The 144,179-nt window shown below is 44.7% G+C and overlaps 4 protein-coding genes across 4 annotated transcripts; all 4 read left to right on the top strand.

The window, feature by feature from the left end:
- Positions 1-39,830: 39,830 nt before the first annotated feature.
- On the top strand, positions 39,831-98,423 carry kif6 (kinesin family member 6; the record flags this gene model as incomplete). Its single annotated transcript, XM_079217895.1, has 23 exons — positions 39,831-39,890; positions 41,435-41,544; positions 42,293-42,367; positions 46,113-46,268; positions 46,905-47,013; positions 48,453-48,578; positions 52,067-52,273; positions 52,558-52,701; positions 54,837-54,923; positions 60,738-60,841; positions 62,515-62,620; positions 65,417-65,558; positions 73,191-73,388; positions 80,887-80,989; positions 85,219-85,274; positions 92,072-92,122; positions 92,813-92,900; positions 93,049-93,184; positions 95,085-95,167; positions 96,065-96,133; positions 96,222-96,311; positions 97,454-97,569; positions 97,920-98,423. The coding sequence occupies 23 exons, from the start codon at positions 39,831-39,833 to the stop codon at positions 97,931-97,933; spliced, it is 2,430 nt and encodes an 809-aa protein (XP_079074021.1). The 3' UTR covers positions 97,934-98,423.
- A 2,283-nt stretch (positions 98,424-100,706) lies between these two features.
- LOC306736288 (potassium channel, subfamily K, member 16-like) lies at positions 100,707-102,886 on the top strand (the record flags this gene model as incomplete). Its single annotated transcript, XM_079217906.1, has 5 exons — positions 100,707-100,919; positions 101,173-101,287; positions 101,369-101,535; positions 102,372-102,540; positions 102,666-102,886. The coding sequence occupies 5 exons, from the start codon at positions 100,707-100,709 to the stop codon at positions 102,884-102,886; spliced, it is 885 nt and encodes a 294-aa protein (XP_079074032.1).
- A 1,532-nt stretch (positions 102,887-104,418) lies between these two features.
- LOC306733279 (potassium channel subfamily K member 17-like) lies at positions 104,419-108,104 on the top strand (the record flags this gene model as incomplete). Its single annotated transcript, XM_079214489.1, has 5 exons — positions 104,419-104,628; positions 106,160-106,274; positions 106,917-107,083; positions 107,495-107,663; positions 107,778-108,104. 5 exons carry the CDS (start codon positions 104,419-104,421, stop codon positions 108,026-108,028), a joined length of 912 nt encoding a protein of 303 aa, XP_079070615.1. The 3' UTR covers positions 108,029-108,104.
- Positions 108,105-123,032: 14,928 nt separating this feature from the next.
- On the top strand, positions 123,033-132,726 carry LOC306747182 (potassium channel subfamily K member 5-like; the record flags this gene model as incomplete). Its single annotated transcript, XM_079230202.1, has 5 exons — positions 123,033-123,218; positions 130,805-130,916; positions 131,276-131,442; positions 131,522-131,690; positions 131,786-132,726. The coding sequence occupies 5 exons, from the start codon at positions 123,033-123,035 to the stop codon at positions 132,724-132,726; spliced, it is 1,575 nt and encodes a 524-aa protein (XP_079086328.1).
- Positions 132,727-144,179: the final 11,453 nt, after the last annotated feature.

Raw genomic sequence — 144,179 nt, 5'->3', positions numbered from 1 at the left:
GTTGTGTGGCATTATTTTATTTATGCTTTATTTATTTAGAATACATATAAAACAAAAAGGTACATCCAATTCCTCAATAAGAATTAAGAGGCTTTTGTAAAATTGTGTTATTGTATTGGGGTGCCACTATATTATCAGTATAGCTGATAGTATTACGTTTTTTCTGGTCTCCGTTTCTTTCACTATAGTGACAGGCCTACTTTTAGTAACGCGTGAGCAATGCGGTGAGGCAGTTACCGACACCAACATCACTGCTCCAGCTGCGTCCACAGACACTCTCTAGGGATTTCAGGCAGCTTCTGACGTGGGCCGTCTCTGCCTCTTATGCCTACGTGCATCTTCCAGGAAAAGATGATCAGAACCCACCCTTCCTGCCCTTCACCCCCCCACAAGCTCCTTTTAACCATTCCTCCAAACCTCCCTCATTCCTTCACTTCCTTTCGGCCCTTCAATCAGATAGTGGAGGCTGTCAGGATGAGACAGCTGAAAACCTATGCAGCCGTTGGACCAGGAGCGCTGCCTCCAGACGGAGTCGCCGGGAAAACAACAATTTCACTTTGTCAAATTTGCCTGGGAGGGCTTTACAATCTGTACACATTTACAATGGACTTCAAGCACACAGTTTCAAACTGGTCTCACTGTATATAACAAGCTAAGAACTAGAGCAACAGAACAATGTCAAGGAGGTGTGGTTGAGCCCGTTCCATGGCGCTGTCACGCAGTGGAGCTTCATGAACAAGTCAAAGGTAGCTCCGTTCAAATTGACCGCAACCGCAATTATTATTAATTACTTTAATACCTTGTGGTTAATACTGCTGCTTAAATATAGCCAGACTGTCTCCAGGGCAAATGCAATCGGATTTGGACCAAGAGGCATTTTTCATTTTCTTTTGTTTACTAACAGATCTTGTCAGCCAGCCAATACAAGGACAGTGTAATTATATGGGACCGCCCCAGGTTTGCAAAGCGGTCACCGATCGTGTACGTGAAGCTCACAGATCAGCCCCCCGGGAAAAATGGCAATGGTTATTGAATGTTTTTCATATCAGTCTCCCGTCAATTGATGTCCCTTCACTGTGAACAGAACTGCTACAAACTGGTTATGCTAGACAAGCTGTCCATATTGTGTCGTCTCCAGCCGAGCACTTAATTTCATTTAAAAACAGCAAACTACCACCTATACGTGGCAGTCTTTCAACATCACATCATAAACTCTTTAAACGGTCCACTCTTTCTCTGCCAACATTTGAAAAATCTCTGAGGTCTTATTGGCTTCTAGCCTCATTCAAAACAAACACATAAGCACAGTTGGCTTTAACAGGGCCACGAGGCACAGTAACCCACCTCACCCATAAAGAGGAAATGCCTCAGTGGTTTACACTGGAAAAATTGGAGGGGGGAGGGGAGGGGAGATGTTTCCAATCCTCCGGGGATGTCATTAATAGCCATTTCATTGAGCTTGATTCATTTATTTAAAAAAAAAAAGGGGGGGAAAGAAGCGATTTCCCGATGTGAGGAGCAGACCATATGAAGTGCAATGGGGTTGTTACAACTGGGCCGCCAGATTGACTTTTTGCTTTGATCAAAACAGAACGGAGCAGCTCCATGCAGCGGCCTGGAGTTCCCAGCCAGTTGCAGTTTGAAGCAAATTATTAGAAATATGTTAAACGCCTATATAGAAGCCGCGGACCACAGACATGAGTTACACGAACAGAAATTGAAATCAGAACCCCGTGCAGAAGACGGCTTGGGAGAAGTTAAAGACGAATCAAGCGGAGTTTGCAGACGCACGTTTTTTGGGCGGCCCGACGGGACAAAAAGCCCTTTCTTGCGAGACGTCCATCAAGGCTTCAGCTTGTGTTGAACTGTATTCAGAAGGTCATCCACATGTTGCACAAGGAAAGTCCACCAGTTGCTGTGTGGGACGCTTAACAACGCAGATGTTCTGTTGGCTCAGGAAGAAGGTCGTGTCGAGGGTGGGGGACCGGCCCACTGCTGACCCACTTCTCCTTTGGCCGCCGGGCACATCTCCGCGAGTCACATCTCTGCTCATCAAATAGACCGGATCGCTGGGATAACCACGCTATTAATACTGGGAATGAGAAGAAAGTCGGCCATGCCACATTGCACAGGCCCAAACATTCCCACATATTAACGGGCCACGGAATAAAATCCCGTACTTGGCCTCCCTTTCCCTAGAACACCAAAGCGCTACCCTGCCGTGTCAAATTATTTGCCTACTTCATACGGGAGGAACGCCAGAGTCGCGAGCTCCCAGTCCAACTCAAGACGTGTTATCATACATGTTGAAAGAAATGGCTCGAGCGCAAACTCAGAGGTGGTTCATCTCAAGAGGGACGAGATGCTGGACTTCCCAGAGACTCCATGTTCTTTAAAAACACCCCAGAGGCCTGCCCCTTCCCATCAGTGCAGTGCACTTATCCAAACTACACAGATGTCTGAGAAGATCCAGCTCCTCTGGGTGCTGAACGGTTGTAACTTTTGAACATATCAGGAAAAACTCAAAGACGCACTGTTACGTTCATCACCAATTAGCAGGGCTGGGTCTCTGTAATTGATATCTTTATTAAAAAGGTATCAACCAAAACAACCCAGCACCAAGTGGTACTGAAACTTCTGCAGCCAAACAACACCTTGAATTGCTCCCTCTTGGGCCCACATCTTGAATAAAATGACATTTGTGTGGTTTTGCATGCAGTCAATCAGCACAAACGTCCTTCTCAACAGTTGCACGTGCACCCAGGTTTGAGTAAATCCATCAATGGCACTGAATGGATTGGGTCAGTCCATATTGTGCATTGTTAAGCCATTAATCTTGCCTGGGTGAGAGGTCAACAGCTGCAGCATAGAGGACAGAGGGCTTCTGGGTAATGTATGGAATGCTCTTCTGGGACAGTTATAGCTACACATATAGGGAGAGCCCTCCGAAGTGACCAGCACTTTTTTTTCTTTTTAAATAGCCTGCGGTAACACTACACTGAATTGAAGCACTGTAAAGAGGAGATCTGCTTACACATCATAAGCCCCAGAAAGTGTGTCACTGGCACAAATACAATAGTGGCATTTGACACACTCATACTCAGTCAATGTGGGGGACTTCCAGTGAAGGAGCGAGAACAACAGCAGCCTTACTGCCATGGGTTTTGTTCCTCAGACACCATAACCACTCGACTGTAAATACAACAAGATGATAATCCCGTCCAAAAGATCAGATAGTTGAATTTAAGCAGCTTTACAGACCTCATCTCTTTTTCCTCTCTGTCCCGATCGTAATGAGGAGGCCTTTGAGCCGCCAGTCAGCAGCCGTTCACCAACTCTTCCTCGCGCTCCCTCTAATCCTGGGAGAGGAGTTCATGCATCTGTAATGGTCGGTAAAATATGAAAAGCCCTGACGGCAGCAGAGCTGGTGTACATACACTACGTGCGCTAATGCCCCCCGACGCACTGAATCTTTTAGCGATGTCACTCCGCTCGCCCCCTGGCACACGTGAGGGGAGGAGGACTTCCATCCGACTGCAGAACGAGCCTTTAATGTGGTGGAAGAGGATAGCGTCTTGTTCACAATGCAAAAAGACATCAAAGAGAGCACGTGGCCTCATGACTGCAGAAATGAGTTTTGCCTCTGGTTCATCAACCTGAAAGGAACCGATTACGCTGAATGTTGCAGTAATCATGTTTGTCTTGTGCCCATTCATACAGCCATTATCTCTAAGATCAGCCATTTATGAAGCCAAAGCCTCGAGTAAAATGTTCACAAATGCCGGCGCGCCTGTTTTGGGATGCCTTCCACCCAGATAATCAGTTTCACAGGTGGAGTATTTTGGAGGGAGCTCCACCGCTGTGCTTTCGACACGCGCACTGGATTCACGGCTAACTGGGAGAGGCAACGCTTCCACGCGGGAAAGGAGGCTTCACAATTTCTTCCAATTAGGAAACCCTGGGAGACTCGGACAGAGCGTTTATGTTGGTCTGAGTTGTAGACTGCTTCCCTTCAGGGAAATGCGGATAGTCTATAAAAAGGCCATTCCAACATCCCAAGCAAAAGCAGGCCGCATTTAGAGGCATGCAGAAGCCTTCTCCCATGGCTCCGTATTGGGTTGAGCTGCTGGGAGGAGATGTACAGCACATATGGAATGTCTGGCTGCCAGGTCTACCACTTACACCAAAGGGCTGACTGTGTGATTGATTAACGTGTGTGATCAGCCCACGTCTGGGACCCGAAATAGGCATGTGCTCATTACATACGACACTGTCCCATCCTCCCGCAATTCCTGAAATGCCAAACATTTCCCTGGACTAACTTTTTGTTTTGTATGTTTAAAACAGAACGTGGATATCAATCTCTTTTAATTCGCTCCCCCAGCTCTCAATAATGCTGAACCCTCTCCCCCATCCATCCCTGAAACCATCCAAAGTTTTCCAAAGAAAATGAAACTCCAAACGACCTGCGCTCAAACTGAATCCAAGACTACCACCGATACGCCAAAAGCCTTGCGCATGCAATGCAGCAACGTGCATGGGGGGGTAAAGCAAGGCGGGCTGTCAACACCGCTGGAGAAGGAGCCCGAACATAAAGACCAACCCAGCTTTTGCTGCTGTTTATGACCTACGAAGCCACCGTAGTAAAGAGGAAAAGTACTGTAAAACGCAGCCTTTGCCTCCAATCACATAACACTCACAGAAAATAAATAAACAAAATCGCCTTAGTGGGATTAGTAGCCCTTGTTGCCCACCGGCTTCTTTCTCATGTGTGTGCTGTCTCCTTCCGAGTGGAGAGGCACCACGGTGTGTCTCGGCATCGAGCTTCCCGACTCACCCACTTCAGATGGGCTGCCCTGAGAGATGGATTGTCCCAGTGTCACGTCACTTGAAACAGGGAAACAAGGAGCCTTTCAACAGAGCGAGGATAGCAGAACGTTTTTAAAGCATTCCTGCAGCCTCTGGATGTAGGTCCCTCTTCTTGCCCTGTGGAGTCTGCGTTTCGGGGCCGGATTCCATGCCTTCGCCGAGTCCGACGATGTTTCCCGAACGAAGCTGCTGCGTTTTTGTCTGCTTTTCCTCCCTGAGCTTCTGAGCCGAGCCCTGGATTTCAGCTGACTGCGCTGGGAGCTCCCTCTCCCTCTCTCCCTCTCACTCCCTCTCTCCCCCTCCCTTTCTCTCTCTCCCTCTCTCTCCCTCCCCCTCCAGTGTATGACAGCATCCATGTGGGTGTCAGCGGGGAGAGGATGATGGACTTTCTGTGAATATAAATGCATTCATGTACAGTACGCATATGCGCGTGTGTCTGTCTGTGCGTGTGTGGCCAAGGGAGAAGGCAAGATTATAGGAAATGACCCTTCCCATCCCATCCCAACTCCACCCAATGCATTCCCTCACCGAGCAGACCAAAAAACAATAAAAGCTGTGGATGGGGGGATATCACACACACGCCCAAAGGAAACCCCTTTTCCTGTATCGTCTTCTTATCGCCAACGCACGCATAGACGCACACCCGAGCACACACGCAGACATGCCAAATATGGGATTCTCCATTATGGACTTGCCCCTGTGACACAGACAGGAAAAGGCTCTCCCTGAGATCCAATCAGTGTTCATTGAGCAGAAGGTGAGACAGGATGCTTGATTGTGCGAAGTTCTGTTGCCGTTGTCAAGTTTACACCATTAGCTAAGCCGGGTTGTGACACGTGGAGGGAGGAGGGGTCAGCTGGAGTGGTTCAAGTATGTTACTGTGATAGTACAGCGGGTCGGTGAGTGCAAACATTGGCGTCATCAACCCGAGACTCCCTTTACACTGGCCAGGACCCGGACACCACCGCTGGCCCCACACAGGCCCAATCAGCTGGGAACATCAGCTTGAAAAAACTCTCAAAGACATAAAAGTGCAATATTTAAATAACCACGTTACCAATGTTTCGGGAGCAAGTCAACGCCTGATCCCATGCTTATGGAAAATGTCTACAATGTCGGGCTCTCGTAGTAGCTCAAGTACTGTACTTCGATAAAATGTGTAGGTAGTCTATAAATATTGTACTTTTATCTTCACAGTACTTATTTGACAATATTACTTAGTTAGCAGATTCAAATCCTAAATCAGCAAATACACTATGATGTATTATTAAGGATATCGTTTACGAGTTTATAATCATTCTATGCATAAGCTTCATCTTTACCAGCTGCAACATTAAAGCGATGAACACATTGTTGCATTATTAATTATAATCCAATGATATAATATATCACCTATTATTCTCAAACCGCCCAAAATTTGGAAGGAAGGGTGCTGCAAAGCTAATTTTCGCAGCTGCGCGCACTTTCACAACGGCCCTCTGAGCCGACCTGCAGCCGGTTGAGTGTTCAAACATTTGTGTGTTCATAATGAAGCTAACAAATCAGACTATGGTCATAGTCTAACCATAGTCGAGGTAATACATTGGCCCTGATATCAATCAGCAATTTTATCTTTACTGCCCAACCCTTTGAGGACAAGGGTCAAATGACAATTGATTTCATACCGAGTGATCTTCTCTTCACAGGCCGGGGGAGGGGCCAGTTCGCCTGCTAGTGATTCCTGATCAATACTAGACTATCGGTCCCAGCGTTGCTCCTATGATGTACATGTGGATAAGGAGCTGCTGACCAGGAAAAGGATTGTGACATTAAAACACCGCCGGTGGAAGACTGTTCAACCTGGGAAGGCCGATACATTGAGCCTCGGTGACGCCGACAGATGCACAGAAAAACCCATTGGCATTTAAACAGTCAGTCTCTGTGCGAATACCAGTGCAGATGAATACAAAATAAAAGAAACGTGGAGCCTATAAAGCAGGACCCAAATGCATACATTAACCAGTATCCGGTCTCAGTGGAACCGTGGTATTTATACTCACACATAAACTAAAAAGTGGAGGGGGGGATGATACCATTTGTCATCTTTCTCTAGGGACGGAAGACAGACGACACCAAGCTGCTGGCGGTAATGCCTGGGTGCATTCCTGAGCGAGCCCAGGGGATGCATCCATTAACCCTGCTCTCAGAGGGGTCCAGCTCATCTCCATGATGTCCACTCTCCCCCACCGCTTCTTCCTTCTTCCTGTGCAGCGCCTACGGTGAGGGTACGAGTCACTTCTGCATTCTCTCTCAGGGGTAACATCTCCATCACCAAAACAGGGGTTGGGGGGGGGGGGGGGGCAGAGGAATAGGCAAAGCTCATACCCAAGCCTAGCTAAGTGCACTTTCAACTCCCCCTGTATCATCCATCAGAGCCGGGTAAATTACACAGACTAATTGACGCAAGTGGAGTGGGCTCGGCATGCTCGCGATAAACATCATGCCCCCTTCAAAACAAAAAAAGAGAGTTGGGGATCTAATAAGCCCCCCGAAAGGGTCCATCGGTTCTCCATTTTCTCTTTGGAGGGGACGTTTGTTTTAACTCGCCTTGGACAGCGTGCATTTTGCCGAGCGAAAGAAAATAAGAGGTTGCAACTCCACACTGTCACTGTGTGCCAGGGAGATGACCGCAGATTGCGGCCTCCACAAAACTTGGGTTTTAGTGAACTTGCGTTGACCTCACTCGGGGTGATTCCTTTCACAGCGCAAGTGAGGTCGGCCTTCAGCCTGAGTAAATCACAACGGGACTGATGAACTCGCTGCAGAGGCTCCACACCTCAAGTTAGGGTTCTTTCCTCTTCGTGGCACGCAGCTCCAGACAACCTGCCACTCATCAGTCACTTGTCGGTCAGCTGGGTGAAGCCGTCTAGACCCCGGTCCTGTAAGAGTCCACTGACCGTCCCAGGCAGCGATCTTTCCACGAGCTAAAATCAAACCAGAAACAATCAGAAACAGTCTGGCTAACGAGTGCTAAACTTGGCCACAAGTAAAAAGGAATTTGGCACTTGGTGGAGAGTTGGACAAAAAAAGGTGAACGGAATATTGGGCAAGAAGAAAGTGGGTCCCCCTGAGGTGGTCTCCTCCAGGCTCGTAAACCACCCTCCCTCTTTCAGACCTCTCATACGCTGTCAAACTCGATAACAGACGAAGAGACAGCGAGCGGAGAGGAGGCCCCCCCACCCTCGAAAGAAGAGTTTCAAGCTGCGCCGCATTGGCTTCCCTCGCCACTCTTTCCACGGTCGGCACTGAGGAGAAGCGGCGTGAGAGGCAGCGAGTCCTCCTCCAAAAGCACCGGCTGCAGGAGCCAACGCGGCAAGCGGTCGTGCTTTACGACGTGTTATTCCTGAATGCTTTATTTAGGGTTCCTTCTGGCCGGGCAGCTCTCGCTCCAGGTTGTTTGGCCGAGACCAGGAATTCCTCCCGACATTCCTTTTGCCATTTCTTTCACGCCCATACGGCGATAAATTGCCAATGAGAACGATTCCGCCGCCATGCGAAGCCTAAACTCTTGACAGCATCAACACGAAAGCACATTTGTATACACTGTCTAATTGTATGCTGGCTATAAATCATGATAGTGGGGAACACTATGCAATCCATATTTCAAAAGCCTCTGCAGAAAAGTAGCCGAACGACAGCAAAACCATAAAACATAAATCTGTTTGTAGTCACTATATTCTTATGGTGACATTCGTTCCCGTCTTTATTATTTACAGACTTCCTGTATAATTTCATACTTTCTACCGCTCGGATGCACTTCTTTCTCAACCCTTTATTCTCTTCCATCATTAATATGTGACAATCCACCTGCTCTTATCCTTCTCGCAGTTCAACGGGATGACCAGTCCGAACGAGAGAGTGCTTTTTTTGGGGGCGTTTTTCTGCAGAAGAACTGTGCATCTGAATGGCTCGTTTGTCCCGAGGCTGACTGGGTAGGGTCAGAGGTCACCCAACCGCCGCCTGTCTGCCTGGATGTGTGCCAGCCAAATGCTGTCATGTTGAGACAAAGGTCCAGCTTTCTGCCGACTGACTCATGACAGCTTCATCGTGGTAGCCGATGATGTAACGCCTTCATCTTCGTCCGTGAAGGTCAAGCCCCATTCACTTTTGGATAATGTCAGAATAGTTTCGTCCCACAGTGAAAGCATTTTCAAAATGCTGTGATGCACAGGTTTCTTTCCACGATCGCGGACACGAAAACCATACTTTGGTTCTCCTGCTTCTCACTGCTCTTGACCGACAGGAATCCAGGTGCAAAAAAGAGAATGGAGGCTGAATAGTAACGGGGGGGGGGACTGACGGCAAAACTCAAAGGAAAGGGCCTTGCTCTTTTTTCCAGATGCCGCCATCTTTTTTCCAGATGCCGTCATTCGAAAGAGAGGTTTATGTATTCCAGTCGCTGTTATATTGCCGATACGGGGACTTCACTCCACAGAGTGCAACTTCAGCTGGACGACTGACATTACAATTTATCACCATTTCTCATCCCGACATAAAAAAAGAAAAAGCTCTAAAGCACCGGCCTTTTCAGGAGGGACTTCTCAGAGCGAGTTCCTTCGTTGCTGACCAACCCGAGTCCTTCTTCTGAGCTTTTCCAGGTGCAAGGGCGTTCCTTCTTAAAATCCATTCAGAACTATATAAATCAAGGTCCTCAAAAGCATTGTGTATGTGCATGGTCGAGCATGTCTGGGAAGTGGGAATGAAAAGTTGAGTGCAATTCTAAATAGTGTATTCCCACTCACACTGACACAAAGTCCATAATAACATCTGGGAGTCATCTGTTCTGCAAAAGGAGGCCCCCTGTGGACAGGTGCATGTCCGTGTCCATGACCTTACGCCAAGGTTCTTGACCCTTGACCTCTTGTTATGGGTGGGAAAGTCTTTAAACCCGGCGGCACCATTAGACACCGACACTTTTTATCCGATGGTGCCGGTGGTCGTTTGTCGTTCACTGCTCCCAAAGCAGCAGGTCAGAGCTTCACCCAACCCGGCTAGTACCAGGGAGATAAGGTGATGGCTGATGCGCAGGGAAACATTTCCAAACAACAAAAACACAGCAGTATTTGCATGATGCTGTAACAGCCACTGTGACAAAAGAAAACAAGCTGTTCTCTTCTCTCTCAAAAGATTTTAATCACAAACCAAAGGAAGTGGATTGGCTAAAAATAGAATGCCGATTTTATTCTCAAACCCTCTGGTCTGGCCTGACCATAATGGATCCAACCAACCCGACTAAAGCCACACTTTACTCTGGCTGAAAATAAATGACATCGGCCACCGTTTCTTAATCCCTCTCTTTCTCTTTCTCTCGGCGGATGATGATGGCCTTTCTGGGTTCTGCACTGAAGCTTCTTATCCCATCTTATGAGCTCTCCGGAGATGACAAACTCATAACAAACACTTCCTGTTTATCCGCATAGTAGAAGTGCTGAGGGACAGCCAGTGTAGCCTATCACCTCTTAGCACTGAAGGAAACAAGTCCCACTTTTCAATAGTGAAAAATGGAAAACAGCAACTTAAAGAATTCAACCACAACATCCCATCATATCCACAACCAAACAACTTGGGCACCACGCACATTTAAATAAAGGATCTCTGCACTCGCCAAACAGCAGGCGACCTTCGACCCATCAGCATCACTCGAGCACACGTGCCTCGTGCTCAGTGCAACCTCACAGAGAGCTCGTCTGTCCAGCTGCCTCCTACATGGTGGGAAGGGTCAGACGTGTTATTGCAATGATTTACGACCCCCTGAAGCTGAGGAGCCCTTTGCCACATCCTGTTCCCCAGCTGAGGAGGGGGCTCACCGAAAACAAAGTTACTTAGCGATTTTATCGCGGACTGTCACATGCGCTGTTGTCTGCCGGGTCGACACTTTCCCTCCAGCGGCTGAGTGCAACATACTGGGGCCAAAGGTGGATTGTGCGGGGCTGGGTCAGGACTTTGGTTGATAACTGCAGGAAGGTATCAGGTATATATGATGGACACAAGCTAGTGATTACAGATTACACCCAAGCTAGACGTGTCCCTCCGCCTCCTGTGTCACAGTGCACAAAGATAGAAGCAAAGTAATACACCACGTCTGCTACGCTGCCTAAATCATTCATTCATTAATTACAGTTTAGTACAACTGGGATCATATTTGAGTTGTCTAAGTCATCTTTGCCGTCGGCATCGGTTATATATATATATATATATATATATATATATATATATATATATATATATATAGATCCTTTAAGCAGCTGTGTGTGTGAGCAAAGGCGTGAATGTGCTGGTGAGAGTGGGAGCACACACACATGGATCTTCTCACTGCTGTGTGTGTGCGAAATAGACAATGGTGGTGGGTGGGGGGCATTGTGCGCCCATTACCCGCAAGAGGGGTAAGTGATGGTGTTGATTAAAGCCAGCTGAGCCCAGAGGCAGGAGCTCAGCACGTCCACGTGGCCCTGAAATCCATCTGGCTACTCAGTGACAGACAGACACTGACAGACAGCGCTTCCCATCTTCCTTGTGATTGCAATATAGACCTAAGAATAGTTCTGCTGCCTTTTTCCATTCGAGACAGGGCTGTTATAACTTCCTAGTCGTAGCTCTGTAATAGCTAAATTCCTATCCTATGATTTCTGTAACACCAGTGTCCTGAATGCCATCCTAAAGTGAGATAAGATAGCATTCCAGACTTCAGTCCTTTCTGTAATGAGGCTCCTGCTACGAATAAAAAAGAAGCCATGACACCGGTAAAACAAATCTGGGTTAATCACATCTGCTCTGGCTGCGTACAATCAACACACATTGTTCCGATTACATGCTATTTCAGCTAAATGGTCAGGTCGGGCCTCCAGTCCTTGTCCCATTGCACGCAGCAACAGAAATGTGGGTCAGCATCCTTTTTTCCTCCTGCAGCTTTTCCTCTCGCTGCATCTCGGTTTCCTTCATAGAACAATGAGTCTGCCTTTTTTTTTCTTCTTCTCCCGAGACAGTAGGACTTTCGTGAGAACTTTCATTATTATGACCACGGGGCAAGATTCTGAAGCTGAACTCGGTGACACTCGCCTCACAAACGCCTATGAGCCGTTTCATTAGTCGTGAGCATCGATTGTTGGGACCGGGATGAAAGGAAGAAGGGAGCCGATCGATGAGAGGACCCGAGGGAAGGGCTCGACGGCCACTTCGCGCTCGTCCTCCGTCAACAGCCTCCTTTGAGCGACACTGCGGCCAAAAATGGCTTCCTCAGCTTTGGGCCTGGAGTTCTGATCCACCGGAGACAACGGGAAGCCAAGCTGCAGAGAGGTGGTCTGCAAGTGGAACACCACAGCTAAAAATAACCTACAGTGAAAAACGTACTGACAGTTGATATACTGTTACATTGGAAGTCTTCAAGTGTATTCTAATGAAACACACACACAAAAAAAAAAATGAAAGAGCAGATCTGGGAAATGTATCGCGCGCAGCTTCACCAGTAGCCAAATGCACGAGGCAGATTTATGACCGGCGTCTGCTTTAAGACTTTGTCCGCTGCGTTCCAAGTGAGTTTGTGCTCGCTCGAAAGTCGGCGACAAAACGGATCACGGCGGGGCTTCTTCCCTCCATTCTGCTCCACGAGGCCAGACCAGCGGGCAGCAGATCCCTTTCCTCTTCCTCCAGCTCCTGGGTGGAATGTCAGGAAGGCGAGGCGGTGACGGGTGGGCGGGGAGAGCGCGCTCATCCGTGCAATACATGGTAGCGTACGCTAAGTTAGGGCTGCTTGATGGAAACTGACATTGCGAGATATATATATATATATATATATATATATATATATATATATATATATATATAGAGTTGTTCTGCGATATGATAAAAGACACAGGACTATTCATCCTGCAGATTGTTGGCTACGCTGGAAAGTCAAATGCATCCATCTGGTGCACATTCTCTTCCCAGAAAACAAGCGTGGGCCGTCCTGACCTAAAAGATGCTGTTGCATCTCTGGCTTAAAAAAAAAGGTGGGAAAGGGCCGGATAGAAAGACAAGGCTTCCATTTGCTTCTGAGGCTCCTGCTCCCCACTGAGGGGTGAGAGATAAAGAATGCACAAGCCTTCCTGCCTCGCGGCGCTGCGTTTCCACAAACGTCGGCCGGTTTATGTACCGAGGCCCGTCGCCAAGGCAACCTGGCAGCGAATCAGGGCCCAGTACAAGAGCGATGGAAGTAAGGGGACGAGTGAGAGAGGCAAGGCTGGGAACAGGCTGAGAGCAATTCTTCTTTTTTTTTAAAGCAAGATGATCCAGATACTGTGAATATATAATATATCCTCCTGCTTTAACTCTTTTCAACTTGGAGCATGGAGATCATGCTCTTACTGTGTTGCAGACTGTTTAGAACCATGACAATACTTTATATTGAATTAACTTAACAGGAGGTCCAAAGCACATGCGCTCACTGGAGGCCACTGGAAAATCTCATTAAATTCTCATGGACTAATTGGATTTGCGCTCATTATTCCAGCAGTATTTCATCAAGGCCTTTAACTTGATAAACACGGCTCAACGTCTGTTCAAAGTTGCTCTCCTCTCTCCCTGTCCGACAACCACTTCATGAAAAGGATCCCATCTATTTTAAAGCTCGTCTCCGTGCCGTTGTAATAGACCCAATCACTCTGGCAATGAATTGTGCATTGAAGGGATTTAGTTTGTCAGCGCAGCGGGACGGTGGACGCGTGCATGGGTTGATACAGCGGCATTAAGGTGTCTGCGCCGAGGGTCCAATCTGTCTGCCTAATGCCTCTGATCCCCCTGCCCCTTCCCCCCCGGCGCTAGCATCAATCCCAGTGGATGTGGTCAGGGGCAAGGTTGCAGTCGGGTGTGGTCGCTGTCACTCCGCTGACCCCCCTCCCATTTCTCCTCTTCTCATCTCTCTCTGCCGATCACTAATGTCCATCAGCCTCCGCACGCTTCACGGCACATCTTTGTAAGGGGTGTTGTGATGTGTTGTGATGGTGTAGGGAGACTGGTCTTCTAAACATTTTAGGCTCCGATGCTGCCGCATAAAAACGGGCAGCTAGAGGGAATCGGCCTCGAGTAACTTTTTGACGCCAGCCAATTCCTGCGTGGCTGAAACCGCCGGATTGTTTGGCACACCGACAGCAATGACTTATGGGTTATCTCTCCATCAGTCCATTGCTAACAGGACGGACCTTTCAACAGCACAGGCACACATTCTTGTAGAGCTTTTAGCGAGCGGAGACGAGCGGAGACGAGCGCTACGTGACCACAGTAGCAGGCGACTGCATGCACAGGAGTGACTCAATTAGTCACTCTAAATGACTAATTGACCACTGGCAGGTCTGGAGACAACTTGCATCACACACACCATCTGGCGCGGTCAGCAATGGCGCTTCAAAGGCGTGTGATCTCACACAATAGCACAAACGAGTTTTCCCCGAAACCCATACACAAATATAAACATCTGCTTATGAAACACAATGCGCGTGGATACCGAAGTGACCAAAAACAACGGTTGCCAGGACTTGGCTGGGTCATTTGAGTTCCCCCCCTCGCTGGATCCCGGCGTCTGTTTACGCCAGCGCTTCCTGAATGCTGATGGCAGATAGTCCCCTGGTTTACACAAGTGGAAGGAGAGGAAAAACAGCACACTGCTCTGAGAGGCTGCTGCCAGATGCAAAGGAGGAAGAGGGGGAGGAGGTGGAGGGGGGGGGGATCAGTGTCTTGGTAACCAGGGGAACAGCACCAAGGAGGTCACCTGATGTCCACATGTGATGTTTACCATGAGGGAATGATGGAGTGTACATCAGATGAGCGTGGCAACCGTTTTCACAGGCTTCCTCCTCGTCTCCTCTCCATCTGCACAAACGTGAACAGAACCTGTGTTTCACATCAGTATTGATCAGGGAGAGCGGACGAGAAGAAAAGAGAGAGAATTACGGTGAGAGGGAGAAACCGCTACAGCGTGTCCGAGTGAGCTGTACCTCTCACAGGTGGATAAGGTCAGGAAGTGGAAGTACGAAGAACTCCCTCCCCCCACCCCCCACCCCGATGAAACTGCGCTAAGGACTCCGTTTATCACGCAGCACAAATAAACGCCTTTCAACGGGCCATTTGAAGTGCAGCGCCAGAGCCCGGAAAAAGAACCTGAGCGAGATCAATCTGCCTCTCCGGAGGGATAAAAGCAAAAGGCCCCATTTCAACAAGCCCTCTCCTGAGACAGGCCCCTATTCATACGGCCTCTGAATGCTTTAGTTGTTACCAACCACGCGGTTTGTCACTTGGCGAAAAGGAGGTTTTGAAAAGAACTTGCCGGGGATGAAGGATCTATGGCTCGGCTCCACCGTTCAGGCAGAGTTGGTCTGTTTAGCCGCTCAACAAGCAACAAAAAAAGAGAAGAAGAAGGAGTTTCTTACCGCTCCTGGATCCTTCAACTGCATGCAGCCATTCATCTCAAAGCTCAAACACAATGAGAGGACAGTTAGCTCAGATGTTGCATTAGGGGCTGGGAGAGCGCCCGTAGGAAGACCGTAAAAGTGTCCGTCACAGCTTTCGATTCTACTTAAGAGCTTTGAACTGCGCCATAAAGTCATTACATGATTGGAAAGAAATGCATGGGAAACTGCAAGAGCCAAATTTAGTAATCCAAAAGTCTTAGCAAGAATTACGACGGTGTTGAGCTTAAGAAATGTTTTACTGCCCGGTACTGGCTCCCTGGTTTGAAACAAAGTGAGATCACCGAGGAGGTTTCGTGTTTAAAGTATGCTTTTTCTTCCTCGGGTCAAATTATTTATGGTTGTTTGGCTTCCGTAACCCTGCAGATGACGATAGGTCAAGATTATTATGGCGGATTAGAGGGGTGACCGGGATGCGGCTGCATCTTAAATCTTGTTCAGATGCTCCAGGCTTACATCACTGCGATGAAACGCATTCGTCACAGCGGCAGAGTGAATTAGAGTTGCCTAAATTGAACGGAGGATGGAGGTGGGAGGCCTGTCTTATCACCGGTAGAGAATTACAGGTCGTTCCTGTGCTGATCCCTGCAGTCGAACACGAGCAAGGCATTGTGGAGTCAAAAGCCTGTGAACGTCTTTCAGGGGAATCCCATGAATCAGATAGTGAACATTAAACAGTACCCAATTGTGGAAAGTGGAAGCAAATCAATGCCAGTGGCAACTGAATGCATTGAAAGAAGAAAAATAAATATCACAAAAAAAGACGCCACAAAGTTAAGTTTAATGAGGTAATTCCCTCAGCCAATTAACATGCACTCTACATGAACCAGAACATTCAGCCTCATTAGCAAAGCTAGAAACTTCACCTATCTCAGGTTCAATATCCAGCTTTGGAGCCAGCATATTCTGCAAGAGTATAGCCAAAGTAAACCCACCACAGACTGGCCCTTTCAAAAAAATAAAAACCTGTGTCACATCTATGTCTCCATCTCAGCCCCCTCCCCTCCCCTCCCCTCTCCCCGTCTCAAGTGATTCATTGGTAGGGAGTGCTTTTTGCCAGACTTCTTTATTGCTCTGCTGAAAAGCCTGAAGGATCTCCCCCTTCTGAAAAGATAAACTGCTGTTGGACTGTAACAGCAGGGGGCCTGGTCATACATACAGCTAGGACAAGTGACTTGGGACTACTGCTACCGCTAGGGGCTGCCGGGGGGGAGAGGGGCCCTCGGAGCAGTGGTGGGGCTCAGCCTCTCCGAGTCTGGAGGACCCCAGGGGAAAAGCCGGTCCAGAGAGCGGGAGACTCTCACGGATAGTCGAGCAACTTTCCCACAATCAAACACACAAACAGAACCGCCCAGGGCAGCGAAAAGGACCCCTGTCCACTGAGGAGACGGAGGGAGGGACTGAAAGAGGAGGGAGATCTGATCGTTACAATAACACAGCCCAAAGAAGTGCATGCCATGCCGTATCGCTGGTGAAAATGCCCCTCACGGTGAATGCACTGCCACGGCCCCGTGAAGGATATTCAGTGGACGCCACAGTCTTTCACCTGCAAGTAACCTTCAGTAGATTTTTGAAACTCGGAGGGCTGGAATGGGCCTCTACCAGATGATTTGGCCAAACCTACACAGTTCATTGGTAAATGACCTCATTAAGGTAATCTGTCTTCAGCACAATCCACCGCTACAAATACCATCTGCTAGGCATTAAATGGGGTGTCAGGCCACTGAGGACATCTGGATTGCTCGCGGTGAGGTGAGGCTAATTTAGGGAGGATTTGATCCTGGGAAACAAACAATGCAAGATAAAAACTCAAGGACAAAATATTCTGTCCTCAGTTTGGCAACGCGGAGCCAATAGGCATTTGCAAATTGAGGAAATTCTCAGTTTGAAAGAGGAACTGTGTGAACTTTATTGTGAAGGCAAAACAAAGCCACACGACCAGGGTAGGAAATTTACATATTTTTTATGACTGAAATTCAGGGGCATTTCAATAAAATTGGGGGCACTTTTTGAAACTTGTGAAATAACATTTAACCTTTGTTCAAAATAATATACAATATATATATATATATATCATATTCAATGTTATTCTTATTTTTTGTGGTAATTAATTGTTATTACACTTTTTAAACAACTATTAACAATTATAACTTTTTTATAATTCAAAATTGTATTTATTTATTTTTTTTGTTACCTTAATCACGTTGTACCTACTAGGGGTGGGAATCACCAGAGGTCTGACGATTCTATTTTATACTGTGATATATTGAGTATTGAGATTTATTCCCTTTTTTCCACCGCAAATTGTCCCCAAAGGAAAACTTTGCCAACATATTGTATCTAAGAAGATCAAGTTTTATCTCACTTGAATCATTTTTATTGCAGCAAAATGTGATTGTCAAGCAGACAAACTGACCAACATGTCATCAATGTTGTCATTGAGCTGGATGCGCCGAAGAGGGGGCGGGGCTTATCTCTGTGCAGGTTTCACTCTTTCTGCTTTATACTTGTTGTGGAAATCCCAAAAACATCAGAACGTCAAACGCCCTCATGTCTGGGTTTATAATATTATCCGTAGCCACACAGCTAGGTGGATGTTACGCGAGGAAGTGCGTCTGAATGACGGCCGCTTCCAGCGCTGCTAGAGGACCAGCAGCCAGTTTGATGCGCAACAGCTGTGAGAGCAGCGGCGCTACGAGTGACAGGAAGTCCAGACGGTTGATTTAAACGCGGGCGGCGCATTTCTAATTTTAAGTTCATTACATTTCTAAGTTCATTAAAATATCATAATTATTAGAGGAAATTGTGAGGGCATTGTTTGCCCCTCTCCTAGTGATATAAGGGGCAAAATTATATTTCTTCGGGGCAGTTTTGCCCTTTTGTATTTCCGACGCTGCACACGACTTCAGATAGATTTTCGAACGCCATTGGCTACCCAACCTAACATGCAAGGATAATTAAATCTTAAGCTCTTTGTAAACACAATCTATTTCAGGGAGGGCCGCCCGGGTAGTTGGGCGGGGTCACGGGGCAAAGGTCACCTTTCACCAGGTTTCACTATGTGTTGAGTCTATGCTCAACAAAAACATAGGTTTGGCCTCTGGTACAAAGAGCTGCATCTGTTGCGATCATTTTACACAGCTATTTCTCACAATTCCTTATTGCAGACCGACTAAAAACTAAATCCTTTGGGGGTACACCAGGATGTTACAAAATCAATACACTGCTGAGGGAGCCGACAGCTCCGTGTCTCCAGTCCTCAGTCTTGCATCCCGCTGTCTCTGACCCGAGCCATACTTCTTCAGGGTGGTTGAGGTCCTTCTACTGGAAATCTAAAGGTTACATCTTGAGAAAATGTGGCATGTAAGCCTCCCTTTGAGTGGGTCAGCAGAAGTCCTCAAACTTCCTTTTATAGAAGTAACCCCCCGAGCTGAATATCAAGGCCATTATAAATAAGAAGCTGGAATGCCGAAGGGGAAAAAATAAACATCCAGGCCGCTCCGTTATCTCCACCCAGCTGTGCCGTTTAGAGGCCAATCCTTGAAGGTGATGTCACGCTGGCATTGCGTTACTGTTAAAATAGGTTTCCTGTAATTTTGTATGGTGACTAATTCATTCAAGGACATGCAAGCTAGATGCAGGACCTTGAATTAAGGTAATATAAGATTAAGGATCGTATAGTGTGGAGAGAATGCACGTCTGGCCCAATCCACTAAGAAACAAACTTTACTTCTGTTTATTCAGAGACTGTGCCTCTAAACAAGCCGTCAGGATTTCAATAAGGTTGTGATATCACAACTACACAGTGACCGGTAGAAGGGCCGCTAAACTCTGTGTAGTTGACACTCGCATTGACACTGAAGGGACGCCGTGAAGATGGCGAGCAATCAGATACCGGGCTTTTTCATGAAGGGTTCTTAAAGAGACATGCCCTAAAACAGAGCATTTTAGAGTCTAAAAGTTAGACAGAGGCTGAATGCAGGTCCTTTTACATGAAATAAAACATGCAAACATGTTCTAGTAGAAACCCAAAATACATACATGAACCTGAAAATGAGCATGAAGTGTCTTCCTTAACTGAAATCTCTTAAAGCAGCAACTGCAATTAATAACAAATGCCCCATGACAAAGCCATCGGTCAGTGAACTCACATTCACACACATTGACTTGAATGTGAATACTGTATGATGTTTGTACAGACCACCAGGTCAAAACAGAACATCCAAGAAACCAACACTTTGTTTGAAGTAAAGGTCAACTGATAGTGGATTTTTAAAGGCCGAGAACATAAAATTTTTTTTTTTAAAAATCGCCAAAAGCCGATTAATGGGCTGATAACAGGAGTTGATCACATGCACACAGATCAACCAAAGTGACTTTCATTAATATATATCTGAGCTACACATTGACTTCATGCAGGTAGCTTTGTACAATGGTGATGTGCATCCCTGCGTGACTGGCGGCTGGTTGAGCCGATGACGATGGTCCAATTGGCGTCAATAATCAGCCTAACCAATTAATCGGTCCACCTCTTGTTTTTAAGGGCGTTTAAATGGGTAAACCTCAAGGTGGCAGGGTAATGTTGGATTGAGGAGTACCGAGGAGCACCGAGGAACAGGGGCAGACAGAGGACCATCTCCAGGTGCAGCCTCTCAAGCTAATTTCCGAGGCAAAGTGAGTCAGAGATGCAGAGGTGCGAGGGAAACCTGCAGCCGAGAGAATCCGGGGGACTGGAGGTTTGACAAACGATTCCATATGTGCTCCAGATCCCAAGTGAAAGAGCTGCTTTGTGCTCAGCGAGGTAGCACGCGCACAGGTCCCGAGTGGGACCCCCGTCCCCCCCCCACCCAAAACCTATCTGGCCCTTTCCCGGTAGCTCGGGGTTATATTAGCCAAGAGTAGGGGGGAGCAGGAGCAAGGGGTTCGGATGCCCGAGTCTCAACCCTCAGTCCGGCAGTGTATTTTGACGGTGGCTAATTGCCTGTGACTACATGGAGACAGGGGGCAAAACAACCATTGCATTGAGTAAGTTGTCTGGAGGGGTTGAAGGCAGGGCAGGGAGGGTAAAGGGGACCACGGTTGGGAACGAGGAGGCGGAGGGTGGGGGCAGCGAGATGTCAGGAAGTGAAGACATATTAGGCTATTCTCAACCTCCATTACCCCCAGTGCTAAATCATTCCCAGTGATGGGGGGAATTATTCCTCAAGACAGCGAAGAGGCAATCGTACACGAGCACCTGCTCCCCCGTGTACAGCCCTGATGTGACTGAAGTAGCAAATCATGCGGCCATCGTGCACACTTAAGGCTAAATATTACCACGACTGTGGGCACGAGCTTCCCTCCGTGGATTATGAACAATGCACGGAAACCGAGACTTAAAATCGCCTCTAATTTATACCAGGGGTGGAAGCGCGTCTAATCGGGTAGCCAAGGCGGCGAGCTACTGTTTCCAAAAACACCAGAGCGCCGAGAGAGCACAAAAGCCTGGCGAACACTGACACATTGTACAGAGCTGCAGGAACAGAACCTGAGGCGTCTGTCCTATGATAAAGTATCTAGGCTTTATGAGATTTTAACCACGTGATTATGTAACTTCTTTTTTTTTTACATTTGGAGCGAGTGGGTGTGTGTGGTGAGACAGACAGGAAATTAGACTATAGGGACAGATTAAGGAGGAGGAAAAAGGAGGAGGGGGGGGTGGCGGCGGAAGAATGCAAAGTGTCTTGCACTGTTTTGTTTAATAGATCCCAGTGGACAAGAGGTTTCCTCCTTCAAGAGGCATGACCCATTGGACGGTGTTTTTTTTCATGCAATTAGGGTGAATAGCTTCACGGTTGCATTGCTCCGCGCCGTGGTTCCTCTTAGACTCAGGTTCCCCCAAAGCCTTGCTACTGTGCAGGAGAACCAGACCAGAGGCCATTGCAACCACCCATCAGCAAAGCCCCGCACAACGAGCCCCTGAGGCCGGGACCTGTTCTACAAAGAGACGAGATGGGGCCATTGCTTGAGGTAAAAAGAAGCCGTTTATTATCGAATTTCAAGAGAGATATTTAAACCTCAGATAAGCCCAAATGTGTATTCTGCATCCCCAATAAAGAGAAAAGTCTGGAGTCCAAAATGTAAACCGTCCCCTTGTTTTTTCAAATCTTCCAAAAACAATTATAGTTATAAAAAGATGCCATCCAAATCAGGTCTATGATACACGTTCTTTCATAGTGACATTGGGTCTCATTTCTTCAGAGGTGTGCTTTGGCTAAGTGTAAAAATAATATGGTTGCAATGTTGCAAAAACAAATCTGCGAACCAAAGTGGTTTCACTGTTTTCCACATGTGCTCATAAATAAGCGGTGGAGTTCAGGAAGACGGACGGGTGGAGGGGGGGGGGTCGGGGGAGGTCATTACCACGTGGGACTAAGGATTGGGAGGAGAAGAAGGGGCTGGGGGGTGGGGTTTGGGTCATGTAACGCTGTGTCTGGTACAGGATTATACCCACACAGCTAATTACTCCCAGACTCCTTCGCCCTGCGCCAGAAGCTCTACACGGATAGAGTTGGGCCCGGCTGCTGTCCACGGCACAGGCAGCAGGGTGGGCCGGAGCAGGGGCCGGCCTGGTGCGTTCTCCGGGGCCACTCGGTGCAACTGTCTAGAAGCAAAAAGGACCGGGAGGAGGAGCTACCCACTTGGAACACACGTCGACGAACTGTGTTCACTGTGATCCGCTTGCATACCGATTTATTAATAGTCACATTTGGAGCACTTACACTCTAAATCCTGAGTGCCTCTGACAGATTGCACAACAAATCAACGGCTTGGCTGCAGATGTGTGTTTACAGTGAAAGGCTGCACAAAAGATGCCCATGATCTGAGAGGCATAGCCCCAGATCCCCCATCCTGCCCGGCACGCCAGATTCTCACCTTACGACCCCAACGGGCAAGAGCTGCTTGATAACCAAAACATCTGGCCCTCGGTGGAAGACAGTCAACATCTGTCTCAGTGGCTGCTTGGGAACAATGCCCCCCCAACCAAAACCGACCACCGACAGCTCTGCTTCGTCTTCCCTCTGCTCGGTCAGCACAGCCAGAGGAGTAAACAGACAAATAGTCCCTGTTTTACATTGTATGATTTTGCATGCGTGAGGCTGAACCTGTGAAAAACGCTTGAAGCGTATTAAAAGCTCAGTGGATTGCAGCTCCGCTAAGAGACACACAGCCGCCTATAGTGCGGGGCTTTGCACGAAATCCATCCATTGCTGCTGTCCATTAACGCGAGTCTGCGGGGTTCACTGGGCAGCCCACTGAGGCCTGGAGAGTGTGTGCATTAGACATTGTTGAGAAGTCCTTCAGCAGCCTTACATGGACAAATCCTGCAAGTCACTTACCCCCAATGGGTTAGCATGATTCAAATGGCATTTCCACGTCATAATCCCATTCCGATCCTCTCACCCATAATCTTTTATATATATTTATTTATTATATATTTTCTTATTTCTCTGAACTGTGGCCAAAAACTGTGATCACTGTACTGTGGCTTGACTCTCCCAGGCAGCACAGTCTTGAACCAGTAGGAGGAATGTAGCAGATGCTAAGTTGGCAAAGCTGTGTGTGCGTATGTTGGTGTGCGTGTGCGCAAGGAGGAAGAGGAGGAGGGGATGATTTTTGTGCCGAGCATGGTGCTGTGCTCGTAAAACCTCAACAACTGAATGCTGCATCACTGCCAGATGTTCAGTCGGATTAAATGCCATCCTATAAACTCACAGGCAGTGTGGGCTATAAGAGGTATGGCTGCCCCCCCACCCCACACACACACTTAAGTGTCCAAGCATTTCCCACACACACTCGATTACAAATCAAGAATGTTTTTTATTCGCAACAAAACAAACATTTAGAAACTGACGAGACTGGAAATATTGAGACTTTACCGGTCAGATTGTCCAGGTCAGATTTTTATTAATTTTCTATGTAAAGAGCGACAGGAGACAGCAGTTTTCTGTTACAGAGAAAACTATTTGGACACGGCTGATGGTGTCCAACATAACTCCTGCTTCATTTCTATATATATATACATATACATATATATATATATATATATATATATATTCTCTCCGATATTTCTATATATATATATATACACATATACATATACATATATATATATATATATATAAATATATATATATATATATATATATATATATATATATATATATATATATATATATATATATATATGTATATGTATATATATATAGAAATGAAGCAGGAGTTATTTAACTACAAATAACTACAAATATATTTAAATAAATTATATTTAAAATATTTATTGGGAGGAAGAAAAAAAGTATGAGACTCACTCGAACAGAAATCATTTGATTGGAACAACAGCCACATGTTATGAGTAGACATTTCTTGCAGCATGACAGAGGCGGCGCTGCCATGACGAGCAGCAGAGGTGACGCAGCGCCCTCTTTGGATGGTCACGGGAACTACCCGTACCGTGTGGCACGGGGAGCGCGCGCGCGGCCGCCTCATAATAATAATAATAATAATAATAATATCATCGAGGTCAGACGCAGACGTCGTGTGAATGCTGACTGCGGCGCACATCGGTATCGATCAGTGAAAATCAGCCCTATATATATATATATATATATATATATATATATATATATATATATATATATATATAAATAAATAATATAATATAATAGAACGAGAAAGAGAAACAAAAAGAGAGAGAGGCAGGCTGTCATGCGCACAACTGCGTCTAAAGTAAGCAATGTAGATATAATGGTGGTCGGGAACGCGTAATATTTGACAGGCAAGCAGAAGCAGGTGATATGCAGCAATCAATCTCACACACACACACACACACACACACACACACACACACACACACACACACACACACACACACACACATCTTTAATATAAATATATATTCTATAGGGTTCACGTCAGGTGCTGGATCTTAATTGGCAGGATGAGCAGACCCGCAGCCGAGCCCCACCATTTCCACCGTAAATCTCAAATCTCATCAGCCTCATTTCACGACACTAACCCCCCGCGCAGTCCCACTCAGCGTGCGTGTTTGGACCTCAACGTGACCATCAGCCCCTCAGCCCTCCAGACCCCAACCAACGGGTCCCTGAAGGCGGCTCGAGGCACCATCACAAGGCGCCCGCTCCCAATTGACGTTGGGCTTCTTCTTTCTTTCTTTTTTCAGTGACACTGCACAACTTACCTCCGAGGCTTCGTTGCGGAGAAACGGTGGCTGCTGCTCGGTCAAAATAAATCCCCTTGTCACCGCGTGCCACACGACCGGACGGAGTCTCGCGGGCGGGCCGAACGAAACAAGAGAGCCGATGCCCAGCTCACACCGCGCGAGGCTGTTCACGCCGAGCCGAATGATAGAGCGGAGCGGAGGGGCCGACAAGTCGGTCAAACAGCAGGCAGCACCACGCCCCCGCTCTTAAAGCTACCGCGCACTGTCCGTCTGTCTGCCTGCGTGTGTGTGTGTGTGTGTGTGTGTGTGTGTGTGTTGAAGCTGAGGAGGACCACAGTCATATGCGAAATATTCCTGAAGTCCATATAGTTTGCATGAACAATTCATTGTCTTGTTTATTTTTTTTATATTTTTTTTTCTGTTTCCATTGCTACTGATGCATAAGTAGCCAAGCAGCCAATAACAAGTCACTGCAGCGCAGGTAGAGACAGACAGGAGTCTCACCGGAACGACAAGGTGCTTCTTTTTTCTAAGGTCACAGCTCATCTCTCGGTAAGTGAGGTTGAGTCCTTAGTGAAGAGGCAAGTCCAGTCCCACGTCAAGAGGTCCAGGCCGTATTGCTGGGCCCTGCTGGAGGGGAAGGGAACCAGTGGTCCTGGTACCCCATAGCAGGCTGTCAGACTATGCTGCGGCAAAATTCTAACTTTTTCTGAATTTGGATCTGGTGCCTTCCACTTTCATCCACAGGGGCCGCCAGAACGGAAGTTCCTCGTAGTAGCTTTAACATCCGCTTATTTCATCATTTTCTTCCAGATCAGATAATATTCCTTTTTTTGTATATTTAAACTGACTTGAGTCGACTCAAAAGTCCAAGTACCTCAAGTCCACGTCCCTGGAACAACGCATGTGAAATAATTACTGGTGTTACTGGATGCATACTGGTATGAGTGGGACTCCGAACAACTCGCAGCGTACTGCAGCTCCCGTGTTCGCCAACGAAAACAAGAGCCAGCGAAGTTCCCCAAACATTCAAGTAAAGGTCTCGCTTCCCCCAGCTGCTAAGCATTTAATCCTCTGAAATATGAAGAAACAGTATGACTGGCTGTGTTTTGATCTCCTCGCAGGTCGTAATCCTTCATTAATTGCAAATTCTGGGCACCCACTATGACCTGGGCTCACACACAGACGTCCACACCAGTTTCATCCGTTTGAGGGTGAAAACAGCCCCGCTGCGAGACCATTTCCATCGGCATCTTCAGGGGGCAGAGGGAGAAATGATATTTCGCATTAGTTAATATGACAGCGAGCCCACGGCAAGCTGCTGTCACAGTGAAAGTGTGGCTGCTGCCCGCATTGTTTGGGATTCTTTGAATACCTTCACGCTGTTAGCGCACAGCCGTTTCCAAAGCCCTGAGCAGCATTTAACACTGGCGTGTTCATAACAGTGCGGCCGCATGATTTGTGGTCATTGTACTGAATGCAATCCTCGTGCACGTGTGCAACAACATTAAAGGGGGACATGCCGGGCTCCTTTTCAGGTCTGTACTTGTATTCTTGCTTTCTACTAGAACATGTTTACATGCTTTAGTTTTTCAAATATATTCAACTTCTGTCTGAAACTCTCCGTTTTAGCGCCTGTTTCTTTAAACCCCCCTCTTCCAATAAAAGCCCAGTCTGCTCTGAGCCTGCATGTGACATTGGAAACTGAGCCAGAACGGGTTGGCTTGTTCAATCACATGCTCCGCGTACCCATACTGCCGTACTAAATAGCATGGCAGAAAAACAAGATTTAGTATGTACCCGATACATAGGGTGTCAAATGCAGTATGTCAGGAAATACCAGTGGGACTTACTGCATCCGGTGGCAGCTTTTCTGGCTATTCTGACCCACAATCCTCTATGGAGCGGATATATGAATATTTGGGAGATATACATATATCCCGATTAAAGGCACACTGCATGTAACAGTACATACTTTGAAAGAGCAGCTGCAGTATGTACCAGGAAAAAAAAGTTTATCGTGTTTTTAATCTCGGCAGCCCTCCCAAAAAGCTGACTGGCTCGTCTTATTTCTCAGTTTGTGGGTTGATAGACTCTCCAGATACCCAAAGGTACGTAAACTGTGTCATACATCCCCTTGGAGAGACCTATATTCCCCTCAGTTGTGACCTTGACTAGCTCACGAGTTGTGCATTTCTCCACGAGTTGCTTCGCTCTCTTCCCAGAAATAATCGCGTCAGCTACTGTAAGTGTCACGTTTGTCAGGCGGCACGTCTGCACATGGACTGGGGCTTCAGTGGTCCATAGAGGTGTCCGGGGGCCTCGGCGGCTTGGCCTGTCAAGAGCCGGGATGACATTATCCAGTGGAGGCGAGGGATTCGGCCCCTGGGAGAAAACCAGGCAAGGGGCCTCGATTAATCTCTTCAATTTGGCAAAAACCAAGCGGAGGTCAAATCTATAATCCAGAGCGGATAGTATATCATAGGGGAGTTAGATTCATGTCAGATAATGACACTCTGTCAGTAATTTAACCTGAGCCTTTTAGCCTGACCCCCAAAACTCAGTCAGTGAATGAGCCATGGCGACATGTAGACACACACACACACACACACACACACACACACACGCTATGTCCCAAATGTACCTCCCACTCAAGTGAACCCACCATGTCACAGTGAACGGTGTCTTTAGTGACCCCACCACGATTGAAGTATTTTTCCATTGGGGCCAGAGAGCTGCTCCAGCTTTTAAACGCTGACGTCAGAGAGGCGAGTGGGGAACGGGCCGAGGCGAAGTACATTTGGAACTCTTTCAAAGTTTGGAAGGCATGAGGGCTGTTGGACTGCAGGATCTCGCAAGGGAAAGCCTCACCGGTGAGATCGCTGGAGCATCCGGGCGGACACATCAAGCGTGTGATGCCAAGACGAACATATGTAGTTGAAGAGGGGGATCTGGTCCTTATTTGACACATCTGCCGCTAAAAAAAGGTCCAGTCAACACCTCAGGACCTCAAGAGGGTCTTGCAGAACAGAACATGTATTCACACATAGCAATAAATACAAAGATAGATAAAACGTTACGATACAAATCAATTAAAAATGAGAGTACAACAGAATAGCAAATGTTGCACACTGTGCTGTACTTAATATTCATCTGGATTAAATAAAAAATAAATGTGGTTTCCATGGCACACAAGCCTTGCAACACTCTTCATGGAACATTTCCATTCACACTTTGAGGTGCAACTGAATAATATGGTGGATCTCAGGATACATGACCGCTTGTCAGGTCTGCCCCCTGGGACGAGCGACTCTCAAGTGCCCTTGACGAGATGCACTTACGTCAAATTGCCTGAGTAACAATCCAGCTGAATAAATGACTGAAACTTTCAGTGCGAGTGGTGAGAATGACTCCGGTAAGTGTGTCCATTCAGCTCTGTGAGTGACGATGGAAAATAAGAGGGGATCGCTACGAGGGAAATGACTGCATGCATTCCAAATGACAAATATTCCTGGCCCTTTTTATTCACAATAGTGTCCATGTAACGCAGGCAGTGGAGGTTTCACGAAAATTGAATTGTAGTGTTTTGTAAATCCAGATCAAATGTTTTCCAAGCCTTCATTTGACTTGGTGACATTTTAAACTTTAATCAACATCCAAGTGTTTTGGTCAGGGCCGTAGCCGCGATGTAAGAAATACTGCGGTCACAAGTCAAGGTTGAATTTTAAAAATAACTTAAATAAAATGTCCAATATGTCCTCGCTCATTACCACCAACGAGGTGTCCTTGAGCTGCTGCACTCAACCCCCAACTGCTCCCGTGGGGCCGCTCTGTGCCGACACTTCAGGCTGGGGCCGAAATGGGGAGCTTCTCACTGGGAGCTGTAAAGTTTCAACCCAAATTTAATTTGATTTATTGTCGCTATTTTCGTAAGCTGCGAGGCTTCCGTGGATGCAAATCGCATGTTTTATGAATGTGATCATTTATTATTTATTATCAAGTCTGTTCATGTTGTATTGTTTTTTTTGGAAGAACGGGAAACAGAAACAACAAAGTACAAGGTAAGACTACAATTCTGAAATTGAAAATAATAACACTCAAAAGCAACACGGTAAGAAAAAGAAAAAATTGCAAATAAGAAGAAAAAAACACAACACATATTTATTTTATCGATACACCTCTGCCAAGAGAAAACTCAGGACTTTTTTGTGGAATTTCCATTCAGGTGTTTTTATTGTGCAGTGTGAGTTTGAGCATTCCTGCAAAAGAGAGGAGGTGAAACTTACCTGGACAAATAAATAAAGGGTCACTAGACGCTGAATGTCGATGTCGATGTTGTGGGAATCGAAACTACAGTTCATGGCATGTTTCGTAAAACGCTTGCAGAAATGCACACTGGCTCGTCTTTACATTGTCAAATGGTTGGTTACTTGGTTGATGGATAGTAAACAGATCACGGTTTGTGCTAAAAAAATAACATAATGTAACATAATGTAGCATAATGTAACATCACAACGTGGCGTGACAACGTAGCATGACAACGTAGCGTGACAACGTAGCGTGACAGGGTAGCGTGACAGGGCAGCGTAGCAGGGTAGCATGACAGGGTAGCGTGACAGGGCAGCGTAACAGGGTAGCGTGACAACGTAGCCTGACAACGTAGCCTGACAACGTAGCCTGACAACGTAGCCTGACAACGTAGCCTGACAACGTAGCGTGACAACGTAGCATAACAGGGTAATGTCACAACGTAGCGTGACTACATAGCATGACAACGTAGCATGATAACGTAGTATGACAACGTAGCATGACAACGTAGCATGACAATGTAGCGTAACAGGGTAACGTGACAATGTAGCGTGACAACATAGCATGACAACGTAGCATGATAACGTAGTATGACAACGTAGCATGACAACGTAGCATGACAATGTAGCATAACAGGGTAGCGCAACAGGGTAACGTGACAACATAGCGTAACAACATAGTGTAACAACGTAGCGTGACAACGTAGCGTGACAACGTAGCGTGACAACATAGTGTGACAACGTAGCGTAGCAGGGTAGCGTAGCAAGGTAGTGTGACAACGTAGCGTGACAACGTAGCGTGACAACGTAGCGTGACAACGTAGCGTGACAACGTAGCGTAACAACGCAGCGTGACAACGTAACAACGCAACAACTTAACTAGCAAGAGTAAATAACAACTGCCTTGAGCAGACTTTCTCACGGGAACGTTACGTAATGAGCTTAAAGTCAACATTTACTTTCAGTTTTGGTTACAAACAGCGGCCTTCTGGGTGAAAGTCCAATGCTTTATATTTTGCGCAAATGAGGGTATGAAGAGAGGTAAACATATGAAGCCATAGCTGATTGACATGCGTTGTGTTGCCGCTGCAGTTTGGCCACAATGACAAATGCACCGGTTGCATGGCAGGCAGTGGTTTGGCCTGTCTATATACTGTACATAGGGGGGTCAGTGCCACCCAGGAAAGTCCCTCACAGTCTGTTTTGGACAAACGGGCAGACTAAACACACACTGTAGCTAGAATATCAAAGATGCAATAATCCGTATGTATTTGTCATTTGGAAGGTGGAGTTCATGTGATCCTACAAAACAGAGATATACGATGTTCCAGCCTCTCCGGGTCACCGTCACCCAGCGAGCTTCCTGTTTCTCCTCACCTGATGCACTTTGAACGGCAGTCCAACACAACACAGGGGCCCTCTATTGTACATGAAACTGCATGCTCTGCTGGTTTTTATCTAGCCTCTTTGTATACAAACACACACACACACACACACACACACACACACACACACACACACACACACACACACACATACACACACACAAACGTTGTACATGTTTTCTCATCCTCTCTGTTCATCTCTCCCTGTGACCTCTGTGATGAAGGGTGAAGGGCAGAACGAGATCGTGCAGCTCAGTTACACCTCCAACAAAACTTCTACATTAGCTCCCACCCTGGGAGGATGACCCCCCCTCCCCCCCCATCATTCTCCTTTTACCTTTATGCATTGTGATGACTATGGAACAAAGTCTGACAATCAATAAGACTCCTCTCTGTTCTATTTCTGCCTTGTGTGATACGCTGCCTTTCACTTCCTGGCTGACATCAAAGAAGTCTCCCTTCATTTGTCTTTGCGCTGTGTCCCGGCTGCTGTCCCCTTCTCGGTCAAACGCACCGTGTAGGTTAGAGGTGTGCGTGTGTTGGTGTGTGTGCTGAGTTTAAAAGCATTGCAGAGCCATTGCATGGCAGATGTCGATGTTGGCAGAAATATCGATGATTTCTCAACTAGAGATGAGATGGAGTTTTGCATTGCCCTCTGGCCAGCAGAAATAAAGCAGCATCCACACACACACACACACACACACACACACACACACACACACACACACACACACACACACACACAGACACACACACATACGCACGCACACACACACAGGATCTAATCTTCTCAATTCGGCCTAATTGAAAGTGACACGTTGCTGCTAATCAATACACAAACCCATTGTTGCTATGGAAATATCCTGAGTGAACTGTCCCCACTCCTATGCGCGTCACACACACTCGTGTCTAGTCAACACGCGGGCGCCTTTTTTTCCCTCTGTTGTTCTCAAAAACAATCCGTTCCATTGAAGCACTGTTCAAACTAAATCCCTATCCAGATGAAAAAACACAATTGAAGGGCTTTCAAGGCCAGTTGGCAGGTTTGACCACACACACACACACACACACACACACACACACACACACACACACACACACACACACACACACACACACACACACACACAGAGCTTGAGAGGATATTACTTTCCATGAGACTTACCCTAATCATAGCCTTAAACCTAACCTTAACCTATCTTTAAACCAGGTCTTGATGGTTCACATTAAGGGGACTTAGTGTGTCCCTAAAAGGAAGTCCAGACATGTGACCGTGTAAACAGATTTGTGGCCCAACAACATAAGTTATGGGGCCACAAAGTGTGTATACTGAACGATACAATGAGAAATTGCGTTTGCCCGTGTCAAATTCCCACTCAGCTCGTCGCTGTTAGCATTCTCCACACTGCTTACATAACGCTGTGTGTGCGTGTGTGTGTGTGTGCGTGTGTGTGTGTGTGTGTGTGTGTGTGTGTGCTGAACCATCACCTGGACCTGGTTCGTGTTAGGAAGTGGATGTGTGATCTGGGGGAGAGAAAAAAAGGTGGAGAAAGTGGATTTGCTGTCGGAATTCTGCCAATGTCTCCGACGCATTACGGCTCCGAGAACGATTGGTGTTTGTCGCTCACACATTCCCCTGAAGCTCATTCAGCCCCGTCTCTCATTTTAAATATTTTTTCTCTCCACTCCGGAAGGTTCACGAGGACATTCCCACTTCTCAGTAACGTGGTCCACGTTCTCTCCGCTGCTCGACAGAGGAGAGGTGGAGATGTGTGCTCTCTCAAATCCGAGTTTGGTCTATTTATACTGTGCAGTTAGAGTGGTTTAGCTCCAGGCCTTTTAGCCCCGTGGTGGGACGGCCTAATCCACCCACTTTCCTCACTGCCGAGCAACGCCGGCGGGACCTGCCCAGCGTCCACCTCCTGACCACATGCAGCTGGGATGGAGAGATGGAGCGGAGGGAAGGAGCACTTGACAAGCCTGTACTGTATTGAAGCGCATCAGACAGCCAAACGTGTGTGTGTGTGTGTGTGTGTGTTTACTCACTTGCTTCCACACTTCAGTGAGGGAATTACACTCCTTTTAAATTCACAAATATCTCTCCCAAAAGAGACTTTCAGAAATATGTACACAAATGTCTGAGGAACTGAGAAAGACGAACGTAACTACTTAAGAATCATGTTTATCTACGCAGATGGCTCAAGAATGAATTCCAAGGGTCTTAAGTAAGAGACAAGAGAGGCATGCTGGACTGCGATCAATGATTGACATAATGTCCATTGTGCAACACTGGCCTAAGAAAAATAAATAAAAATCGGCACTCGCTAAAAAATGCAGAGCACTACGAGAGTTGCTATAAAAGGAGAAGGTATGCCACCGATTTTCCATGCAAAATGCACCAGATGTACGTGCAGGCGTTAGTTTTGGAATCACTTCGATGAGCATTTCTAAAGCTGTTACCAGGAGGCCAATGAAGAAAGTTATGTGATAGCGTGATGTTTACTGAGAGCAGGAAATGCAACTCAAGAAAAGGATGAGGCTGAGCAGGTCACTGGGAGATGCACACCAACGCCGTCACTTAATTCTGCTCACAGAGGGACGTTAAGCAGCGACTAGCGGTGACCCATCCCCTTTTCAAGCGTATAGGAAAACCTGCGCGGGCCTTCAGGTGCGGCAAGTTCAAGTTCCCAGTTGTTCAAAAACGTAAAAAGCCTTCTCCCGAGCCCAGCATTTAGTTTTGTCCTTTCTGGGCTACCGTAGAAACATGGCGGTGCAACATGGCGGACTCCATGGAGAGGATCCATGAAGATATGGTCGCTCATTCTGAGCTGGTAAGGTTTTTCGTTTTAGTTGATTATACACTCATGAAAACATAATAATGAATATTGAATTCCATTTCTGCTCCATAAGCTCCACACTGGTCCTTTAGATACTGCCAAGAAAATGTTTCTTTGGTTTGCACTCACTTTTTATTTCATCTGTCTCTGAGTAACCACCAAAACAAATAATTGCACGGCAAAGGCATTTATATGCTACGGGGTATATACTCTGGATTGTATTTTACATTGCGATTGCCTCATGAAAAGACTTTCAATTTTTGTCTTTGACTGGTCTTCGTACTGACAGAAAAACAAACATGCTGACAGACACAAAAAGACAAAAAAAGAAGCTAAATGTCACCCTGTCCGTGACTTCTTGCTCATCCCCAAATCCATCCCACAATATTGCCGAACTTGGACTCTTGGAAATCCATAGACTGTATTTCAGGAATGCAGACTGAAGTCTGATATGCCTGGGCCTAGCAAGCATAACAGAGAGCAGAAGCCTCAGAGAATAACACATAACCAAAGCCCTAAAGAATTCCCTTGGACACATCTACTGACCAGAAAACTGTGCCCTGGAGCTGCTGAAACCCCAGACCTAAATAGCATGGACTCCACTGCTGGGACTGCCTGAGATAGACACTCAGCACTTTGGTTAGTGCTGCTTCTGAACATCATTGAAATTACATATATATATATATATATATATATATATATATATATATATATATATATATATATATATATATATATTTTAACCTCCGGTGCTGACGATTGAAGTCAATGCGGAAGGACCAAAAACTGCAGTTCTCCCGAAGGGCCACTTGAGGCTGGCTCCAAAAGTCAATCCCCATGTTAACATGCCCAACGTTACGTACAAAATAAACATGTTTACAACTGTACACGGGTGAATCTTTATACAACTCAGCCAAAGTTAAAGTCATGCATGATAGGAATGGCCACCTAAATACCACGTTATTGATCACCGTTTGGTGGTATTTTACAGATGTTAACGTGAATTACATACGCAACTTGCGATTCAAGCTAGCTAGCTAGCCCTAGAGTTACCTGGAGTTTTTTATGCTAATGCTACTTGGCCCCGCCAGGTCTCGCTATTTCACAGCTCCAAGATCTCGCCGAACTCACGGCTTCAAAACCATCGCCGACAAACCAATGGCGGTCATTGCGTTTAACCCAGTGAAATGTTTTATTGATAAGTATAATCCTCCCAATATTGTCCACATTGTTGTGTATTACTATGGGAGTCAATTTCTTCTCAATGACAGTTTTTATTATAGAATATAAATATATTTTTTCCCTAAACACTTTATTACACAGAATCCAGTCAGTTAAAATAAAACAATGTTTCAGTCTAGTCATTTTAGTTTAGTATTGTGATTTGGTATAGTTAAATTATATATAGTCTCATGCTTTGCTCTTTCAGCGACCTGAAAGCCTGTTTTTTTTTGTAAAATAGAATTCTTAAAAGAGCAAAAAAGACTAAGCTCTCTGTGGGCGTGTGACTGGGTGTGTGCTGAAAATCCTCCGCACACTTATGCCGTCCTATCAGCCGTGTGGGGACAGTCGTGCCTCGTTGGTCAGTGTGGGCTACGGACCCGTTACTGCTCCCACCATGCTGGACATTTTTAAGGCTGGTGGTGACGTGGTAAAAATAGGATCCATGCACCCTACACGCTAACATACATGTATAGGTCAGAGCATGGGCTGACCTCTTCTCACCACAGCGACCGCGTAATTCTACGCCGAAAATAACTCCCTCTCCGGCTGGAGCGCTGGTGTTGGAAATTAACCGATTTTGTTTGCCAGGCCAACTCCATACTGTAGCATGTCCCGCACAGCTGATATACCGAATGTGACTGAACGTGCGTTTTTTACGCGTAGGGCTTTTTGATGGTAACTGCACGTGATGGGCCATGGTCACCACGTTCCCAGCGTTAAAAAAAATGATGTATTTTTTTGTTGTTTTTCCAACCACCCTGTGTATAAGCATGTGCGTATGCCTGGTCCATGTGTGTGTGTTTGTGTGATGACACTCAGCGGCTTCACAGTCTAAGCAAGGTACCGTAGCAGCAGGAGCTGGTCTCTAATCGTCCCCCTTTGGTTAAAGGAGCTGCTTCTACCGCTAAGCACCATGTGGCCACCCTCAGAGAGAAGTGGGACAACACACTTACACACACACACACACACACACACACACACACGGTCACCCAGCAACATATCATCCTATGGAATATATCTAACCTCAACCACGAAGCCACAGAGAGGCAGCTAATTAACTGAAGCATCATCTTCCCCTACTCTGTAATAACGGCCTGTCCCAATCGAAACCATCCCAGCAGGCTTTCCTCAGGGGTCGATTAGTCCGGAGCTGCGGAGGGCGCAGTGTTTACAGCTTGTTTTAGTTTAGCAAATAAATGTTCACATTTACTGCAGCCTCCATACCCACGGGCGCTTTTAAAAGGGTTGCACACGGAGGACAACTCCCACTTTGGCGGCCAACTGTTTGGTGCTGCTGTAAAAGTGACGCAGGCAGAACTTACAGATGGATGGGTTTCATTAACTACAACGCCATTTTTTTTGTCACTGGCTGCCCGCCCAGTCCCCCAGAGGAGGGCTTTTTTTCTCACATATATAGGCCCTAAAAGACGGTGAGCGTAACGGGGCCTTGTAGAACTGGGAACCGCGATCGCGCCGTGGCTAGCTAACGATATCATCCAGGCCATGTGATCTCCTCCCATTGGTTGTTCATAGGGCCACATGCCCTGGCGAAGACCTATCGTCGAAACAAATGTTTTGCTTTTCATGACCACTTATGGCCACTGCAACAAAGGATATTTAATATATCCCTAATCGTTGCTACTCGTTCTGCCTTCCTGTTGATCCTGATTCTTCTTTAAAACACTTTCCAAGAACACCTTGCATGTTTCTGATCTCCGGTTGAATACAAAGAGAAACCAGTTATCTTTCTCCTCACAAGCACAAATGAGTGTTAGTCAGATGCAACCGGGAAACCGTGATGTGGCAACATGTGTGACATCTGTGCAGAGATAACAAATGTTCCATCTTCTGTTTCACTTTCTCTCTCTCTCTCTCCCTCTCTCTCCCTTTCCCCCCAGATCTCCACTGCACCAGTCAAGTACACTTTGACACACATGCAGCACGTTACGGGGCACCAGGTCATCTTTTACAAACATCCACGCAAAGTCCCACCCACACAGCTATACAGTCTGTCGAGCGAGTGCTGCACACACCGAGCACACCTTCTTGATCACCTGCCAGCGCATCCAGACAAAAGTGACGAATGCTGGCAGAGAGGACTGAAAAAACTGGTTTTATTTGTTTCTGCTTTGTTCTTGGTTTTAAGCAGGTAGCCTGAACCTCTATCTGTATCAACTCACTTTCAGGGTTGATGAAGCATGCACATGTGTCTGTGTGTGTGTGTGTGTGTGCATGATTGCACACGTCACCGTGCGTAATCGTCATCAACACGTTCTGTTGTCACCTGATCTCCCTGTGAACCCAACACAGGGAGATGAAATAGAAGCACAGTGTCAGAGTTACGGGAAGTCATTTGTCAGAACTTTGAGTTTCCTTCGCTTTGCAACGGGGAAAGAATTCAGTGCGTTTTTTTTTGGATGCATGCAAAACTTAAAAGTGAAAAAAAGAAAGAAGAAAAAATTGTGTTTGTGACTTATTTGTTGGGAGTCCAGATTCTGGGTCCAGATTTTGAAGTCCGTTTCCGTGCCCCGGACCCGTGCAGTACCAGTTGGTTGCCTCCTCTGGGGTGAAACCACAGCTATGTCAGCTGCAGCTAAAGACAACACATGGACCAAAACAGGAAATTAAGAAGAAAAAAAGAAAAGTTCACAGCTCCCTAACAAGCCCAGTCCAGCCCTGGCTTGGTGTTTACTGCCTGCTTTCTTCTGTCAAGGAAACAGATTTAACTATTTAATCGTTCTGTAGAATGTGGAAGACGCTGCTTCCTTCTCGGAACTCACAGGCACTTTTTTTTAAACAGGCTGCATTTTGTATGTGATATAATTTGCACATTTGTGAAAGTTAATCTCCACGTAGGGTTCTCGCTCTATGTATTTGTGTCACCAGCTCCAGTGATGCTGTCTTCCTCTCTGGTCCCACTGGAACACGTGGTTCATACTGTGGAGCTGTTTTAAGAAGCAAGTGCCCTCGTGCAGCCGGTCCTATGACATCTAAAGCCACTTCTCCGGCTTCATGCGTTTTTCTTTGAAAGTCCAGCAACACGTGTCAGTTTCCGCTTGCTGCACCGATGCGGGGCCTCTTCAAAATAAACCTTTGCCTACAGGAAACAACTTGAGGCAACACAACCAGTTAGGTTTCGGAAAAGATCGAAGACTTCCCGTTTCCCACGGGGGGCAAAGAGAAACAGCGGCCTCCCGGGTGAAAGACGGTTTCTGGTTTGACCGCCCGCCCCCTGTGGGCTTTGCGGCCTTCATACTTCTTGGTTTATGAATACGTGGATTACACACAAATTTAATTTAAGGGATATCTACAAATTACAGAGGCATAGCTACGAATGCTGGATGAGCATAGAGCCACATTTATGGAGGTGCAGAAATAACACTTCAGTTCATATGCGAAAAAACAAAACAAAGAAACATGTAACAAGCTATTCAATGGAACTGGAAAAGTTTCCACTTTAGATGGTGTGGCACAGTAGACTTCACCACCTTTGCCGTTGGCGATGAGGTGCAGCCAGTTGGAGCTTGAACTGACAGGAAACCTGAACAAACAGATTTTACCGCTGCGATTCTGTTGCCTATAGGCTCATTTAGCAAATTGACCTCCAGTAGATTTGTCTTAACATGTATTTGGTCATAACCGGTGTGGAAATCTTAAGTGCAGCGGCGTGGCTGGCAAACCAAGCCGACGTCCTACGAGGCGGTTTTAGCCAGTTGTTCCTCCTGCCCGGCCCACGAGCAACGGACCCCCAGCATGGCGGCCCCGTGAACACGCTACCTGTTACCGGTAGCAAATCCTCTAAAAGGCTGCTTTATTTTTATAATTGCATAACATAAAAACATCCCGAACACACGCAGTCTAACCTGAAGGAATGCGGGTGGGGTGGGGGTGGAGGGGCTGCATGTCGCACCATTTGGAGCCCGTGTGAGACACATTGGTTATCCTCACACCATCCTCTCGTAAATGCTTCTCCCTGTGCGAGTGGACAAACTGTTTATGTTGTTCTAAGAAGTTATGTGTGGCATTTTTACCTCGAAACAAGGACGAGTATGTATTAGGGTACACGGAGGGAACAAGTACAGTGTAGTGTTTATTTGAGTAGTTTGGTATTTTATTTCAAACTTCTTGTTCATAACAGGTTGAGCATTCTTGTCCGAGGCTAATGCTGGAGAGGCAACGGCATCAGGAGCTTGGCATGTGATTTTCTGCATATTGAAACCAAACTGCCCACTAAAAGCAGAGCATGTACACACAGGACCATATTTAAAAAAACAAGGCACCACACAAGAAGTATTATTTTTGTTTGTTTTTGTGGCACCGAGGAATGCACCGGAACAAACACGATACATTCTCCCGAGTGCCACCATTAAACCATGCAGCTGGGGAGAAAGCCGACTGGTGGGCTATTTTTGTCAGGGGGGGGGGGGGGGGGGGGGGGGGGCACACAGGGTTCAGATGAAATACCAGAATCAGACATTGGAGACAGGGTCAAAGGCACCCACCACCACGCCCCCTCCCCGCCTTCACAAATACAAAACATATGGTTCCGTGTAAGTCAGCTGATAAGTGAACTTCTGTTCCTCCCGAGGCTACGTTTGGCCTTCTGCTGGTGGATCCCAGTGCTATTATATAACGTCTGCCAGTGTTCTTTGTAAGCCGCACTCTGTGCAGGTAATATAAGTGGCGTTATTCAAAAGTTCACTTCAACCTCAGCACTAAAGCTGCGCATCAACAGATGCAATGTGGTGCGTGTGTGTGTGTGTGTGTGTGTGTGTGTGTGTGTGTGTGTGTGTGTGTGTGTGTGTGTGTGTGTATCTGCCTGTACCGGCTAGTACCATAAAGTACGGTTGCATTCCACCGGTTTGGCATCACATTGTGCACAAAACAGAATTCTGCAGTCTGGTCTCTCTCATTTCTCATTGGAACACTCTGGTTTCTCTGATCTGTCATCCCCCAAAACACAGAATGTTTGCACCTGTGCTTCATCAAAGAAAACTAAAGTAAAATGCTATGGTTTGCTGCTGGTTGTGTTTTTTTTTTTTTTTTTAAATGTAATGCAACATCTACATCCGGAAACAGAACACTGTGAAGTGCAATACTCCAGGTACAGTAGGTGTGTTGTAATCATCGCTAACTCTCTTATTTTGTGATATATCCATGGCTGTCCACTCTGTCAACTGTTGTTGAACTTATTTGCGTCTTGGGGAGTGGCTCCTATGTTAATTTATCCACTGGATGAGTCACTGAACCTGCAGTGACCTTTTGTCTTGAATACACAACACCCGCTCAGACAATAACCGGCATAAAAAAAATAGAACAGCATTTCCGTCTGATGAATCATCTTCAGACACAGAGACGATCTTTGTCAGCTGAAGGGGACCGCGGTCGCCCAGCAACCGGCTGCAACAAACTAGAGCGCGAGCATGGCGCTAGCGTTAGCCAACGAGCTAACGAGCTAACCAGCGATGCGGAGGAGTTTATTTATGTCTTTATTTAAAGGGGAAACAATGGTGAAACAGACGATACAGATATTTGGTCGCATTAAACCCTCGAAGAAAACTACAGTGGTAAGTGGACAACTGAGGCAACGTTTAAATGAGTATGACTCGGGTCGTTTTCACAACAGACATGTCGTAGCAGCGAATTCACAGGTGTAAACTAACTTAATTCTTCCAATAAATCCTTCAGTCATTAATAATGTACTACGCAGCACCAGGGCCTGGAACTGACGCACCTGCGCGGGATGCAATCCATGTTTTTAATTAGGCCTGCGCTTCTTCTTGCTATGACACGCCAAAATATGGGAAAGTACACTCAACTAGCAGCCTGAAAAACAACCAGAAACGAGGTAAAGTGACCATATACTTTAAAGACCTCTGCTAAATGGGTCTGTTTGGGGCTGATACAGATGTCCAACATGTTGAATTGAAGACTCTAACAGCTAGTGTTGTTGTTGTTGTTGTTACATGTGACCTACTTTGGGCACAACATTTACAAGTTCTCTATGTTTCCCACTTCATTTTATTTCTGGATTAATGGGAGATTTCTTTTACCATGTCAGATACACAGTAAATATGAATTATTTAAACCTCATCATTCTCATACTGAGACAGAATCGGATTGTTATTATTATTTAGGTGTCAAACTGTACAATACTATCAACCAACTGGTTTGTTTTTTGTTTGTTTTTCACACATGCGTATAATGTTCACCTACTATCAGATGTGGCATCTATATTGGATACACACGTACAAAAAAGTAATATCAGTGACAAACATACCTGGCAGCACTCTCACTATTCACCCAAAAACCCAGTTTATTGTCGGATGAATGAAATGATCAAATTACTTTCTGTGGCACTTTAGTCTGAGCTTGACAATATCCAGCAAAAACAAAATAAGCACAGCTACCTCCTTGGGGGCTTTAACAAAAAAATAAAATATATATTTTACAAAGGTTTCCTAGTAGAGCATCGGTGGTCAGGAGGAGGTGACGCTGGCAGAGTCGACGGTGAAAAACAATCCAATCACTTTAGGTCTTATCTTTTATTGCCCGAAACCCCCCTGGGACCTTGTAATTGCATCAGTGTCCAACCCGAAACATGAGCCAGAACATATGCTGAGGGCTGCGGGTGTTTGGATCAACCCGCACGGCCCTCGCTCTGAATGTCCGCCGCTGCTCAATCTATATCGGTTTAATGTTCCACAGCTTTCCTCCTCTCCCCCGGGCGACGCTGAGCGGAGGTGATATTGCCCGGTACATGATCACAATTGCCTGTTTCGTCCTACTGCTTTTTCACCGGACACATGCTTCATAAGCTCCAGGTCTTTCATTTCAGGGCTCTCATTATACAAACCACAAGACTTGTATTTTAGACCTGACATGATGCATTGTTCTTGTGTTTAAGTCGGCATGGTACCGCATACCAGAACAGTCCTAGAACATATAGGAGACAACTATTTTCAAAAGGCTAACTGAGTGCCTATGGCTGTAAAACCCCGTCCACATATTGTGTCAGTTATTCCTCTACCTGCCCTGCGAGGATGATCAGTAGTCCGGAGACCTCGTCCCGCTGGAGGACTGACTATGCTGTTGTCTCTGGCTCCCTCAGGTGTACTCTGTGGACAACGATGAGCCGGTCGGTGCATCCTTGGAGTTCCTGGTGCCCAGGGACGTGGCCGAGGGCTTTGTGAACAACAAGAGGGAGTGCTACAAGTTCAGGTGGAGATGCGTTCATATCTGTGAAGCCTGTGTTTTATAGAGATGTTGTGTCTGGTGATTGTATTCACACTTCTCTCCCCACGTCGGCAAACTCATTTGGTCCAAGTAAATTCAACTGCTGATGTCTTTTGAAGTCAACTACATTAATGTATAATATCTACAAATGACTGTCCTGTACGCTGCTCTATCTTTGGCGCCGTAGAAAAGTTCTTAAACTTATGGCCTTTTTATGTTTACTGCTCTAAATAGGTTCCCTTTTTTTTTTTTTTTACTGTGACCAAACTCTGATCCGTTTTGTTTAATATGTAAAAGAAGCATAAATTAGAGCACCAAGAAATATAACTGCATGCAGACTACAGGGTCATATTATTAGCTTCAGTTTTAAGTGGGCGCTGAACACCGAAACAACGACCGCCCATTGGGGGAGAATCTTGTCGTTGACCACTAAAATGAGCTAAAGACTACTGTAAGAGTAGAGTAACTGTGTAGTTCATGACGAATAAAGATACCATGCAACATGGAGGAGCTGCCCAGCAGAAGGCTGCATAAGAGCAGTGCAGAGCCAGAACATCTGTCTGACGCCGGTGGTGAGAGCTGCAGCCGTGTGCGCTGCACCCTCCAGGCAGGGCCCGCGCCACGCTTCCAAGCCCCAAATTCACAGTCGGGGAGTCAGTAGTAGTTGTAGTGGTAGTAAATGAAACAATAGACGGATGTTCTGACCTCGTCTGCGCTCCTCACTTGTGTCCAGGTTCCTGAAGGTGTTTGATCAAGCTGTCAAACAGGAAGAGATATTTGAAAACATTGCCAAACCAGTTGCAGACAGGTAAAATCTCATTGTACTTCTCAAAATGACAATTTATAAATGCACGTTTGTATTAATGCCACGTGTTTTTTTTTTTAAACTCTTTGTCAACCCTTCAAACCACCACCTTTTTAGATTATCCCATTCACAAATCCTCGCCCACCTGCGCCCAGCAGCGCTCGGCTCCCCGTGCCGCGTTCAGGGCCACACAGGCTCTGAGCGTCCCTGTGGACAGGAAGTCAGTAAAGCTCAGCTTTCTTTTAAGATGGAAATGGAGGGTGTCTGTGATTGTTGGCGTGCTTTGCATACTTTAACCACTAAGTGGGCCGAGCTGGCGGGCGAGATGGCGCACTGTGCCATCGTGAGTGTGAGAACATTTCCAAGCCACAACATAGAGCCATGTTGTAGCTGCTCACTCATTTTGAGCCGTGGTTTAATCCGTCATGCGCGAGGATCACATTCATTAGAGCAACCTGCAGAACGCTCTGTCCCTCAAGATCAACACGACAAGTCTTTTTGAAGGGCAATAGGGGTTCAGGTGGGCCTGTTATTAAATGCAAACATGTTTAAATCTATTTTAGATTGATGTGCCTAATACATCTGGCCGACTTTATTAGTAAAATACAGAATGAGAAGGTTTTTCCTAAAAACAATCCATCTCCATCAGCATCTCTGAGCCAACAGAATCGTGTGCAGATGTTTGTATCTGCAGGGAGACCCTGCCCTCTGCCTGGATTTCCTTATTTTGCCGTGATCGGCACGTTTCTGGCCGTCAACCTCTATAAATGTAGCCACCATGAAAGGGAAAGCTACAAAAATGGCTAACACAGATATAGCGAGGCGAACAATCAAGCGGACAAAGCTTGTTAAAAAAACGAGAGTTAATCCGGGATTGTCTTTCACACACTGAACCCGGGGGCGTGCACTTCTGGCACGACACCAAAGAGCTGGAAGGCGTCCTAAAACACTCTTCAGTCAAACTCAAAAAACAAGCTGCGATGAATGCAGGCAGTTGGCTCAAAGTGGTCAAAGAGGAGATTTCATACAATCTTGGCAAAAATCTAAATTGAACTCCCAAACCTTTAAAAAAAAATGTAGACCCTTCTGCCCATTCATAAAATATACACAATACAACGTGTTTTGCATTTACATTTCCGTCTTCCAATTAGCAGAATTCACCTCTGAGAGGCCTCTCCACACGATCTCCACAAAGGGAGAGTCTTCCAGGCGTCTGTCAGAGCTTTACCCCTCGTCTTGCTCTTAAATCAGGACTGACTTCAGAAAAGAGACGGCAGCCAAGAGGAAAGGAATTTCAATTGGAATTTCCTGTGATCAAATGTTTGCTTATGCTGCTGTTGTTGTTGTTATGTGAACATCATCTTGGCTCAATTTAGCCCCGCCACTTCCATTCCCCTCCCCCCCGGGCTTCTTAGTCACAATAGGGGCTATTTGTGGGGCTCCACAAGTGCTTTGCGTTATCTTTGCTATTACAAGACGCATAAACAACATGGCGAGACGTCTGGATTGGCTGACTAAGGACTCTGATGTATTTGACCTGACTCACACAGGGTTCACAAACTCGGTTATTGGGTTGCCCTCCCCAGCCAACCCTTTAACAGTCCCCCCCTTTGTTGTGGCAGATGGTAAACATCAGGTGAAAAAGCCTCAGTCACAACCATGTCTGTCTTGCCGTATCAACTTGAGCGTCTTTTCGGCGTTAATATGACAATAACGTCTGCAGCCTAGAGGACACTACTCATCCTGTCTAGCTATGACCAATCTGTCTCTCCGATCAGACATTTCTAAATCCACTGTCAGTGGCTCGGCCCCTTCTGCAGGATGCCCGTTCACACACTGAATGGTCTGAATTCCACTGAGTTTTAATCTTTTAAATCCAGTCTCACCACAGTGACTAAAAGAAAGGAGGGAATAATTCAGCCGGCTCAGCTAAATCACAGGAAAAGGCCAAGACTTGTCTCCTTGCCACAAGAAGTATTGAAAGAGATTCTGAAAGGAACTTTATCTGGGACCGACGTGGCCCAAGCTATGTGAAGCCCAGTCGGTGGGCTGGTACCTTGGGAAGCGTATCTTGATATCCACATGGTCCCAGTTACAGAAGCACGTCTGGTGGCAGAAATCTCAAATGGAATAAAATTTGAACTGACAAGCCCCCGTCGTCTTGAAACTTTTATTCAGGTTTCATCAGGAGTCGATTTGAATGGCCGCAGTTTGGCCGTCAGCGCACTAAAACTCTGTTTCGTGCACGCAGGCGCCAATCCTCTCAACGAGCAACAACTGTCAGACCGTTGTTTTGGCCGGTGCTCTGTCATACTCAAGTTTAGCCAAAAGCTCTAACCCGTTTACTTGCACACTAGTCTCCGTCTCTGCTGCGGTGTAACCCAAACCAGTCATTTCAGCCCCAACACAGGAGTTTAAAAACAAACCAGCATTAATAGCTCCAGTAGAGGAAGAGCCACCGTAATGATGTCGGGCTGGCAGGACAAACCCTCGATCTGAGCTGTAATCCAATTTCACGAGGCTGTGAAACCTGTAGCCCAGAGTTTAAAGAAGAACGGGGCTCTGTTCAGTTTAACGCTCAACCCCAGCCACCTCAAAAGATTGGACGAAAAGAACGGGAAGGAAACGGATTTTCTGGGCGACGAGTTGCCAGTCTCCAGGAGAGCTGAGGTGTAAACAGGAACAAGCATTGGGGAACGACCAAGCCTCAGCGACAGAGCCGAGGCCGCATCATTAGCGCCGACATTGCACTAAACACAGAGCCTATGTCTTTCCTCCCCGCTGCCAATCACTGGTCATGACTCACGCCCGACGGCCGTCCAGCCAACTCATAAGTGGACGCTGTGTTTTATATAAACTGACATGCACTTTTTCCCCTCACCAGTCTCATGCAGGGTGTGGATGTGTACAGTGCACAGAAAGGGAAACCCACACACTGCTCCGACACTGGGTTGGCAATACCATTAGAATAAGTGATTTGTTTATAATTCATCTTGAAAAATATAGTGTCAAGATATCCTTTTCCTCGCAATTGGCATGTCAGTGAACACACCGTTTATCCTGCACCTGTGATCCAAGCGTGTGTGTCGTTTGGCTAGTTGCTCCTAGTTTATTTCCAAGACTATAGAAAACAGAAGTTTTATTTCATTATTTTTTTAAGCAAATTCATCCTACCTCATTTGAGCACCACTATTTTGGGCGTTCTTTCATTCAAACGGAGCTCGATGCCGTTGGTTTCCATGGCCCTGTGCACGTGCAGAAGGGGGCAGTTCGGTGCCAAACCAAAATGGACCCGGCCCTGCCTCGTTGTGTGGGGGTTTGGGCCTTTTTCCTTCGGTCATACTCCGAGACATTCCTCCCTCACCGGCAGATGTCTGTCGCCATAGCAGTTCCCTCAGTCACTGCCATCCTTTCCTGTGGATTTAAAGTGTCAGATTCAATTCGATCAAACTTTTGGTGTCTGCTCAGGGATATACTTGACGGTCCCTTGCGCTCTTGCAGATTAAGATAGTGCCGTTGCCGGAGGCGCACGGTGCAAATTATTTACAGACAAAGCTTTTTGAAAGACATGGCGTTTTAAAAGTTTGACTGTATTTAAAAAAAAAAAAAAAGATCGCTCTACTTCCTACTCTTAGCAATCTGTTGCAAAATGTCTCCCAAAGTATCTTCAAAAATTGTTGAATGTTCAAGAAATTGTGTATTAAATCTGTGTGTGTGTGTGTGTGTGTGTGTGTGTGTGTGTGTGCAGTGTGTTGGCTGGGTATAATGGAACCATATTCGCCTATGGCCAGACAGGTAGTGGTAAGACCTTCACCATCACTGGAGGGGCCGAGCGCTACAGCGACCGAGGCATTATTCCCCGCGCCCTGTCCTACCTGTTCGAGCGCGTCTCCCAGGTCAGCCTGTTTCCTCAAGCATTGCATTAGAAACCCTGTATGGAAACGGCAACATTGGAGGTTGCATTCCATTTGATGTGGAAACACTTTTGCCGAATGATTTCTGAAGTAGTGCACTTTTTAATTTCGCAGAATTTAATTCCCATGACTCAGCTGTTTCTGGTGTCAGCGTCTTGTTTTCATCTCTTGGACGACATGGAACCCGGCCAATATTAGCTGACATGAAATGACAATTATCAATTGAAATATCTCCCTGAAGACCTCTAGTATTCTATCCTAGATGAGATCGATGACAACGCTGACTTGTTCTTCTACTCTGCTTACTGGCGGGTCACAGCAATGCGTAGCCTATAGTGCCAAACCAGGCAATGTAACTGGCCTATAATTCACATTTCGTTTTTTTCGACATTTCACAAGTAAAAAAAAAAGGATTTGACAGTTTAATGGAAACCCAGCTACTGATAACTATAAGAAGCATGTAAGATAATACTCTGCTACCTCTCTCAGCCATCCTTATTTTCCCTGTGCTGCAAAGCATCTGCATTATAAATGTCTGCTTCTGCCAAACGTCAAACACACTAAGATTTCCCTCTGTATGCACCCAGTCCAATTTAACATTCTGTATGTCATGCTCCACAGGACAGCAGTATGGTTTACACCACACACATTTCCTACTTGGAGATCTACAACGAGACAGGATATGACCTTCTGGATTCCCGACATGAAGCATCTCGACTGGAGGACCTACCGTCAGTGTTCTGTTCAATACCGTAGCCTTTACTACGCTGGTGGTTTGAAAAAGTCCAAACAAATAGTCATATATTTAATCTTGTGGAGTGATAGATTCACTTTTTTAAAGCTGAAAAGAGCAATCACCCATGGCTCCATTATTCTCCTAAACATTGTGGGTTTAGCCTAGAGTGACATATGGAGACTCGAGTGTTTACCACCTTACTACCAACTGCCAGCGGACATAATGAGACTGTGGGACAGCAATGATGCGGTCGACCTGGTGGCAGAGAGCAGGAGGGTCAAGTGGAGAAATAGCGTTTCATAGCTCGATGCTGCTGCAGCTGGTCTGATTCTTCTTCTTATTTTTTACATTTGTACTTGTTTGTGTCCATCTTTCTTTGTAATTATGAATTCCATCTCTCTGGAGGTTTGTCTGTGTATTATTTTCTTTCTGTTTTTTTTTTACATTTTTACATTTTGAATGTCAAACTCAATAGCTACTCATTTCAAATGAGACTTTAGTCCTCCAGGCACAACATCGTACATCATTTTGCTGTTTGTCTTGTATTTTAAGTTTCTTCCCTCATTTCGCAGAGGATCCAGCTCAAGGTCTAGATACCCACAAATCACAGTCTTCTGGAAATAGACAGTGCCCCATGTTAACCATGCTGTGGCCACACTTGCTGATTCAAGAAGAAGCTGTGGCACTGACGAATGTCTCTCTACTCGTCCTTCCCAGCCCACCCCTTCTCGTCTTTCTCACATTCTCTGACTCATTTTTCTTCCTGTTTGACTTCTTCTCGTCTCCATTTGTGCATTATTCCCATCATGCATTCAGCATCTCACCCACCGAATGCTCAACAGTCATTACGTTTGTATGAAATAAGTTTGAGTTTGTGGAGCTGCCAAAGCACAGGCCTTTAATCACATTTAGATTAATACTGTTTTATCAAACGACATCAATCACCTGCACATGTTAACATAATTGCCCACATATGTTCTCCAGTCATTCCGCCCTCTTTGACATCTCAATCCGGTAGCCATACTGTCACAAGCCTAGCGGCGTGATGGAAATGATGTGGTGAGGTCGTAGGAGTCCTTTCAGCCCCATCTGGGCGAGCACACTGGGTCTCAGGGGGCTTGATGTGGGCAAGAACCACTCGCCTGTTTGTTTTGAGTTGCGTGGCCTGTCTGCTATCAAAGATAAAGCACACGTCTCAAACTGGGTCGCAGCCCACGCCGACTCGCAGATGTGGTTTGTTTGGATTTAGAGCAGCGCAAGGCCAAGGCGATGGAAGGGAAATGGATGACATAACTGACATAATTGTTTTTTCATAATTGCTTCAATGTTGGGATTATTTGGGTTTGGCATGGATTTGTCCTGCGTTGTCATTTTTCATGTTTTAATTTATTATACATGGATCTTCCTTCAATAATATTTTTTTGGGTTTCCCAGAAAGGTTCTTATAATGGAAGATCCAGACCAGAACATCCATCTGAGGAACCTGTCCCTGCAGCAGTCAGCCAATGAGGAGGAGGCTCTGAACCTGCTCTTCCTGGGTGACACCAATCGCATGATTGCAGAGGTGAGAGAGAGAGAGGGAAGCGCATGCTTCCATCGGGCGACTCCACAAACAGAAATGAATGATGGGATTTACACTTTTTCATTCTATGTATTAATGCACATATATTTATTTAGGATAAGCCCCTTGAGATGGGTCATCTAATTTTTCGAGGGGGTCATACACAAACAGACGACACAAAAAATGAATACAAATACAATAGTTAACTAGCTACAAAGTAGCCAAGGACATATTCATAGATCAATATCTCTTCTTAAATATGTACAATTCATCTCAAAATAGGAACTCAAAGCGTTCTTTAACATACCAAATGTCAAAGATCGATTGTGAGACGGTAAATTATTCCGATCAGAGGGAGCCTTGAAACACAAGCTGGTTTTCCAATTGCTTTTGTAACTGTAGGAATAAACTGAGCAGCTAAAGGATTGTGTCAGTCCCTGTGGACAAAAGGGTGAATGTTCCTGAGCACCAGAGTCCCTTTAGAAAACCTCTAATGGGTCTGACAGCCGGCTCCCCTCAGTCCTGGTTCTGGGTATCAGTGCACGGATGGTCTCGTCTAGATTTGGATATGATGTTCTCCACTGACCATACTTGCAGTGTTAGTAGTAAGGATTACTGTTGGTATGCAGAAAACACCTGACCACACCCAGGATAAGTGACATAAATGTTCTCCACAACTTCGAAAGGCTACCTTAAGACCCTCCTAAAATATTATTTTGGTCCCCTGTGGTCCCGTTTATCCCCCCCCCCCCCCCCACACACACACACACACACACACAGTAGAACCAAGCATTTTCTCTGTAATTTCTGTTTATGTTGCGGTGGTTCTTTTCTTCACTCAGACACCCAGACTCCCCAGGCTGACGAGGCATGTGGTGGGTCAGCTTTTGCTTTGCAGCTAAAGGCTGAGCTCACCTTGTTTACTCTTGTTGCCAGTTTGTAAGTAAATAACAGACAGTAAAAGTGAACTGCACGGTCGGGTTTCAATCAGATACTTGGGTTTGCGTTTTTAACAAGTATTCCAAAAGTCAGGTTTTGATGTGGCTGGGAGTCGTCCACGGAGCAAAACCAATCCAAAGGACAAAGTTATGGGATCCAAGATGGAATTTCTCCGGAACATGGAAATGGGGGTAGTACAGTCGCGTCAGGTTTTCCCAGAACAATAACTCAATGTGTTCCTCATCCACCTTGAGGACACACTGCTTGTGGGGGTATATTGCAGGCGAAACACATTCGCCTGTTGATCAGGCCTCTCCGTTCACTCCGGTCCACCCACACGGACACTTTGGTGAACTTGTCCTCTCCAGGAGACGCAAGCAAACAAAGAACCGCCGACAAAGAGTCCTCCCAGAAGCCCTTGCTCCTCATAGACGTTGAATGAAGTTAACACTTGTGCTTTTTTTTTTTTGCCTTCTCTTGCTTCCAGCCATGTGGATAAAAGATGACACATCCGTCGAAGCTGCACTCGGCAGACCATGAGCTCACTCGCTTTGAGACTTGGCAATCCCCTCTCCACTTTTATTGGACAGGAAATAAAGTACACCTTCTAAACTCCTCACCCTTCCTTTAACCTCACCAGGAAACGTTTCCTCTCATCGGCTCCTTTTTTCTTCTTCTTTCTTTTCTCTCCGTCCCTGTTTTCACATGTGGGCCTGGACCTTTTCCCCTTTCCACATCCCAACTGCCTGCTGAACTTGTACGGTGCACAGCAGGTGGTCTGGATGAAACACTTCACGTTTAATCTTTGGAATCATCAATGAGCGTTTCAGGGTTCGTAGCACCACGTTACCCCTTTATGCTGACCCACTGCAGCAGCGTATGTGTAGTCAGCATGTGGTGCGTGTAAGATCAACACGCGGTCAATTGAGAACATGGGGGAATACAGGAAGTGACTCCAACGAGGTTGAATGGTCCTGCTGTTATGTTTTCTCACAGCTTAGCCATACCTAAATGTCCCTGTGTGGACATTTTTTCCTCTGTGGACACGAACACACAGTTTGTAACCATTTAAATAAACATACTGCGCTCATATGTGCCCTCGTCAGTACTATTTGAAACTTTTGAGTTTTTTCTAGGACTCCCAAAGAAACGTTTATATAATATCTGGTGATATCAAAATTAAGTTATTGTCGCGCACAATCCTCACACGTCAAAGCTCTCCCGGACTGTCTCTCAGGAAGGACAGCATGACGCTCAGAGATAAGAGCAAACAGCTACTTCTTATCTATGGACTGCTGCCAGTGTATTTTAATATGTTTAATGGTCAACCACAAGTGCTGATATCAATTTCCAGTCAGACAGTCACTTACTGCATAATATGTCACACTCAAATGAATGCAGCCCAATAAAGCAGCCCTGCAATTTATCCCACCACCATGAGGGTTATTTTGTTGCGGACTCTGAATGATGCTTGAGTTTGGTGCATGGGAACCCTTGTTTTCGCTCTTCTCCCGACTGACTTCAGCAACAGTTTGCTTGACGGATCATCCAGTCACCTGAAACATATCTTTTTACAAGGGCCTGCCCTTTTCCAAACAGTTTCCAACGACCAATGAGTAAAAGGTTAACTCGTCAATGTTTTACCAGCATTTGGTTGGTTAGTTGTTCAGATTCTTCACTATCTTTACCTTTGACCTTTTATTCAATCCTATTAGGTATGTGATCCCTTGTCAACATCTAAGGGCTGCTTCATATTACTTCAAGGGATACCCTGAGGAACACACTTGGACGTGTGCAGAGTGAAGGGAATTTGGACTGAGGAAAGAGCTGACAGCGGTGGGTTTAGATAGTGAAAGATCTGACGGGAGCTGTCACAACCCTAACAGGCAGGTGTTGGCACATTTACGGCAACAACAAGTCGGGGTCAGAGCACCGTTTTTTAGAATGAACAACCTGGTATGTCTAGGATGATGTTTTTTCGAGCAGAGAGAAAAACAAAGTCACGTCTTCGGTCAATGACCGATCCACAAAAGGAAAAGAGATGTGCTGCATCAGCCACCATCATGTGTCCAGACGGCCCACAAGGAGACAGAAATAAGTCAATGATCAGCACTATGTCAGTAAATATCCATTTCCTCTGTTTACCCTCTCATCCAGGACCCCATGAGTAACCATCCTCCTCTGGTTAATAAAGCTTGTATGTGCGGAGTAACTCCCACTCTATTTCTGTCTCCACCTGACTTCTGCTGTTCCAGTGACCATCTGAAAAGCAACCTCAGCTTTTATAAAGCTGCCACCATGTGTTTACTGCTCTTGGGTTACACATGGCGTCGCTTTGATCTTCAAACCAGCAGGGAGCAAGAAAACAAAGAAGAATCAATGGAAACATGTTTTTTGTTGTTTCAATATGGAAAGTAGGGCAGATGGAGAATACAGTTCCCTTTTTCTGTTCGGTGTCCACCATGTGTACCAATTTTAGAGGATTGAAAATACAGTCACGCAGACGTTGGAATTGTTTTTCTCAATGTTCCGTCTTCTCTCTTTTTCCCCAGACTCCCATGAACCAGGCATCCACGCGGTCCCACTGTATTTTCACCGTGCACGTGTGCAGACGTGAGCCCGGCTCGGCCACCCTGCGGCGCTCCAAGCTCCACCTGGTGGACCTGGCGGGGTCGGATCGGGTTAGCAAGACCGGCCTCAACGGGCAGCTGCTCACTGAGGCCAAGTACATCAACCTCTCCCTGCACTACTTGGAGCAGGTAGCCGCTTCATTTGGAATTATATGTTGTGCTCCTGTGTTTTTGTATAAATAAGGAATTGCATTTTGGCATACATTTTACTCGCTTATTTTACTGTGTGCGCAGTTTAATTCTTTCTGCATTTTACTTTTTTTTTTTTTTGCAGATTAAGGCTAATTCATTTGAATTGCTATACATTTCATTATGTGAGACATTTGATATTGATTAACTGGAATCTTGCAGCTACCGACCCTCAGCTCTGTGTTGATTTACAAAAGGGCCCTTTCCACTGCTCTTTTCTTTAGGTGATCATAGCTTTGGCAGAGAAGAACCGCTCCCATGTCCCCTACAGGAACTCCATGTTGACTTCTGTGCTGAGGGACAGCCTCGGGGGCAACTGTATGACTACCATGATCGCCACAATGGCAGTGGACAAGAGGAACCTTGATGTAAGGCCACGTTCAGATGGACTATTCTGGTAGATTGACAAAAATAGTGCTGAGAAACTATGTTATTGAGTGAAATAATGTTACATGCCCTTTGGCCTGGCTAGCGAGCTCTTTAAAATACAGAGCAGGGGAAGGGGGTACTATTCAGAGAAGAAGAAACACTTCCAAGATTTAAGCTCTGAATTCAAGAGAAAAGTGTACGCTTCACTTCACAATGTTGGATCAAACACTCATGATCCCCGAGGTCAAGCCAGCTGCACTAACCCATATTCTGTTATATGTATATATATTTGTGGCAGTGGGTAAAATAAGTATTGAACACGTCACAATTTGTCTCAGTTCATATATTTTTAAAGGTGCTATTGATGACATTTTCACCAGATGTCGGTAACAACCCAAGTGATCCATACATACAAAGAAAATTAAACAAATAAGTTCAGAAATCAAGTTATGATTAATAAAATGGAATGACACAGGGAAAAAGTATTGAACACGCTGACTGAAATGTATTAAATACTGGGTACAAAAGCCTTTGTTGCTTCAAGACGCCTCCTGTTTGAGAAACTAGTCTCATGCATTGCTCAGGTGTGATTTTGGCCCATTCTTCCACACAAACAGTCTGATCTTTAGCCCTTTCCATTGATGTTCTCTTGGATTCCAGTCAGCTGATCGGCTGGGCAATTCTAGCAGATTTATTTTCTTTCTCTGAAACCAGTTGAGTTTCCTTGGCCGTGTGTTTGGAATTATTGTCTTGCTGAGATGTCCACCATCGTTTCATCTTCATCATCCTGGTGGATGGCAGCCGATTGTCATCAATAATGTCTCGGTACTTTTTTACATTCATCCTTCCTTCAATAATATGAAGTTTGCCAGAGCGGTATGCTGTTCCCACCTCTAGCTTCACTGTTGGTCTGGTATTTTTGGGGTGATGTGCAGTGCCCTTTGACCTCCAAACATGGTGTATTATGGCATCCAAAGAGTTCCATTGTGGTCTCTTCTGACCAGACTATATTCTCCCAGTATTCCACAGGCTTATCTAAATGTTGTGCAGCAAACTTTAAAGGCGCTTCGACATGCTTTTTCTTCAGCAATGGAGTCTTGATGGTGAGCGTGCATACATGCCACGGCGTTTGATGCATTACTTATTGTTTTCTTAGAAACAATTGGACCTGCTTATTCCAGGTCTTTCTGAAGCTCTCTTGCGAGGAGCACCTGGTTGTGGCCGGTTTATGGTGAAATTAAGTTCTTTTCACTTCCGGATTATGGCCCCAACAATGCTCACTGGAACATTCAGAAGTTTAGAAATCCTTCTGTAACCAATGCATCAGTATGCTTGCAACAATAAGGTTGAAATCACACCTGAGCAATGCATGAGACTAGTTTCTCAAACAGGAGGCGTCTTGAACCAACAAAGGCTTTGTACCAAGTATTAAATACATTTCAGTCAGCGTGTTCAATACCTTTTCCCTGTGTCATTCCATTTTATTAGACATAATGTGTATATGTATATGGATGTATGTGTATATATATATATATATATATATGTATGTATGTATGTATGTATGTATGTATGTATGTATATATATATATATATATATATATATATATATATATATATATATATATATATATATATATATATATATATATATATATGTGTATATGTATATATATATATATATATATATATATATATATATATATATATATATATATATATATATATATATATATATATATATGCAGTGTGTGGAAATACGATTAATTGGATTATATTCACAAGAAGACATACTTGTGTCCTTCATAAATAAATGTACTACTTAAATCTCAGAGGATTATCTGTGAATATAACCCCCCTCTCCCGGCTACATACAATATTTTATGTTTTAAAAAATGTAACAAAATATTCAACTTGTCCATCACTTGGATGTAAGTAGTATCTTCCGCTTCGTAGGAAATTAATGAAAAGCTGAGCCATGTAAAGAAAGCAACAGTGTTACATGTTGTCATCTTTGTTGTATCCTTGCATGCATCCACTTTCAGTAAATGTACAAGGTTTATTCATCAGGAGTGATATTCTCCCTCGGGCACAAAAGCCCGAAACATTCTAACCTCTCATTGAAACTGTCCTGCAGGAGTCCATCTCTACGTGCCGCTTCGCTCAGCGCGTGGCTCTCATCAAGAATGAGGCGATACTGAATGAAGAACTGGATCCTGCCCTGGTGAGCCGACCCAGTCACTTCCCCCAGTGACTACAAATACCATCGCTTAGCCACACAATCACACCACAAGGCGCTGCCTCGTCACGGCCAGACCCTCCTCGATGCTTCCAGACCTTGACTTGATCAGCCATTGAGTTGCAGTGAGGATCCAGCTTCTAGACGTATAGTGTCCTCTTCGGGTTTCCAAATACCAAATGAGTTCTTCCAGTGTCACATGTGTCATTGTGAAAGCAGCAGTTTTCCACCGCCAACACGTGGACGCCTGTCCATCTTTGCGTTATTTCGGCTGCTCACAGGCTCCTGTTTAGCATTCTCTCTCTGTCTCGTTTACATGCCTCCAATTCGGTTGTGGCATTTATTTATTTTTTATCCCAATAGCTTCCAGCTGGAGACTGGTGTGTACAAACGTCTTCACATGCAAGCAAGCACAAACTGCACCACGTTGTCAATCTGATGGATCAGAAAAATGCGAGTGGGAAGTCTGTTTACTTTCAGTCATTTTGTTTAGTTGCTGTATATACTGTGAATGCATGATTTATTTTGGTAGGTTAGAGAAGAGGCCAGAGTAGGAGATGGAGAGCAGACAACGTTTTGGTGAGGATATGACATCAGATTGTTACAACATATATTTGTGACAGATGCCTCTGCATTTTTTTACGCACAAACGTTCATATCATTTTTTTAAATTTTTTTTATTGTTTTACTTTTTAATGAAATGAAATCCCATTAGAAATTGCCTGAGCAGCATCGCCAAGTCAACCTCTGACAATGGTTTCCCTCCCTCACTTACTCCTTCCACAACACTCACACCTTCCTGCACTGTAGTATGCCAGGAAACAGAGCTGGTAGCTGTTATAAAGGGCCCTCGGGGGGATATCCAGTAGTAAGTCTTCACAGCTACTTTCGCTTCCTCCCCTCCCACCCTGATCTGCCTGAGGATCAACTGCTACTGTATTACTGCTGGTGAGACTTGGCTGGCCACTTGCAAACCCTACAGAGGTATTTTTAAGAGAGTCTGCGGCCGGGCGCAGTAATTGTGACAGTGTCTGGCTGCTCCCAATCGGGTCCGGCACAGTTACAGCTCCAGGCGAACCCAAAGCTTCGCGGGCAAATTTCTTGTCTCCGTTTATGTATGTTTCTCATTTTGTCCGTTGCTCCAGTCTCTCTGTCTCTGCCTCTATCTCTCTCCATGGTTTACTGAGAGAGAGAGAGAGAAAAAAAGAAAGTTGAGCCAGCAGTGCAGTTTGCAGATTAGAATGATGTCATTCACTGTGGTTCGGGGTGACACTCAGACTCCTATCTTTGGCCTGCACCCATCTAGAGGCACGCTGTCTTTAGGACATGCTGGCTGCGCTAATTGATTTGAAACCTGGAGATTTTTTTGCCCAATCTTGCAGCCAGTGTTTGGTACATCGCTCAGACCGCGTGCTGCCTCAATGGTCCTATACTGTAGCCTACAGGCTCCACAATGCACTTCTTCAAAGCCCGAACAGCAGGAAACCAGCCAGACCAGACACAACATTTAACTCTCATGGACAGGGTAAGAATGAGGTGTTGAAAGTGACTTCATAATGAAGTCAGCCACAGTGAGCTCACCATATAAGGTTGGTCTCTCTAAGAGCACTAAAGTCAGTCTTAATCCTCCATTTAGGCCAGGCTGATCCTGGTCTTCGGGAAGAGGAAATTATCGACAGTTATCGGATCTTCCAAGATGCTTCCACCATATTTTTGGTGTGTAATTAAGGGACTCTTGAGCATTGTGTGCAGGAGGTCGCTTAGTTTGAGTTGAGCTGAATCGCCATCAAACTTCTAGGTAATTCCTAAAGGGTCAAAAAAGTTGATCTTAAGGTGTTGTTATGCAGCTAAGCGCAGGGTAATAGGAGGCCGGGTGACCCCACCCTGAACCTGGACTATCCTTCACTTAAAGAGACACACAACATGTTGCTTGAGAATACAGCTCTGATTAGCGCATACCTGTGAGTCAAACAGAACCTTGCTCAGAGCCCACCAGAGAGACGTGTTTGAGAAGCGGGTGTGAGAATTCCTGAGGGGTGGTTGCACCCCCTTGGATCCCTCATTCGTCCCGTCTCAGAGCCTGGCCTTCGTTGGGCTGGAGGAGTTTGTAAGTGGAGTGGTGTGTGGTTCAGTCTGGTGCTCCTCGCCTTAGTCTGAAGTGCATAAAATGAATGCTGCCATGCATGGAACATGTGTTATCATTTTGTTGTGGCGGATATAAGACCCATGTTGGGGTATGTTGAGGTGTGGTGGGCTCTGACTCCTCTTCCTTCATAAAAAGAGGCCCCCATAATAGAGCCAATAACCTGCAGTGCTGTTTACTGTGGGTGGGTTTCTGCACAGGATGAATAGTATATATTCAAAGAGAGGAATTACGGTTTAATGTTAGTTAGTTAGTTTAATGTTTCAAACTTAATTGACCCTTCGGCTCTGTTCCACAGACTTTAACGCAATCATTTGAGATGTCCCTCATAGCCAGACTGGTTTTGTGGATTTAGAGCTTTTCGTGGTTCAACATTGTGTAATAGTGATACTAGTTAACAAAAATCAGAAATCACTATATTCTATAGTCTATAGGGAGTGCAGTTAGTGACAGTGTGGGCTCCATGGTAGCTCTGACAGCTCGACGGAGTAGCAGCGGGAGGCGGCGCCGTTTGAGGAAAGTTAATTACGTAGCATGTTTGTCTCAGCACATAGAAAGTAACGCAGAGAAACATGTAGCGTTGCATGTTGCATGTTACACTGACTTGGCTTTCCATAGGACATGCTGGCATCATCGGTCACATGGCCTGAGTCAGTTTTAATTCCGAGTGTATGGAAGCCTGCCGTGGTGCTGTGGTACCAGTGTGGGCTCGGCGCTCTGAAATAGCCGGCGCGATTCCGCTGACCAACGGCCGGTGGTCAGCATTTCAGGATGCAGCTGGGAGAATTACATCAGACCAAGGGCTCCAAAAAAGAGATGCAGGGAGCGGCTCTGGTGAGGGATGGTCAGCTATGATGTTAAAAAATATGATATGGGGTGGATTTGGGGTGAAACTTTCATTTAGCTAAGTGGCACCTACCCAAAACCACACTTGCAGGTCTGTTTCTTCTCAAGAGCATCTTGAGTTGACAATGTCTGGCTGTGTGACTGCTTTAGACTTTCCAGTCGAAACATGTGTTTGCTTGGAGTGGATGACTCAGTCTGACCTTTTGACCTCGATTTAAGTGTTCACTGAACTTCCTAGTTCCCTAGCAACTTTGTGTCAGGAGTCACCACTTTCTGTTGTATTTGCTCTCTTCAACTGGGACCGTTCCAGCCTTTCAGTCTGATTTTAGTATTTTGCAGTGTGGTCACATTCAGTGATCGTTAAGTGGGATTTATACTGAAGAAGTGGGTCATGAGAGAAAAAGAACAATCGCCACTTGTTTTTTTAGGTGGTTTCACTTTGTTGTGTTGTGGTGGGATTTGTGCAGAATTTTTATTACAACTGGTCTGGCTTCACCATCGCTACACCATCCATTTGTTCTGATGTCTCCCTTCCATTAGCATGTAATTACACGTCTGTGGTCAGATGTCATGTAGAAAAGGTCATCCGCCTATTGCACTGATTGATCCTTTTTTCAGGAGACTTACCAACTAACTGAATGTCCAGTTAACATCTCATATTATTAGCTGCAGAGAAATCAAGCTGTAGGTTTTATCAGGCTAATCATCTGTTATGGATGTGGCCTCTTTCACATTTAATCATAGCGCCTCAAGTTCAAGTAACGGCACACTGCTAATAACCTGCTCAGCTTCAAAATAAGGGCACATGTCAAGTGGGCTCACCTCTAACCTTTCGCTCCTGTTGTGGACCAGGAGATTCAGGATTTAATCCCATTTAACAGGTCTGTTGCACGAAAGACAGAGAAAGAATGAAGAAAAGCACTGAGTGCAGAGAACTGAGTGCTTGTAAAGTAATGGTATTACCATCCAGTGGGTGATACATTTGTAATCTGCAATCTTTTTTTTTTTAAACAAATAACATTAACTTGGCAACTCCTGTTTAAATTAAGTCCTACAGCTGCACAGTTGATTGATCATTCCAAATTGTGCACATCTCATTGTCAAAAGGCATTTCTGGCCCAAACAGCTCTGGGGATTCTCTAAAAGGAACCGCCCACTGCCCCACAGCTAAACAACCATGCAAGATGCAGTCACGGAGCTTTACAGGATGGGTGTGGTCCGAGCACGGAAGCCGGAAGCAGGGGGTAGGAAGTGGTATCGGGGGCATTGGTCCCCCAGCTGGCCTGATTATGGGCCGTTGCTGGTGTGATCCCATCACAAAATGAGCTCAAGTTTTTTGATGCATGCTGCTGGGTTAGCCTTTGTGCTACTGGGTTAGCCGTTTGTGCTGCTGGGTTAGCCTTTGTGCTACTGGGTTAGCCATTTGTGCTGCTGGGTTAGCCGTTTGTGCTGCTGGGTTAGCCGTTTGTGCTGCTGGGTTAGCCTTTATGCTACTGGGATAGCATTTGTGCTGCTGGGTTAGCTATTTGTGCTGCTGGGTTAGCCTTTATGCTACTGGGTTAGCTGTTTGTGCTGCTGGGTTAGCCTTTATGCTACTGGGATAGCCTTTGTGCTGCTGGGTTAGCTATTTGTGCTGCTCTTGTACCAAATCTGAAATAGAAGCTAAAAAAGTCCCTCAAAATAGATGTCTAAGAAATACGAGTATTCCTAGTTCCTGCGGTGTGGTCACATAAAAGGGTGTTCTTAGAACTATGTAATAGGTCCTCTGGTCCAAAAACACTTATTTAGGGCATTGAAACAAACAGGGACCTGAAATGGTTCTGTCTCATCAGAATTCATATTGTTTTGCTCCTCCTACCTACATGTAACTTAACGTCTGATCTTAACTCACTGATCCTCTAAGTGCTAGGTAGCTAGACGCCTGCTAATCCCTGCCTAGACTGACACATGGCCACTTAAACTGACCTCCGTAGACATGGACCCTTTCAGCAAGGAGAACCAGAGCGCCACAGGCTTATCTCCAAAGATTAAAGGTTACTATGTCAACAAGGCTGGGGCCAGGACTCTTCTCTTTTTCATGCCTCAATTGGATTTTTTGTGTCTTATATTATGCTAAACTTAAATAGCGGTCTCTGGCCTACCTGTGCTCAGCAGGTGGAGAACGCGGTACCTGGGTTACACAGGTTAGAACACATGTTGCTGCCAGTATCAATCAGTGGAATGGCGCTTTGGGCTGTTAATGAAAGCAATGTCCTGGTCCCGTCACATCGTCTCTCTTCTGATCAAGTTTTTTTTATTTTTTCCAAAGATTGCTATCTAAGTACTTATTTTAGAATCTATGTCTGTACTCTGTGAGATATTTTTATTTTATACATATATTTATATATATATATATATACGGTAACCAGACCCGGACAGCGGTTCCTAACAGCAACCACCCGGTTGGCTCAGTGTGCGAGGCCTTAGCCGAACATGTGCGGACAGACGGCAGCAGAGGGTTTTTAAGTGTACTATTTTTCTTTTCTTTTGCTACTGTATCTTTTTAATGCAAATTTATGTTTTTCTTCTTTCATTGGAGCATCCAGTTGTCTGGAATCACTTACGTTTTTCCTCAAAATGCATCGGCAAGATAAGCCGCAAGATCACTTTCAGAAGGATTGTCTCATCAGTTGGCGGCGGCGAAACCGCCTCAGTCTGCTTGCGCACGAGCAGGAGGTGCCAAATGTGCTCCACATTGTGTGTGTGTGTGTGTGCGCGCACATGTAGTCCACCATCTCTAACCCTGCCTTTTTGCTTTGTGTGTGTCTCAGCTAATAGCCCGTTTTAAGAGGGAGATCCAGTCTCTGAAGGAAGAGTTGGCCATGATGACAGGAGAACAGAGAGATGAGCAGCTTACTGTGGAGGAGATCCAGAGGTATGTCAATCAATTATGCCCTGCGATGAGCAAGGCATGCATAGCGAGTGTCTGTGTGTGTGGGGACATGGCCTATATTACTGATGTATGATTATTGCGTAATGTTATACCCAGGCTAGGCGCCAGAATGAAGTGGCTGAGGGGGCTGTTAAAAATCAGGAGGGGCAACTTTTTTCCATAAGATAAAATTGATTGATTTAACCACGCAATAATGTTGGAAAGACAAAATAACAGCAACAGCAAAAGGCTACTGTTTCAAAAGCAAATAATGACTGTATTAATCAGAGAACCGAACACTATCAGAGCATGACATATACAGTATGTTAGACTGTTTGTGGCTTGCCTCCCTCTCTCTCTCTCTCTCTCTCTTTGTCTCTCTCTCTCCCCGAACTGAGTGACGTGTTTGTGTGTCCGTCTATCGATCTCCTCGGTTGCGTTTCAGCATTGCGGACGGCGCCGTAAAATGTAAAATTGCAGCACAGCAGGCCGATATCGTTTGGCTCGTTTCCAGAAAAAGACGCAAATACAATTCTGGCTTCTAATCATGAAAATATTTGTGTGTGCGTGTGCGTGTGCGTGTGCGTGTGTGTGTGTGTGTGTGTGTGTGTGTGTGTGCGTGTGCCTCCGCAGCCTCAGGACAGTGCAGGCGCGCTTAGGGCTGCGTTGGCCCCGTCAGCCTTCTAGGGTGTTTAGACCCGGGGACGAGGCAGATGGACTTTTTATTTTTTTTAATCTCTAATTTGTATGTGTAATGCTCAAAACCAAATATGTTTCATGATTCATAAGTGTTTGGGGTTTGCCTCAAGTGCCTACATAACTTATGCTGTTGGCCATGCACTGATGCTCGAGTTGAAACCTCATTCACTGAAGCTTAACCAGATCTAATGGAGTTCCCCAGGGCCCTCCGCTTCAGCCAGGGCTGCTTTATTCCTGCTCTTCCACTCAGATGGCAGAGGGACCAGTCAGTCAGGGCCAGAGTTCAGGCCAGAGGTTCCATGGAGGACTTGGAACAACCCCCCGTCCCCAGTGCTGATGTATTTACCGCACCTGGTCCCATCACTCCGCCTTTTTATCATTTACTTAACATATCACCTTGCACCTTCGAAAAAAAAAAAAAAAACTTTTGGAGACTGTCAAATTCTGGAGTTTGAAAGATGACGCTTTTTCTCTGACAAAATATTGTACATGGCAGTGAAGGGCATTCTCCAGAAGCCAGCTTTGTATCACAAAACCACCGGTGTCTCACGGGGCCCTGGTAGAAAGACCGCTACGTTTGTTTTAAGTCCTTCGTCATGTAAACCCAGCGTGTTTCTGCGCCGAACAAGTTCGCAGTGGAAAATAAAAACCGCGCACTGCCGTGCCCACATCGGATCCGTCTGGACGGCTGCCCGTCGGCCTTTTCCAGTGGCCCGTCCCAGAGCTGGAAGAACCAATGTTTGGACTATCACCCAGTGATAGTTTATCAACGGTCCGGCCCACTGGAGCTGGAACACGCGTTTAAGTAAATAGTTTTCTTATGACCAGAGCCACATTTTAAACATTGGATATAAATATGAACTATTTGAGTGGCTGCCGAGCCTGTCCTGAGTGTGATGGAGAGGGACTGGAACAGGGTTTCAGCTTTGTTGGTGTTGTTTAAGAACACCTGCGTGTGTTTGTGTGTCTGTGTTTAGGTTGGAAGAGCTAGTCAAGGCCTTCCTGGAGGACCCTGATCCAGACGTGACACTGTCTTTGGGACCAGACATGAGAAAAATCCAGCACTGTTTCTCCCTGCTGAAGGTAATGTGTTTACACAATCTGCATGCACGTCTCCCTGTTTGACCTGGTGTTGGTTTTCTTCCTCCTGTCCATAAATAGGTCCACCATCATGCAGTGTGGCAGCAGCAGATGTCTTCTGTCCAGCGAGTTTGGATTCTGTTGGTCAGTGTTGGTTGTGGATGTTTCTCTTCACCGTAGCAGTGTTTAGAGCACATCGGATCAGTGAGGGGTCCAGAACTGATCTCTGCATCATCCATCAGCTCAGCAGTGACCAGCTGACCAATCCCCTCCTCTATATAGCTCTAACGTATAGCTTAACGTGGTTAATGCTACTGCAGGTGGTTACTGTAGCATCAAATAGCATAGGGTCACTTTATCTTCACAGAAAACATGATCTTATCCTCAGGCCTAACCATACCCGGTAACTGTAAATCATGTGCTTTATTCTTGAGGCAGTGAACAGTGAACATATCTGAAGAGTCTTTAATGCCCAACTTTATCCAGTGCTGTTGGCTTTCCCACGGCTTGCCTTAAGTCTAGACGCTTTGTTGTTTAGCAGGTCTCTGCCGTCTAATTAGAGGCTCGGTGTCATGTGACATGCAATCGTCAATGCCAGGTCTTCTTGAGAATTGACAGGTCAGCTAAAAAACTCAAGACAAACTTACGAACAAAACATTAGTCTGAACTATTTTTTACGTTATATATATATACTATATATATATAGTCAGTGCAGTATTTCTGTCATAAAAGAGTCAAATAAATGAGTGCTGAAACATTTCAGCTTATTGATCAGTCAACAGATCAACTGAAAATTCAGCACCAGAAAGTCTGTGGAAGCAAAAACTGGTAGTTTGAGCTTGTGAAATGATGTTCACAAATAAGTTCACCTTTAGGGCACATGGACATCTGTAGAAAGAGTTTGCTGTCTATTCACAGATCGCCGCCTGCCCGTCCCAGAGGTAGTTATCCAGAAGGTCTTTGCCAGAGAGCTTATTAGATCCGCCCCCAGAAACTGAATTTAATTCCAATAGGTAACCAGTTTAATTTCTCACGTTTATGATCAACCAAAACGTTTTAGAATTAAGCGAGTTACAGTCGTCTTTGTAGAGAAGTCTGCATCTCTCAAGGCGCATTTGTTTGCTAGCGGGTCTTGACCGCTCCAATATGGCGGGCATGCAGACACATAGGCAGCAACGTTTACTTCTGTATGCTGATTGGATAGTCGGCTGAGCTCACTGTTGAAAGCATTCCTGCACACATCTTAATTGAACAGACAGAATACGTTTCTACAGCTACAGAAACGTGTTTTGTAGCATCTAATATGTGTGCATCCAACGTTTTTGCTCAACTGCAAAACACATTGATAAACTTGCATTTGTGATATTTCTTTTCTATTTTTTTATTTGTATTTACTTGCACACCAAAGGTAAAGAACAACTTCAGGCCTGTGAATTTTTTTTTTTTCACAGGCAAGTTTTAATGACCCTTATTTGCTTGCATTCAAAAGTATTGAAATCAACTCATGACCTACGTTAGTTATTAATAAGCAGACACATTTACTGGTTCCAGATTCTAAAATATGAGAATGTTAATTATTGTACATGGAACATTTGAAAACACATCTCTTCTGGACTTTTTTTTCAAAAACAGTTTTCTGGCTCGATACCCAATGCACTGACACGTTGTCATGCGGGCTGCGGCGGAAGACGTTTGCACTTGCATGTTGTTCGCCAAATGTTGGCAGAAAACATAAACTCTTTTGTTCTTCTTTGTTTGGGAGAAAATCCGACATGCCACGGAGTGCATTCAACATCCATCAACCAGCAGCCGCTGGAACCGGTGCTGCTAAATGAGCGTTCCTGCGCTCCGCTCTGGTTGGAGCCAGAGCGGAGCGGGCCACCAGAAGCACTTCCAGATCCCACTCCGATGTCTGTTTATCTCTGCTTCAGTTTGTTATGTTCCGCAAACTCTATCTCCTGTTCAGTTTACATTCCTGCGAGCATCACTCATCATCATTTGGGGCGGCTGTAGCTCAGGGGAGAAGAGTGGTCCGTCCCGTAACCGCAAGGTAGCCGGCTCCATCCCTGGTCTCCCCGTAGCTCTCATGTCGACGTGTCCCTGGGCGCCTCACAGTGGATCATATCCCCTTGGGGAAATTCTTCTCTGCATTTGACCCGTCCTTGATTAATAAAGGATACATTATCACCCCAGTCACACTCCACCGATTCTGAAGGAATTTTGGATCTGGTTTGAATTTGATTCCTTTCTTTCTTTCTTTTTTCTTTGCTCCTCAATGCTGGCTAGCTGCTCCCCGCTCAACACTGCGATGTGTAAGAAGTGCAGTTTGACCTCCGTGGTTTAGCAACGCATCTTTGTTGTCACTCTGCAGAGCGGAGGCCTCCACACAGTGCACACTGCACTCGGTACCTTCCTCTTCAACTGCGTCTCTCTCCATGTGGGGAAATCTGTTAACATGTTTTCCACCTGTCTTTAAGCCTGGCGCATCATTGAAACAGGAGTTCAATGACAGACGGGGAAAAGAGGGCCAATGTAATTCATGTTGAGGGAATATCACAGGACTAAGAAGATGGCAGCTTTCCAGGATGATACCATGTGTTTTCCAGCTCGTTTACATTCATGGAATTAGATGGTTGTTTATACTGAATGTTTTTTTTCTCCACAGCAAACCTGCATTTGCTTGTTGCGATTGCATATATGTCTCAATCTGTCACTTCAACATATCATCCCTAAAAGAGAAGCCATTCTCTTAACTTCCATTCACGGTCAACAATCTTTCTTTTTTGTGTTTTGGTACAGATGATGATCATGGACCAGCGAAGTGGAGGAAAGAGATGCGGCGATGGGCAAGCGTCACCAGCAGTGGATCCAGAGAGCCCCCCCTCTGCAGCAGAGGTGACCAAACTGAAGGAGATGATGACGCAGCGTGACAATGAGATCAGTATCCTTCTGACGTGAAGCAGCTGATGGTTTCATTATCATGGTTTGGAGGTAGCTTGTCTGACAAAAACAATAAGGCTGTTATTGATCAGCGGGCTGTAAAAGTGTCTCGTGTAAAGCTCCTGACCGCCCCTGGGTTCGATTCTCTGTCACAACGCCTTGTGCTTGTTTGTGTTTTATTTATTTATTTGCTGTAAGAGAATGTGCAGAGCATACAGAACACAGTGCATTAAAGATTAAAAAAAAAAAAAGCTAAGAAAGAAAAATACACAAATAGATGAAATAAAATCAAGTAAATGAATAATTCCCCCCACCCAAACAAAGAAGAACATAAAGTGAATTTGACTTCTTCTTCTCTCCCTTTTAACCTGTGGCGCTTTGTGGCGCAGAACTGAAGCAGATGGCGTGGAAGGGAAAAGGTAACGGTTAATAGGAGCATTCCGGCAACACCGTGTATGAGAAGGGAAGCTGCACCCTCCCCAGTGCATATGGGAAATTTGCATTTTAAATAGATCTGCCAAAAAGAGTCGGCTTTGAACTCTAAATGTCCGTATGCGTCCAGCCTCACAGATCAATCACACCTACTGTTGATAGTCGAATCCTCGTGAGCAGAAAGGTTATTTATCCAGAAGTAAATCTTCCTCTGTTATTGCTCGGTTGGATTACATCGCTTCTGCAAACGCACGAGTTATGAAACACAAGCAGCCTTGCATTCATCACCGGGGCCCCAAAAACACACGCGGAATGTTGCTTTAATGTGCACGTTCCGATAGATCCTCATCTACCGACTGCAGTTCATCATGGTGACTGTTAATCATAATTATGGTATTTGCATGTTGAATATGATATTTCTAATAGCTTTATGGGATTATTCCCCCCTCAACCCCTCTCGCTGCGGCTTGTCATTAGATCACGGCGGATTAGTCGGAAAATTGAGACGTCTGCCTGATTGTTTGGCCACAAAAATCTCAGCCCTCCAAAACAAATAGAATATTATCACGCAGATATTTCACCGCGGTATTTCTTGGACCGGGCATGCGTAATGTGAATTCCTCTCCTCTTTGTGGATTTTTCTCTCTCTCTCAAAATGTCATACGTCGGTTTTGACATGATGCAAACGTAATTGCCATTGCGCGTGTTTCAAAGCACACATTTCGGCCAGTAAAGCACGCGCGCCACCGACCATATTTCTTTGTGAAGTTTGTATATAAAGCTGCAGTAGCCTAAACTGTCAATCCCTCAGTCAGGGTGGTCTGTCTGCAGCAAGTAACTATAGTCCGGGTTGACCGACCCTGCAGGGGTGACATCATTTCCAGCCAGAGTCCTAATAACTAATAAGTAGATTCAGACCATTTCTACAACTTCAGCTTGCATCCGTTAGCTAATCACCATGCTTTCCATGCCTGGTAAAACCAAAAGGTTTCTGTTGCTAAAGGCTCACTGTTCCCAGAAAGTCCTTGCAGGGTTAATTATGCCAATTTCCCTGTAAAACCAAAAGGTTGTATCTCCACCCGCTGGCCCTGCGTGTTTCCATGCACGGTAGACTCTGCATGGGAGTGGGGCACCTGGTAGCGCTTAGTCCACTCTGCTAGAGTTATGACACGCCCACCGCCAACATGATGACGGAGCAACAGGGAGAACCAACAAACACTGCTGATTTAAAGAGCGACGTTGCGTTCGCACGTGAAAGTTCCAGGTCGCTCTCCAAATTGCACACATTTTTCTGTCACTGTGGTAAAATGTTGTAGTACAGTCGAGTGAAGTGTGTCTTGGAGCTACACCTGTCTACACATTCATTTTCTTTCCCGAAGGCTTTTTTCACAAGCCCGTCTAGAAACCTTTCCGCATGATGCCGCTGCTGCATGTACAGCATAAGTCTTTATGATCTTTATAGTCCTGTATTGCCTGCAGGCCAGGAACTCCAGTGTTCTGTGATGAATGACTGTTTTGTCAAAGGAGTCTTGTGACTTTTATATTACAGCGATATAACTCAAAAAGGCTGTTTGAAGGCAAAGCTTAAGCAGTGAAAATATTCCAAATATTGTCCCGTCCACACACACATTTCCTTTCTTACGGCCCTTTCCGATGCTCTCTTCAGACTTGCAGAACACAGGAGTATAAATACGGTACTAACCCATCCAGTTATTTCCAAATTTGGGACAACAAACATTGACTCGGCTAGTGCTCGCAAACCTTATTGATTACCTTACTGTGGTAACCTAAGCCACTGCTTCATGTTAATAGCAGAAGGATCTTTTCCATTTGAAAACCCTTGAAAAGAGCAAAGATGGACTTTCCATTTAAAGGTCCAGTGTGTATAATCTACTGAAAAAATAGAGAGTGGGTCCTCTACAGCAGTGGTTCGCAAATGGGGTATGTGTCCGTGAGATTTAAAACAATATATATTTAAAATTAGTATTTAATCAATATTCAATCAAATAAAAGTGTAAGTTCATAAACTGAATTATATATATGCTATATTAAATCAGACCATGATTGCACAGTGCTGGTATTTAATATTGTTTTCAACCAAAAATGTTTTGTGCTGGTTAGGGGGTACATGGCTAAAAAACTATTTCCCAGGGGGTACAAAGGTTCAGAACCACGGCTCTACTAGTAGTGATTTCAACCACTGGAAATTGTCCAATTTCACTTAATCAGTCAAAACAAATAGTATTTATTTGCCGCAAATAATTTTCCATTGTTGAGCGTCTGAGCCTGCAATGTAGTGGCTGGCCTAGTAATTAAATACTCTTCCATGCCAGTAGGTAGCGCAATAATTACCTACCACATATGCTGTATTATGCTACAATGTGACAGGATTTTTTTTTTTGTAAAAATGTGCCGTGGCTCAAAAAAGGTTGAAAAACACTGCTCTACAGGATGTCCGCCATGTTGGTTGCACAGTCATGTTTCTACAACAGCCAAGAACATACATACAACCACTGGCTCTAGAGAGGGCCTATCAGGTTTTGAGGTTACCTGAAGGCCACCAATGTTCTCCAACACGCTTGGAAAGAGACGGGTGAGCGGCGGAGTGGTGAGCTGGTTACCCACCTGCTGCCACTAAATCCTACACGCTGCTCCTTTAAGAGTCACCCAACAGCATCCCATTCACAAGATATCTTTGATATGATCGTTGATATTTAGCAGCGAACTCTGAACTCTTGGTCTCTTGAGTCTACTGGTCTAAATATTGTCTTCTGGCACTTGCAATGTTTTCAAGTAAAAGATGAATGGTAATACTCACAACTCTCAGATTATTCTGTTTTTTGTTCTATTGGCTCACATGAATTCAATAGGGATTTGGCTAATGCTAAATCAAAATGGCAACAGTAATAAGGCACAGAAGTTATCTCACAGCATGTTTACTGCACTGGCACAGCTTTCCTGGATTGTTGTAACAGCTCTGGCCATTGTTCAGTATGATCTCTTTCATCGAGACACTACTGCTCCAAATTCCACTCAATCAAAAGTAATGCCGTTCGATTTATTGTTCAAAGACTAAGCATGCAAAAAATAAAAACAGCCTCCGGGTCTCATAGCTGCAGTAGTTTATGGACTGGGCTGGAGATGTTTGGCTCCTTATTTTTAGCCACACAAGTAGCGTGGCTCTCGGGACTTTGGTCAGCCGGTGAAATATGTGGACGTCTGCCTGAGGGATTGGCACCGACATTTTCTCCCAGACAATGCATCCTCATGACTTTGGTGTTTCCCCGACTTCACATCCAGGGCCACCAGCAGTTTGATGTTTTCTGCGTTATTGGTAGGGAATTTTTTTTTCTGGGAAGACAATAGAGATAGCAGGGATAATAACACTGCTTTTAATTGTTCTTTAGTGCTTGCTGTGTAATCATCATTACTTGCTGTCATTTAATTGTGCATAAAGAATGTAAAGTTGTCAAACAAAGATGCAGCAAGAGTCCCGGTTTGCTGCCAGCTGTTTGAGCGCATATGCAAATGAGTGCTGATTGAATGAAATGCCCTCAATCAGTCCTTTTGCAGGTCGTAAATGTCTTGGATTAAGCTGATTATAGCTTTTATTTGAATGGTTTGGAGCAGGGTAGGGCTGAATAGAACAGGATACTGCTTTAGTTGTAAACCTACTCACCACTCGGTGCTCTGTTGATGCAGGAGTTTAAATCAGCGCTGGCAAGTCTTTGGTGTTGTTTGGACGACTGGCTTCAGTCTAGTGGGTTCTTTTTTAAATCTCTGTGTACTGCACATTGTATTAGTTACTGACACGGGAACTCTGATCTGTTTTATATTCCAGCAATCATGGTGATTTGTCTTGGACGCGATATAGCGCATGCACATTTGAAGGCTTTACAAAAGCAGTTTATTTGAGCTCCATCGACCACTCCTCCATCAGTTTTCATTCAGTCCAGATTTAAATACGTTGTGTCACCTTTTCTGGTAACATTTCCTGTGTTCTGTAATCACCATGCTGAATCACCATGATGCTCACCAGAGGTCACTTACAAGTCAGCTCAGCCCAATAAAGCGCCAGATATGAGGACTATAAAAGAAGCCACATATGTCTGAATATTATTTTATGGACCAAGGTTTTTGAAGGATCCTCAGCTCTTCACACTTAATGCCACACGAAGCACCTTTCAGCACCTGCATGGGACACACCAGGCTTTTAACTAGCTTCCAATGTAAACCAATTCACGTCATTATTAAACAATCAGCACAACTGAAATAGTATAAAGAGCAATGCAGTCCGCTTGGGCGGGAGGAGAGGTTGGACGGGGCAAACAAACGCAGGACTTTTACCCAGGAGACTGCTTTTTGTGTCCAGTGTAAAATCAAATCTCAACATTGACTTATTTTAACCCAAACCACAACCTTTTCTTCAACCCAAACAAGTAGTTTTCCTCCTTAAACTAACCAAGTACTCTTGTTTCTAACAATGAAGTTGACCTGCGTGGTTTATTTTGAAAAGACACTATGGGTGTAAACGAGGGGAAACTGACACTAGAGGTGAACCTAGCGTCATCGTTTGAGAATTGGGTGTAATGATTATGTAAAGCTCTAAAGTGTATTGTGCAAAGAACATATAATTGCTTCAATACGGTAATCGTGATCGAGCATCTCAAACGATTTTTCATACAAAATCGGAGCAATTTGTGGCACCAAGTGAGATTTGGCACTGCCCCGTCTTTGTAGCTGCGGTAATTTTAAAGGCATTTTCTCTATTTCCTGTGATGTCTGCTTTATTGGACGGCATAATAGAGAGTGACAGGGAAGATGAGAAGGAGAGAAGGAATGCACATCGTGAGTGGAGTGCGACCACATTTCTAGTGCGTGGCATGCAAGCCGCCCACAGATCCAACGTGCAACCCCTAAAATAAATGTTCATCCCATGCTAGAGGTCCACGGTGGTGTTCAGCATAGATGAAGATATCAGACGCCAGAGATCTGAATAATGGGAAAACCTGGTGAACAACAGTCTGAAGTAATGACTTGTAAGAAACAATGACATAGGACCCACAGAAATGTCCATATTTCTCTGTAAAACTTGGCCTCTGTAGGTCATTTGGAATCGTGTCGGGGTTTAGATCTTGGCAGTTTATAGAAGACTGCATGGTTCGTTTCATTGGAAACTGCAATTGGAGACTTGGTTCCTTCGTGTTATTGTTCCCCCTGACATCCCCTTTGTATTGGCTGACAGGAGTATGAATTAATGTCTCCAGCCCCTTCAAAACTATGTCCATTCATCATCCAAAATAATGACATTCTGACTCTTTCGGGGGGTTTTCTGCTGACCACCACGGTTTCTGCCCGACCACAAGTAGATGTCTGCTAATCTCATGATAGAAGAACGGACTAATGTGTTGTCTCTAAATTATGGGTTGTGATTAGGCCATCAAGCACACTTCCCTTTATAGCGGAAAAACAGGCACACAGGGAGCTGAATGCATATTTTACGAGACTGTAATGTTTTATTCATATAGGTAATGTAAAGGAACACTTCTTTTAGTATAAATTGAGCTAAGCTTCTTACCTGCTAGACGGTGACAAGCTTTGATTTCTCGCTTTCGGTTGACATTTTAAAAGCAATCTTGGCAAAGTTCTGTAGAATTGACTTGAATTTTCTTCTTTTATCCCCCCAACGCAATTCTAGTTCACACAATTACAACTTTCCCTCCATCAGCGTTTCTGATTGCAAAAAGAAAATTGCCTCTGTCTGGAGCCGCGGTATCGAGATCCCCGGCAATTGTGAGCTGAGCGTGGCCACAGCTTGTTGTTAGCTACGTTAGCATCACGGTAGTTAGAAAGACACAACTAACCATAATACCCCTATGAATACATTCATGAACAAATTGACACCTTGATTCGTGTTTTAGAATCGTCATCTGCATGTCCGCTGACACGACATCCGCTAACAGGACGGGGTTTACGACCTATAATGCAGCCAGCCAGCTAGCCACCAAGCCGGCCACCAAGCCACCAGCCAGCAAGCAAGACGTTGAAATATAGTCTGCGAGTCAGACTCTGGGCGCATGGCAGCACTGCATGGTCATTAAAACCCCCCAATGAATCCAGCGGCCTTTAAGAAATCACAATGTATGTGTATATTGTCGATTCTGTCAATCAACTGTCATCCTCGCAGTGGCGGGCCGTGCGTTTTCGACCTAGGCCTTCAGTGCCGTATAGTCCACATCAGGGACGGATCAGACCGACCCACTCAATACGGCGTGCTGCCCACTACACAGCGCGTTCATACAGACTGTCATGTGTGGACAGCAGACGCTCACTCTGCCATACGGCACTATTACGGGCATGGAGGGAGGTCACACGGGGTGTGGACCAACCTGCGGAGCTATTTTAACCACTTTGACAAGAAAAAAAGGCGCTTTGTTAATGGTTACTTTAATTTGTTCAAACCATAGGTCTCTTCTCACAAGGGTTACGGTATTGTAGCAATTTAAATGTAGTTAAACAACCATGTGGTTGCGGAGATCATTTTTGTTTTTTTAAATGAGGCTCTGGGGACTTGGTGCGCAAACAGTGGACACTCCGTGGAGCCAGCCTCCAACCTCGCCGTTGCTGCGTAATTAACGGACAATACATGTTGTTCAAATCAACAACCAGTCACATTTAGTTATAACAAAACAATCCAACAAAACCACGGCACTAAAACATTGCACACACAAGACATGTCTAGCAGCTGCTGGCACCTTGTCGCGTGGAGAGGCGCGGCCCCAGCCCCGACTCCACCAGCAGCAACAACAGCGCTGTAGCTTGTTTATGATTAAATACGACTGCAGATGTAAAAAAAAGTAACATAACCAGCATTTCACTCACCAGATGCACATAACCCTATTTGCGAAAGGCGTCATCAGTAAATCTACCAGCAAGTCCGTTTCTCAGGCTTCAGCCTGAGATTCTAGGTTCTAGCTTCTAGCTGCTGCTTCTTCTTCTTCTTCCTCTTCTTCTTCTTCTTCTTCTTCTTCTTCTTCTTCTTCTTCTTCTTCTTCTTCTTCTTCTCCTCTTTCTTTCGTTGACAGAAGTCACGCTGCCCCACTGACCAATCACAGCAAATTTTAATGATCCTACTTGTTTTTTCAATCCAGTACTTTGTCCAAAGGAAAGACAAGTAGAATGCTTGACTCAGTGCCGACAGGTATCCTCGTTAAGATGCTGAAGAGGGAGAAAAAAAGGGCCCAGGATGCTGCTGCTCAGCTGGCTCACATCCCCGATGGCCAGAGCCCGGCCTCCCAGAGGGCCCCGAGGTTGACGGCAGCGCCACCGCTGAGGGAAGGAAGCACGGACACCATCTCAGCTGACCATGGAGGACGAGCTACACAGTACATGAAAAGAGGTACTTGAAGAAGCTTTAGTCTCTTATTTATTTTCTTAATTTTAGTTTGCAGACAGGCTTCTTTAATGACAGTCCGTCTTTCTGACCCCGAGGACTTTGCAATGAACTCGGCGCTTGGAGCACAGACAGGTGATCTCCCTCCATAGGAATGTGGGCAGCTCTGTGTGGTCACGCTAATTTTCAAGGCGCCCGTGGGGCATTGACGAACCCTTGATTTCTGGATTTGATGGTCTCCCTAGACGTTGTCTTACTGTCTAAACAATGTCATCAGTGGGATTGCATGCTTTTTGGATTTTCCCCTTCAGAGGTCAGTCCCGAGGCCCAGTGGGATCGCGTCAGCAGAGCGACATCAGGCAGCACAGTATATCAAACCTGTAATTTGGAAATCTCGCGAAAGGGATCTAATTAAACAGAAGCCTCGGTGACTGGCAGCGTGCTCCCACATGTGGCGCTGAATGGAGTGTCATCACCGTGTTGCAGTTGATTCGGTTTATCTCCACACAGTTTAGCCCACTGCGCGTGCCTTCCGAGGGTTTAGGTGTTCAATGAAAGTGTAGCGAAGACTCTGAGATGGCAGACGCTTCAGACCGCAGCTCCTCTTGGATTGACACGAACTTGGTTGAAACGGATTGCGCACGTTGCCGAAAGTCGAGCCAATCAGGCTCTGAGATCGGCTCCCCGGCCAGCGGCAGCATTTACTTGGCTTTTCCTGTTTAATTTCGGTTAAGTGGAGCCTTAAGTGTGATGATGAACCTGAGCCCTCGTAACGAGCTCGGTCATAGCCGCCGGGTGCGGGCGCATGAGCCAGCAACTCATCACGCTGAGGCTGCGCTCCCGTCTGTGCTAACCGCAGCTCCCCTCATCCTTTTCTCTTTTTTTTTTTTACATTTTTGTGTAATGCTGCCCGGTGTGGTAATAAGGCCAGCACAGAGGTAATTGCAAACAGGGTCTCTGAAAGAAGAGCCCATTAGAAAACAAACACGTGCTTGAACCCGGTCCAGTCAGTCAGTAAGCGAATCAGTCATTCATGGAAGGGACAATGAGGAGCACTGTGACGGATGGCTATGAAGCTGTGGTTTATGAAACCCACTGATAAATGAGTTGCCATGTGTGTTTCAGTCGCTCAGAATGGGATGCTGTCGAATACGGCGCTAGCTTGATCATTTGAGTCGTCTCGCCACAGGGTCTGTTTTCACCTGCCCCCACAAGTCCTCCCTTTTCTCCCTCTTCATGGGACAGGGATGACCTCCTTCTGTGTGGCATCTGCTGCTTTACCATCACAGAACTTTATAATGCTGTCTGTGTGTCTGCTTTTATATACTCACATCATCACAAGGTAGTTTTTTGAGTCTTTTTTTGTAGTCATTTTATGTTTCTTTGTGGCCATTTTGAGTCTCTTCCTGGTTGGTACGTGTCGCTTTGAGTGACCGTTTGTGGGTGAAGGCCCCTTACACTTTGACCCCTAGTAGGCCCCTCTCAGTAAGCCATCCATAACCGTAGTGTAGTGTGTGATCTTGAAAGAAAAGATTGCAGATTTAGTATTCACATTATTACAATGAGCATCTGGGGGCCATAATAACCAGAAATATGAATACCAGTCAGTCAGTCAGTCAAGACTCATATGGATCCAAGCACAGGTAATTTCTGTCAGACTCACAAACACAAGACGTGGTGAAGAATCCTACTGGCTCTCGTCTTAATTCTGAAGTTACTTTTGTCCAGGACACCCAAAAAGTCAGCTATACTGCACTCAAATGACATTTTTATGGATGGTTCCTCTTATATTGAGGGATAAATTGTTACATGTCATAGCCTACAAACACATTTTTTTGTAGGTTTGACCTGGTGCTGACACTCGCCCAACTTTCATTGTGACTGTAAAACACCACAGAAAAGCAAAACATAACTCATCAGCCGGCCCCGGATAGGCTGATGACAATGGATGGAGAGTCCGCAACAATATAATATATTTAGCACTCAGCGCCTCATGTCACCACAATGTGTAACGGAGTTATCTGTGGTGTGATGAGGTCGATCCAACCTTGTCAAGTGAAGCAATTCCAAGTTTGTTTCTTAGAAATGTGTGAGTTTAATCTCAGAGAATATCAGATTCTCTTTTCTCCATAAATTTACAATTTCAATCTTGGAAACACTTTTTCTACCTACAATGGCCCTAATAGCGTTGTGCAGGGATTACACACGTCCTCATTGACCCGCACAGTGAGAATCCCCCGAGGGTGCTCACATTTGCGGTGGCTGCTCTAAAGGCACAATGAGTAGGAATTTTTGGTTGCGGTTTGTAAACACAACATTCCTAGTCCCAGCGGGTGAAACCCAATCACAGATTCCCTCTCCTTTTGGAACACTTTGTCCACTTTTTGCCTCGCTATATATACTCTTTTTTTTCCAGCTCTGTGTACGCTGTTCTCGTAGCTTCCTCTTGGCTTGTGATTTGGCACCTGGTCGCTACGCTTACATATAAACAGGTTGACAGCCAGAAACGTCCCGAACGCGGCAAAATAAGAAAATCCAGGCCGAGGGCCGCCGAGTCTCTGCAGATACAGCCTCCGCCACACACTCCCAGTGGGTCCAAAGTGATGGTTGATAGGCATTATTATCTTTTACATTGTTTTTTTTGCTACTCACTGTGCCTTTTAATTGTTCATCTGTGTCTCTTCTCTCATCCCTCATACAAACATGTATGAGGGTGCTTGTAAAGAGGAAAGTTCAACTCTTTGTTGGTTCTTGAGTTTGTTGGTTCTTGAGAAAAATGCAATTTCCTCAGCTTCACTAATTTCCACATTGCATTGGGAGTCATGAACTGAGCTTGTGTGATTACATCACTCTCACACACGGACTATACAATGACTGAATCCAGTACGTACGCTTGCCAGCAATATTGGTGCTGTATATCATTGTCCATTTTGTTGCCCCCCCCCCCCCCCCCCCCCCGTCCCCTCAAACAAACCCAAGGTCCTGCAGTCCCTCGCGAGCTTGTCCACTCTGGAATGTCCGTCCACTTTTCTCACACTTCATCAGAAACGTCCGCCTCTTCCTGCTCTGCGTGCCGCCAACGCTGCGAGTGGCACACACTCGCCGTCCATCAGCCGTTAACCAGTAGAGAGCGCTTGATGTTGTCCAGAAAGGACTGCACATTGGGAAGGAGAAGCTTTTGAGAACCAGAGAGGAAACCACTCACACTTCTGACTTCGTTGATTTCTTAAAGCTCCAGTGTCCACGTTCAGGAGGCCGTGACATTGTTACATATTTAATTGCCCTTAACATTGTTAAATATTAGAAACACACAATTGACACAGTGGTTTTAAACAGTGCACCGTGCTGCGTATCATGTGCTCCACATCTGGAGGGCCTATATTCCATGGCCCACTCGGAGACTCATAACCAAACTATATGCACGCATTAGATCATTGTTCTTTATACTGTCCTAATTTAAAACAAATGCCCTACACTTCTCCTCTCCTCGGGCTCGACGGGTCACTGAATGTTCATGCGTGTTTAAATGTAGGTTTGATCGGAGGGGCGCCGTAGCCCTCCGCCTCTATGGTTACGTTGAGGGCAATTACTGCCCCCTGAAGATTAACTGTGAATGTAATGATGATGACCGTTCCATGGAAACCATTCATGCTGATTGAATGGCGTACAATCCACTGTACTCTTTTCCATAACACGTCCTTCTGTGCTGGACGCTCGGCTTTGCCAGCATGGATTGAAACGTGAACATTGGGGAGCTTCTCATGCCAACGCGCCGGCGACAGCAGTGGCCAGTGGTATAATGTTTTTGGGTTGTCTGTCCGTCTGTCCCTATGTGCCTCTTGGCTGGTTGGATTTTTAGTGGTCAAAGGTCACTGTGACCCAGTGGCGGGCCGTCAGGGCCTGCTAAGCCTTCTCTGCTGGCCTAAACAGAATCACAAAGTTATAGCTATTTTATAACTTCATTTTTAAATTAAAATAAAAAATACACATGTATAATAATTTTTCCCTATTAGCTTATTTTCTCATTGCACAGCTCCTGTCTTGTATGTTCCTCCTGCCTGTCTGTCTGCTTATGGCCAGCGTGCTGGTTGTGCAGCTTGGCACCAGCGTCCATCACGTTCTCGCGATATCTCAGGAACGACTTCAGCGAATTTCTTAGAATTTGGCCCAAACATCCACTTACATCCAAGAAGAAACTGGTTAGAGTTTGGGGTTCAAAGTTGAAAGGTCACCGTGACCTCACAAAAGAAACGTTTTTGGCCATAACTCAAGGATGTACATGCTAATAGTGACATTTTCACACAAATGTCTAAGAGTATAAAATAATGAAGGGGTGATATTTTGGGCAGACATGGATGTAAACTGCAACTGCCTCACAGAACAGGATGTGCACCGGGAATTGCAAAGTGGACTACTCCGAGATCCCTTTTCCTGAGGTTAATTTACTGACTTCCTCCACAGGCACAGATGCACTGTGTCTTCTTCTTGTGCTCTTCCGATTGTTTTCGTAGTGTCAAAAGTTCTCTAATGGATGGACAAGGTGTTACTGTTGTAACTCAGGCTGGTGTGGGCCTGTATTTAAGCTCACGGAGAGCCGGAGGAGACCCGAGACTTATAGGAAGATTTCGATCCTACTGTAAATCCTGCGAGCATGTAATGAGACGCTGATGGTTCTACCAGGCCCTCCACACGTTTCTGTGATCCGAGAAGGAGCTCAAGACAAAAGGACACCTCGGCTGGTCGAACACCCCCGTCCCCGCTCAGGAGGTAGGAACACACAGCGCACCAGATCTGTGGTTATTTTACTGTCCAGTGGACTGTCTACAAACATGTAGCAGCTGGTGTCAGACGGCTTTTCGTATGAACTGATGGCGCAGTGCAGTCATTCATCTGGTATTTCATTTCTAAAAATGTGTTGAAACAGCAACAATAGTCACAACAACACATTCCTCCCCTGTAAAACCTCCTGCGGTTTGTCAGTACTCGAAGCACGGAGAAGAGGAATCAGGAAAGTTGGCCATCGATCGGTGCGATCTCATTACCCCACAAATGATGTTAGTCCAACATAATGTGATGTCATATCACTCTTAGATATCCCTGGAATGTTTTTTTTTTAATTTTTTTTTTTTACAAGAGTCGACTGGAGTGCGTTTCCCTCCAGAAACCCCTTAAACCGGTTTGTTGAGCTTGGCTCTTTCAGCACACTGTACGGCCGTGAGATGCCTGCTGGTTTCAATCAGGACTTTCCAAAAATAAAGAAACAAAAATTCTTGACTGTCCTGCAATTAATCTCGCATGAGTTACTGTCCTGTGTACGTTCTTTGGTCAGAACAGCTTCATCACAAAGATCCACACGATTTAACAAGAATGGGGAATTTGGAGATCATTGTGAAGCTTTGGGTTTTCCACTGTAATCTCGCTGAATAACGCTGGTCTGTATGTTTTCTATTATAATTTTAGGCCATACACAATCCAGTGCAGTCTTGCACTCAGGGGAAAAATGTTGGTTTGTTGGAAACGCAGACGTCGTTACTGTAAATTAGATTAGCTGGGTTGAGAGAGAGAGCTTTGATAGAGTGATCTAGAATGCACGACCAAACGTCTCGGAGTCGTTCACTTTGTGTGTCACCACAAAAGAAACTTTGTATTTTGGAGAACGTGAAACGTGACCAGCGACAGCACAGACTGATTACGCCACGCTACATGTAGCGGCTCTTAATAATCACCTGCCAACATGATTCAGTGTCCACGTATCATTTTAGTCTCCTTTGGGAGCAAACGGGTCTTATTCACAGCAGGGGGTTGACTTCTGAGGCCCTGGGATTGTGCATGCATGGGACACTTAATGGAAGGAGGCCATCATTACCTCCGCCAAAGGTGTTGAGTTTTCGGTTCCTTTTCTTTTATCCGTCTGTTTGTCAGCAGGGTTACGGAAAGACCACCGGCCTGATTTTCATGACACTTGGTGGAAGGATGTAGCATGGCCGAAAGAGGGGCCATTATATTTGTGCCAGTCTAGTTATTAATGTTATTAGTTACACCTGTGCTTTTCTGCTGTGACATGTCAACAATATGCTGTTTTAAAATGTATTCAGCAGTATGAAATGGGGTTGTTCTTTGTGTGTTGCCGTACACATTTGGGTTTGTCTTATTTTACCCATCCCCTTTTTCACACAACGTATACATTTTCTGTATTTTATGATTTTTTTTTTCAAGTTTTCACATTGTTTTTTAACATAGTACAGTCAAAAGATGAAAAAAAACCCTCACTTAACTCTTTTCCAAAGACAAAGAGAATACATTACATGAAAACATTTAAAGAAACTATCCCTGTTACCCAAACTTTATCTAGATATATACATTTCCCCCATTTTTCAATATGTTAGTCACACTTACAGTAACAGTACTTTTTCAAGACATCTGCTCATGATATGCTACTTTTCAGTAAACCAGTCCCGTAAAGATAGACTTCCTGGTGTCTTTTACGCCTTCTTTAAAACCTTAAAACCAAAAGTCTTGGATCACCAATCACTCTCGAAGGGCAGGAATTATAGTGCCCTTTGAGTCTAGGGCCCAACACCTCCAGCACTCCACTCCACTCAAGACCTAGACTGTGAAGTCGAGAAGGGGTCCAATAAAATGTTCCTGGACATTTTCTTGGAGTTTCCACAGATCCCCTCCCACTCCTGTGTACTCGGTGAAAGGCCCGAGTCCGTCTCCCAGGCCTCTTTAGAGCTGACTGTATTGGCCTCATCAAAGATCTTAAATAATTCACTGAAGCCTCGTGGCCGGCTTCATATGCCATAGTGATGCCAACAATATCAGAATTGTAAAGGATATTTCTTTTCCTTTGCTAATACGTGTTTTAGTTTTAAACTGTGCCAGACTTTACATCTGAGAATCTAGTCTGATGTTCCCAGGTACACACTCAGTGTGACCCGTTGTGATTTGGTTCATTCCTTTAGTAAACGTATTTGAAGCAGATGTACAGCACTTTAAGAACAATGCTCATCACATAATATTACAAGCCTATAAAAAAAGAAATCAGCAGGATGTTTTGTACAAAATGATATAATTTGGCAAGTGGCCAAAGTTAGGTGGGGACCATCTGCCGTCTTATGCTGACATGCTCAGAATATGCTGTTTATATTTGTGTTTATGTTCTCTTCAAACAGTGAATGGCTGCCTAATAGGCCTTCAGTTGTGTGATTAGTGATAGTTGGGAGGTCAACCGTATCAGTGGCGCTCTGGCTCGCATCTGGCTGCCAGACTGGAGTGTACCTGTGTATGTGGGAACGCACACAGCTCAGGTCTGATGTTCTAATCTACACATGACACGTGACACCTACCTTCCCCTAGTTAGTAGATGACAAGCATGCGGTCTTGTTAGGACAGTACGATGTATGATCGGTTTAGGTTTTTAGGTTGGACCTGGTGATATGAACAGTAGCTGCTGATTCTCAGAGTACCGCTGATGTTTTTGTGCTGGATCTTTTTCTCTCAGGTCCACAGCTGTCTATGGGAAAGCAAGAGGCCTTTGAGACCTTCATAAGGGACAATGAGGACCACCTGACCCGTGAGGACAACAAGGAGCTACTCAAACAGCGGTTAGTGACCAATAGCACAAGTTGTGAGGCAGTTTTCATACATTCCCTTTCTTACGTTGCCCACAATTATTATTATTATTAATGTAATACATCAACACACTGTACATGCATCAACCCACTGTAAACGCATTAACACAACACACTGTACATGCATCACATCAACACAACATACTGTACATGCATCAGCACACTGTACATGCATCAACACAACACACTGTACATGCATCAACACAACACACTGTACATGCATCGACACAACACACTGTACATGCATCAGCACAACACACTGAACATGCATCAACACACTGCACATGCATCAGCACAACACACAGAACATGCATCAACACACTGTACATGCATCAACACACTGAACATGCAACAACACACTGTACATGCATCAACACAACACACTGTACATGCATCAACACACTGTACATGCATCAACACACTATACATGCATCAACACACTGTACATGCATCAACACACTGTACATGCATCAACCCACTGTAAACGCATTAACACAACACACTGTACATGCATCACATCAACACAACATACTGTACATGCATCAGCACACTGTACATGCATCAACACAACACACTGTACATGCATCAACACAACACACTGTACATGCATCGACACAACACACTGTACATGCATCAGCACAACACACTGAACATGCATCAACACACTGCACATGCATCAGCACAACACACAGAACATGCATCAACACACTGTACATGCATCAACACACTGAACATGCAACAACACACTGTACATGCATCAACACAACACACTGTACATGCATCAACACACTGTACATGCATCAACACACTATACATGCATCAACACACTGTACATGCAACAACACACTGTACATGCAACAACACACTGTACATGCATCAACACACTGAACATGCAACAACACACTGTACATGCATCAACACACTGTACATGCATCAACATACTGTACATGCAACAACACACTGAACATGCATCAACACACTGTACATGCATCAACACACTGAACATGCAACAACACACTGTACATGCATCAACACAACACACTGTACATGCATCAACATACTGTACATGCAACAACACAACATACTGAACATGCATCAACACACTGTACATGCGTCAACACAACATACTGTACATGCATCAACACACTGCACATGCATCAACACAACATACTGCACATGCATCAACACACTGTACATGCATCAACACAACATACTGCACATGCATCAACACACTATACATGCATCAACCCAATATACTGTACATGCATCAGCACAACATACTGTACATGCATCAACACAACATACTGTACATGCATCAACACAACATACTGTACATGCATCAACACAACATACTGTACATGCATCAACACAACATACTGTACATGCATCAACACAACACACTGTACATGCATCAACACAACACACTGTACATGCATCAACACAACATACTGTACATGCATCAACACAACACACTGTACATGCATCAACACAACATACTGTACATGCATCAACACAACATACTGTACATGCATCAACACAACATACTGTACATGCATCAACACAACATACTGTACATGCATCAACACAACACACTGTACATGCATCAACACAACACACTGTACATGCATCAACACAACATACTGTACATGCATCAACACAACACACTGTACATGCATCAACACAACATACTGTACATGCATCAACACAACACACTGTACATGCATCAACACAACACACTATACATGCATCAACACACTGTACATGCATCAACACACTATACATGCATCAACACACTGTACATGCATCAACACACTGTACATGCATTAACACAACACACTGTACATGCATCAACACACTGTACATGCATCAACACACTGTACATGCATTAACACAACACACTGTACATGCATCAACACAACATGCTGTACATGCATCAACACAACATACTGTACATGCATCAACACATAAATATACATATTCATAATGCTTTAAACTAAGCAATAATCATAACAGATTATAAAGCATTTCAGACTACTAAGTATTTCCATTATTTTTTATTCAATATAGTCATAATTACATTCACACTATGCTCCTTGCAAAAAAAATTGCATTGTTATATTTTTCATTGTTGTAATACTTTATCATCTTTATTACAAAATAATGAAATCCTTGCAGGATCAACACACTTTGTAAAATTCTATTTTTTTCACTGAAAGCAGCAGTGACCACTTAAAGCAACTTATACCCACATCATAAGGCATTATAACGAAAGTTACGAAGGTAACTACGGTTCTATGAATCCTGGATGACCGCCAGAGGCAGTGTTTCACACTGGATATGTTCAATATCGCGCTTAAGCAGTTCAAGTATTTATATCAACAAAGTCACGTGTGACCTCGGGTGACTCCCAGCCGGGTATAACTTCCGGCGTCATCCCGAGATCGGTTCTGCGGAATCTTCTCGCGAAATCACGAGATTCCGAGTGACCAAGAACTCTGGCTCATCCAGATTCATAGAACCGTAGTTACCTTCGTAACGTTCGTTCTATTTCATCCTTACTGACCGCCAGAGGCAGTGTTTCACATTGGATGACTTGATGAGATGATGAGAGGAATTTGGGCCAAGAACCACACCCAGTGAGTGAGGGGTGGCCACGTTCACTCTGTAGTCTCTGTTGAAAGTGCTGGGTAATGACCCTGATGCTGCAGCACATGTATCCTGCACGGGAACACCTCTCAAGGTTGCCCTTGATGTGGAGACAATCCTGGTAGAATGGCACCCTACCCCGGATGTCAGAGCACGGCCGTTCGCTCTGTATGCACAGGCCCCGGTCTCCACTATCCAGTGGGACAGGCGCTATTTAGAAATGGCACAGCCCTTCTTAGGTCCATCCTAAGACAGCAAAACTGGCCCAATGGTTGGCCTCAAGGCCCCATTTTGCCGCGTCCCCTATGGACGCCTAGGTTCGGCCATCTGCCATAAGACGGGAGAGAGCACCTCTGGTGTCTGCCCCGCATGCGTGCAACTCCCTCAGAGGGAAGGAAGAAGAAGGCATTGCCAGCGCCCTGTGGATGACAGACCCCCTAGAGTCGTCGACTGCCCCCCGCCGAAGGGGTATAGGCCGAGGAACGGGAACCAGGCCCGGGAGCATGGGAGGGCTGCTCGCCACTGTACTCAGTAAAGAAATTGGCGGACACTGCCAGTAACCTAATGTCCTCCTCTGGGACCGGCTCGGCCGTGGATGGGTCTGATGCCTCAGTGCTCTCCGCTCTAGGGTGGAAGGCGAGAGACCCTCCCTCGGGCTCGAGGCCAAGGGTCATGGCCGTCTTCAGGCTGGAGAGGAGTTGCACAGGTCCCACATCCGGCAAGGTTAAACCTAAGCACGAGTCTGGGGGGACCCTGCCCCCTAATCGATGTGGATTACGAAGTCAGTCTGAGCGAGGCGCTCTGCTGACTGCTAGAGAAGGGGCAGGGAACAGTAAGAGAGAGGAAGTGAGGACACTCTCCTCCCTAGTATGGTAGCAGTAATTACTGATGTCCTAGCAGTAGGCCAAGCGAGAACACTCTGCTACTGTGGAAACAAGTCCTGTGGAAGCAGGTCAGACACAGTCCGTCTAGTGTGAAGGGAGCGCTTCTATCTCTTTCTAGAGCACTCTCTTCGCTAGTACGGCTCTCTTCGTAGTGCGGTAGCTGTGATTCCTGGTGTCCTACCAGTAAGCTTCAGCGGGAGCACTGCGCTACTGTGGAACAGGAAAGGCACAGTGTCTAGTGTGGGGGGGGAGCGAGAGCACTCGCTTCACTAGTCCAGCAGCTGTGATTATTGGTGTTAAACCAGTAAGCTTCAGCGGGAGCACTGTGCTACTGTGGAGGCCGGTCCTGTGGCGACGGGACAGGCACAGGCTGTCTAGTGGGGGGAAGCAAATCAATTTTAAAAAGAGTATACCATTAAACCAGTGTTACAATTACGGGAAATATAATACACTATGAACCTTGCAAAAAAAGTCAGTGACCAACAATTATTTCGTTGACCTTGTAAGCCATAATAAAATCCTTTTTTTTTATGAGGGACATGCCAACAGAGATATGACACATGTTATGCAATACTTTACAATTAATATGTTTATAGTTACTTTACCACATTCAATTCTTATAATAACTTTGTTGCTGCCATTGGCCATCCACACCTGCATTCTTTTGAACAGGTCAGCCGAGGCCAGAAGAACTGGGGAGAAACTGAAGGAGGCCAGAAACCGAATGAGTAAGTCGTCTCAACAGATGTCGCCATCCAGAAATCACATTACACTTTTTTTTCCATCACTAGCTTTGTCCACATGGCAAACTATGAGGCTACGATGCAAGCCCTAAAGAGCACAAATCTTTTCTGGTCACGCTCTCTGCAACCCAGAAGACAGCCGCCTACCTGCCTGGCAAACGTTAATGAACAGATCTCTGTTCCCCCGGACCGGAGAAATGTCGCTCAGCACATTCCTGAACTTTTCCAGAACCAAGAGGCGTTCTGATTTCCCCCCACCTACTGTAGTCTCCCAACCTGTGCTCTTTACTAGCCGGGCTCCGGCTGTTTCATGACGACTCTGTGAGCACCCCCCTGTGTTCTTCTCGGCAACGTCTTTGACAGGCGGCTTAGCTCTGCCACATTGAGACCTGGCTTAAACCCCAGCTTCAGTCAGAGCTCTGTGGTGAAGCCTATATACATGTATGTACTGCTGCGTGTCAACACTTTGACACCGTGGATAGTCCAGCAGCGAGCACGGAAAGAGTAACAGAATATTTTACTCAAGTGAAAATACACACCTGTCTTAGTTGAGACCCAGCATGCAACTCTTGGTCACATGGCATTGTGGGTGTGTTTTTATTTGGTCATATAGCTGGCTGGCTGGGTGGTGCATTAACGTTGTGATGAATTAAGGTAGATGTGACTTTTGTTTATCTATCCCAAATAATATCTCAATAACGGTCACCTTAACCATAATCCATGCTGACAACATCCATAGCATTATTGTGCATATTTTGAACTGTTCACAAATTGTGAGACCTGGCCCAGGACCAACCAACATGAACCAACATGAACCACAAATATAGATAGGAATCAGGGTGCCCATAGTTGTATTTTTAATTGACCTCAATGTAGGCCAACACATGACTGTTTTTTCTCCTCCTCTTTATAAGAGTTTGATTTTTATAAACAGGTAAAATAGCAATACAAATGTCAATAATTGTCTTTATTCTCGTTCTATAATTTCATAAATACAACAAACTATAGTTGTTGTATATATAATATGACTATTTATAAAACTTTATAAGCTGTGATATAAAATAACTTTTGCGGCTCCAGACAATTTTTTTTTGGTGGAAAAAGGGCAAAATGGCAGTTTGGATAGGAAAGGTTGCTGACCCCTGCATTAGACAAACGACAACAATCAACACAGTCTCATTTCCAACTCGTCACACACTGAATCGTGGTCAGATCCCTTGGCGTCAATAGGTTCAGGCAACTAAGCTAATTGGTTAAGTTAAAGATTGTGGTTTAGGTTAAAATAAGTACCCTTGTTTTGTCTCATGTTGGGTACTATGGCTGAAGTAGTTCCCGACACCGAGGGCCACGACCAAACGTACCTGGTGATGAGATCGAACTGCTCTAGACATGCAGCTCTGTGGAGCTCTGTGGGACAACACTTGGTTTTAAGCAGTAAGGGACTTAAATGACTGTCCTTTGCCAAACGAGTTCAATCAATGCTTATTCAGCTGACTGGAAAGCTCTCCGTACTGTACGGTGAACCGGTATCGTGGTGTCTGGTGCCTGTGCTAATTCACCGCAAGTGATGCGTTTAACGCCAATCAGCCAAGGCTTTCAGCGGGCAGGACGAGGGGAGAGACCGTAGCGACGCAGCAGCCACTAGGAGTATGGCAAAAGCTAAGTCGCATTCAAGAAAGGTTCCTGGAGTGGAAGGTCCAAAAGCGATAGACGGCGAGGACAAAAGATCACCATTTTCTGTTGATTCTTTAGTAAGTTTTAAAAGAGAAACGCCTCATCATAGTTGGACATGATGTCGCAGTACACATCCCTTTGCTCAGTAATGTATCATAATGAGTTACAAGTCCTGTCGCCACCGCTTTCAATGCGTTTCAAGTATTTTCCTGCAATTTGGTTGAATTTTCCAGTCAAGTCACGGCTGGTAAAAATGTGCTGTTAGTGTTCAATCTGGTTTGCATTTACTATCGCAAGCTGCATTTATGAATTTCCCTGGATTGTGTGTGTCTGTGGCTCATCTCACATGCCATTTGAAATGGATAGGTTTGCCTCACACCAGCGCCTGGCATCGTCGCTGCCTCAGATCACGCTTGGTGGTTTGGTAGCATTCGGCTATTACCCTCATTCATGCCAGCGTACACTTATCATCCTCGGAATTAAAAAATAATAATAATTCAGCACTCTGTGAGGTGCTGACACAGCCGTATATCAGACGTGTCACGCGAAGACATCGTGTGTAGGATATCAATTCTTCAAATGTGTTCCGCAGACATCATCGCTGTGTGGGTGTAGTATTTAGAAATTGGATTTACTGAATGAATGTGTTTTTAGGATAGGATTTAACATTAGAATCCTTCGACTCATTCACATTTGGAAAGATACCCAAAGAACATCTTGACGCTATCATATATTATTACACTGTACGGTGCACGGGGCTGCATTCTTCCGAGATGAGAGACGGTGTTTATAGTGGAAGGTGTTTGCCTCTTCTGGATGGAAAGTAGAACCATAACGTTGAGCTCAGTGTGCTTCCTTGCCATCTTGGAAGCCCTTCTTGGAAATTGTACACTACCTGCATCTCATGGTTAATGTAGAACATGAAAACATTCTGCATAATATAGACAAAAGCTTTGCGCAGCGTTTTCCTGATGGCTGTACCCAGCATGAGGGTCAGTAGCAGGGGAGAAGCAGAGAGGCGGTAGTCCGTGGAGATGTCGGTATCTAAACATTACCCTGGTTTACAGAATTGTTCTTGGCCACAGTAAATGAGTCTGGAATCAGATCACACTGGAGGAGCAGATATACGTTCCAAGCCCTTAGGTCCAAAAAGTGCAAGGATCTATATTTATTCAGAGGGATCAGCGATGCACATCTTCTACCTCATGAAAGGTATAGGGCAGCTGGAAATGAGCCGGCAGCTTTGGATTTCTCTGCCAGATGTGTGTGTGTGTAGGTGGGGGGGTGGGGGGGTAGTAGTATGCAGTACAGTCCAAGATGAAGCATCTGCTAACAGCTTTGGGTACCTCACTTTCATGCTCTGCTCACCTTTGCTGAAGTGACCCAAAGACTTGCCGATAGATTTTCAAGGTCTATTTGGAGCCTAAAGCGTGTGCCATTGCCAAGAAGGTTGTTTCACCGAAACCCTTGAGAAGGAATATAGCAGGACGAATGTGGCTTGACTTCTGCATTGCATGTGGTCTTTGTAGCCAGCGGCCACTGGGTTTTACCTGCTAATAAGCAGCTGCTCATCAAATTAATCGTATGGAATTGTTTCCTTTTATCTATGCAACTCTTGTGGCGGTAGTTTATTAGTCCAGTTATTTTGGTGCACTTAAATAATGCTGAATCCAAACTCATAGGGAATTGATGACGAGGAATTGCCTCCACGTGGCTCTCAACATGGCGTTGAATGGTTGCTAACTGCACGGACAGTGCAAGCGACAGCAATTACTTCAGTGTGTTCATTCTTCGTATGGACTTGAGGCGACGCCCGCCCGGATATTGAGAAGCTTGATCGTATGTATGAGCTTTGGCTCTTGAGCTCTCCGCGGCAGCGTGCGGCGTCTCACATTTAACCTCCAGGCCACGGAAATCACCAGATATCTATGTAGCTTGTAGCTCGACACCGGTCCTTTAAAGACGGCGGCATGGCCTCCTGACGACGTGGGAGGAAACCCTGCACGGTTTGGAAGAGGCTGTGGAAGAGCCCTCAAGTGTAATGACACACTATTTATTACACTATTACTTGACACGTATGCAAATTGATCTTTTATGGAATCTTATTTTGATACAGTGTGGCCAACAGGAGTGTGTTCCCACACCGTAGTTAAGATCGCTTGAGCAGAATATTATTCATTTGAATTGAGATGTTATCACCTATAAGTGTATCATGACCCTGACAAATATACAGTCAGGGTCATGAGTATGTTCTCATTTCTAATTTATTAGTCTAAAGCAGGGGTCGGGAACCTTTTTGACTGGGAGAGCCATAAAGGCCAAATATTTCTAAATGTATTTCATTGAGAGCCATATAGTATTTTTGACGTATAATAAATTAAATATGTCTTACTTTTAATGCGACTTCTGGTGCTGCATGGTTTTGCTGATGGCCTTGTAGTCTGGTTCATACGTGGTGAGGTTGACCCGGACATGCTCGCGAGCCATTGGTTCCCTACCCGACCCACAACTTCAAAACTAATTTCTGTTTACTTTAAAATGACACAGTATTATTAAGAAATATATGAAAAAAATATGAAAAAAATCAGTTCCAAACTGTTTTTTTTTTTTTCAACTCACTTGTCTGGGAGCCATATGCCGTCACCGGAAGAGCCTTATATGGCTCGTGAGCCATAGGTTCCCGACCGCTGGTCTAAAGTGGAGACTTTCAGCTTTATTTCAATAAATATAACACAAATCTGTCCCAAAACAAGTGAGTTAGAATAAGTCCCTGTTGAATTTTGGTTTCACATAGGACGGTCTCCTGAGGGAAGTCATTGTGTGTTTGACCCATATGCACATCCCGATCTGACCCATGGACCCTTTCATACTATGTGTCATGACTTCCATAGCAGCCGCCCTGCACATCATGGCTCACGATAATGTGGGTTGTATACGACTTACGATTCATTACTTTTTTGTGTCGCTATAATGCCGAAAAAAACACAGCAGCGAAGTGCGGCCTAGGGCTGCCACTCCAAGGTCTGTGAAGTATGGACAATCAAAAAGTCATCGATAGATTTAACTTTTGGGAACGAATTGCGGCCCGAGAGCACCCGCGTTCAATCAGCAGTCCTGTGACCTACGCAACAAAGGATTTCTTCCCGCCTGAAACACATAAACACGCCTCCCCCCGGCCGCAGGAGAAAGAACGACGTGTGTTTATCGCGGCGAGCCATACTTTGCCCCCGCTAGTGTGTCTGCTATGGGCTCCCTGCACCCCTTCACCCTGTCGGCATGGCCTACTGCTGGCAGGACTCCCTTTCATGTACCTTGTGAAAGAAAGGGCTTGTGCATCCGTTCGTTACGGGTCATGTTTGAGAAAGTGGCGTCTGACAGGAGACTGGGGCATCTGACCACAATGTAAAGCCACAGGGCGTCCCGGCTCATTTACATTCCCAGCTACTTTAACTGCAGACTTTGTGTGAAAACACATGGCTTTGTGAGGGGGTTCCCAAACTGGTTCATGCTCCGCCGGCGGATGGGGAAAAACGCCGTCATCGTGGGCACAACATGTCCCTGCGCGTCATTTGTAATGTTTCACATCATCCATTCACATCTCCAATCAGCTGAACCCCCCCTCTCCCTCCTCCGCCCCTCAAGTAGTGCGGTCGACATTTAAAGAAGAGGGTGTCTGTGTGCCGCATGGGCAGATTGCAAACCGTTTTTAAAAACATGAATCGGTGAAATGCTGAGAGTTGACGTAAAACTCAACTTGAAGTCTGGCATAAGGACATTGTCACGCTGGACCGACCTCTGTGAGAGACGACGCTTTACCCAAGGTCGCTTAAGCGGGACAGATGTTGGTCTTAAACGCTCTGCGTGTCTCCATCGTCTCTTTGTCAAAGCGAGAGCTCTCGTCCAACTGTTTTATGGCACAAAGAGAGGTGTTGCATGAAAAGGTAGCTCCCCCACCAAACCCCCCCCCCCTCCCCCCCCCCCTTTTTTTTTTTCTTTTCGCCGAACGATGCTTCATCTGGATTTCTCGTTTTCGTAGCTTGGACCTCGGGCTTTCAGATTGGCGACAGGATCGTGTTACAGACAGAGCTGCAGCACCGCTCCGTCTACGTGTGCATATGAGACCTGAGGGGTTGTAATGGAAACTCACCACATGCCCAACTGACATTCAACGTCTCTTTTATCTTTGTGTCTGCCTCATATAGTTATCCTGGGCATTCACTTAACTTGCTATCCGACACACTATCAATGAGTTTTTTTTTTGTGCCTGAGTAGTAAATGTATCCCTGATTTAGTGTGGATGGAAATGGCCTCAAATATGGCCGATACAATATTCTTCCCTCCATTTACTTTACGGGTGTCCTTTGCCACTGAAGCGTCGCCTCACAAATTCAATATCTTGAACGGGGCAATTAACTGCAACAATTAGAGGGAGGAGACACATTGAGAGCAGAAGAGACACAGAGGACTTCCCCATGTGTCGACCCGGTATCACTGGCACAAGAGAGGCACAAATCTTTAGAAAACAAATCTAAGGGATCTGTATCAAGATGTTTATGTTATTTGTACTATTGGCCGATATAGAGGGTTATCATTTAAACAATGACTCCATCAGCTTCATATCGATCTGGTAGGATGCACTTTATTGAGCAAGACAACTTATGTAAAAAAAAAAGGTTGATAATGTAAAGAGACCAAAGTACCGACCTAAAAACTCCGCCCACTTTTACCAACTCTTTTCCAATGGAAGTAGCCCGAGCTCCAAAAGTCGCTCCGTCTAACGAGAAAGTCGGCAACACAGAGGGTCCGTCCCTTCAGGCCGCTCTCCGAAGCCACTCCCCCTCAAATTATCATAATGAACATAACAGCTGCGAGTGTGCGACAAGTGCGACAGCTGCAGATACCGTTTTTTGTGTATTCTTTGTCAATAATTCCCAGGTGCTTGTGTGTTTATAAAGTGTCATTCTAAGGCAGGCAAAGATAGTTTGAATATAATGTGTATAACACGGTTGAGGAATTGGATTGGTTAGTTCTACTGAAACAGAAAAAACAGTACATTTAAAAGAAATGCTGCAAAGTCTTTGCAAAAATCTTCTCTCTCTCTTTCCTAGATGAGCTGAAGAAGCACTTGGCGTTGCAGAGAAGGCAGAGGGCAGATCTTGGTAAGATCTAATCGACGATGGATATTCCCACAGCACAGAATGCAACCATGTGTCTGTAGCAGAGCGGCATGATATCCCACTGCATCCTCCCACACCGACAGCTAAACAATGCACGGGCGCATCATCAAAAACAAAATCCCCACACATCTGCTCTCTTTCAGATCTGAGAATAACGTGAGACTTCAGGTTTACACTCTCAACTTTTATTTGAGAAAAGTTTGTCGTCTTTTTGATATTGAGCTTCCTTCAGAGCGGGGCGTGTAAACACTGCCAGCTACGTCGTGAGTGCTCGTGCACTGTACGTGCAGCAGCGCCCACTTCAAAGCCTCGTGCAGTCCTCGCTGACTGGGAGCTTAGTGGCCGCTTTGGCTTAGTGACCAAAGACCGTTCTTTTCTGACCGTTTTGATCAGTGACATGAACGCTTTGATGAGGAAATCTGGTTGCAGAGCACACAAACATCTCCCTTCCAGTCTGGGATCCAAAGGCTTTTCTTGTTATTTCCAGTCCCCGGATAACAGAGACCACTTGGCCTCTGTTATCCGGGGCCAACTACTGAAAAGCATCGTCTCACGCTTCGGAACGACCGCAAAAGAAGGAAACACTACGACTGCGTCTGTGATTTCATCCGCAAGTGTAGCCGCCTTTTTAAAACGCTCGCCGTGCCTCGTGTCTGTCCAACGCCACCACAGGTGTCACGGAGAATCGCCCAGAGGTCGAGGACGAGGTCGACCCGGTGGAGGAAAACCTGCGCAGAGACATCGAGCAAGAAAAAAAGGCGTGAGTGTGGTGAAAGTGCACCTCAACGTATTACATGGTAGACGCTGTATAGTTTCTCCCGAGACAATGCTCTGATCGATTAGACGCGGCAGATCTGGTGCAAATGTGGACATGAGATGAATCTGCTGCTGCTAATGTCCCCCCTCAGTTACCAGAGCACCGTTGGCCGGCTGAGAGCGCTGCGGACAGAGATTGAGCACCTGCAGCTGTTGCTGGAAAGGGCGGAGGTCAAGCTCCAGGGAGACTTCCAGAAGTGGTGGAGCCAGGAGGCCTCCAGCGTGCAGGTGACTGACCTTACCTTCGCCCACCTATCTACGTGACAACAGCACATAAAGCTTCTGCTAGCATGACGGCCGGAGTGTCAAAGATATGTTTTCTGAAATTAGCCGGGAAGGCAGTGTCCGTTCATCTTCGGATGGGTGTCTGCAGTGCGTCGTCTGACTCATGGCCCCCGCGGACACGCTAGCGTTGTGCGCGTAAGCTGATCCGCATGTGTCTCTGACTCGGGAGGCTTTCACGGCACCAGCGTGACCCTTGCAGCCTCTGTGCAGCGTCATGCTGCTGAATGGGCCCCTGGTGGGAAGATGTGTCGGAGGGAAGATACACGGGAACTCGTTTTTTTCTTTTGCAGAATTCCATGTGACCCCGAACAAGGCCCCGAGAGCAGCTTAGTGAGCAGCATGAATACACTCTCAGCAGAGTTCTAACCAGGACAACATGTTCAGGGGGTTTCTCAGCAACACAGCGGGGGATAAGGAGTGAGTCAGCGTTTATTTCAGTCCGAAATAACAATTTTGTGTTTGTGCTTAAATGCTTGGGATGGTCCCCGATGTTTTGAAGTGGGGTTGATTGAGGTCTCCATAGTCGTGTGTCACTGCTGAAGGTGGAGAAACAGACCTGGGAGCAGAGGTGTGTACTGCTGTAGATGTATTTTAGACTCCTAAAAATCTGTATTAGTGTACGCTATATTTGGACTAATTAAACCACTTGACCGTGCCATCAGACAGCCCTTCCCGGTGGGGAACTGAAGCCGCTATCTGTCATATTACCTCACAGAACACGGGAGTTGCTGTTATTGTGTGACTTTGGTTAGTTTCTGCAGAGTGGAGCCGATGCAGAAGTGTCTTAAAGCTGCATTCTCTCTCATGTCAATCAGGGGTGACTCCTCTGGTTGTATAGAAGGCTATATAAATGACTCTACTTCTCTCTTGATTTATTCCCTCAGTAAACATTGTAAACATGAGTTTATGTCTCAATCTTTAGTTTCAAGTCTTCTTCAATACAGCATGATGTTCATTTAGTAAATTATGGGCCATTTACAGTCAAATAGACCATAAAGCAGGGTCTGCTTTAGGGCGGGGCTACAAGGTGATTGACAGGTCGCTACCCTACCAGAGCCGTATTCGACATCTCTACGTCACTCAGTTCACAGGTTGCAAAAAAAGCCAAGATGGCGACGGCCAAAACGTTGAACTCGAGGCTTCTTCACGGTGACCACTTATTATCCACAATCTATGTGTATAATAAACTGTGAGGTAAACTTAGATCAGTGATTTTGTGAGAGGATTCTTGTGACTTTGAAGAGAGCGTAGGTACGGGCTTCAGTTCCTTGTAGGAAAGGATTGTTTTAGGTGTCTATAGTACCCCGTCCACAGCAGTACTGCTGTAGGTATTACACTGAATATGGATACGTTCCTCACACAAACAACACATACAGAGAACCGGGCCTCTGGTCTCTCACACACGCTTTGCTTGGCCTTGATGGCTGTTGTGCACATTGGGGAAGTCAAACACAAAGGAGATGTTAAGCAGCAACATCTGACCTGCAGACACGGCTGGCGCTTTGCACAATATCTCACTCCCATCTGAGCATGGTTTTGGGGATTTTTCACTGGAAAGAAGAGGAAGTCTGACAGACAAAGCTGACATGTGCAGTTCTGGACCTACCAAGCAGGAAGCAGCCCCCCCTTCTTTTTTCTTTTCTTTTTACAGCTGTTTTCATCCATTTATTGTTCTGTTTTTGGAAACCAGCACACATGCAATTGATCAAACTTTGAGTAAAAGGCGGAGCAAAAAAAACGGAGGTCTTCTGTACGTCACATGTGGCCCCGTTGGGTTTCACTGTCACCAGTACGGAATTATGTTTCTGAAATAGTTCTGCGGTTTCTCAATGCTTGTGACTAGGAGTCAGAGGTCACGGCCAGATGTCCCGTCGGGTCGCCACGCGGAGCCTCGCAGCCGCCTTCGCCGAGCACGGCGGGACTACGGTGAGACAAATGTTTGGTGATGATGACTTTGTTTGTTGTCCGTCGTGTCGCTAAGCGTTCATTTTGAGCGTCTACTGACCCACAGCTAACATCATGTCCTGCTCCACCCATCAGATACTTTCTGTGCTCATTATTAATGACCGTATGCTCAGGGGCCTCTCGTGGTTGCCGTGATTTACACGTTTGGAAATCATATTCCGTTGACTGTCGTGTGCCCACATTGACGCCTCACTCCTCTCCAGTAAGGGGCCTTAAAGCGACCAAATAATTGCTTCAGTAGCAAAATGCATTTCCAGCCATCAGTGAGGCTAAAGATGTCTTTTACCTCGTCTGCTGCAGGCCATATTTTACACACACACACGTCGTCAACTGTGTTCTCCTCCTGAACGGGACCATCGGCTCACTATTTGGCGTTGTGGCGTTTACGAACCTCCCATGCAAAAGTTGGACTGTTGTGTCAGTGGCCTATTCATGCAGCAGGCGCTTTCATCCTTTAGTTGGGTATTCAGTCAGACCTGTAACACCGTCACTACAGTACTTCCAAGTAGAGGGCTCCTGCTTGATTTATTTTATTATTAATTAGAACATCTGGAATTACTGTTATATACTGTTGGGAAACAAATGTTGTATATTAATGATAAAGCATCAAGGCCACATTGTCCCTCCATCATACTTTCATACAGAAACTCACATTCTGTGTGGCGCTAGAACGGTCTTAACTTGACCCTGAGTGCCTACAACGTTACAGCGTCCGCTACGTTGCACTGTGGCTCCCTCTTGTGGTGAAGACGAGCACAGTACGCCTATGATGGGTTCCCACTGTGGCCCCACTGGGTGAGTTTCACGTGCTGTGTCGCTCCGTATGTTCATGAGCTGCTCTCCTCCCTTGTGACGCAGTGCACCTGGTCTGAGCCGAGCCGAGCCGCAGCCACATCCGGACCGCTGCGCCGCTTTTCCAGATCTCAGGTCAGCCTCGCCTCACTTATGCAGCAGGTCACGCTCTGTCCTCGTCGTCGTAGAATAATTGCAGCTGTTACGTTTCCGTGCATTTCAGAAGGGTCGTCCCCAAAAGCCCGGCTCCCTCTGCGGCCGTCCCAGCAGGACAAGGGCGGGCGACTGACTGCGCTCCTTCGTCTGAGTGGAGGTACAGGGAGGGCCTGCAGATTTGGTTTCTCATGACATCATAGCACTTGTAGTGGCTCTCTGGGCCTTTTGTCTCACCAACTCATTCAACATGCCAAAGGAAAACCTTGGGATTGAGGTTTGCTGTTCAGAGATCAATAACTTCACTGGTCTCTCATCATTAGATAAGGCATCTGAGAACACAGTATAAATATAAGCCGTGTATGTCCACCAGTGTGTGTGTGTGTGTGTGTGTGTACGTTTACATAGTATTTACACTACATATCCCACATGTTTGCAGTAGCTCTTGAGTCTATACATACACACTGGACCTGGAGGTTTTATAGCCGCGCCGTGTGTTTTCTCTGCACTTACGAACGCAGCCATGACATCTTTATTTCTTTGTGAAGTAATGTCTCCAAACTCCACGAACCAATCAGAGACCAGGCGGCTCGCTTGAGCGCCGCTGCTGGAACTACCGTTTTACAACCTCAGTAAAACACTCGGGGAATAACATACGCGCTTTTGTCACTGCAGCAACCGCTGGTAGCACAGCGATGCTATTGTTGTTCTTTTTTTTCAGAGGCTCCATGATGTGTGGAGCTGTTACCTGTTAAGGTTGTTCAGCTCATTGCCTTCTTTCTTGTGCCGCACTTTAAAAAGTGGATCTGATGTCCTTAGAGGTCAATAAACCGCCATAGGATATCAATATTGGTTTCCACATTCACTGACTTTTATCTTTTAACCAACATCTATCCTGATCATAACTACCAAATATTCATTTAAATTCATAATAGCAACAACATTGATTTGAAAATGGCTCCACCTGCTGGAAAATAGTAAAAACTATATTTCTGAAGACAGGGCTCTAGTGCAATAGAATGCATGGTAATGTACTGTGATGGTGGGAGTGTCTGTGTTTTGGCATTCAGGCATTAACGCAGCCGAAATGATCGGAAAATGTCAAATTAAAAAGCTCGAAACGCTCCCAGTGAGGCCCAAGGGTGGAAGCTCTTCAAACCTGAACCATTCAAACATTTTACAGCATTGGTGTTCATCTACGAAACGTAAGGGTTTTCTATAAGTTTGAGAATGTGCCCCTGATTTGTGATACAAAACTGAAGAACTTGTGCTGATATTATTCTATTATATTATCATATTCAGAGCCCTCTCCACCACCAAGCTCTCATCCGCCTCTCTTCCCCTGACTGGAGACCAGCAGACTGATGCTGACATCCTGGCCTTTGTCAGAGCCAGACAAAACCTCCTGAACAGGACAGGTGAGCCACACACACACGCACACACACACACGCAAAACAAGATTCTTTCCCCAGTGACTGAGCTTTGACAGGAAAGCCCCTCTCGTTGGTTGTTTGGTAACCTCTGTGTGCCGCTATCCCTCCTATCAAAACCGCTTTAAAGGCCACTAGAGCATGCTGGGATGTGTAGGGAACTTGTCATCGTCTTCTATGCAACCAGACTTGTTCCAACCAGAGGCTGGACATTAAGAAGAATGCTAGTTTAAGGCTCTTTCACGTTGGTGTCACTTTTCAGACCAGGAGGTTGCCGCCTGATTTCAACTGGATGTCTAATCTTTCTTGTTTTTTTATTTTGTATTTATGTATTTCAGGCCAACCTCAGTGATAACATGAAGGGCCTGAATGTATCGTCATCTGACTGCTAGAACCACCTGATCACGTCGGACCTAAAAACATGAATAAGACACGATCAAGAAAAGACAGACTGTCAATCAAGATGTGTGAAGAAATGCTCTCATCAGGGTCCAAAACATACTGGCTTTCCCCGACAACACAAGGCTCACATCCTGTCTGACTTTATTTGCACACACACACACAGACTCACACACTTGGTGGCCTCCCGGAGAGGCCAGTATAAATCACAGCCCACGCCGGCCATTTGATCTGAACAAATGTTGTCCCAAGATATCAGAGGAAGGAGCGGGCGACTGGAAAGCAGTCGGCTCCAGTGTGTGTTTGAAGAAGAACATCGTCACAGGAAGTTTCCACCTGCAGAAGGACAGATGCATTTCTCACTTCTGTCTGGCTGCATTTGATTCTAGGTGCAACACATTAAGTGTAAAACGTTGTAAACAGAGGTATGTAATATATGTACAGTAGACTCCTTGGTTATTTCTGATACTCTGTAAAAAATGTCAGCGACAATAAAAAAAGCTCCAACGTATAATACTTTGCAGTTACTAGCCGACATTGTTAATGATATTATTCACCATGTGAACTTGACCCGCACACACACACACACACACACACACACACACACCAGTTGTTTGCTCCCAGCCTTTCTGCCGGTTCTGTTCCTTTTTGTGAACAGCAGAATGGGCTCAATAGAATAACACATCCTTCACAAACTTCAGCCGTGAAGGGTATAGAGACCACTCAGATGTTTGGTTTCAATCATTAGTTAAAATACTTATTCCACATTACACCAGTACTGGTATACCAGAACCCTTAGTTACATTCCAAAAACGTGTTCTCCTTTAAACACCAGTCTGTATTTAGTTTGCAACTACTATACAGCACATGAGATGATATCAGAGAAACGTATGAGCAAAATCCAATATTGTGTGGCTGTTATTTAATGGGTAATCTGGTCCTTAAAATATAGCCGTCTGTGCTCCCTGCTATTGAGGGACGTTGGGACGTGGAGCCTATCCCAGCATGCACTGGGCAGAAGGCATGGAAACGTCCTAGAAAGGCATCTGCACAGGGCTTCCTTGAGAAGCAGTATTTGAAAGTCAAATAAGGTTAAGATCATTTCTTTGCATGGAGTATTCATTCTGTATACTCAATGATAGCAACACTTCATGCAATAGTTCAGTGCAGATGAATAGCAGTCAAACTGAGTTATATATCAGTTGAATATCAGCGTTTGGTCCGGCCTTAAACAAGCAAGGCACAGTTTAGTATGAGATGTGCTGGTCCACATCACTGTCCCATTAGACAGTCGATGGGCTTCGACCGCCGCCCCGGGGCCCTGACGTTCCCTGTTCCTATCAACAGACACACCCACCAGAGACAGGAAACAACCTGTGAAGATCGGAGGCAACTTCTTTGCATGGCTTTGCTTTGATTTGTTTGAAAGATGACAAGCAGCTGCACAATTTGCATCCAGTTGCCTGGGAGAAGAAGCCCTCTTTGATCAAATCATCTGTTATTTCTCTTCGACATGAACTTGAACTTTTACAGTGCCTCTATTGTCTTCCGACATTGACCCACCCGCTCTCCCACTGAGCCACAGACCACAGGGACTGACTTCAGAAGGATTTCCACCTCCGACTAAACAGCAGCGGGTAGCTAATGGCTAACTATCAGATAGCTTAGCTGAGAGAGCCAGCTGATGTGTCTTGATAATGGGAGTGTTCTTGGGATGACGGGCGTGTCGGTATCTTGGTTTCACACCAATTTCACCATCCCACATATACAGTATACCAGGCTGCTGTTCCATTTCAAATGTAATACTTTTTTCACCCTTTTGGAGTTCAGGTTTATTTTAGTAGAGTAGATCTTTTTTTCCCAGCTTTCCATGCATTCATTTGTTTTTCTTTATCTTTGTTTACACACATGCGTGGTATCTGTTTCTCAGCACTATGCAGCTGTATGTCTGACGTATAAAGCTGCCAGGAAGCCAAAATACAAGAAAAATTGGTGTACATATATAAACATTTACATATATTTATTCATTCTCACTCTAAATATTATTATTACAGTTCTAGAATTAGCTCTTTGGTTTATGGCCCAGTGTCTCCACAATCCAAGTCCCCTGATAAAATGAATCCCCTGCATTGTTGAATTGTTTTCAAAGGCTCTGGGATCAGCGCTCCACGCCTGTGGGTGCTCGGACAACCAACAGCAGTCGGGTAAAATATTAACTTTTGTTCCGCTGACAAGATGCTGCCTCGCTTCTTTATTAGTGGAAACGGTTGAAAGTGTATGTGTGTGGGTCCAGATGTCACGCTAATGGGGAGGAGGGGTGGGATCGTTACCCGAGCAACCCATAAATCAAAGCCCAGACATCTATGGTACTCGGACCAATCAGAGTGAGAGCACTAAATTGAGGTGTTTTACCTCTAGAGGATCATCCAGTTAGCGCTGTCACCCAAAGATGCCAAACATCAACCGTTCCTCCATGTGGCTGTGATTTAAATCTGGCTGCAAGAGTACTTTAAGCATATTTTTGTCTCCATTTTTGACTATTTCCTATTAGCTCTTTCGGAGAAGAATGCCACACACTTCAGTAATGGACGCAGTCTGTAAGGAGCGACCCAGTGGATCTGTTTACTATATCAAGATTTTGATTGTTAGTCCTTTCTGAAGGGATTGACCTCTTCTCTGACCTTGAGCCTCCACGTTCGGGTCCCTTTCGGTGCTCCAGGAGGTTGATGGCGAGGTTCCAGTTGGTGCGGGTCAGACTGAACTGGACAGTACTTTTGATTGTGGCCCACTTAACATACCTGCTGGTTGGGGCCACCATTTTCCAGATACTGGAGCGGGAGGCTGAGAGCAACAACCGGAACCACTTCCAAGTGGAGAAGTTGCACTTCTTGGCTAACTACACCTGCCTGGACGTACCCGCCTTGGAGAAGTTTGTTCAGGTGGACTTTTCTTCTTCAAGGAATTCATGTCACATAAGTGCAATGGGGAGTTCTTATCACAGACAAATTGAAAAGATCAATTTTATGCTGAGGTGCACAGCAATAAATGGTGTTACAGTAACCTGACCTGATAAATCAATAGGGGGGTCATGAGCCAAGATATTTACGGAAGGGATTGATCGAGTGTATCGTCGGCATACGTGAGGTGAGTGTGATCTTATTCTAGGATTATAATACAATTCTTTGTTCGCAGGTAATTTTAGATGCCTGGGAAAAGGGAGTGCATCCCTCGGGCAACTCGACGAACCCCAGCAACTGGGATTTCAGTAGCTCCTTCTTCTTTGCAGGCACAGTTGTCACCACTATAGGTGAGTGTCTTTACATTATTCAGCATTTGAACTGTCCGATTTAATGAAGAAGTAATGACAGCCCTGTTGCCTTGTCCACAGGCTACGGTAACCTCTCCCCCAGCACTGTCTCTGGTCAAGTGTTTTGTGTGTTTTACGCCCTGTGTGGAATCCCACTGAACCTGGCCTTCCTCAAACAGCTGGGCAAGTGTCTCACCGTCCACCTGGGTCGACTGGAGAGGGGAATGGTCTCAGTTGTTCCACACAAGGTACGCACGCTTTAGCCAGTAGCCACTACTGAAACATCTGGGCTATGGTTTCTAGACATGGTTGTAGTCATTACCCGCTACATTGGTATTGTTTTTGCCTTTTAAGCAACATTCTCACTCCCAACTCGACAGATCCCGGCACATGGTCAGTGCCCCTCAGCGCCAACGCTCGGTTCCACTCCAGCGTCACTTTCCTCTCGTTACATGCATGGTGTCTTTTTAAAATAAACTTCCATCTTCACAGGAAGTTAGGTTTAGGCAACAAAACCACTTAGTTAGGGTTAGAAAAGAATCGTGGTTGACTTTAACCCGACTGACTAACGGCTCACGTATAAACAAGTCAAAGTTCCTTTTGAGTTTCACACAAACAGCGGCCTTAGTGTGCCTGCCCTTAGCGGTTTTTATACTACGTCAGTTGCTCTGACTGTCTAATAATGTTGCGGTTGGGTTTGCATTGGAGTCTCATACAGACGCTAAAGGGTGCATCTTTAGCGTCTGTTTAGCTTTCTATTGCTAGCCAAGTCTACCTACGGGTACAAAATAAAGTAACCTAACCTATCCGTGCGTCGATATCAGACACCGAGGGGCACGGACCAAGCGTCTGTGTGGGACAAGTTCGGAGGGAGAACAGGTGAACTGCAGAGCTGGTTTTGACGGGAAAAAGACGGGATTGCCCCATCCCCACTTTACGCGACTGGTGTGATCCCATCCCATCTAGTTTTTGCTTTGCATTTGTTCGCCATTACTGCGGAGATCAAACCTATTAAATCTGCCCAGGAAAGAGCTTTGTGTCTTGCCCAGCTGATGCCTCTGGACCTCACCTGTCTCTTTCCCAGCAAACGGTTGAGACTCTGGCCGTGAGCTTGTTCCTCATCACAGGCAGCCTGCTGTTTTTGGTCATCCCTCCTCTGCTATTCAGTTATGTGGAAGGCTGGACGTTCGGCGAGGGCTTCTATTTCTCCTTCATTACCCTCAGCACCATTGGTTTTGGAGATTATGTGGTGGGTGAGTAGAGAGAGCAAACAAACACTAATGTGGTGGAAAGACCACGGCGATGCCCTTTAATGCTTTGAGACATTTACTGTGTTGTAGTTTTAATGTTTAAAGGAAGAAAATTCTGATTCTTGTAGGGACCGACCCGGGCAAGGAGTACATCTCTCTGTACCGGAGCATTGCAGGCATATGGATCATCTTTGCCTTGGCTTGGCTTGCTCTTATCCTCAACATGGCAGCCAGAATAATGGAGCATGTGATTGGCCTGACTCATCCAGGCTTCAAGAAGCAAGAGGAGGAGGAGGAGGAGGAGGAGGAAGTGTCAACCAGGAAACTAGAAGACGCGTCAAAGATCTGACAGTGGACTGTAGATGGTGAATCTACATGTATTGTCTTCTTCATGTGAGATTCTGTACATACAGTAGGAAAGCAGATGTGGCAGCTATTAGCAGAAACTGCTTTTGTAAGATATTTTCTCCAGTATATTTATTCCTTCTTTTGATGCTTTAATTATGCCTCACCTTGTCAAGAATTGTTTCAATACGAGATACAAGCACCAGAGCACCGAATGTTTTCTCTGAATCTTTTAGGGTTTTTAAAATACCTTAAACTTCACTCTCTCTGACTGGACCGGCCAATGAAAGGAGCAGAAGTCTTATTACTGGGGAAGTATTGCCATCTGTGTCCGCCCTAACATGACCATGCTGCTACTACTGCTACTACTGTACTACTATACTAATACTACTTCTACTGTTGCTACCACTCTGCATTCCCCTAAACATAAAGGTGTAAATGTTCTTCTGTTGGCCAAATATTCAATTCAGAGAACTGAAGACTGCGTGGCATTTTTGCGGAGCTTTGGTTTGTAGTTAAAGTAGTTAAGGCTATTATGGTATGGATTCAAATGTAGCACATTTATCAGCTTAATACTCATTATGTGAATTCTACATACAACAAAAAATGGCAAGATTTCAAGCATCAAGATTAGGAATACTTTTTTAATTTGTATTTTATTATTCTCAAGCTTTTCATTCTTTTTTATTTATTTATTCATTTATCACAGTTGAAGATCAATCAGACACAAAATTGGATGGATGTTCCTGATTTTTTTTCTTTGTTAGTTATCAGGTTTTTCCCAAATAATGTACAGATGGCCTGAAAAATAGTGTAAAATTCTATTTTTCCATCTTCAGTCAAAAGGTTAAATTGTAAATTCCTGCTGAGCTATGACTCTGTTTTTGTTGTTGTTGTTATTTTTTACTCTCGTTGATGTATTTTGCATTGTCTGTTATCCAACAGTTAGAGTTACAAAGCGTCCATGTGTATATATGTATGTTTTGTGTTTGATCACATGAGTCCACATCTGTGTTTGTGTACTGATGATTAACTCCGGTGAATCGAGCACGGAGGGCTATCTAAAGCAAACACATTAATCAAGATGCCGGTGTCTGTCGGGGCGACCTGAGAGCACACAGGACTGATTCCCGTAAGGCAGCTGGAAACCGGGAGGAGGCCTTCTGCCCGCCGTTAGGCATTATGTCCCTTTCTGTCTTAAAAAATTGAATGGAACTGACAAACCAACTACTGTTCCTGGTCTTGAAGGGACCCCAGTCAGCCATGACTCCATGACCCCATGACAATAGCTCATTTTGTCCAGAAACTCAAAAATGTGGCTTCACCCATCTTAGTCGTCACCTCCAGCCCAACCTTGTGCTGGTGTCTCTCCCTCTTCTCAGTTCGCTCCACTAGATTTGCATGACAGGCCACTGAAGTGGCTGAGACAGTAGCGCGGGTGAAGGTTCATTTGCCTGCAGTGCACGGGAAGACAGGAAGCCGAGCAGGTAAACCCTCACTCCTCTGGATCCGACGAGTTCTACCAGGGCGGCCAAGATGAGTATGAAGGAAATGTTGTCGCGGGTGCCGTCCATCCTCATGCTCGGGGCGGTCTACGTGGCCTACGTGCTGATCGGCGGGGTGGTTTTCTGGAAGTTGGAGGGGGATCTCGGTCAGAAGGACATCGGCCTCCTGCTGCTGAAGAAAAAGAGTCTGCTCACGAGGTACACCTGTCTGAACCAAGAAGGCCTGGAGGCGGTGGCCCAGGTGAGGCGCGGGACGTCAAAACGATGACAGGTCGATGAATCCTCACCCCTTTCTCCCGGGGCGAGGCCGAGACACGGAGAACGGAGCTGTGAATCTTTTCTGTTCCTCTTTGCAGCCGGCATACAGTTGATTACATTGTGCGCTGTGTCTCTAAACAAGCACTTTTACTAATCTGAAATACATGTAAAACTCGTTTTGAGCGATCACTTTTATACGCTTTTTACTTTACCTTCTAATAAATCATTCTACAGGAGGGGTACAGATTTTTAACAGCAGTGGGACTATTCAGCAGTACAGTGTACAAGAGCAACACAATAATCTGCAAGGGAAATCAGTTCCATGCAATGAAGGGCCATTTGCCGTCACTTATGTCAATATGTCCATTATGAGGCACAGAGGAAACTTACTCCATGCAAATACCAGCTTCTGCCCTGACTTGATTTACACAGCAGCAGAGTTATGCAATATTTTCCTTGGAAACTGATGAGATTGTCTTTAGACCTTGATATCCGTTTCTGGAAAAATAAATAAAGCATGTTATGTTGCACACGCTGTTTGCAGAGGAAGTAAAACAACAGATTGTTGATAATTCTGCCGGGCCATGAGAGAAAGCCCTTACATTTGCATTGTAGATTCATATGTGTGCGTCCGCAATGTACATTAAGGCATGAAGATGCACTTTAAATTCAATAAAGTCCATTTATTGAAATATCTGTTTGGGATGAGGAGGTGTTGCAAATTAATGAACTTAAGCCTAAAAAGGACAAAATGTCTGCGTCATTTAAACTGACTTAAAATAATATGTTTATATTTTATTTTGGCACTTTGTTTACATAATGCTTTGTTTACATGATTCCACTGAAAGACCAAACATAAATTGAAATATTTCCCATACTAAATACTAGTGGGACATTTCCTTTTACATTTTTTTCCCCCAGTCGATTGTGATGCTTTGCATCAAACAGATGATACAGCAGCAATGCCCCTTGTGGACACCAGGGGAATAGTGTGTATTTGCCCCAGAGGGCAAACATAAGAAAATGGCTCAACCTGCTGGAAAATAATAAAAAGTACAATTTAGAAGCCAAGACATGTGTATCCTGAAGGCTTTGAGCATATCTGAGAGTATGACTGTGTATTTTGGCTACTCAACTTTTTATAGACGTATTATTGGATTAGTATTACTTCCAAAATTTCAAAATTGACATATACATTAACACAGCCAAACAAAAAAGAAAAAATGAAAGCCAAACATATCCCCAGTGGGTACACAGGTCTCAGACTGTTATGTATTTATTTTGGAAATATTTCCCACACTGGTGATGAACTCAAGACTGTTATGTAACAGACTTGTGTCAACATCTGCTCTCCCTGACACAGTGCTGAGCGGGGTCTTCTCATGCAGACCCCTGTACTGTCCTGACCTAATAGACCCGAAAGGTTTTGGATCAATATGTAGAGGAGTTACATAACTGTAAAGCCATTGAGTTTGACCATTATGACCCAGTTTGTCATTTTCTATCCGTTGCAGGTTGTCCAGGATGCGTCCAAGGCAGGCCTCAGTTTGAAAGGCAACTACACGGCTGACGGCTTCTGGAAGTTCACCAGCTCGGCTGTGTTCGCCGCCACCGTGGTCACAACCATAGGTTAGTCGCCACGGGACAAAACCCAAGAGATCTTTGATCCGGCACCGGATCTGTCCACGCAGCCCACCAGGGACGACTGGGATTTGATATTGTCAGCTGTTCACCTGGTCAACGCACAGTTTTCATTTTGTTTGGAATAACTGAAGCTGGATTTTAGAACCCAATTTTGTTGTATTCCTTTCTGAATAAGCCTCTCATTTAGACTAATTTGGAAAATTACCATTTCATACACACGCTGTTTTATTACTTTTTTTTTATTATTGAAATAACGCATGTGTTTTTGAAGTTTTCCAATCAAAAGTGCTTCTCTTTCATAATTTCTATATTTTCATTGAGTATGTATTTCAAGAGGACGCTTGTTCGGGGGCAGGATCTATTATGGCAAAAAATTAACCCTGAATGAGGACTAATTGAATAACATAAAAAGCTAATTGGATAAAATAATACTTTGGATTATCATCAACAAAAACATTATTGTAATTTGATTGGCGCAGCTCTGTGAAGATGAGATGCTTCCTCGGCTCACCCCTGAGCCTTGGACTGTCGGTAAAAGGAGTTGACTGACCAATGAAAAGAAAAGGTCTCACAGGTCTTCCCTCCAGCACAGCGAGATAACGCACTAACAGCGTTCCATGTTTGCAGGTTACGGGAACATGAGCCCCAGCTCCACCGCCGCCCAGATCTTCTGCGTGTTCTTCGCTGTGTTTGGCATCCCGCTCAACATGGTGGTGCTCAACAGGGTGGGCAAGTACATGCTCGCCATAGAGAGGAACATCTCTGACTTCCTCGAGGTGCGGACCGGGCGGAGGGTGAGGAAGGTCTTTAATCACCTAATCTAATGATGAAGTCTGTCTCGGGCCGCTCTGGGAGCTACAGTAAAAGTCGGGTTACAAGCCGCTTCTACTTCCGGTGGGTGTCCCCGCTATAGCAAGCTAGCAGCAGCGCAAGCTAGCAACAGCGCTAGCTCCCCGCTGCTGCTGCTACTGCCCACGTCCCCTCTGCCCGAGTCGGGTGTCGAGCCGGGGCTGGTCCCGCTACCTTGTCGGGGGGGGCTAGCTGAGAGCTAGCAGGAGCGCTAGCTGGCTACAGCGGGGAGCTAGCTGAGAGCTAGTAGGAGCGCTAGCTGGCTACAGCGGGGAGCTAACGGGGACACTGACCGACGGTAGTAGCGGCTTGTAACCCGACTTTTACTGTACTCTTTGGCACACTTCTCTCGGCAGAGGTGTACCCGCTTCTTCGTCCACCTGGTGTCTTACCTGGGCGGAGCGGTGCTCTTCTTTGTCATGCCCATGACTGTGTTCCAACTGCACGAGGGCTGGACCTTCTCCCAGGCCATCTACTACTGCTTCATCACCCTCAGCACCATCGGCTTTGGAGACTTCGTGGCAGGTGCGGCCAACGGATCGTAACCACGGCGAGACCATTTACTTTCCTCGGAGGTGCATTTAACAAAAATAGTATTTGATAACTCAGCTTTGTGTTCACGGAGTCTTTCCTTTCCAGACAGCAATCCGGACAAAGTATACCCAGAGTGGTACAGCGTCCTCATGGCCTCGTGGATCTTCTTTGGCCTGGCCTGGCTGTCCCTCCTCATCAACCACTCCATCGACATCCTGGAGAGGCTCAACAGCCACTTCAAGCAGCGGTGGGGTGGACAGAAACAGCAGGGCGAGGCCGGCGGCGCAGACGTCGACAACCCAGACACACAGGTGGAGGAGGAAGACGAGATCAAGAAGCCCCCGATAACGCAGTAGACCAGAACAAGGTGAAGAGGTCAGCGAGCGGAGCTAGTTATAGAATTGTCTGTCTGTAGATCGGGTCTTGGGAAGCGGGCGAGCCGATACCACTGTGTGTGTGTGTGTGTGTGTGTGTGTGTGTGTGTGTGTGTGTGTGTGTGTGTGTGTGTGTGTGTGTGTGTGTGTGCGCGTTATGAGACTGTGAACTGTCGAGAGTCTGCGATGATCCGATGTGCGGACGAACAATGGTTTGTCAGTTTTGATGCCTTTCCCCTTTACTAGAATATTGAATCATTTTTGTTGAGTCAGGATCCACAGCATGCGACATGCACACGCTGTTTCGTTCTGTTAGCGCCTAACTGTAAAACATGTGACCCTTCGCTCCAGGGCTTGTTGATCTACTTGGTTGAAAAGAAGAGATTAAAGTCTCGGAAAGGATACTGGGTCAACACTTCCCCGGCCCCCTGTGTGTCCGTCTGGTTGGTGGTCAGTAGAAAGCTGCAGTCAGTCTGTCCGCTGCTCTTTGGCCTCTATACATGAGGCTCACCTCACTGACCACAAGTCATTTGCAAACTCAGTTGACATTTGACTGTCTATGCAACAGAATGACCCGTGCATTGTGGCAATTTTGAAACCACAAACATAACCACAGTCAATAGAAAATACATGTAAATAATGGGTTTTGTTTTTGGATAATACTGGTTAAAGCTACTGTGAGGAACTATAAACTGGGCATAAAACCATCTCAATCTAATACGGATCATACTAATACTAGCACTGGAGGACCTAAGTGAACCCTCAGCGGGCAGTTTGGCTATGTCAGATCCGGCTTCGCTGCAGTCTTCAAACTGCAGTCGAAGCTTCGATTTCGGAGGAGGAGAGCTCCACGCTCCTCCTGGTGCACTCTGGGAGCCGATGCCGACACCACGCTGCTGGAGGCTCAGGCCGTATTGCTGGGCCCGCTGGAGAGAAGGGAGGTACTGGAGAACCAGAACCAGGTCCGTGCGGGGCCGAAAGCCTGCTGCAGTAAAATTAGATGTTTTTTCAAAGGACTCGGGTGTTCGGTAGCACTAATTTTGTCCACAGGGGCCGCCAAAATGAATCCAAAATGAAAGTTCCTCGTAGTAGCTTTGAATGACCTGTTTTATATTGCTAAAGGTTGACTTGATGAAAATAAGCATTCAAAAATACAAGAATCAGAGATTTATGATCAGCCTATTTGAATGCAAGCTAAATGGGCAAAATAATTCAAATAATGAATTAAAGGCAGATGTATTTATTTTGAAAATTTTATTTTATAAAGATAATATATAGAAACATCAGTTCTTGACCATACTAAACACAATATTACAATGTTAAGAATGAATATGAAATGTGACTTGTATCCACTAGGTGGTGTTACTGTACTAACACTGGATTTAAAAGCAAGCATTCAAACCACAGGCAAAGCAACAAGTAGTGACTGTATATTGAATAATGTTGTAATCACATAAACTAACCATATTGATCACAAGCTCAAAGCCAATATATTCCTACACCTCATATTATTAAGTCTCAGTATCAAGTATACCTTATCAAGCATTTTCCATCAAATGTAATTTGTTGTCCTTATTGCATCATGAAATAAAAGTGCACAGTTGTGATTCCATTTTGTGTTTGTCTCTTTGCTGCATACCTCTCTTGGCACAAACTAGAATTGAAGAATGCTGGACAGAGAGGAGCGAAAGCCTCTCGGGGCACATATATCACAGAGTAAGTCAGGCCACACTGAGGAGGAGTGAATGGCAAAGACAGACTGTGCAGCAGCAGGAACGAGAGAGTGGAAAAAGAGGGTGCTCTGTATTCTTCCTTCCCTTTTCTCTGTACGGATAGTGGGAGGTGTGGAGGGGGAAATGGAGTGAGAGTGACAGCAATGTGACCGCTTTACAATAAAACGCCACATACCTGTTTTGCCACGGTTCAATGAGGACTCAGCATGTGTGAGAAGACTGGTGCCTCAGACTCGTTCTGTCCAATCGACCTGTGGTTTAGCCTGCACACTGTCCACAGGGGAGACACGGCTCGGAAATTGAAGTGCCGCCATCATCATAATTTATCTGTATTTTGTTTAGAAAAAGAACATCCAAGCACTGGTTCAAACTGCAGATATTATACACTCGCATGGACCTTGGGCTGCTGTATATTTCCGTTAGTAATGGGAGCCTGACACAACTTCTGTGTCTCATAAGAAACCTACCTGCTAGTTCACCAAATCCCATATTCAATGGAAACGTTCAGGGACACTAGTGGATACATTCAAAGCTGGAGATTTACATGCTTTTTAAACATGCATTCACTTAGACAACCGGCATCATCATGACAGTAATTAATACATTTTTTTTTTGGTTTTCACGTCAACTACTAAAATTGTACTGATCTGTCACCAGCTAATACATTGACACATTGTAATGATGAACAGGTTCTATCTGCAGTCTTGCAGACTACAACCTAACCAATTAGTTTTGGTGTCCAATGCTGCGTTCACACCAAAAGTGTTGCGAATTATTCGCGCGAGTAGATTACATGCAAAGTCAATGCACAGACGTGAATGGTTGCGAAAAAAATAAAATAAAAAATTCCGAATGACACGAAAAAGTGAACGCCGCCTGAAAATTCGCAACGCCAGCTAACGATAATTATGTAACTTTGTATTGGTTCAAAATGATCTCAATTCCAACGCCATGTCTTGTATCTCAAGTTGGTCATCGGACTGTAAACGATGAGCAGAACACAGAAATTATTCTGATTCAACTAACGAGCATTGGTAATAGTCTCATCTTCCCATAATCTTTGTTGACAATAAGTTAAACAAAACTTGTTCTACTTATTACAGATGCTCTTTCACGCAGTATACAGGAGGAAAGCATTACTAGTGGGAGATGATCTTCTACATCCTCAAGGTGAATCCAGTTACATGGCTGTGATTTTGTTTTCCAATACCAGTGGTTTGCAGTGCACACTTTGCTAAATCTGGAGGATATTTGAAATATATCGGTATGTGTGCTTGTGTGGGTTTTTCGCGTAATTGTGCAGCTGTGTTTCCTCTTGGGTTCACCCAGAAAGTCATACAGTAAGAACACCCCTCCAGTGCTAACTAAGTCATGCTGATACACACACTCACCTGGTCACGTTTTTAGCGAAAAGATGCTCAACCCGATTTATCATACGAACAATTTACATTTGTTAATATAAACCTCAAACACTTGTTCATCAGGCACACAACACAACAAACAACACACATCCCTAAATGCATGTATACACAAAGATCTGCCTGTTCTTTCAATCATTGACCAAATTTATAGACTCTTAGGGTTCCCATGCTTTTGTGTCCAAGTGACTAATGGTGATGCCAATTGTTGAAATTATTTCCGTTTTGAGAGAGATCACGGCTCTTTTCGTGGATGTACAGAGATGGTGAGGAGTTGCCTCGAGCGATGACATTGCAGCGCTCTTAGCGTCTGCCGTCTGCCGTCTGCAGCGCTCTCAACTGTGGTTATCTTTTAAGATGGGAGAACTTTCCAGAAAGTCTTCCAGCATAACTTCCTTGTTTAAACAGGCAACGTGCCAGACGGCTAAAATGTTTTGCAGACTTCACATTTTAATGTTGTACAAATACCACTGTGTGCTTAAGCATTAGTGACTCAAGTCTTTATTTACTTATAAGTCACTTCATTTGCTTGCCATTGTCCCCCACAGAGTGCAAATGACAAGGCATAACCGCTACTGGCGACATTAAAGCCCCACGTTACTATATGAACTACGATGGTCGTAGTTCATATAGTAAATAGGGAATTTCTTTGTTAGTCCATATTAGCATACATATTGGCAGGTCATGTTTGAATGAAGTATTTAAACTACTGGCTTAAAGGTTGCGAAGGAACGACTAAGATAAGTGACATCATACTCATATCCTTGTGGTTAACTGCAGTCAGATTGCAAATATTCAGTTGGACCCATATGTGCCTCATCAGCAGCACCCAGTTTCATAAACACACGTCTGTGGTTATTAATCATTGACCTGCAAAACATCAGCTCTCATCGTGCAGGTAAAAGAGAAACAGCAACAGAGAGATAGCTGTGGACGATAAAGCTAAATTGGGACGGCAATTCAAAATATTACTGCTGTAAAAGCTTTAGTCCTGAGTGATAAAAAAAACATCATTGACATGAACCAGAAAAAGGTCTCTGGGCTAATAATTAAAGGCATTACCACATACAGTGTGGGACAAATATTTTAAGAGCAATAATCAATAATCACATTATTATATGATAGAAGAAATAGGGGGACGCTTACTGCACTATTTCTTGCTCTTTTTACTCCAGCTTATGTTACATTTTTGCCTTTCACATTTGGTTCTAGTATTATCCAACTGATATGTTTGCCTTCTGCGTGTCCCTCTCCATCCAAGTCATTGGACCTGATCTCCCTGTTCTGAGCCAATGGGAGGACAACAGACACATCGTGCCTCCACAGTCTTGTTTGCCTTTTTTTCTTCTTCTCTGCAGCCTGGCTATGTGTCTGTGTGACACAGCTAGCATTCTGAGTTAACCCTCCGTGAGCTCCCTCCATCTCTGACTCTGCTTCACCTCCGTGTTTGTGGGCATTTTTTAACCTGACTCATTTGCTGCCCTTCTTTACTTTCCCTTACGATGCATCGACTGCGCTTTACGTAAATCCCAGCTATCACTGTAATCGGACAGAGAGGCTTGTGCTGAGTTGACAACAGTAGACAAGTTCTGCCACAAACATCTGGAAAGCACGAGGGCAGATAAGCTGAGGGCCAGACCCACCAGATGGCTTTTCATGAGCTGTACAAGTAAAAGCTAATGAACATTTCTTCCACTTGGATCATCCCAAACTATTCCACCACACTATTTTCCAGCGTCTCCACCATCCAGCGTTAGATACACTACACTATGACACGTGAGTGTCTAGAGGTTGAGAAGAGGCTGACTTAACACCGTCTGTCTGCTGAGTCACGGAAAAGGTGGCCGTGTGTCCACCTGCATGTGTTTGTCTAGTGGTGGTCGGCAGCATGTAAGCATCCCCCCCAGCTCCCTCCGCTCATCTGTGTTTGTGTCCTTATACTTACGTCAGAGCGCCTAAACAAGACCGTCTATAAATGGTCTCACTAACAACAGGGTAGAGCAAACAGATAATGACCCCAGGCCACTGTGACCTGCCCAAAACACTGTGAGAGTTCATCTTTCCCTAAAGTACTCATTAACGGCACACTCATGCCAGGTCTGGATGTTTACATGTGTTATGTGTCGTAAATGTGTGGTGCTCTGTTGGAGAATATTTTGGCACGAGGTTATCTTTGAAGGCCTTTAATACCTGAGCATGAATCAATGTTAACAAGAAGAGTCATGCTAGCCATGCTAGCAGCTCAGTGAGGATATATTTAGGCACAGCGGTGCTTCCAGCTAAATGCTAGCATCAGCATGCTAGTGTTCAATATGTACAATAACAATGCTAACACAAATGTTTACCAGGTTCATCGTATTAGCTAGTGTGTTAGGGTGGATGGATAACTACCGGGCCTACCGGGCACAGCACCAGGGCCAGAAGTGTGAGGAGCTCCCCTGGTCTTCATCTACAAAATGTCCCTCAAAGAGACACTTACCAGGCAGGGAGATAATTAAAATGACCACAAAGAAACATAAAACGACTACAAAGAGACACAAAACATCTACAGAAACATAAAAATGACCACATCGAGACACAAAATGACTACAAAGAGACACAAAAGGACTAAGAGACGACTACAAAAAGGGGCAAAAAGATCCAAATAAGTTTAAAGTGAGACAAAACAACCACAAAGAGACACAAAATGATCACTAAAAGAGACAGGGAGTCACCGGGAGAGACACAAAACATCGAGAGAAAAACATTAAGATGTCCACATCGAGACACAAAATGACTACAAAGAGACACAAAACGACCACAGACACAAAACAACTACTAAAGCCAAAACAATTGATCAATCATCAATCAAGTAATCATGTTTTTAAGAAGACATTTTTTTTGAAATCTGACGTTTTCGAATGGTTAGCCAGGCAAAACGAGATGTCTGAAGATGCCAACTTGCACTATATCTTTTACTTTTTTCAGACAAATTATACTGTCAATCATCAATCAATCAAGAAATGAATCACAGATATACACAACAGATTAATTAATTAATAATAAAGATAATCTTCATTGATTTATCGAAAAACAAATCATTCTTAACCCTTACATTACATTAATTTGTTAATGTTTTTATGGGAGCTGTAGTTATTTTCTGTGCAACATATTCATAGTTTAACTTTGTTAAGTAAACCCCAAGAACATATCTGTTCTACTGCTACTAACCCCATCTATAACAGAGCGCTCCAGAGCAGAGACGTGTTTGTGACACACAACAGACTATAATTTGTTGATTACAGAACATAAAAGTTGACCTTGACAAACCTATTGGGCAACCACCATAAATTTCAACATATTTTGAGCTGAAACAGTGGTCTGTTTACCCACTGCCTGATAACCCTGACAGCTACAGAGATTTAGTGCCACTTAAGGGGCCTTGCAGCGTGGACACAAAAAGATGACTTTTGTCTAAGCCTGTGTGTTTAGTGCGTCTGTCTCAGTTTGTCAAAGTGAACATGTTTGCATATCTGTGTTTGACGATAAAGCACAATAGATCACAGATTAGTGAACTTGAAGTGCAATCCGTGGCATAACACATAAAAACATTGCAATATTATCTGGTTGGACCTGCAGCATTTAATATAGAGTTAATGCCATTTAAGTCAATTGAAATTCCAAAAGTTGGAATCATTTGAAGTGTCAAACTTTTCAAATGAAACTTGCTTTAATGTAACTGTTAACTGGGCAATCCTGAACGCACGCAGGAGGGTCGACACAGCTGAGGTGGACTCTTCAGGGCCCTCTTTCCTACATTAAGAAATTCATCTTTGATCAAATTCAAGAGGAGGATGTTGGGTGTGTTTTTTTTAACCCAACCACCACTCCGACCTCCTCCCTATACGTGGACATCCGCTGACTCATTTAAAATGTATTTGTAAAAAAAAGCAAACATAATCCACAGCAAAATACGTTTCCCTCAAAATGGATTTCACAATGAATGAAATGATGATGACGCTACATTTAATGTCGATACATCCAATATTTGCTGAGACGTTTCACTAAAAATCACAAATGATAACCTCACGATGGCGCTAGAATGAACGTTGAGGGATCACCAAAGTCAATAGGGTGAATTCTCTTGGCACCATGAATGTCAATTCATTGAACAGTTGTTGAGATATTTCAGTCAGGGGCAAACAAGTGGATCGACGGTGCATCGGGCCAACATAGACAGCGAGTTTCGTTGTATGGGAACATTGCTTTTTCTGCCCTGCGTCATACTAAGTTCCACTAAAACTGCTATAAATACAAGTCGGTCACCAGGTTCCTTCAATGGAAATACATTTGAATGGACAAAACAACACAAGGTGTTAACTCTGTGTACAGGCGTCTTGTAGTGTGCACTATGAAGCCACTTTACACCAGCTGACAAAAAACGTATGTAACTGTCAAACAATGTTGTAAACCCGAGGAAAATTGAGGACCCACCCTGGCTACCAGAAACAACCAAAAACACCATACGATTGATTAAAGGGTGTTTTATTAGTGAGAGTTTATTGTTTTAACACTTGCAAACTGTTTTATTGGGCCTGCTGGTAAAAGTTAAAGCAACTGAATCAACAAGAGCAGCTAATGCGTTACAGAAGATGCAGTGTTTTGTTCCTGTTGCGTTACAATACAATGCTAAAACTGCAGCTCATTTCTCTCTTCTCCCTGAACTCGTGGCACAACTCTCATATGCCTTCGATATGTCCTTACATGAGGTAGTTTTAATTTTTGACAATCAAAAGATCAAAAATACTTATACTTATAAGATATAAAATGCAAGTCACAGTATAAAAGGGCGTGTTCACTTGCATGTGAAGCCTAGTATAGAGTAAAGGGCAAAGACATGTCTATATGCTGGATTATAGTAAACTTGTGACTGTTCTCATGTGAGGCTGTAATAAAACTGTTGCTGTGTTAGATTACCGTTACGTTAGCCGGTGAATGACCGCTTTGAAGCAGACCTACTGTAAAAGCACTTAGTTCATGGAATTCTTTTCAGCACTGTGCAATGAGTGCAAGAGGTCAGACACTTTGCTTGCTTTATAGCGAAGATTATGATCCTTAAAATAATTAGTGGTAATCTTTCTATCAAATGATGCACGTGATCCTGATAATGTTGGTCAACTTTGAACGCTGATATGACGTGAAGTGTGATTTGGTTTTGCGAGCACGCTCCAGGGACACTAATCTTTGTTTCGAGAAGCGCTGCTCTGTAAAAGTCACCGATGCGCCGGGAAGTCAGAGATTGAACCAGCAGCCAATGGCATGCTCTCGCTCATCCCGCAGCATTTCCTCTCCGGCTTAAACCCTCTCTGCAGCTCAGACAAGCCGGCACACGAGAGAGGAGAGCGGCAACATAAACAACCTGTGGCGTTTACTCAGCAGTTCTGCTTGCCTGTCTCCACCTTTTCGTCGGAGCGCTCATAACTGGTGCATGGAATTCGTTATTCGTGACCCGATCTAAGAATAACTATGCAAAAGGAACTTGTCACCTTGTGATAATTATCTTTTTTTTGTTTTGAAGTGGGTCAATATTGATGTTTGTAAAGCATACTCGAGAGCAGAGCCTTATCCTTATCCAATTTTCCTTGCGAGCACTTTTGGGAAATGATGGAAATGGCGCAGCCGAGTATTCTGGTAAATCTAACGGTGCTTCAACCACAGTGACCTTTCATGTCCTGTTATGTAACACCACTTGTCCTCCAACTAACCAGAAGTAAAAGGTGCCTAACACGAAATTCAGATCATAACTAGTTTCGTTCGGTCCAAATGACCAAAAATGTCCAAAAGAACTTCTTTTCACATGCTTAGTGAAAAATGGATCTTGAGATGTAAAATGGGTTGACTGCCACTTTCAGATCTGCCAAACCGGATATAGTTATGGTAGACTAGGAGGTCATGAATATCTATAGGCCTCCTCTCCTGTGTTACCACCTGGCAATTTTATGCTGATTATGCTGTTGTTTTCAGTGATTCCAGAAAACAAAGCCCTATGTTAAACTTGAGAGTGTCAGAAATTGCCTCACCACGTTCGTCTATAACTGAAAATTATAGTTTTATAGTTATAGTTATATAACTGTCTATAATATAGTTAATTATAGACAGCGCAATGGTTAGTGCTACCTTCAAAGTTGAAACTGAACCTGATATGTCTCCATTGTCACGTTAAAAGCCCTCAATACATTGCAGAGGGATTGTGTTGCATGGTCACACAAAAGCCAAGAGACACAAAACAAAAAACGCTGCCAAAGAGCTCGCTTGTTCTGCAGGACTGAGAATAACGATTTCTAACTGCAAAGAATTAAAATGGTTTCACTATTCCTGCAGCAAAAGTAATATTTCCTTGTCACAAAACACAGTTCCCAAAGGTTGTACGCAAAAGTCCACGGGCTTGATGCGCTGTTTGCATTAACACTGTGACTTGATGGAGTCTCAGAGTCAGAATGGGACCAGGATTCAGAATTTGCATGGTGAACAATGCAATAAATCCCCTCAGCAGGGCAGCACCTTGCCTTGAGGCTATCTGTCTGACTGTATGGTAATCTGCCTCTAGCATTTTTCAAAGGAATGCCGATTCACCTGGTAACAGCAAACCGTTAACGTTAGTTTTTAACTTTAAATTAAATTTAATTAAAAATTAAAAAACGTCCTAAGTTAGTAGATGTTTGAACAATATGAGGCGATGAACTATTCAAACAACTAAGTTTATGTTTTACTTTTTTTTGTGTACAATGTACTTTGAAGAGAGACAGATATCACACAAAGGAGACTGTTATGCGTTATGATTCAAATGTCTCGTTGAAGCATGAAATGACACGAATGTGTGTTCAAATACACCATCCTATGAAAATGTATTTTTGACGGAGAGCATGGACCCGAAAACATTTGGTCCTCCGATTTAGACAGTTTGGGAACACACACTGTAAAGATGCATGCTAAAAAGAAGCACACACCGACAAGAAGCAAATTAGCTGGCTGATTGTGCAGGTTTCCTTCCCACCGAGAAGCTTGGGGAAGAAAATCACAACATAAACATAAAACAATGGAACTAGGAAGCAGTTCTTCAGTCATTCCACATGGTCAAATCACTGTACACACCTACACACGCTAAATATAATCCTTTACAAAGGGATTGCATACAATATTACTTTCCAAACAGGAAGCACATACTATAAACACTTTTCACGGATTGAGAGAAAACTAAATGGCTATTCAAATACTGGGTGTTATCAATGGAATCGGGCTTTCATTTTAAGTGTAATGTACTTCAGTTACAATTATTCATTGCCACAATAATAATGAGATTGGGAATTTATATTGCTAGATGAGGTCGGAACTACTGAACAGTACATTAAATTAAGAAGTCTGCGGCACTTCTGCCTATGATTGGTTAGTAATTGTTGCCTCAGTTGGTTGGGTTTAGTCATGAGGAGTGAAATTGGTTCGGGTAAAAGTAAGAATGAGCAGGTAAACCAATCAGAGGCAGAGTAGGGCAGTTCATATCTTTGCCACGGTAGGAAAAAGTAGTGTACAGCATAATGTATGGCGCAGTATGAAGGTATTTTGCCGCGTAGTGTACAGTGTAGCATATAGAGTAGTGTACAGTGTAGCATTTAGCAGTGGGCCAGACCAGTAAAATCACAGCATAATAACGCATACATAACGACAATATTTCTCTGTTTAAATCCTTGGTGAAGGTTTTTGGATGATAAACCCTATGTTAAGGTATTTCTACAATAAACTAGAAACATAAAGACCAAAAATTCAGACATCAGCCCACTGTTCATCTTTCTGGGCTCTCCTCTGCAGATTCCCTCACTGTGTGACGCGTTTGTGACGCCACTTTCATGACGTGATCCATTTTTAACGACTTGCAACACAATGCCTTCCGGTGCAAAATACAGTGAAATGTCCAAAAACGTAATCCTCCATTTGCAGCTTGTCTCCCGATCATTGATGGTGCACCGTCTGTAGCCCCACTGACAGCCCGAGTCCAGTCCACTCCGACTCGGTCCAGCGCTTCAACGAGAGAGCTAAACATGTAATTCGCTGTAGTGGTGTCTGTCATGGCATCAACTCAAGGAACTCCTCAGTGACCGCCAACATCTCATCAACACCACGAATGAATATGGCCAGTTGAGCAACATCTTTAGTAATGTCAGTGCTCTCAAATAGCGTAGTGTACAGTGTAGCATATAGAGTAGTGTATAGCGTAGTGTACAGTGTAGCATATAGCGTAGTGTACAGTGTAGCATATAGCGTAGTGTATAGCGTAGCATATAGAGTAGTGTATAGCGTAGTGTCCAGTGTAGCATGTAGCGTAGTGTACAGTGTAACATATGGCATAGTGTACAGTGTAGCATATAGAGGAGTGTATAGCGTAGTGTCCAGTGTAGCATGTAGCGTAGTGTACAGTGTAGCATATGGCATAGTGTACAGTGTAGCATATAGCGTAGTGTACAGTGTAGCATATAGCGTAGTGTACAGTGTAGCATATAGAGTAGTGTATAGCGTAGTGTACAGTGTAGCATATAGAGTAGTGTATAGCGTAGTGTACAGTGTAGCATATAGCGTAGTGTACAGTGTAGCATATAGCGTAGTGTATAGCGTAGCATATAGAGTAGTGTATAGCGTAGTGTACAGTGTAGCATATAGCGTAGTGTACAGTGTAGCATATAGCGTAGTGTATAGCGTAGCATATAGAGTAGTGTATAGCGTAGTGTCCAGTGTAGCATGTAGCGTAGTGTACAGTGTAGCATATGGCATAGTGTACAGTGTAGCATATAGAGTAGTGTATAGCGTAGTGTACAGTGTAGAATATAGAGTAGTGTATAGCGTAGTGTACTGTGTAGCATATAGCATAGTGTAGGCGTAGGAAACTGTGTACGACATTGTGTATTGTGTCATGTACGCTGTAGTGTAAGGTGTATTGTGCAGCGTAGTGTACAGCATAGTGTACAGTGTAGCAAATAGCATAGTGTACATAGAGTGTGGCGTAGTTTTGCAGGCTACCAAAAACAGTAGCAGGTACTGTCCAATATTTTTGCTAACGAAAAACTAAAAAAGAGCGACTCGAGTAGAACTGTGCAGCTGTTCAGTGGAAATGCATTGGCTGTTCTTATCTAAGGCATCTTTAAGGCAGATGCTCTGATGTTGATCAAGAGTAACCTGATTGAGAAATAGTCTGTTAAACAAACAATTCACCGACCCAGAAAAGCGGCAGATCTGTTTTCAAAGTGAAATACACAGCTCTCCAAATTTCCCAACTGAATTCACTGAGGCTTTTTGTGGAGATAAACTTTAATGACCCTGCAAAACATTGGGGACGACTTTGTTTTTTGATAGAAAACACACAAGTATTGCAAGATTTGTAATCATACTTGTCTATTAAGGCGGGTTGCAGGATTTCAAAGTTACAATCTGAGTACACAGCAGAAGCTCTGAGCTTTCCAAGATCTCTAAAAAGATTATGTCCTCTTGAGACTTTTGGTCACCAAATAAAACATGTGTTAATGCATCCACAGTGGATACTGTGTTATCTCATTTGGCTCTTCTGGTTGTCTTATCTGAAACTCCGGAAGTCCCCGTGCATCCCAAGGGACTTTTTACCAGACCACCTTGACAGCCTTCACCAGCTCTACAGCTCAGTACGTGGTACCTCTAAACATCTGCACATGTTGGACTGCCGATATTGTCAACTGGAAGGGATCAATGGGACAACATTTAGAAAAGAAAAACAATTGTGATGTCTCAATCAGTGGGCTCCATTCTTTCACTCCACTTTTTAGTAACATGAAAAAACTGAATTTACACTCCCCAAGATGGTTAAGTGCTGTTAATCTGATTCACATGACTAAAACTCCATGACACAATAGAATGTTTGGAAAGCAGAATATAATATGACTGAATATAATATGAATATCAAGGGAAATGATAGAGGATGATATCGATTGAATCTCTTTTACTAACCCTCTCTCTTTTCTTTGTTGTGACTAATATGTTGTGTTTTTACCCTAGCTAAGAAGTTCAAGTTTTCCTCTGGGTGTTGATACTACAGAGAATGAATGGCCGTTATGTAACAAGTTGCATGTGGCAGGACCTTGTTTAACATGACCTCCGGAACATCAGCAGATCTGAAACCAGCACATAGCCGAGTCAGCTGATTTAAAAGTGCATACTTTTACACAACTCCATGAGGGCCTTTTCGGCATGCTTTCTGTGCAGGAGTGAGATGATAAGACTGATGTGACTGAAGATGTATATGGAGCCAGCTTAGCTTAGCCAAAAGAATTGAAACGGGGGGTCAGAAGGCCTCTGTACGAAGGTTCCAGCCATAACGCCAGTGAATTGTCGTTTTAAACACTTTGGGTTTTTTTCAGAATAAACAAACACAATATAACTTAAACTTGATTTAGCCTTTATTTAACCAGGTTTGTCCCATTGAGATCTAACAGCTCTTTTACAAGGAAGACTTGGCCAAGAATAACAGCTAGAGATATATACTTTATTAATCCCCAAGGGGAAATTTCTTTAACGTTTGATATTTCTGTTTTGTTTTCCCTGCCGTGGGACCCAACAAGTCTTAACTATCCCAGCTATTGGTTGGTTAAAATAACAGGTTAGCACTTGCACTGCAACCTGCACAGATCTGTAAACGTACAACCTCCTATACAGTCTACCACAGTACTCCTGTGAACATAACTCTAGCTTTTATATAGTTCCACATGCATTTTGAAAATGAGTGATGACGGGCTGCTTGAGTTTATACTTGTGCATGTACTTGCAAGAGCATAAAACAAATCAAATAAAAAAAACAGCCTTGGGCAAGTAGCAATTCATGGAAGTGATCCTGATGCAATGTCTCGTTGTCTTGCATGCCGTGAATTCTCACACACTCGCAAACCTGCAATGTTGTATTAGACCACAAGTACATTGAGGTCTTGTGAAAACAAGGATTTTGGAAGTGCAAATCAACATGATTTTTCTTGTTCAAAACTGATATTAGTAGTTCAAGTCACAGTAGTTGAAAGCCACAAAAAATTATAGCTGTGCTCTATTGAATATGGAACTTGTATGAATTAATATCATCTTCTGAAGTTGCTTAAAAATCCAGACGCAAATGTAAAAAAAAAAAAAAAACTGTAATGGACAGAATTACTTTGTATTCTGATACAAGTTATAACTTAATTAGTATATTAGCTACTTAGTTTTGTAGTGTAATAGTCGCACTTTGGTTTGTCGCGAATTTCTAAAAGTGCATTGTAAAAAAAAAAAAAAAAAAGTCCTTCAAAGTTTGGTTGAGAGTCCTATGGAAGTTTGGAGCAGCGGGACACCTGCAGTCTCACCAAATAAAGGAACACGGGCCAGGCTGCAGAGTCTGTGACCCCCCCTCTCCTCTCCTCTCCTCGCTCTGTTTTCTGGGCGGATCTTCCTCTCTCCTCTACTCCCAGTTCACTACTTCAGCGGGCAGAACTTCTTCGGCTGCGCACGTGGAGAGAGAGAGAGAGAGAATACTACTGCGGTCCCGCTCGCGCTCAGCCCCCTCCGCTTTTTTTCATGACTACTTTCAACCCTGCTGCGTCTCGGGCCCAAATGCTGTCTGCCGCGGCGCGTTTCATGCACTTTTCAGAGCCCTCTCGCGGAAGGAGAAACATTTCGTGAGCCGTGCTGAGAATGAGTCCCGCATAACTCCGGGTATTGTTGTTATCTACCCCCTCCCTCTCTCTCTCTCTCTCTCTCTCTCTCTCTCTCTCTTCTCCCCCCCTGTCCCGCGCTCTCAGAGTTGAGTCCTTGTACATAAGTATGGTAGATAAAGGCCCCTTGTTGACCTCTGCCATTATTTTTTACCTGTCCATTGGGGCAGCAATTTTTCAAGTCCTGGAGGAGCCCAATTGGAAGCAGGCTGCAACGAATTATACTGCCCGGAAGGATACAATACTTAAGAACTATCCCTGTCTGACGAAAGATGATTTGGACAAAATATTAGAGGTATGGTTCTTCCACTGAACACTCTTGTTTTCTATTGACACTGTAAAAGACATCCTACTGTAAACCATTGTGTGAACCGCTGCAGGTGTAATTTCAGTGCCAAGGCAATTTGTCTATTCGGGTGAATGAAATGATGGTATCGCTGCACCTTTTTTGACTGGCTGACTCGTAAACTGCTGCGTAAGCTTTCGCCAGACACTGTCAAATCTCCTGAGAAATGACTTGTTCTAAGTCCATGGTTGTTCCTCCTTGTTGGGTCAACACAACCCCACACTTAAGAGTTCAAATACCATGACGCCAACAAGTCATACAGGCGATTAGCACTTAAAGTTCGAATTGCCACAGATTCCCTCATAAACGCTATCTTTGGCCAGGTTCCTCGTGATGGTGATTATTTTATCATCCGGTTGATTTGCTGTTGTAAACCTTGACAGACAGTCTGTCTGGAGCGGTGCCTGTGATACCAGGGCGTTGAGGGTCAATCTGTAACCCTCAGTACATGGTGTTCCATTGCTAGTAATTCTCATTAAAATGGCAGTTGCCCAACCGGTGGCAAAGCCGGTGCCATTGCCTCTATGGCTGCACCGTGGGTGAACACATGGCAAGTCAACACAGCCTGCGATCCCACGTGTGTTTGGCCCCATGACATGTTGTTTGTCCACTTTCATCCGTTATCAAGAGGCTTTTTTTTACAGCCTCGGTTCGGTCCGTTTGTGAGTGCGACGAGAAGCTGAGATCTTCAAAGTCCCTCAGCGAAGAAGAAGAAGAAGAAGTGTGCGCAAGAGAAGGCTTGATCCATGTGTCCAGTGGTGTATATGCAACACACCACCTCAGAGGGATCCTGTTCCCTGCATGAGTAACACCAGACGGTGGTTCATTTCTGTTTTTTTGTTTCCTTTTTTGAGGGGGTTTGCACTTTCAAGTATGACCAGAAACCTGTCTCAACCTGTTCCCCCTTCATGGGCCCACTTCAGTATTAGGGAGATTTACTATCCCCTCACCATCCCCCCATTCTGCTTCCTTCTGCTGTTCCTTTCTGTGTTTTGTAAGGGGGGGGGGTTCTGAAAGGGATATGCCGTGCCACCCCCACTCCCATCTCTGTTCCAACCAAAATCCAATGCAATGAATGCAATGGCCGAATCTGTCTCTTGATGTAGTCTGGGGAATATCTATAGTTAGATTTTTGATTTGTTTTGTTTTAGTAGTTGTTTGGGTAAAAGAAAGCTGTGGAGTCGTTTAAACTCTTTGTGAAACCAAAACTTGTCCTGCTCCTGCACGCTCTGTCAAGGACAAAGGGGTTCCACAGCACCTTCAAAAGATCAGATCAAATCACATCTTCCTACCACCCCCACCAGTCTGCATAGACACCTGTTGCAAAGGCTTTGGAGTAGGTATATTAAAACGGGTAAACATCCAATATATTGCTCTTGAGTTTCCTTCTATCAACTTTTATTTGTGTGAGCAGCAGAGATCCTCTGAGGTTTCCATTGTGGAAACTTAGCCCGGCGCGTCAACGATTAAAATATATAAGCTAGCTTAACGAGAGATGGCGACACTCTTGTAAAACTTAGTCTTCTGCTGTTTTATTAACAAGGAGTTTACTATTAACTACGGGACCCTTGAAGTGGTCACAGTTTACAGATTGGATTTTATGGCCCATCAATGCTGGCTGTTGAGGAGCTGTTGTAAAAGTTCAGCGAGGCTGCACACATTAGCTCCACTGCAAACAAGAAGTGAGCGCTCGGAGCGTCCCGGCTCGCAGCGGGAAGCCTGAGCAGTGTTTGCTGTGTGGCGTCGTCCAGAAGCACATGTGGACTCGGACGGCTCCAGATAACAATGGATGTGTAACAGTTAGCATGGAAATGGTTAATTCATGCTTAAAAAGTTGTGCTGCAAATTATTGATTGCTGCTTTGTCCAACCAACCGTCCAAAACTTAAAGATATTTAGTTGACTGCTGTTATGTATGACAGTGAATGAATGTTGTTGTTGTGGGGTTTTTTTAGGTTGGGGCTCATTTTGCCTGTACACATGACATCCCTGTCCCGGGACCTCACATCGGATCAGGAAAAACTCCGCCAATAAAGATAGTAAAAACCCTTTCACAGGGAAAAAAGGGGGAGAAACCTGAGGGAGAGCAACAGAGGAGGATCCCTCTCCCCGGATGGACAGAAGCAATAGATGACATGTGGCCAGAATGAATAACGTAACAGAGTTACAGCTCATTCAATGAATATGACAGAAGTTAATCATATAATGAGTAGTAGGCATGGTCCATGATCCAGATAGCCACGATCCATGAAGCAGAAGGAGGTAGAGAGGAGGGGCATCAGCAGGCAGGACTGGCTCCAGACAGCCATGATCCATGGAAACTTGAGGCGAGGAAGTACAGAGGCTCCCGGGGGAAAAAAGGAAAGTTAGTAATGTGCATTGAAGAGACAATAATTTATCCAGAAGGAGAGAAAGAAGAGGAGAAGAGGCCTTGGTACATGTGTCCCTGTGTTTAGCATTTTTGGAGTGAATAAAAGTCAATCGCTTCTCAAAATGGTTGCAGACTTCTTTTAATCAGCAAATCGTTGCGAGCGCTGACATAAAGCAAAATTAATTTGATATTTGAAGTAATAACATGAAATAAATACATTAAAATACAGTTCCCCTCTCCTTTATATGGAATTACAAGTTGAACACATACATAGCGAGGCATTGTATGAAGTTTGAAAACTTCAAAGGTTCCTTCTCTTAGTGCGGCTTTTGGTTTTGCAAACGGCCTTTTTGATTTAGCTTTTTTGCGTGATGGTCCCATCCGTTGTGCATGACTTGAAGATTGCGTGTAGCCCCGAATAATAATAATAATAATAATGAGTGTGCAAAACACTGCTCAGCACTCGGTTGTCACATGCGAAAGGGAAACTTGGCCCCCTCGTCCGACTGAAAAGGCACAATGAAGTAGCGCTCTGTTCGCGGGGAGAGTCATGTGCCCAGGGGCCGCTCGCTGGAAATAGCCAAGTCTTTCATCCCACTTTTGAAAAGTAAATAAAAAAAGAGTAACGTGAAGTCACGGAAGGTAGCAATGCATTTACATGTTATGGGTTTAGGTTGAGGCAATGCATTGACAAGACAGTGATGCCCTTTATTGCCTTGTATGCCTAATTTGATTTCAGGATATTGTCGGTACAATGTGAGAGTCAGCATACCAACACTGATCTGGAGTGTCGAAATTAACTTGTAATGTTTATAGGGCCGACAGAAATTCAAGAATGAATAAAAACGCCACATGTTGCGTTAATGAGGCAAGTTTTTCAACCTCACGCGGAATTAAAACAGCGGCTCACAAATCCGTTAATGGTGCAATATGCTCTGCTTCACAGATGGAAGAATCCTTTCACTGTTTTTACTGCTTTTATGTCTACCAAATAAAGGAAAAGCTGTAAAATGGACACAAGTTGTCTGTACTCTCTCTTAATCAGCTTCGGTTTCTCCGTAACGTTCATTTATGAAGATAAGACGGCATCCCACACTTTTTCGGTCCTCCCATCTCTCGATTGTGTTTTTTTGGTGCACACAACGAAATCTGAGTATTGTTTCTCAAACGCATTGTTTGCCAGCCATCTATCCGCTGTCTCGGAGATCAATGTGTAAAGACCTGGAGGAGCCTGAGTGACTGTGGCGTTTTGCAAGTCGGGTCAACGCTTGCTGCCCACTGTGGGAGCGCTGGGCTGCCAGCTGTCCTGATAACAGTTGGCGTTTGTCATTGTGGTGTTCACTGTAGCTCTGTTTATCAGAGTGGGCCGGTGACAGATGCCTGCATGCTTGGCAATGTTTTCAGATCCACAAAAGCAAAGGAATCCTTTCAGAGTGTGTCAGCATAAAGCACCACATTGTGAGTTTTCAAGTCAGCGTTTCGTATTGTATGCTCAATGAGTAAAGTATTATTGCTGTCAAATCAATCAATTGAATGTGATTTGCGCTATAACTTTTAGTGCAGATTGTGTGTTTTGGAAGCATTGGTAGCAGAGAATGTTTTGCTTTTTCCACTTATAATAATGTTTCTGTCAATCAACTAATTGTTTCCGGCTCCAATCATACATACGTATGGTCATGGTATTTTCACTGAGGTGTGTCTGTTCGTATGTTATGACAGCAGCGAGAAGTGTTCAATAAAAGTAAGGCGTTAACTTTTGTAAAAGCATGAGATCTTCTACCTCAACAAGGCCGTGAGTGAGTGAGTAAGTGAGTGAGTGAGTGAGACGTTAATCATTAATGGGGCAGGGTGTTGTTTTTGTGGTTTTATTATTCATTTATTGGTCATACACAAAATGCAGCTTTGATATTTAGATTAACACCAGTTGGAGAGATACAGCAGCAAAATTGCTGGATTATTTTATCCATTTTCTTTTCTTTTTTTGTGGCAGAAGACACACTGGTTATAGAGAAGCCTCTTCCATGATTCTACTTGGCTCTGCCAGGGTATCCATGTCCGTGTAGCCTGGTAGCTGGCATGTAGAGAAGCCAGTTTAACAACCTCTTCCTGAGCCTCTTCTGACACATTGTGTCTTGTATCTTTCTCCCCCGGTGCTGGTGTCTTTTGTCTCGTTCTCAGGGTTATTTGTGACCTGAAGTGACCACGAGTTGACCAGTAGATGTCCGTTTCAACCTTGTGCTCCGCCAAGCCTATTCCGGCATATTTGATCAGCCTTTACTGAGTGAGTGCTGTAGTCTCCCTCCTAGCTTCTGCACGGTTAGCAATGCATCATATTTAAAGAAGAACAGTTAACGCGTTCACCTCCAAAGTCTGCCTTTTTTTTTTAAAGGTTTAGTTCCTTGCAGTAGCTTGCACTCTGCCCTTGTTGTATTCCTGCGAGTCAGCGTTTTGTGCGTCTCAAACTTCAGCGTTCAGACTGTGAACATGTGTAAAGCCCCCTCATTAGGTCAGTATGAGGACAGTGCAAAGCCGAGCACACAGACCACAGACATGACTCACAGACATAACATTTCTCACTTTCTTTTTTTCTGTTTTCCACGCAGCAAAAAAAAAGTAGCTCAAAATGTCACCGTCTTAGTTAATGGTGATACAATGTCATATTGGCTGCACCAGAGGAGTGATTGAATGAATGGTTGCTTGTTTTAAGAGGATTTACCAAAAGTCTGTCATTTGAATTCTAAATTGACTTTCTTGTGGCGAGACTCGACTCATTACTTTCCATTAGTACAAGCCACAGTGCTGGGAACATAAAGTACATGTCCCTTTATCTTTTCTGTGGGGAGATGTGATGAGTGAACACGCGTGTTTTAGTAACCTGCTTTTGGTCTGACTCGCTCTCCGTTGGTCGGGATGCGCAGACAAAGAGTACTGATCTGATCCCAGTGTTTGATTAATACGCTGTATGCCTCACTGTGTGGGAGAGACTGGGCTTGTTCTTATTTGTGTAAGGCAACATCAGGCTTGACTTAAAGACTGTCAAAGAAAATGATCCTGAGACATCACATTTGACACATAATACGCAAGCTTGAAATACCTCCGAAACAGCTGGCACGTTTGTTGTTGGCTCCCTCAGCGATGCCGTCTCCTGGCGTGCTGATGATGCATAAGCATAGAACCCAATTGAATTGATCGGCCCCTTTGTCACTGATAAACCATCCAGCTGTTTGAGTCAGTATCCATATTGGATTGGTGCATCCTTACCTGACACCTTTGGTGTCTGTTAGTTTAGTTTTTGTTTTTTACTATTTGTACCAAAGAATTGTTGCAGGAACATTTTAATGTGACAATATACATTGACCAGATTACTATTGCGATAAACACGTCTCTCCTTTTTGTATATTAGATGCAGCCGATCGTGTTGACTGGTTCGTTAGGCCAACGGGGAAATGCAGCTGTGGGGTTTCAAAGGTTGCTGTAATCATCTTAAACCCAGTAAGATTAGGTCAATAATGAGGTTACCCGTGCATAAATACGTAACTAGTCATTACAGTGGATTCAGGAGGGTTGTCAAATGTGGAGGTGCGTAAGCAGGACCGCGTGTTGTTTTCCCTCTTTAATTTCTGGCCATGGTTGCAACACAAACTCGGTCATCACACCGCTACTGTCATTCTGAAGCACAACTGTGTTGTTATAGGAAGACAGAAGAATGGCCTTCCCTCGTGCTGATAATTACAGAGCAGAGCTGTCACAGACCTGTTATTATTAAAGAACCAAGAATCTTCCACTGATTAAGGGCTTATATGAATTTTGCCATCCCCTGCATAATTCCCACTATATTTCCCCCCATCAAGACAAGAAGAACTATGGGGGGGCGGGATGCATTGTCCCACCACACAATTTTTTTTTTGCAAATACCCAACAGGGGGGGGAATCCGTTTCTGTTGTGGCTGTTCAGGCACACATCTGGTTGGGGATGATTGATGAAGCATTTTCTGTCTCCTTTGGATGTCAACACTGAAACTTCCTTGTAAGGAGTGATCTGATGTGTCCCATGCTCTAGTGGGTTAGAGACAAACTAAGCACAAAACCTTATTTTCCTGAAGAATTCTTTTGTATATATTCAGTGCAATTTGGGATTTTGAGAAAGATAAACAAACTTTATTAAGAGCAACCACTGAGGAATTAGTAAGTTTTTAAACAAAGCACCATCTTGGCATTAGGAAATAGCTGCTGAGGCCTTCCTGTGTTCCTACCAAACAAGCAGTGGTCGGCACCATTAAGCCCTCTTGGCGATGGGGATTCTCAAGGGTGCCTGATGTCGTTGCACCTCATCAATGCCACTGGCGACACTATCTACATATCACAGGAAGGATGTGGTGGAAAGAAATGGAGCTTGCACACAACAAACTTCCTGTCTCTTTAGCTTAAGCTTTGTTTATACTTGAGCGCGAGCATCTGCTGGCGTTGGGCGAGGGCCGAGCGCGTACGGAGCGTTTATACTCAATGAGCTGTGCGCTGCAATATTCTCTGAAACGCCAGAGGGCGTACCAACAAAATGAACTGTGAATAAGACAACGAGTGGAACTCATAGGTACGCCAATAACCTAAAGGTGTAACTGGCACAAAGCCATAAACCAACCTTCACAATGTCGAGGAAGAATTGTATTTATCTATACACACATATCTCTTATTCATTAAATACTTTAATGCCTTTAAATAATCTGTGTAAAGAAACACGTTAAGTATTACAAGCATTAATAGGAAACAAAGGTTGAATATCCTGTAAGCAATTTGATTTGCCTGGCTAAATATTTACTGAACTGAAGATTTTTGAGAGCTCCTGTTTAATAAAGAAGAAGCAAATTGGCCTTCTTTATAATATCCCCAGATATGTAAATTGTACTTTTAGTTTAATGAACCATTTATCACAGTCACGTGATCATGCAAGCCAAGTTCCAAAAGATCAGAGGTGCACGACCAAGCGCCGTGACCACTTGCACCCCACACCGGCCGTGATTACAGCGAGTATAAACTACGCTTTAGTCAGATGGGACCCTTGTGTCTTATAATTGCCAGTTGGTGGCACCCAATTTATTTGGCCTCCACTAAATTATCTTTAGTTGGAATCAATCTCATACTCCGATGTGTTTCTTTTGTGTCCTCAGGTGGTGTCTGATGCTGCAGGCCAAGGGGTCACTATAACTGGCAGCAAGACCTTCAATAACTGGAACTGGCCAAATGCTGTCATCTTTGCCGCCACTGTTATCACCACTATCGGTAAGTACTTTCTGTATGTTCAACAGTGAGGAATCTAGTTGGGATGGGAGAAAAGAGGCAGCTCTTTAAGTTGTTTTGTCAAAACTTACTTGAATGTTTCAGAGAATGAGACGAAAGTGATGTCTTACATTGTTCCATTGGGACGAAGGCTATTGCAGACAACTGTTAGATGTTTTGCCAAAGTGTGTATGAAACAAAGGTGCGGGACACAGAGGAGATGGACTTAATGGATTAAGACAACCTGTATTGGTGGCATGTTTTTTGCTATTTCCATCTCCCCCTATAAAGCCACTCTAAAGTAACTTAAGTAGTTGGTTTAAACATCCCAACCCTAATCACTTTGCTTTCGCTTTCTGAAGGATATGGGAACATTGCCCCCAAAACGCCCAAAGGCCGTGTATTTTGCATCTTCTACGGCCTGTTCGGTGTGCCTTTGTGTCTTTCCTGGATCAGTGAGCTGGGAAAGTTCTTCGGTGGCAGAGCCAAGCACCTGGGCCAGTATCTAACCAAGAAAGGATTTTCACTGGTAAGTTGATAAGAGCTTTTCCTTGTGTGGTATCACAAAACCTGCACCTGAAGTAATGATTTCTTTTTTCTTTTTTCAGAGGAAGGCACAATTTACCTGCACGGCTATATTTCTTCTCTGGGGTGTGCTGGTGCATTTAGTCCTTCCACCTTTTGTATTTATGTCCCAAGAGGGTTGGTCATATGTTGAAGGCTTGTACTTCTCATTTGTCACCTTGACCACGATTGGCTTTGGGGACTTGGTTGCAGGTAAGCTGAGAAATAAATTCTGGGTATTAAACCGATTAAACCAGGCCGTAACTTTGGATTCAAATGACAGTGGACTATTTTGTTTGTCTTTGCAGGTGTGGAACCAAATACAGAATACCCAACTCTGTACCGTTACTTTGTGGAAGTGTGGATTTATCTGGGGTTGGCCTGGCTTTCTTTGTTCTTCAACTGGAAAGTGCGGATGGTGATTGAGGCCCACAAGGCACTGAAGAAGCGCCGCAAGCTGCGCAAGCTATCTCTCGATGAGCTCCGGCACTACAAAGAGTCTCACAAGGCTGCCCTCCGTCTGCCACCATCTCCTAATGACGTCAACATCTTCAGCTTCCTGTCCAAGAAGCAGGAAGGCTACAATGACTTGATTAAACAGATTGGCACTAAAAAAGATGGCAGGAACAACGGCGGCAACGCCAACACCAACACCATAAATAAATCCAAAGATATTGGTCGTTCCAAGAGCTGCAATGATTCTCCCATGTTCAACGGACACACCATACTTAGTCTGGATCGATCGCCGCGACAAAAAAGGCGCTATAGTTTCAGTGACCGAGTCACTGTTGCTTTTTCAAAGTCCAAGAACTACCTCCTGGGCTCAGACAACGGTTTGCTGCTAACAGAGGACCACGTAGAAGGTGACTTAGAACTCGACCAAGGCCAAATGTTTGAGAACCAGCTGGACAAGGACGTACATCTGGAGGACGGAGGGGTGGGAGATTGTGGAGCAGGTGGTCGAAGGACGTGGGACTCAAAGGAGTACCATCCCCTCACATTCCAAAATGCAAACATTACTTTTATAGACGAGGAGAACTTTCTCAGCAATAACTTGGAGGAGGAGGATGATGACTCGAAAGCAAAACTATCCATTACTACATGTGATGAAAACATTGAACTATGCTCCAAGGAGGAGCATAGTTCTGAATCTGAAGGGTCTGTGTTCACTAGTGACTGTTCAGAACACAGCCACTCCTATGAGAAACTTGTGGAGGAATATGCAAAGGAGGAAAATACTGAATCTTGAGATATCACAAAGCCTTGAGCTGCCTAAAGTCAACAGGTCTTCCTGATCTCGTGTTGTTGACTTGGCTGGCATTGAAGTATTCTAATGTGAAGTGTTTGAATGGATATCAGAAGTCCCATTGCACGTTTGGGCATCTGATAATGACTGCAAAGCCGAGATCAAATTTCTATGAAATGTTCTGCTCATAGCTGAGAACTGGAAATCCCCATCATATTGACTGTCCCTATAAATCCTTGAACAATCTTCTCTGAATATGGATGGCAGAGTGTGACATCTAACCCATGAGTATTTAACATCTACTCTATTTATGGCTCTTTATGTCGTTTGAGAAACTAAATGCCACACATTTATTGTAATGTCCAGATAATAACTATTTACCATGAGTGCTTTTTGTTCTACTCACAGGCTGATAAGAATTTGTATGTGGAAATGTAGATTCCCCATAGTTTCTTCTATGCATATTCACCATATTGGTGTTTTTGTAATATTTATTCAAATGAAGGACATAGTAGCTTTTATTCAATGCCTGCGTGGGTTTATATGTCTCCCATTGCACAATTCCACCAAATGAGGACAGTTCAAAGTCTGTTTCAGTGCAGACTTTCTTTTTCAAACCTGAGCCAAACATTTGTCCTGACAGAAAATGAAGGGGGTTAAGGGCCATTTCTCCTCTTTTTCTTTTCTTTGATATGTCACTTGTTTCTGTTGTGAAGTCCTTGCTGACTTGTTGTGTCTTAATATGTATGTTTATTTTGACTGTGAGCAATAGAAATGTGACTGCACTAGAGGTTAACAGTGACGCATAGCGACGTCTGGGTGTCTAGAACCAACTGAATAAACTTGGAAAGGAAAATCATTAATTTTATGAGCAGAGAAGTATTTATAGCAAATCTGAATATCCTGCCAGAGAAACTCTAAACTATGATTTGTTCGCCTTTTTTTGTTCCAAACCTTTTTGACTGCTGTAAAAAAAAAAAATAAAAAAAAATCAGCTTTGGAAATGATCCTCCCATTGTGACATAATGCATAGCCTTCTTGCATATTAACCTCAAATTGCTTCAGGGAACAGAACCTTTGTATTGTTGCTTTGCTGTTGACGTGTCAAGTGTCGATCTGTGTCTTCTGTGCTATCCACCATGGCATTGCATAATGGAAACGGCAACAATATTCCCCAATTGTTTTTCCCTTTTCGCTTCATTCTATTTGTCCTGTAAATACAGTCTGAAAGCCCTTTGGCAGCCGCTCTGGACGGGCCATGGCCTTGCCGCTCATGTTTGTCTTTGGGGACTCGCACTTATGACGAGGTTAAGCCAAGGTCAACTTGTGACCGATCAATGCTCTCTTGACGTATGTTGAAGTCACGAGACGCGAAGCCAGCAGTATTGGTGCTCTCAATTACTATATTGTGTTCCACGTGTACACAACACCGTGAGGCAGGGATACACAATGTAACATCTGTTGAATGTACTTGTAATCTTCTCAGTGAGTCATTATACTTTCCCACTGGGTGTTTTTAAACCCCTCCCCCTCGTATTTCATTACAAGGCCGTCACTTACATCTATGTGAGGATTCCTCTGTCTTTCTCTCATTTTCACTGGTTTTCCTTGATTCCCTGGTTCAGTGTTGTGATACAGTACAATACATTGTTATATGGTACTTTTATGGACTAAATTTCAAGGCTGTCTCCAGATTATTAACTAAGAACAGGTTCGGTTGGTTTAACCCATTGCCCCAAGCTTTTCTCTTAATGTTGCTCCAGTGTGTGCATAACTCCAGTACAGTTGTGTTTCTTTGTGTTTTGTTCTTGTTTTCTTTTTTAAATGATTAAATTATTCATGTTTGAAAAACTTTGCATGTGAATTCCAAACAAAACTGTATATTTCATGTAAATAAACATTTAATAAAACCTGAGTGTTTTTGTGGTGCTTACGTTATATTATAGTGGCACTCTAGTGATTTTTAACATGGAAGTTCCCGTTAAAGCCTTGACAGCTGCAGACTTGCACGCGGACTGCAGGCGTACATAAACAGACGTGCTTTTATACAGAGGGCGTTGTCTGCATACACAGGCACGTTCCACACATGTGCAATAGCAAAATCTGATGCTGAATTCCTCTCAGGTATGGGGAAGGACACTACTTAGTTGTGGAAAGTATAGGATCCAGTGTTTTCAGGATATCTGCATCTAATTTGGCATTCATTTGTTTTATGAAAGAGTAGCCCTTGAACACAGTTAACATTTTGACGTGTTGTTTTACATCTAAGTAGTTCATTTGGGGGAGGTAGCTGATGAAACTGAATTAAAGGGGACATATACGCTCATTCTCAGGTTCATACTTGGACTGTATTCCGAGCGACCTACCTGAAGACCCCTCTGTACACGCCTTGCAAGACCGATGACCTGTGGTGACGTACGTGAGGCCCTGCCTTTAGAAGTCCATCACCACGGTTATCCCTCAGGTCTTTCGCTCTTCACCTCACGAGTACCCCTCTGCTGAGTTGGGCTAGTTGGCTGCAGCAACGGTTCCTGTTGGTGTTAGCCTCTGGTGGCTACCTGCAGGAGTTTGCTGTCATAAGCCTTGTGTCTCGTGGTGAGCGCCGGGCATAAACGGGGGAGGAAGAAGTCATCTGTTCGCCCCTGTCCCCAGGGGTGCGGCACAAAGCATGGCCCGTCTGTCTGGGGCTCGTCCATGTTGACGGAGCCTGAGCCCCGTGCGCTCTGCCGCTAGCTCTGGCGCTCAACCTTGGAGAGGAGTTTGTAGAAAGAGCGCGGGGAAAGACCATTGTACTCCAAGATCCAGCTTTTTATGGAGCTTTTATGGTTGAAGTCCTCATTGGTGACTGGGTGGACCACGGGGTACCCTTCCCCTTCTGTACCTGTGTGGCTGAGCAGCTGGAGGTAGAGTGGCCCTCTCCTCCACTGGCTCAGAAGTTGTGGGTTTGCAAGGTGCCCATGTTCCCAGATTTTGTCTCCGTGTTGAGCTTTGGAGGGGAACAATGGTTGATCCTGCAGTTATTTTGTTAATCTAAAGAAAAGGTGGGGACTGCGTCCTACTCTGGAATTGTGAAGTGTTAAACAAACCCCTCTGATCATACAAGTTACAAATGCTCGCAGTCACAAAGCTACTGCGCGCAATTCGCTCGAGGGCTTGGTTCACAACTATTGATCTCACAGAGGAGCAAAAATGCGGATCCCATTTGTCATCCCATTTGTCATTTCAGCACTGTGTCTGTGAGCAATTCACGACCACGCGACTGGGGGGGGGCGGCGCTGGCTCCCACGAGCAGGGACGATTCAGCTGTGAGTTTTCTCATCAAGTACAGAAAGACACGCATATTGAGAAACGGGCGCTGTAAACATCTTAATGCTCATTGGCCAAGACACGTCGCATCTAAGATGTTCTATTACGGAGATGACACCAATTCGGCCAAAATCTGAATTTTTTTGTCGAAAAACGGGACGCTGATAGGCCAAGACTCGACGCATCACATTAAAGATCTTCTATTGTAAAGATGACTCACTCCAAAAAAAAAAAATGTTGTGCGGTCTGAAAAATGCATTGCGCGGCCACTTTGACTGGCGCGTGACATTTGCTAAAATGAAGCGGTCTAAACCATCTGGAGCATAGGGACGAAAACAAAAAAAGGAAGAAGAGGAAAAGAAAGTCAAGTATAGCGGTAAGTCTTCTCATCTCAGCCATTAAGATATCAAACAAAATCCATTTATTATTGTGCATCACCTAATATTGGACGTTTCATTGCTGTCACTTAGGCTAGCAACTGTTACTTTGCTAATTTGCTACGTAGGCTATTACTAGCAAATGTAACTTCACTGATAACCTACATGGATGTACATGTCAAAAGACCAGTATCTGGATAACGTATGCTAGTTATGAAAAGTACAGTTGCTGTCTACATTCATTATAAATGGCAAAAGTTCTGTTCTGTAGTGAATTCACAACTAGCAGGTGCATACGCACACAGTAACCATTTTGGGGATAGTGGTGGTGTTCACCCTTCTGTACAGTTCCTCCCCAGGAATATACTAAAATGTATATGTGTGTTTTGTTTTGTTTTTATTTTTTTATTTTTGTTTTAAATTGGCCAGATGCACTTAGGCAATTTCTTCAGAGGCCGGCACCTGCTGGAGAAAAGACGCCTGATTCGCCTCCATCTGAACTTTGTAAGTAGCCTACACTGTTGCTGGTTTTGTTATTATTATTATCAATTATTACTTTCAGAATCACATCACATTAATACTACTAATTGTAATCAGTAGCATTATTTAGCTTTGTAGCAGTGGTGGCAGTAATTGTAATTTATCTACTACAAGTTACATGGTCAGATAAAATGTTTTTGTACAATGCAACTATGTGGTAGGATGATAGAAATGACCAAATGCAATTGTGTAACGAACAGCATGGATGAACTCTGTTTAAATACAGCTGCAGGAGAAGGGACATCCAGTAGCACTCAAGGGGTCAGTAACACACAGGCCAGCAACACACAGCCTGCACCAGGTGAGTCTTTAATAGCATTTATTCAAGCCACATCCATACTTTAAAGTCCAATAGAAACATGTTGGCATGTATTACATACAATAGCTTGTTTTCTTAAAGAAGTTCAACCACATTCATGATCATTTCATTTATTATATTAAACACCGCTTTTCTGGCTATACAATTTGCTTGAATACAGGTGAAGGTGAAGGGACATCCAGGACCACATCAAGCACTCAGGGCACCAGTGACACTACACTGCCGCCTGCAGACACCTCACCCTCCGCAATTCCTGATATCCAGGGAGAACCTATAGATCCTGCTGCCTGGCCAGCCCTCTGTGATGCGGTAAGGACAGAGTTAGTTTGCAGAGGACCATACCAGACCAGTCCAGACTTTACATTTCCAAAAAGAGCTGATGGGAGAAGCTGCCACCACAACCACTTCTACAGGAAATTAGTAAATGGGGAGAAAATCAAGAGAAGCTGGCTTGTATATTCAAGGAAAAACAATACTCTGTATTGCTTCTGTTGCAAGCTCTTTTCACAGAAAAATTACCACCTCATTAGTAGTGGCCTAAATGACTGGAAGAATTGTAGTGAGGTCCTGAAAAGCCTCGAGCACAGTCCAGAGCATTCAGGGTCAGGGAGAAAGCCACTGATTCTATGATTAAAACTGAGGCACAGTCTTTGGCTGAAGAAGTCGGGTCATACCGCTTCTCAATTTGTAGCGTTGTGTGGTATGACATGCTGGCCAAAATTCATCATGTCAGCAAGGCATTGCAGTCAGTGTCTATGCAACTGGATGTGGCTCTGAATCTCCTGAGGACAACTGAAGCCTCTGGTCAGCTACAGAAGCATTGGGTTCGGCTCTGCTCAGGTATCTGCAAGAGATCTCTGTGAGGAGATGAATGTAGACACTGTCCTAAAGCAGAAGAGGCTGAGAAAAACCAAAAGACAGTTCTCTTATGAATCCCCTGATGAGCCAGAGGTAGATGCGCTAAAGAGATTGGAAATTTCCTTTTTCAATGTCATTGTTGATGTGTCAGTTACATCACTGCAAGAACGCTTCAAGCTCTTGGGTGATGTTGAGGACAAGTTTGGAGTGTTGGTGAACTTTCCTAATTTGCCAGAGGAAGAGCTCGCAAAGGAGTGCGAAACCTTCAGCAACACTCTGAGCCACGGTGACCATAAAGATGTTGAAGGGAGGGAACTGGCACTGGTTGAAGAATTTCCCTGTGTTGCCAAAAGCCGGCATGACGACAATGGAAATTCTGAATTACTTGAAGGAGAAGAAACTTGAAGAAGTTTTTCTAAATATGTGGGTGGCCCTAAGAATTGCTGTCACACTACCGGTGACAGTAGCTTCTGCTGAAAGAAGCTTCTCTAAATTAAAATGACTTAAGACCTACCTGAGGTCAACGATGAGTCAGGAACGCCTCAATGGGCTTGCACTGATGAGCATCAACCAAGATGTCTCAAGTAACATATCATTTGATGACACCATCAACGAATTTGCCACTAGGAAGTCCAGACGAGTCAAATTTTAATGCTAAATGTAAATAGCCAGCCCTCTGCCAATAGCTAACCCCCCACCCCTCTTCCTCTTTTCATTTGTTTGGTTGTTTGTTGTTTTGTTTATTCTACTATTTGTTTTGTATTTATAGTTTTATTTTACCAATGTAGTTTATTTTCCTCTGTCTGCCAGTGCTATCCTATGCATTGTGATTACCGTAATAGGCCACAGGGGTGGGTGGGAGGGGGAGGGACGTGGATGGGTGGGAGATGCTTGTTCACTGTCTGTTTGGAGGGGGGGTAAGAGAGGTGAAGTGGGGGGGAATTTGTGTGTAAGGGAAAAAAACCTGTCAAACCTTGTGTTTTGCACAATAAAAAAGAAAATGTTCTGAAACTATTCTGGTGTTTGTTGTCCATGCACCATTTATTGTTGAACTGCAATGTAGAATAGTGGAATTATAAGTGGGTGAAAAACTGCTATGCAATGTAAAGCAGTTAAGTTAATATATGTCTCTTCAGTGATGTATTGTGTGTGTCTGTGGGGGGCAAAACTCAATCTCGCTTAGGGCAACCAAAGGGCTAGAGCCGGCCCTGTGGGTAAGTGTTCATTTCCTGTCTCTCAGGCCACCTGAACCTGCGGGCGACCTCCTCTCCAAGGGGGCCCACTTTGGAGAGAATGGAGCTTGTGTGCGTTGGTGTTGCGTTCATATCGCTGTTAGCAGGTGCAAGTTGATCTCTTAATTTAGGTTAGGAGGGTTTCATGCAAAAATGTTTCTTTCTATTTCTTTCTTTATCCCTGTATGTCTGTTTCTTCAGGAGTTGTCTGGGCTACTTCCTGGAGAGAGGCCCGCAAAACGCCTATGTCATCCACTTTAAGAACGGGTAAGAGAGGGAAACAGGTGGTGCTGTATAGATACAGGAGGTCGGTATGGGAGGAAAGGGGAAATCAGTGTCTGTAGCGTAGTGTCTGATCCATAAAACAGATCATTTCAGGAAAAAACATATTTACCCACAGAATAGTTAATAATAATAGTAATATCATATTTTTGTTCTCACTTTGCAGTTATTGTGCTAAAAGGTTGATAAAAGCAGAAAAGGGAGAATGTAGACATTGCAGATGGTACCTATCCAAACAAAATTCTGGTATTGAGACATCGATCACACACAAAAAACAAGAATATTTGGATTATTTATGTTATCTTTTGTTCTGACCATAAATACCTTGAAGCTTCAATAAGGAACTCTAAATTTGTGTTGATTTTGGTGGTCTGTGTGGTTAAAAGCGGGAGTGATTTTCAACAGGCATAAGGAATACCTATAAACACTGAGCCAATCTTCTTGCCGATGGTCTTGTTTGCTTATCGAGGTCATATAGAGGCGTCCGTATCTAATACGGTTGGTTTCATAACCAGTTAAAAGTTCCCTGCAGTAAGTTGACAGCGTGCCAAATTGCCTAGCGCAGCATGAACTAGTTAAAACATATATTTAAACCAACATCTGGGCTCAGAGTCCTGACACATGAGTGTTGATGTTGAGGACGTCATCATGCAAAGAGTCAAACGCTGGGATCCAAACAAACATCTGCTCGCGATGCTGTTAAATATTCACCCGCTCACTGACACGTGCAGAAACTGGGAAATGTTTTGGACACAGTATGGAATATGCACTCTATCTCTCTATCTATTTTGAGATATCTTGTGTTCAAACACTGCAGACTCTGACGAGTGTCTTTCCTTCCTCCTTCAGTATTAAATATGTTTCCTTGTTGCACAGTCAAACCTGTATTACTCCATTTTGCTTACAATAATAGCCTTAGAGTAAATTCAAAATTGAATTGAGAGTGCAGGGCCGCCATGATAAAAACACCTGTAATCTACCTAGGAAGTTCTTCTGCAAAATTTGCATCGTGGATTCACTTTTCTTTTCTTTTTTATTAATCCAAGGGACACCTGGCATTGCTCATTATGCACACACACACACACACACACACACACACACATCAAGGTCACGCTGTCGAACCAGTGAGTCACTGCAAAGGGAGCAGAGAGCTGATATGCAAACACATAATAACGACGCTGAAAACCCAATAACGAGAAATAACATTCGACACAAACGGGGGGGGGGGATTTCTGCACATTTATCTGTGCCTGCTTACATGCGAGTATCGGTTAATGATTGGAATGCGACTGGATTTCAATAAGCATGGAGCCAATGGAGCCAAGCCGTTGACATATCCTGGTATGCCAACAAAAACATGAGATTAGCTCGTGCATAACAAGTTGTTGGCACAGGCTAAAACTGAACGTCAATGCCTGAATGGATTCGGCAGAATACCCCTCCCTGGTTCCACCAAAAGTGACGGAATTAAATCTATAAAACACTGACATTTAGGAAACTGTGAAATTAAACAAAAAGCGCATTGATATATTTCTTTTTTATAACTTTCTGACATTCGATGTTATTGCCTCCCAGTCTGATGGCGCAGTTTAAAAATCTGCAGTGGAACAATGTTTCATTGCATTTCCACCGTCAATGTTTCACTAGAATGGGTGGTGCGAGAGAACCTTTGCCCTTATAAATGTTAACTTAGCTGATGATGGTTACTGAACCCAACTAAGGAGAGGGCTCGCTGTGGAAAATGTGCTGAGCCGGGTGGAAACCAGAATGTCTCCTGTTACTGCGGGATTCCAGGCACAACATAAATCAACCCCCTTTCATGTCGTCACGTTCCTCACAAATTACGATGAATACTGAGGCCGTTGTTGTTTAATCATCCCAAAGTGAACGGGTGTGTGAGGGAGTCTGCGTGTTTATTACAGTCAGACGGTGATGAGGCGGCGAGAGGGATGAAAGAAAGGTCCTCCAACCGGTTATGGTGCAGATCACGGCCCTCGCCTTCACCTCTGAGCTACAATTGCAATAAATTCAATATTAAAATAGTTTTGTGAACTGATGTGATTGGATCAGGGCAGACACAGTAAGCTTTGTGAGCACAGTGCAGCATTTGGCGGCGAAAAATCCAGATGTTTCCCTCTGGAGTCAAAAAACAAAGCTAAAAGAGAGACTTCCGTAGTTATTGTAACCCAAACTACGATCTTCCCCTTCCTCTAATGAAGTCAGTTTGTTGCCTAAACTTAACCAAACGGTTTCCTGTGAAGACAGAGGTTTATTTTGAAAAGGTCGGATGCATGTGACGACGAGAAATGGACGTGTTGCTGAACATTCGCAGACCGATGCGCGAAAGAAATCGAAACACGCAAAGACACTTGACTGCACATGAAAGGTAATGCTGCTCTGCACCTTTCCCTCTGTAACTCCTGGATGTGCAAAGGAGCTTTTGTTTCCTCACAATTCTGCCATATCATGATGACACATCTCCGCTGACCAAGAAAAACAGTTGCAGGTTTAAATATTCAAAGCTAATTATTCTGCAATCAAAGTGAAATGTTTGACCTTTAACCTTTGGCACTGATAAACTGCTTCATCCCGACTATGTGGGTACCGATTAAATTGAAATTATTTTTTTTTCTTTTTTGCAATTCTGCATCTTGATGAGAAAGACGAAGAGTCTGGTGGCAGGTTAGAGTCGGAGCTCCAAAGATACCACGGCTGGAGTCAAACCGGCGACGTTGAGGTCGCGTCGCTTACGCAGTAACCACGGCTACCAAGGCCCTCTGACCCCGCCCACTTCTAACAAGTGAGCAGTGCGCAGACCAAATCAACTATTCCAATTGAAACAACCCAAACTATTTGCACCGTGGCAGCTGTTCATGTCGGACGACATAACTCAAAACACAAAAATAGGTTTCAGGGCCTCTAACTATGGCGTCTACACTGAGAAGCTGTGGCCAGAAAAATATCCTGCCCCTTTTGGGGCTACTTACTTCATAATTTGTACTAATTAAATTAGACCGTGGGCAACACAATATTCCTTTGAAAGTTTTAATGAACCACAAAATGCGTGAAATAGCATCTGGACTAACTGTGCAGCCATGAAAGTTGGTAAATTGCAGAAAAATAAAATCACGATACTGTGAACTTTAAAGCAAATTGTATAATACGCTCACACACGGGAGGTGCTAGAAAAGCACTACAGTGCGTGCCAGGCGTCACATTGCAGCTGTGGACGAGCGGGGCGGGCGAGGCTCGTCTCATCATCAAAAACACATCACCAAATGCAATTTGGGAGACGCCTCGGGGACGGTGAAAATTGGCATTTGGTTGTTGGACGGCACCCACAGGGCTGGTTCAGGGACAATGTTGCCTGTTAGTTTGCTCCCAAAAAAAAAAAAGGAGTTACAGTACATGAAATGCTTATCTCATGGCCGCCCGCGAATGCCCTCATGCTCTTCTTGCAATAACCTCAGGTGGGGGGGGGATCAGAGAGTCTCGTGTCTTGGGTTTCACAGCACATAAGCTTCAAACATTTCACTACGTCAGCAGTGACGTTCTGTCTGGTCGGGGGATTTCAGAGCGAGATTAGATGAGGACGAGAGATCAGGCGGCGGCTGCTCATCTGAGACAATATGCCTCCTTCTCTGTTTGCTGACTCCTTCTCTACTGATAGGAGCGGGAAACTTGCACCAAAACCACACTAAACGTTGAAAATCTTACAGTAAAACTTAGCAGAAATAAAGCAGCAACATATTGTTATTGAAGACCTCAGTGCTTCCACTGCAGACAAGTTCACAGAACAGACTTTATTTGTCATAAAAGAGTTACCACATGACTGTTTGATCTTTGGATTTATTTTACTGTCTCAACTGCCCCAGCACACATAATACATTCAACACATCTGGATATGCTGATTGCAATAGATATCAATAAAATAAACACATTTATGCAAGATGCATATTAAAGAAGTTGAAAAAGTAATACAATTTCCATGCAAGCTTTTCAGTTTCAAAGAATACCAATATGGAGTTTGGGGAAGTTGCCTTTCAGCCTTGATTTAATTTTCTGGTCCGCAGTAATGGAAATATAATATACCCTTCCCAGCAGTTAACTACCCACTATTTATATAAAATAGTAAGATAAATCTACAATGTTTACTTGAAAGAATGCAAAAGAACTAGGATTTTCACCAAAGGCCAAAGAGCCGAGCGGAAAATGAACCGTTGGTGCGATGAGCTGCTGACATTTTTGCACAGATATGTTGAATGGCATAACACAGCCAGCCACCACGTGCCAAAGCCAGCTTCCGTGACTTTGCCATATTAAACTCAGAACATCTCATTTCTTCCACAGGTTGAAGACAAGAAGCCTAATTTGCACTCTTGATGACCTGTGTGTCTCCAGACCGCGTGGGCGTGCGTCTGTGCACTCCTCGTTTAAGTAGTCTGATTACACCAGGGGTTCCTGAAACCAGCCAGCGGGCCGGCCTCCGTCTTTCACACTGCACCGCTTCCTTCAGAGTTTGTGTTTCCCAGATGTCGAGTG

This window comes from Taurulus bubalis, assembly GCF_910589615.1.
Source record: "Taurulus bubalis genome assembly, chromosome: 1".
Classification (NCBI taxonomy): Eukaryota; Metazoa; Chordata; class Actinopteri; order Perciformes; family Cottidae; genus Taurulus; species Taurulus bubalis.
The sequence above is the reverse complement of the archived record's forward strand: the minus strand, read 5'-3'. Positions and strand labels throughout refer to the sequence as shown.